Source organism: Moschus berezovskii, chromosome 1, assembly GCF_049115385.1.
Source record: "Moschus berezovskii isolate FMDL1 chromosome 1, NW_MosBer_1.0, whole genome shotgun sequence".
NCBI classification, from domain to species: Eukaryota; Metazoa; Chordata; class Mammalia; order Artiodactyla; family Moschidae; genus Moschus; species Moschus berezovskii.
In genome coordinates, this window is record NC_142460.1 from 86,353,405 (window position 1) to 86,497,583 (window position 144,179).

The window sequence follows — 144,179 nt, forward strand, 5'->3', positions numbered from 1 at the left end:
ACTCTGAAAATGTCAAATGGGCCACATACACAAAAAATTAATTCATGGTAAAGTGTAAAGAATCACTGAAAAAATGTTGGTGACGGATGCTGCACCTGTGTCTAATTTGATGGAGCAGAGAAACTGATGGCCAAACCGTGGAGAGTAGGAAAAGCAGGGGTGGGGGTGGGGGAGCGGGTCGTCCCTGAGAGAAGAAACAAATACAGGAAGAGGCTGCTGGAGCAGCAGCTGCCTTTGATTTTACTTGTTTACCTTCTCCTGGGATGGGGCTAATAGGAGCTGCTCATGATATTATTTTTAGAGCTATTTTCAAACAGTGTGGCTAGAAAGGGTTGCGCTGCTGTTTGGCTATGAAGAATGTTTAGCATGCCTAATCTTCCTACAGAAGGGCTTTGTTCCCAGGTGCACCAGCATGTTAAATTAAACATCCTGAAGAAAGAATCCTATATCAGTGTTTCCAAATGATGTTTGGTGACTCCTCTAGCACCACGAGGGGCCCTGCCATGGTCTTATTCTGGTGCCAGCTGGGGGCAGTCTGACTTGCTGTTTCCCCCAGACTCCACTTCTCCAGGGTCCCTTATTATTTGCCAAATTCTTACATTACTCAGAGAGAGCCCAAGGGCTCCTTTTAGACTGGGGAAAGGGTAATTTCGGATAAGGAGGCTGTAGCGAGGTAGACGGAGAAGGCAATGGCAAGCCACTCCAGTACTCTTGCCTAGAAAATCCCATGGATGGAGGAGCCTGGTAGGCTGCAGTCCGTGGGGTCGCTAAGGGTCAGACACGACTGAGCGACTTCACTTTCACACATTGGAGAAGGAAATGGCAACCCACTCCAGTGTTCTTGCCTGGAGAATCACAGGGAAGGGGGACCCTGGTGGGCTTCCGTCTATGGGGTCACACAGAGTCGGACACGACTGAAGTGACTTAGCAGCAGCAGCAGCAGCAGCAGCAGTGAGGTAGAGCCATTACGGAGCAGGTGAAAGCAAGGCCAGGAAGGCTGCAACAAGGAAGCAGAAGAGGCAGGGACTGGGGATTTGACAGCTAGGCAGACCCCATTCTCATCCTGGCTTCTTGTGACCTGTGTGCCCACTTGGGCAAATTAGCGCCTCTCTCTGACCTTAGTTTCCTCTTCTACAAACTGGAGATTAAAAACAGTGAGTGTTATTGTGAAGGTAGGGAATGTCACTAGTAACATCAAAGCTTGGTTTGATAGTTCAGAATAATCAGACCACACACTTCACAATAATGATGCCAGCAATCAAGTCTTGAAGACCAATTTTAATGAAGTTTTACTGATAATAATGTAAAATTATCTTTTCATAGAGATAAGATTAACATTGTGATGTTATTGAAATCTGAATTAAAGGAGGCATCTAATCTAGCTCTCAGAGTTGGGAACCAAAAAAAAATCTTTATTGTAATTGCGTGCTGTGATTCATGGGGTCGCAGAGAGTCGGACACGACTAAGCGACTGAACTGAACTGAACTCAACTGAACTATACTTGAAGCTAAAGAACTGTTACAACTTGGTACATACAAAGATAAGCTCTGAGCAGTAGAATCTGAATATGAAATCATGTGCTCTGGCAAGGACCTCTTGAATCTAGTATGCTTTTAAAACTGTTTCAACCATCTATTGCTACAAAATAAACTGCTTCCCTGGTAGCTCAGTGGCAAAGAATCTGTCTGCAAATGCAGGAGACACAGGTTCAGTCCCTGGGTTGGGAAGATCCCCTGCAGAAGGGAGTGGTAACCCACTCTAGTATTCTTGCTTGGAAAATTCCATGGACAGAGGAGCCTAGCAGGCTACAGTCCATGGGGTTGCAAAGAGTTGGACATGACTGGGCACGTATATAAGTCATCCTCAAATTAGTGGCTTAAGACAGTAGCATTTATTTTGCTTAGAAATCTTTGATTTGGGTTGAGGCATGGAGAGAGCTTGTGTCTGCACCCTACAACTTACCTGGATTGACTTGAAGACCAGGGGCTGGAATCATCTAATGAAGAGAATGGTAAATCTTTTCTGTAAAATATCAGATAGTTAATCATTTTTACCTTTGCAGACCATAGAATTTCTGTTATAACTCTAAAGTCTGTCATAGACAAAGAAATAAAACATAGAAAGAAACCACTGACAAATAAGTGAGCATGGTTTTGTTCTGCTGCTGCTAAGTCACTTCAGTCGTGTTCGACTCTGTGTGACCCCATAGACGGAAGCCCACCAGGCTCCCCTGTCCCTGGGATTCTCCAGGCAAGAACACTGGAGTGGGTTGCCATTTCCTTCTCCAATGTGTGAAAGTGGAAAGTGAAAAGTGAAAGCGAAGTCGCTCAGTCATGTCCGACCCTTAGCGACCCCATGGACTGCAGCCTACCAGGCTCCTCCATCCATGGGATTTTCTAGGCAAGAGTACTGGAGTGGCTTGCCATTGCCTTCTCCGTGGTTTTGTTCTAATAAAACATAAAAACAGTCAATAAGTCAGATTTGGCCTACAGGTAAAAAATCTGCCAATCCCTGATCTGAAAACTTGTTCACTCACATGCCTGGAACTTGACGCTGGCTTCTGACACTTATCTGAGTCTTTCAGCCAGAATGCCAACATGTGGCCTCTCCATGGGGCCTGAACTGTGTTCCAAAGGCAAGTGTTCAGAGAGCAAGAGCCGGGAAGATGCTCTTTTTTATGACCTAGCCCGGGAAGCCATGCAGCATCACTTGGACCACATTCTATTTGTTGAAGCGGTCACAAAGGCCCACTGAGGTTAAAGGGGAGGAAATAGAGACTCCACCTCTAGAGGGGATAGAGACAAGGTTCTGAAAGAGCATGTGGGATCAGGACCATCTGCCATGTGATGATTCAATTCTCCCACTAGTTTTCTAGGTTTTTTTTCTTTTTTCTACATTCAAGCCATTTCAAAATCCTCACTTATACAATAAACCCTGATGTTATTTGGGCTTCATTTGTTATGAAAACATTCACTAGCACAACCTCTGGTACTGAAATTTCATGGAGCATTCTAAAAGTCATCCAGATGATTCAGAACAAGCTAAAATTTATATTATCACTAAAATAAAGAGCCAAATTAAAAAAATAATCTCAGATCTAGGGGTTCTCTGAGAATATTTTCTCCATTTGAGAAACACTAATCCAAGACTTAGGCCACAGGGGAAAACAAATTCCTCCCAGTCTTTACAGGATCCAGTCCAACTTCCCAGAATGAAGGTCGAAAGTCCTGTAATCATAAGCTATGTGCATTTGCTGCAAAAGTCCTCTCCCCAGAACTCCCAGGGGAGGCTGCAATCCAAGGATTTGGTGTTGTTCCCTCAGAGACACTGCTAACAAGCCCCTCATTGTTTTTAACCATTTTCACTACCACTGTGGCGTTTCAGCAGACTCTTCACAGCAGCGTGGGGAAAAGGTTCTCTCCTTTAATATCAGTTGGAATCTGGATAGATATGCCTTAGCTTTCTGGATCATCTTCTAAAAGTCTTTCTTCGGGTTTGCTTGGTGTCCAACCTGGAGGACTAGACACTTGCTGCAGGTGGAAGAGAAAGCATGGGAACTGTTTCCTGCTTAACCATCTGACTTCTCTTCCTTGATGATCTGAATAAACAGATCTTAATAACACTGCCCATTCTGACAAAGCCTTGCTGAGATCTTCATTCAACAATTTCAGTGGTGGAAGAAGACATGGGAAGCATGTCTTCAGGTCTGGAAAACCCCCATTCAGGGAATCTGAGGTGGTTGGACTGAGATGCCATATCTGAAGTCCAGTGAGAATCAAGCAAGATGGCGGTAACAGCTCATACCTCTCTATGTATCTTCATTCTGGGTTGTTGGATGTTGAGCTTTTCACAGTTGGTCCAGGGACTGAGGATGAGAGGCCCAGTTGGTGTGGGGCTTTGGAGACCTTTACCAAGCAGCTGGAAGGGAAGTAGCAGTATATCCTGAAGGTGAGGAGATAATTGCAGCTGCTGCTAAGTCAACTTCAGTTGTGTTCGACTCTTTGTGACCCTATGGACCGTAGCCCACCAGGCTCCTCTGACCATGGGATTCTCCAGGCAAGAATACTGGAGTGGGTCGCCACGTCCTCCTCCAGGAGATCTTTCTGACCCAGAGATCAAACTTGGATCTCTTAGGTCTCCTTCATTAGCAGGTGTGTTCTTTACCACTAGTGCCACCTGGGAAGCCTGTGGAGACACTTGGTTGAAACTAATTTGCTGTTCCTATTGCATTTGGCGGAGAAGGCAATGGCAAGCCACTCCAGTACTCTTGCCTAAAAAATCCCATGGATGGAGGAGCCTGGTAGGTTGCAGTCCATGGGGTCGCTATGGGTCGGACACGACTGAGCGACTTCACTTTCACTTTTCACTTTCACACATTGGAGAAGGAAATGGCAACCCACTCCAGTGTTCTTGCCTGGAGAATCCCAGGGACAGGGGAGCCTGGTGGGCTTCCGTCTATGGGGTCACACAGAGTCGGACACGACTGAAGTGACTTAGCAGCAGCAGCAGCATTGCATTGCATTTGGTACCTGGGAGGCTCAGCTTTCTGAAAGCCCTCCCTTTCTGAAGGCCCTCCCTTTCTCTGGTATGTCTCGGTAAGGGGTCTCTGTCTGAAGATGCTTCCCCTCCTCCCCGCTGCTCAGTCCCCGACGGAGAGTCAGACCTTTCTGTGACTCATGTGGTTGCTGTAGAGATAATTCTGATGTCAGAAGCAGAGGCCATTGATTTGAGAGGAGGAAAGCAAAGACTATTCAGAAACAAGTCTCCTCTCATCATGCAAATACCCCTAATTAAGAAAGCCAGACAGATTCTGTGTCACAGAAACATAATTTCCTTTGACTTAGGGAGTTCCAGGAATTGCTGCAGGCTGTCAACCTTTCATGATTTTTTGGGGTACATGTCCTCATCTTCACTTTGAGTTTTCTTGAACAAAAATGAATTCAATCTGACAGTTGTGAAATACCTCATACATGCCAGGAGTGGTCCTAGTGACTTTAGAAATAGGTATGAACAACAAAGTTCCTACTCTCAAGAAATTTACAATGGAACAAATTAATCTTTAAGTGGTAAACCCTGGATGCTCTGTGGATCCTGGTAGAAAGCTGAAAACTTTGGACGCTGTTATGGGTTGAATTGAGCTTCTTAGGAGGCACTAGTGGTAAAGAACCCTCCTGCCAATGCAGGAGCCATTCTCTGAATGTCTTTATGTTCTGAGACATGAATTTGATCCCTGCATAGGGGAGATCCCCTGGAGGAGGGCATGGCAACCCACTCCAGTATTCTTGCTGGAGAATCCCATGGACAGAGTAGCCTGGTCGGCTACAGTTCATAGGGTCACAAAAAGTCAGACACAACTCAAGTGACTCAGCATGCACACATGCATATGTTGAACTGTGTTACTCCAAAATTTATATCTTGAAGTCCTAACCCCCGGTACCTCATATGTGACCTCATCTGGAGATAGAATCTTTACAGAGGGAATTAAGTTACAAGGAGGTCATTAGGGTACACACCAGGGAGAGAGGCCTGGAATAGATCTGTTACAACTCTCAGAAGGAATCAATCTTGCTGACATCCTGATTTTAGACCTCTAGTCTCCAGAACTGAGACAATAAATTTCTGTTTTTTAAGTCACCCAATCTGTAATACTTTGTCATCACAGCCCTAGCAAAATAATGTAGATACTCAGTGGCCCCCTTCCACTTTTGTACAAGCTGGTGAGGAAAACCCTGGATGGATGTGAATTAAATGTTTATAGAGATTGCATTTAACAGACATTTGAAAAATTCACTCATTCATTTATTCACCCATTTCCTATCTCTTTACCCCCCAGTTTATTTTTTTATTACACTTACCACTGTCTGAGAAATTTTACCTTTTGTTGACTTGTTTACTGTTTCTCCATCTGCTTCATGATAGAGATGCAATAAAGATTTTTTGAATAAGAACTTGCCCTCTCTTGTTCCCTTTCCTTTTTCTTTCCATTAATACTAAAGCACCTCTGACATCTACTGTGTACATAGCATTCCATGCTCATCCCTGTCAAAACATAAAGACATTCAGAGAATGGCTCTTGTCTTTGAGGAGTTTGTGATTTCAGATTCTTCAGAGGTGAAGAATATCCACATGAGGAGCTGCACTCCTCACTTGGGTGAGTGTAAGCTGGGCGACTGGGATCACTGCTGGAGCAGAGAGCGGGTTCCACGGGCTGAGATGTACGGGAAGGCTTCCCAGAGGAGGAGGGACCCACCCACAGGAGATGAAGGGATAGAAAAGGAGAGAGTAGGGGAGAAGAGACTATCTATAATCCATCTATCTTCCTAACCTGTATACTTAGGAAGGAGTCGGATTACTCCAGGACAGGAGTTGGGCCGATCATAATGACGCTCAGCTGGTAAAGAATCCGCCTGCAATGTGGGAGACCTGGGTTCAATCCCTGGGTTGGGAAGATCCCCTGGAGAAGGGAAAGGCTACTCACTCCTGTATTCTGGCCTGGAGAGTTCCACGGACTGTACAGTCCATGGGGTCACATCAGACACGACTGAGAGACTCTCACTTTCACTTTCTTTCAAGGGCAGAGATGGTGGCAGGACCCAGAAGCTTCTTTCTGGTATGGAGATCAGAGTCAAACCCAGGTGCTCTCAACTCTGACTGCACAAGAAAATCACTTAGGGAACTTAAATACTAATGTCAGACCCTCCCTTGCTACGGGATATCCTGGAAGTTACAGGCAGGTCTTCAGAGGAAATAAATCCTTTTAGAATGCAGATTGACAGCAGTGGCTTCGGCATGCAAGACCCAGGTCACTAGGCCCAATCATGATACTCCTGTAGTCCCAGAGTGACAGGGATAGCTGCTGGAAATACAACATCTGGCTGCATTCTCTGGTAGGGCCTCTTTTCCTGAGTGTAAAAGTACCTGCTTGTGACATCAGAAGACTCTGTTGACAGACCGGCATTCTGTTTCCAGTTCTCCACTATATTTTATGGTGGGAACAGTAGCTACAACAGTAGAAACAATCTGGCTTCCCTCTTTTTTTAGGACCCTCCAGCTTTCTGTAGGTGTTCATAGATGGGAACCATCCAGAGGAGAGGTTTTCACTGTTGCTGATTTTTGTTTGTTTGTTTTGAGGATGCTGGGGAAATTGCATCCAGAGTTTTCAAGGATCTTACTACTTGGGTCCTGTTAGCTTAATTTCTTCCAGCATTATCTGCAAGGTTCTATCATAATGCTTGGAATACAGTGGACTCTCAGCCAATGAGACAGCAGAGATCTTCTGAAATGCTAAACTTCAAGTACAGTCGTAGGGAAAAAAAGCTGTCAAATTCCTTTTTGTTTGCTCAAGATCCACTTGATACAAACAGAAAGGTGAGAACAAAGAGTTGATCAGTCTTCAAAATAAACCTAGAAATGCTGATTGAGATCTCTGAGGCACTGGGCACTGTACAAGATGTTGTGGGCATGCAATGATAAATCAGACATGGCTTTGACGTCTGATAATCTAGTTGGAGAGGCAAGAAATGAACGTGTGAAAAGTTAACAATGAAGGACTTATAGAACTGCCCAAGATTATAAATTCTGAGACCAGTTGGAACTGGTCAGGAGAACAAGAGGTCACTTCAGGCTGGGGTGCGTAGAAGGAGGGAGAGAGGGACTGGTATGAATAATTGTGAGTGTTGAGGAGGGTGCTGGCAAGCTCTGCTTACCATATAGTAAAGCCATTTGGTGGGAAACAGGAGGAGAGATTTAGGCAAGTTGAGAATGGGGGAAGGTAGAGCTCCATAAGGGAGGGCCTTGAATCCCAAACCAAGGTGAGAGACCATCTTGCAGGAAGTGGGAGCAATGAAAGTTTTTCAGCAAAGTGGAGGCTTGGGTTGAAGAGATTCCATGGCCCATGGCCAGTCTCCCCAGAAGCCCTGCATGCCTTCTAGTCATCATGGGGTTTTCTGCAATCCTTGTCCAGCATCATCTTTTTGTGTCACTTAGAGTGCACAACTCTTAAGAGAAAACTTTCAGTCTGGAGGACTGGGTTTGGTCTTTCTAAACAAGGGACTTGCTTATTTTCAGTATCATGTGTGTTTGGCATTGAAGTTCCTGAAGCGGGCAAAAGTGACTGGGTAGCTTTAGAAAGTTCCCTTCCAGCTTTCAAGACCCTGTTCAATGACTCAGCAATGGAGGGTTTTGCAATAGGCTTACAGAACCAGACAAGCTTGCTTTCCCTAAGGAAACCTTGGTGTCCTAAGAAAACCTCAGCCTAGGTCCCTGCCCTGCTGGGTTGAAATTCCTTCTGTTTTCTGGTAGCATGCATGGAGCACATGCTCTGGGGCATCCAAAAAGGGCTCTGGAATCACGTCAGATTTCAGTTAAACTTTGGCTCCATCTCTAACCAGCTAAGTTACTTTGGGTAAGTTACCTAACCTCTCCCAGTTAGTTTTCTCATCTGTAAAACAGAAATCATTAACTACTCTGTAGAGCTGTTTTAAGTCTTAATGAGAGAAGTATTAGTGACACAAAGTTTTGATGTTTTTGTTCAGTCACCAAGTCACGTGTGACTCTGCAACCCCATGGACTGCAACACACCAGGTTTCCCTGTCACGTAGTAGGTTCCTTGACACATACTAGGCTCCCTACATATTTTTTTTCTATTATAGAGGGCATAATATTCTGTAAATGAAAGTAAGCTGTCTTTTGGCTCCACCCTAAAAAAATCAGACTTCCTGACTTTCAACTGAACCTTTCCTTAGGCCTGCTCTAATATTTGAGTCCTGCGGGTGAATGTGTTCCCCACACACAGTGAGTCTGACCTGGAAGGGGTTCAGGGAAAAGTTTCTGTTGTCCTAGAAGTGGGCTGAACCAAAGGGCCATCTTTATGTTACCATATCTTTTTAGAAGACCCTTCCATTAGAAACAAATTGAATACAGGAATGGGGATTTTGGTATAAAGCAAGAAAACATATAGAGGCTTTTAAAATATAAAGCTGTATTTCCCAAACAACATTCTAAGACAAACATTTATATAATGTTTACTAGGTTCCAGGCATAGTTCAAATCAATAATTAACATTAATTTATTTAACCCTCATATTTATGTGCTGCTACTGCTAAGTCACTCCAGTCGTGTCCGACTCTGTGCGACCCCACAGACAGAAGCCCATCAGGCTCCCCCGTCCCTGGGATTCTCCAGGCAAGAACACTGGAGTGGGTTGCCATTTCCTTCTCCAAAGTGTGAAAGTGAAAAGTGAAAGTGAGGTCGCTCAGTCGTGTCCGACCCTTAGTGACCCCACGGACTGCAGCCTACCAGGCTCCTCCATCCATGGGATTTTCTAGGCAAGAGTACTGGAGTGGCTTGCCATTGCCTTCTCCGCATATTTATGTGAGGTAGGTGTTATTATCCCAGTTTACAGTTGGGGAAACTGAGCCACAAAGAAGTTAACCAACTTGCTGAAAGTCACACAGTCCCATGGATGACTCTAAGCCCTGGTAGATCATGGGGAAATTTACTGTACAAAAATTAGTGGAGAGCCCATTTAAAGGACTTCTTTTGAGAAAGGGTCCAGGCATCATCACAAAGCATTTAAACTTCAGTGAATCAACAGCACTTTTGTTTACTCCAGGTGAGATATCTAAGCCCTGCTTCCCAGGTGACCTTGGCTCTTGTGCATGGCCTCCCTGGGGTCCCCCTTGAGACAGTTCTGGCGAGGCCACTCTTGTCTTGATTTCTTTTGATGAACGCCTGCTGAGCATCAACGCATGCACCACAGTGCTGGGTGCTGGGGACACCAAGATAATTATAACAAGTGGCAGGCAGGTAGCTCACAATCTAGTACAGAAATGAATCATGGTTATCCACTGAAGAAAGGGCTCTGCAAGGACTTCCTGGCCTTCTTCATAGAAGTGGTCCCCACTTTTGCTCAGTTCAGACCAGAGCAGCTCGTTCACTTACAAGAGAGGCAATGTCTATGGACCAAGCTAAGCAGGTAACTTTTGTTCTTTACTTTCTTCCCTCCTTCACCCACTCCAGTATTCTTGCCTGGAGAATCCCATGGACAGAAGAGCCTGGCAGTCACAGGCTACCAGGGGTCAGTCACAAAGAGTCGGACCCGACTGAAGTGACTTAGCACACACTCTTCTTTGCTGTATCTCCCTCATCTCTGTTTTCTGGACTTCCTGTCCTCCTGCCCTCCTACCCTTCTCTTAGTCACCTACAGACATTTTCAGGGCCTTGCCCAAGTACTTATTCTCTGAGCTGACATGTCTTGCTAGTATATTTAGACATCCAAAGGTAGGTCAAAGAATGAAAAGGGTTGGAAAGTATTGACTCAGATCTTGTCAAGCACATAACAGATTATTTTGCATTATGACACTGACATTTCTTATCTCTTTATGACCTCCATGGTGAACTGAACATCCCAAGATGTTCCCTTAATCAAAGACAGTTTGGTGGGGGGATGCTAACATCAGAAATAATTGAGGGAGAAAGAGAGAAGAGTGGGTACTGCGAGTGAAGAAGAGCAAAGTTTGAGGACAATGAGTAACCTCTCTCCTGCTTTCACTCCCCAAGTTGCCATCTCTGCATTAGACTTCCCTTAACAAAGCCCAGATGGTGTTCCTGGGGAGAGTGCGGCAGCCAGAGAGAACAGAGACGCTGTTTTGTTTGGGGCTCTGAGAAAGGGGGAGAAGATGCTGAGAAAGATGAGCAGACTGTCCGCCTGCTAACACTGCATGTAACTTAGTTACAAGCATGGGAGGAAAGCATCTTTAAGAGAACACCTTTATTACAACAACCTTGTTTCTCTTCCATTAACTCCTGTCACTTTACCTCCCCTACCTCTAAGAGATTTAAAGTACTGTCATTTTCAGAATTCAGTCACTTCTGTGTGTTTCAGTGATGTTTCTTGCTCTTACCTCATTGAAAAGCAGTGAAGCCAGATGGCCCTGCCTCCCTTTCTGCTGCATCGCAAGATCCATTACAGGTTCTTTGCCTTCCTTTGTTTCCTTGCTTTCCTTGGTTTCATCCATTTATCTGCCCAGAAATCCATCCATCAAACATTTATTGTGTTCATAATTTGTGCAAAGCTCTCTGATGGCTACTCTAGAGGATACGAAGATGCAGAAGACACACTTAGAGCTTTTAGGAAATTGCAGTCTGTGAGGGAGACACATCTAAATATAATAAATACAGACACAGGAGAGATTTTTGTGCAACTTGCATTGACTTTTCTCTTTACCATTTTACAAGTGATACAGTTTGGTAAAAACATGCCTCTGACATCTGATGCCATTGTTTCTCCATCTATTTGCCATGAAGTGATGGGACCGGATGCCATGATCTTAGTTTTCTGAATGTTGAGCTTTAAGCCAACTTTTTCACTCTCCTCTTTCACTTTCACCAAGAGGCTCTTTAGTTCTTCAATTTCTGCCATAAGGGTGGTGTCATCTGCAATACTTTGGCCACTTAATGCAAAGAGCTGACTCATTTGAAAAGACCCTGATGCTGGGAAAGATTGAGGGCAGGAGAAGGGGACAACAGAGGATGAGATGGTTGGATGGCATCACCGACTCATTGGACATGAGTTTGGGTGGACTCTGGGAATTGGTGATGGACAGGGAGGCCTGGTGTGCTGCAGTCCATGGGGTCACAAAGAGTTGGATATGACTGAGCAACTGAACTGAACTGACATCTGATGCTCTATTTTCCTGAGCTCCGGGGAGGCCACACGATCCTTTAAGGAAAGAGAGTTTGACCTGGGCCAGAGAAAGGAGCAGACTTTGGGACTGGGATGGACACCTCCAGCCCCAAGATTTCAATCAGCAAAGCAATCTTTCTTAATTGGGTAAGAAACAGGCTGGCTCAATGCCAGACCTTGAGGCCAACAGAGACAGGCATAGTCCCAAAGACAGCAGCAGAGGCAATGTTTCCTTCCCCAGGATTTCTCTGCACCAAGTTTCTGCCCTTTCTTCAGGACTGTAACAATCAAGAGTTGGCCCAAAGTCAAGACACATACATCCCTTTAAGACCTTCATTGGGTTAGCTGCTCTTGAGTAAAAGATCCAAGGAAGGAGCTGGTGAGGAGTAGGGGTATGGTGGCACACAGTGTAAACAATAGATTTGGAGAGAGTATTTGGGGGCAGGGAGTTGTGGTGCCTGGCACACAGTTTTCCAGCCAAATGATAAATAAGAAAATTAGGATAAATTCTCCATCTTTTCAACAAAGTCTAGCAAGCGTTACAAAGTCAGTCTAGGTAAAATGTATGATAGAAGCTTCTTTACAACTACATTTGAAACATGGGCCCCCAAACACCTTTCTTCATTTAACTGGGGGATGTTGTTTTTACCTGAGGATGCTCAGGAAAGGCTGAGGAGAGCGTGAATGCTCTACCTGAACCTTGAGGGATGAGTAACTCACAAGGTGCACAGAAAAGAGAGAAATTCTAGATAGAAGAGGCATGGAGATATAGATGGGCTGGGATGGGGGAACTGACGGTGTAGGAGTGGAGAGAGTGAGAGGACTGCCGTGTCACACACTATGGAACAGTAGGCTGCTAGCGGTGACACGCTGGGGGAAAGGAGCTGAAGGAGGTAGAGCCCAGGCACAGGACCCCCAGTGGTGGAAAGAGTCAAGGGTCTCAGGTCTCCTACTCACAGGTGTTCCTCGGGTAGGAAGCTGCACATGGAAATGTCAGAGGAATCTTACCAGTGGAAGTGTGGTGGAAAATGCACTTGGATCCCATGGTAAGCCAACAGCAACTCTAAATGCTGCTTTGTTTCCACTCCTTTGGGTGCTTCAGTCTTATCTGTACCCCCTCCTCCCCAGCCTCAAACTACAATTTCTGAAGAGACTTGCCTCAAGAGCCATTTCTTTTATTAAGGCATCACTTGGACAGCATACAAACAGCACAAGCAGAAACTTCAAGCCCACACGCAGAATAAATTATGATATTTCTATTTAAAAGTGGACAACAGAAGAAGCTGTGTTACCAGGAGGGCCTCCTGGTACAGTGTCTGGAGACCCACAAGGTGTCAGCAGCCAACGAGAGTCCATGATAACATCTTCTGCAAGACATTTAGAGCCAAATGCTCCCCTCTGGATGTATCTATGAGGCCCATGCTCCTGCACACAAGCATGTGTACACATGCAGAGACACACACAGGTTAGGGGCAGGGAACAGCCTGTAAACAACTAGCTCAGCAATAAGTGAGGTGGACCCAGCTGTGTTTTCTCTGTGGCTCTGGCAGCCGACAAGACCCTGGTACTTATCTCTCACCAGCTCCTCGGCTGCTGTGGGAGGTGTGTGGTGGGCTGCTTACTGAGGCGAGGAGCCCAGTTTTGTCATCCTGGCCTGCAGGTTGAGCACACTGCAGCTTCCCACGCTACCTTTGCTGTCCAGCCTGCCACACTCTGCCTGCCACTCCCAGAGGAACAAGTGAAGACATGTGCCCCAGGGAAGTGTATGCACTTGGAATACTGTGAGCTGTGCCCAACTCCCACATGGGTCCCTCTCCAGCAGTGTGATGCTATGGAAGCCACCTCCGTCCTCTTAAGCCTCATAATCCCCACCTGTAAAATGGGGATGAGAGTACCTACTTCACGGGGTTATCATAAGCAATTACTGACATTTGATATTTCCAAGTACCATGCTAGACTCAAGGTAAATGTGCAAAATCTATTTTTTTTTCTTATCTTCTCCCCCATTTCTTCCTATTTTCCTGTTTTCTATTTCCAGGTCAATGTAGCCATCAGTGGTCATGTTGGCCCAGTTGACACTCTCTTGACCAACAGGGCCTCTCCAACCTCAACAGTGTACACTTCCCACTACTGCAAAACCGCACCACTGGCAGGGTCAAAGAAGAGGGGTGCCTCAGGTGCCACCCGAGCCCAGCAGAGAGATCCAGGCTGCCTGACTGTCTCATCAGTGATGGTGAGGTGCCACAATGGTGTGAAGACATGAACACAAAATAGAGATGTACAGGTGGCTCTGAGATGAGTCTGACTGGAAGCTGGGACTGAGAGGTGGTGCTGTTCACAAACTTGAGCAGAAACAAACCACCCCCTACCGAGAGTGGACCACCCAAGTCCATAGGAGATATTTTCCTAGCAGGTTGGCCACCAAAAAGCCAATTTGATGAATTACAGTCCACAATTCTGGTTCTGCAGAAATTTTCTTTCCACTTCTCCATCTGTCTGTCCACCCAGCCATCCATCTGGTATATATGGAGTTTTGTACATTACAGGCTGACCAGAACAGAAGACTCTTTGTGCTCATTTAAGACCTTTTTATCTAAAGAGTATCTTTTATGGGCACTCAGCTGGAGTCTCTTACAGGAATGCTGTGAGGTAGTAACAAAACAGGCAATATCCCTCTTTGTGTATATCAGGAAGTGCTCAAGGTACCATGGTGCTCAAATGAGCACAGGAACGTGGTAAGGGCACTGGTCTGTTCCCTGAAGGCCACAGCGGGCCATGCTATGGCTTATCCCGACAGAGCCCGAGGTTCAGACTTGCTCTGCTGTTCACACCAGTGTGGGTTTCAAATCATCTTTGAAGTTCACGATAGGCTTCGAGCGGGCCCACAGCTTTTCCCAGGAAGCCAGCGCCCCCGAAGTCTCAGGGTCGGTATCTGACGAGCCACTGTCACTGGAGTCAGAGGAGCTCTGGAAGCAGATCTCGCAGTAGGGCCGGTGGCAGCGGCAGAAGAGCTCGTCTGAGCTGCTGGATTCGGTGTCAAGGTAGCTACTTGGAGAAGACAGGGAGGGGCAGCCTGGGGACCCTGGGGGCTGCCGCGGCCCAGGCAGGTCGGGGGAGGCCCTGGATGGGCGTGGGGCAGCGGGACACAGCTTCCGGCCAGAACCGGAAGACTTTTGGGGAAAGGATGCGAGGCTCCGTTCGGCTGCCCGGCGCTCTGCCTGGCGCTGTGTGCGGCCCTCTAGGGCGCCTGGCTTGCCTCGAGGAGCAGGAAGTACTAAAGGATTCCCAGAAGAGGGTCTTGCTACCCTGTGATCAGCAGTTTGGGGGTCCAGGCAGGAGCTGTCCCTGTCCTGTACATTTTGCCCAGAAACGGCCCTGTTTACCCGATGCCCCACATAGGAGGGTACAGCCCCTAGAAAGTGTGAGCGAGCCTGCTGTGCCGCCCGCCTTCTCCTCACCATGGAGGGGCTGAAGCCCGGCTCCTTGGAGAAGGGCACCTTCTGGGGGCTGTGGGCAGCGTTGCTCTTCCAGGGCTGCTGGGGACAAGACAAGGCAGAGGGGAGGGGAGCCCCAGGGCCCAGGCCCAGATCCTGGAGGACTTCCTGAAGTTTCTCCCTGATCACTGAACTGACTCTTGACAGTTGCTCCGGGGGCCCCTCTGAGTTCTCTACCTGCCCGTGTCTCTGGGGAACAGAGCCTTCTTCACTTTGCATGAGACACTGGTGGAGGGCCATGGGTACCTGGTCTCTTCTTTCTGCAGTCTGGCTTTGCTCAGCCCATGGCTTCTGGTTGCAGCCCAAATGTAAAGGATTAGAAAGGTCTTTCAAGTCAGAAATTTCCTGCTTCTGCCCTGTGGAGGGGCTGGTGTCCTTCACAGGCCCCCTGAGGCCTTGTACACTTGAGGCCAGCACTGAGGTGCTCTGGGAGTCCTGGGTGGCTGCACTGGTATCATTCTGAGAGTCAGAGAGACATTCTGAAAGCCCTTGAGGTGCCAGACTATGGGCAGAGGCTGCGGCTAGGATGTCCTTGTGGTGGGAAGAGGCAGGTGGCACAGCCTCCTCTGGGAGGTCAGAGGAGCACCCTGCTGACATCAGTCTCACCAGCTTCTCTCTGGCATTGTTTACTTGTTCTTGCAGGCTTTCAATCACAGCATTTTTCTATAAAACAAAAGCAAAACCATCAACAAAAGATGCTGCTGAGGGTTTTCACAGTGTCTCCCATAGTGGAGAGATCTCAGTTTAAATCCATTTCTCCACATACTAGCTGGTGATCTTAGGCCCTGAGGAAGCACCTTCTTGAAGTGAAATGAGATGATGCATATAAAGGGTGTAGCACAATAAACTGACATACGTGCTCAGTAAAGATTAACTATCATTTATTGTTGTATGACCTTGATCCCCCCATATGTCCCCAAACTGTAGCACTGTGTGCAAGGAGAGATTGCGGTGGCGGGGAGGGCACAGTCTAGCTGCCTGCTGGCTGCTGTAGACCCTCTCAGAACTGAGGAGCGGTTCAGGTCACTCTGTAGAACCGCAATCTAAACAGTGTTTGGGATGGCCCATCTCTGGGTATATCAATCACACTTTTGCAAAATACAGATGACTTTGAGGCACCTGTGAAGGGGAGGAAGGACTGGGGAAACAAGCATCCAACCTCTTGCTAAATAGCCTAGAAAATGGGGAGAACATGGAAATGATAGATTCCTGGGCCAGTGTGACAAGACTGGAGCCAGGGATGGGGGTGGGGTTTAGGGTGGAGTGAGAATATCAGGTTGGTGTTATCACCTCCCTCCACTGACACATGGGGATGGGAGGCCAGCACTATCATGTGACACTATCAGCTGTTGGTATCTCCCAAAGAAGGGCAGGCATCAGAATTACTGGAGAAGCTGAGCTGCCTACCTGCTGCGTGGCTGTTAGTTGATAAACAGGCTGTACCTAGGATGCTGGCAGGTGACAGCTACAGAGATATGCTGTTCTAACTGCAGGACCATGGGGCACGAAGTAGGAGGAGGAGTAACGGCAGTGTGTGTGCCCTGAGAACCCTCTGGTGCTACAGCAGCTGATTGCCTAGTTCAGACCTGATGTCCACCTTCTGAAATTTGTTTGAAGGCAGTGGAGCAGGAAAGAGATCATCATGGGGAACTGATGTTCTTGGGGCAGATGACATGGCTGAGGATTTGGGGAAGGGTTTGTGGAAAATTCTGAAAGAGATGGGCATACCAGACTACCTGACCTGCCTCTTGAGAAATTTGTATGCAGGTCAGGAAGCAACAGTTAGAACTGGACATGGAACAACAGACTGGTTCCAAATAGGAAAAGGAGTATGTCAAGGCTGTATATTGTCACCCTGCTTATTTAACTTATATGCAGAGTACATCATGCGAAATGCTGGGCTGGAGGAAGCACAAGCTAGAATCAAGACTGCCGGGAGAAATATCAATAACCTCAGATATGCAGATGACACCACCCTTATGGCAGAAAGTGAAGAAGAACCAAAGAGCCTCTTGATGAAAGGGAAAGAGGAGACTGAAAAAGCTGGCTTAAAGCTCAACATTCAGAAAACTAAGATCATGGCATCTGGTCCCATCACTTCATGGCAAAAAGAGGGGGACAGTGGAAACAGTGGCTGACTTTATTTTGGGGGGCTCCAAAATCACTGCAGATGGTGATTGCAGTCATGAAATTAAAAGATGCTTACTCCTTGGAAGGAAAGTTATGACCAACCTAGACAGTGTATTAAAAAGCAGAGACATTACTTTGTCAACAAAGGTCTGTCTAGTCAAGGCTATGGTTTTTCCAGTGGTCATGTATGGATGTGAGAGTTGGCCTATAAAGAAAGCTGAGCACTGAAGAATTGATGCTTTTGAACTGTGGTGTTGGAGAAGACTCTTGAGAGTCTCTTGGACTGCAAGGAGATCCAACCAGTCCATCCTAAAGGAGATCAGTCCTGGGTGTTCATTGGAAGGACTAATGTTGAAGCTGAAACTCCAATACTTTGGCCATCTGATGCAAAGACCTGACTCATTTGAAAAGACCCTGATGCTGGGAAAGATTGAGGGCAGGAGGAGAAGGGAATGACAGAGGATGAGATGGTTGGATGGCATCACTGACCCAATGGACATGGGTTTGAGTGGACTCCGGGAGTTGGTGATGGACAGGGAGGCCTGGAGTGCTGCGGTTCATGGAGTCGCAAAGAGTTGGACATGACTGAGCGACTGAACTATTGCCATCCCCTTTAGAAGTTCAGGGTGAGTATTCAGATGTCCATTTATTGCAAGCATATGTTTCCCTGGTGACTCAGCTGGTAAAGAATCTGCCTGCAATGTGGGAAACCTGGGTACAATCCCTGGGTTGGGAAGATCCTCTGGAGAAGGGAATGGCTACCCACTCCAGTATTCTGGCCTGGAGAATTCCATGGACCATATAGTCCGTGGGGTTGCAAAAAGCTGGACACGACTAAGCGATTTTCACTCTATTGCAAGCATGCTCAGTTGCTCAGTCAAGTCTGATTCTTTGCGACCCCATGGAACTGTAGCCCACCAGGCTCCTCTTGTCTATGGGATTCTCAATGCAAGAATACTGGAATGGGTTGCCATGCCCTTCTCCAAGGGATCTTCCCAATCCAGGGATTGAACCTGTGACTCCTGCATTGCAAGCAGATTCTTTACCCACTGAGCCACCTGGGAAGCCCATTCTGGGGTCACACAGGGTCGGACACGACTGAAGTGACTTAGCAGCAGCAGCAGAAATAAAAGGGTGTTTCCCTTCTTTAGGATTCCTGACACAAGTCACGTATGGACAAACCTGTGGTTTCTTCTTGAGTAGATATGGTAGAGTTAACTACTGTATAGCACAGGGAATGCTACTCAGTTCTCTGTAGTGACCTAAATGGGAAGGAAATCTAAAAAAGCAGGGATATATTTATACGTATAGCAGATTCACTTTGTTGTATGGAAGAAACACAAACACATTATATAGCAACTGTACTCCAATAAAAATTAAGAAAGATATGGAAGAGTTGCCCAGAAGTGACTCTTTGAGGGAACAATAAATTAACTAGTCTGACAGTAGTCTTCTGCCAGCAACTCCAAGGTTGCTTGGACTTATGAGCCTGGCGGTGACTTATAAGCAGGCGGTGATTTTTCTGACTATGGTACTCCCAGTTTCATCCTGATTTAGTCTGCTTCTCTTATCCTCGGGAGAGAGTCCCGGACTGGTGAGCAACTGGTGAATAAGCGGAAGGACTTGCAGCAGAGCGCCTGCCTGCCTGTTTACCCTTTTCAGGAGCAGAGCAGTGAGGGCTGGGTGTTGTCGGGGAAACATAGGTGATTCAAGGACTTGCCAGAAGAAGAGTGGGTGAGTCATAGGAAGACATTCACTCAGGCTCTTCATGATAACTGGGTGGTGCCAGGTATCTCTCTGAGGGGGTGGCTGTGCCGGCTGCACTGGAGGTACCCCAACTCTCTTTCTTTTCACCAGCCCTTACTTGTGAAGCCCACCTTCCACATTCTCAGGCTGGCTTCAGGAGGCCTCTGCCACCTCACAGAGTTGGGAGGATGCCATCAGCTGATGACAACTGCCCCAGCAAGCAAACTGTGCTGCCTTCTTGTGCCTTATTTACAAATTCCTCAGTGTATGCTGTGGCATGTGCATGCTCATTTGTGTCTGACTCTTTGTGACCCCATGGACTATAGCCCACCAGGCTCCTCTGTCCATGGGATTTTCCAGGCAAGAAATACTCGAGTGGGTTGTCATTTCCTTCTCCAGGGGATCTTCCTGACCTAGGGATCGATCCTGTGTCTCCTGCATTGCAGGCAGATTCTTTACCACTTGTGCCACCTGGGAAGCCTATCACAGTATAAGAAAACAGTATAAACATTTGATTGGGAGGAATACTCTGCTCCAGCAAACCAAACATCTGAAGCTGGCTGGTGACAGATTTAGAAACAGTCAGCCTAATCAGTAAATCTCCTTTCTTACAGAAAAGGAAGTGGAACTTTGTTTTCACCGTGGCTGCATACTAATCAGAGGCGTGGTTTGCCATTGTGAGACCAAAATCTGACAGACTATGGAGGCTGCATTGAAATGAGCTTATTAACAATTACTTTTGGCACACCCAGGGAAGCAAAACATCTGTGGGGATGTTTCATAGGCTGCAGGCCACAGGGAGAAATGGAATCTCTTGTTTCTGTGCTTCAAGGAAGAAAATAGGTGAATTTCCTCTGCTGCAGAATGTAGAGGGAAGTCCCTCCGGCTCTGGGAGGGTTTTACCTGCTGGCCTCCACACAGCCTGGGAACTGAGGGTGGATGCTGCCCCAAACAGCCTCTGGGGACCCCAGCCACAGGGAAGAGGTGGAAGAATGAGAAGATGAACCACCCAGACCATGGGAAAGTAAGAGGACACCAGGGTGGCAGAGGAGCTGCAGAGGAGGGAAATGCAGCCAAGAAGCTGGAGTCAAGGGGGCAAGAGAGACTCCTGTGTTTATGTCCTGGGCAGTGATGGAGCTGGGGATGCAGATGCTGGAGCCTCTCGTGGCCCTGCCACAGGGCCCTGGGATGGGCTGCTGGTTCTCAGGCTTGTTCTGGAAATATGTTCCAGGTGTGGAGAGTCAGGGGCAGGAGGCCAGCATTTTACTGCCTAAGCATCTGCTCCCTATTACGGCTCTTCCTCTGCAGACTCGAGGCATCTTTCTGGATACAGCAGATTCAGTCACTGCGTGGGAAACAGGGTAGCATGGCAGAAGTACAAAAAGCACGTCACAAATTACCATAAGGCTAAAGAGTCAGGCCACTTGGCTGTTCCAACATGAGCTGATTGTGAATGAAAACCATGCTGGGTGTTCTCGCCAAGTTTCTGGCCTTCTGTTTAGCTGGGGGGAAAAAAAAAGCTTCTTTGAAGACTTCAGAGTATCAATGGCAATGCTACTGCCTTGCCAGGTGGGAAGAAATCTGGCTTTGAAAAAAGGTCCTGACTGCTTCACAAATAGTAAAGACATGAAGTGTACTCTGATGGATAAAAATGGTCCAGAACAGAGGGAAAGGTGTGAAAGACTGAGGGGACCTGGGGAGCTGAATTCTTACAAGTTGCATTGCGTAGGTCCCCATCACACCATCCTTTTGCACAGGGACTAACTGATACTCAAGTGTCAGTCTAATACAAAAAAGTATAGTTTCCCAAATAGCATTACCCAGGTATGTTCTGTACTAAAAAAAATTATATAGAATATAATTTAGTTAGTGTGAAAAAAACTACTAATTCCTATGGGCCCCATGCCTCCTCTCTGAGGCACTGAAGCCTCAAGTTTTCCCATGTGCTTTCTTCAAGCCCACACCACTCTGCCCAGTTCTGGGAGAGATGCCAACTTTGGCTTAAGAACAGAAGAAGGACTAGGGACTGCCTTGTTCCCCGCTTAATGCTACTATGTTGTTCAAAGGCTCTATTCATTCTCTTCCCCATATTTAGATACTTCTTAATTTTCTGGGTTGGTGGGAGGACAGAGATTTCTAGTTGTCACCTGGAAAAGATAGTAAAGGACCCCAGAGGATCTTGGAAACAAGGGCACCATGCTATGTAAAGAAAGAATGTATCATACAGAAGAAGCCAGCACCTACTACTACTCAGGGGCTTTACAATGCTGTTCCCCACCCTTGGAATGCTTTTCCCTGCACTCTTTGCCTGGCCAGTTCTATAGTTAACTTCAGCTCTCAGCTCAGGGAGTCTTTTCTGACCACTCTAAATTAGATTCTCCTGTCCTCACCACTCACTATTCTTTCTTCCCACGGTTTCTTGCCTTCATAATTCTTATCACCATTTATAACTGTATGGATACTTGATCAGTCTCTATTTCCTCCACTACACCATGAGCTTCATGAAGGTAGGGACTGTTTTGTTCCTCAGCACTTAGCACAATGCCTGGCACACATCTGTCCAATGAATGAATGAAGTGGGTGAGGGTCAGCAACAGGAGCAGTGGCTGGGGAAATGCTGAGGTTTTGCTTGCTGCTAAGGGAAACCTTATTAAAAAGCAGAGACATTACTTTGCCAACAAAGGTTCATCTGGTCAAGGCTATGGGTTTTCTAGTAGTCATGTATGGATGTGAGAGTTGGACTATAAAGAAAGCTGAGCGCCGAAGAATTGATGCTTTTGAACTGTGGTGTTGGAGAAGACTCTTGAGAGTCCCTTGGACTGCAGGAACCAACCAGTCCATCCTAAAGGAAATCAGTCCTGAATGTTCATTGGAAGGACTGATGTTGAGGCTGAAACTCCAATACTTTGGCCATCTGATGCGAAGAGCTGACTCATCTGAAAAGATCCTGATGCTGGGAAAGATTGAGGGCAGGAGGAGAAGGGCACGACAGAGGATGAGATGGTTGGATGGCATCACCAACTCTATGGACATGAGTTTGAGTAAATTCCAGGAGTTGGTAATGGACAGGGAGGCCTGGTGTGCTGCAGTCCATGGGGTCGCAAAGAGTCAGACACGACTGAGTGACTGAATTGAACTGAAGGGAAAACTTGTGCGCACCAGACCCAGGAGAAAGGAGCAGTGACCCCACAAGAGACTAACCCAGACTTGCCTGTGAGTGTCCAGGAGTCTCTGGCAGAGGCATGGGTTGGTGGTGGCCTGCTGCAGGGTCGGGAGCACTGAGTATGGCTGTGCTTTCACAGGACCTTTTGAAGGAGGTCGCCATTATCGTCATTACCTCCACCATAGTTTGGCCTCAGGTCAAACAACAGGGAGGGAACACAGCTCCACCATCAACAGAAAATTGGATTAAAGATTTAGAGAGCATGGCCCTGCCCATCAGAACAAGACCCAGTATCCCCCTCAGTTAGTCTTTCCCATCAGGAAGCTTCCATAAGCCTCTTATCCTAATCCATCAGAGGGCAGACAGAATGAAAATCACAATCACAGAAAACTAATCAAACTGATCACATGGACCACAGCCTTGTCTAACTCAATGAAAATATGAACCATGCCTTGTAGGGCCATTAGAGATGGACAGGTCATGGTGGAGAGTTCTGACAAAACGTGGTCCACTGGAAATGGGAATGGCAAACCACTTCAGTATTGTTGCCTTTAGAACCCCATAAACAGTATGAAAAGGCAAAAAGATAGGACACTGAAAGATAAACTCCCCACGTCGGTATGTGCCCAATATGCTACTGGAGAACAGTGGAGAAATAACTCCAGAAAGAATGAAGATTCGGACCAAAGCAAAAACAGCACCCAGTTGTGGTGTGACTGATGATAGAAGGAAAATCCAATGCTGTAAAAAACAATATTGCATAGGAACCTGGAATGTTAGGTCCATGAATCAAGGTAAATTGGAAGTGGTCAAACAAGAGATGGCAAAAGTGAACATTTAGGAATCAGTGAACTAAAATGGACTGGAATGGGTGAATTTAACTCAGATGACCATTGTATCTACTACTGTAGGCAAGAATCCCTTAGAAGAAACGGAGTAGCCTTCATAGTCAACAAAAGAGTCTGAAATACAGTACTTGAATGTAATCTCAAAAATGACAGAATGATCTCTGTTCATTTCCAAGGCAAACCATTCAATATCACAGTAATCCAAGTCTATGCCCCAACCAGTAATGCAGAAGAAGCTGAGTACAAAACAAAGCAGGTCAAAGGCTAACAGAGTTTTGCCAAGAGAACACACTGGTCATAACAAACACCCTCTTCCAACAACACAAGATAAGACTCTACACATGGACATCACCAGATGGTCAACACCGAAATCAGATTGATTATATTCTTTGCAGCCAAAGGTGGAGGAGTTCCATAGTCAGCAAAAACAAGACTGGGAGCTGACTGTGGCTCAGATCATGAACTCCTTATTGCCAAATTCAGACTTAAATTGAAGAAAGTAGGGAAAACCACTAGACCATTCAGGTGTGATCTAAATCAAATCTCTTATGATTATACAGTGGAAATGACAAATAGATTCAAGGGATTCAATCTGATAGAGTGCCTGAAGTACTATGGACAGAGGCTTGTGACACTGTACAGGAGGCAGGGATCAAGACCATCCCCAAGAAAAAGAAATGCAAAAAGGCAAAATGGTTGTCTGATGAGGCCTTTTAAATAGCTGAGAAAAGAAGAGACACGAAAGGCAAAGGAGAAAAGGAAAGATATACCCATTTGAATATAGAGTTCCAAAGGATAGCAAGGAGAGATAAGAAAGCCTTCCTCAGTGATTAATGCAAAGAAATAGAGGAGAACTGTAGAATGGGAAAGACTGGAGATCTCTTCAAGAAAATCAGAGATACCAAGGGAACACTTCATGAAAAGATGGGCACAATAAAGGACAGAAATGGTATGGACCTAACAGAATCAGAAGAGATTAAAAAGAGGTGGCAAGAATACACAGAAGAACTATCCAAAACAGATCTTCATGACCCAGATAACCACAATGGTGTGAATACTCACCTTGAGCCAGATATCCTGGAATGTGATTTCAAGTGGGCCTTAGGAAGCATCACTATGAACAAAGCTGGTGGAGGTGATGGAATTCCAGTTGAGCTATTTCAAATCCTAAAAGATGATGCTGTTAAAGTGTTGCACTCAATATGCCAGCAAATTTGGAAAACTCAGCAGTGGCCACAGGACTGGAAAAGGTCAGTTTTCATTCCAATCCCAAAGAAGGGCAATGCCAAAGAATGTTCAAACTACCATACAGCTGCACTCATCTCACACGCTAGCAAAGTAATGCTCAAAATTCTCCAAGCCAGGCTTCAACAGTATGTGAAATGTGAACTTCCCGATGTTCAACATGGATTTAGAAAAGGCAGAGGAACCAGAGATCAAATTGCCAACATCTGTTGGATCATAGAAAAAGGAAGAGAATTCCAGAAAAACATATACTTCTGCTTTATTGACTATGTCAAAGCCTTTGAATGTGTGGATCACAAGAAACTGTGGAAAATTCTTCAAGAGATGGGAATACCAGACTACCTGACTTGACTCCTGAGAAATCTGTATGCAGGTCAAGAAGTAACAGAACTGGACATGGAACAACAGACTGGTTCCAAATCAGGAAAAGAATACGTCAAGGCTGTACATTGTCACCACACTTATTTAACTTATATGCAAAGTATATCATGCGAAGTGCCAGGCTGGATGAAGCACAAGCTGGAATTAAGACTGCCGGGAGAAATATCAATAACCTCAGACATGCAGGTGACACCACCCTTATGGCAGAAAGTGAAGAAGAACTAAACAGCCTCTTGATGAAAATGAAAGAGAAGAGTGAAAAAGTTGGCTGAAAAGTCAACATTCAGAAAACTAAGATCATGGCATCTGGTCCCATCACTTCATGGAAAATAGGGTAACAATGGAAACAGTGACAGACTTTATTTTTCAGTTCAGTTCAGTTCAGTCGCTCAGTCATGTCCGACTCTCCGCGACCCCATGAATCACAGCACGCCAGGCCTCCCTGTCCCTCACCAACTCCCGGAGTTCACTCAAACTCATGTCCACAGAGTCGGTGATGCCATCCAGCCATCTCATTCTCCGTCGTCCCCTTCTCCTCCCGCCCCCAACCTTTCCCAGCATCAGAGTCTTTTCCAGTGAGTCAACTCGCCGCATGAGGTGGCCAAAGTATTGCAGTTTCAGCTGCAGCATCAGTCCCTCCAATGAACATCCAGGATTGATCTCTTTTAGAATGGACTGGTTGGATCTCCGTGCAGTATAAGGGACTCTCAAGAGTCTTCTCCAACACCACAGTTCAAAAGCATCGATTCTTCGGCGATCAGCCTTCTTCACAGTCCAACTCTCACATCCATACATGACCACGGGAAAAACCATTGCCTTGATTAGACGGACCTTGGTTGGCAAAGTATACTTTATTTTTGGGGGGTTCCAAAATCACTGCAGATGATGACTGCAGCCATGAAATTAAAATACACTTGCTCCTTGGAAGAAAAGCTATGACCAACCTAGACAGCATATTAAAAGGCAGAGATATTACTTTACCAACAAAAGTCCATCTAGTCAAAGCTATGGTTTTTCCAGTGGTCATGTATGGATGTGAGAGTTGGACTATAAAGAAAGCTGAACTGTGGTGTTGGAGAAGACTCTTGAGAGTCTCTTGGACTGCAAGGAGATCCAACCAGTCCAGTCTAAAGGAAATCAGTCCTGAATATTCATTGGAAGGACTGATGCTGAAGCTGCAATACTTTGGCCACCTGATGCAAAGAACTGACTCACTGGAAAAGACCATGATGCTGGGAAAGATTAAAGGCGGGAGGAGAAGGGACAACAGAGGATGAGACGATTGGATGGCATCACCTACTCGATGTTTATGAGTTTGAATAAGCTCCAGGATTTGGTGATGGACAGGGAGGCCTGGCATGCTGTAGTCCATGGGGTCACAGAGTCAGACACGACTGGGCAACTGAATTGATCTGAAGGGAGACCAGGATGGCCAGGAAGTGGAGAAATGGAAAGAGAAGGAATGTTAGCAATGAGGCAACTGGGGCCCACTGATGCATGACTGGAGTTCTTTCTAGGGAAGCCAGCAGGCAGGGGTCTGGCTTACTTCTGTGAGGAGTCTCTCCATCGAGTTTTTCTCTCCTCTAATGTGGCAGTTCTGCTCTTCACCATACTGGGTGTGCAAGCTTTTGCTGGGAGTGCTGAAATATTTGGCCATGCGTCTGATTGTTTGGTTTTCCTCTTCAAATGCCTTCCATTGCTTCAGCTGTTAGAGAAAAGAACACATGTTATTTACTTAATTACACACCCAGAAACACATTCTCTCACTCTTTCTCAAAAACACCAAGGAATGACAGTGTCACAGATACACAAATGGACAAATTATTCTCTCCTCAGAGTGTACTTTACTCTAGAAAGTTCAAAAACAGCAATAACAGAAGGTTTAGAGAATGTTAAGGTTATAGTGTTTAAAAAATGCCAAAGGAAGATGATGACAGGTTGATGAAACAGAACAATCTCTGCTGGACCCATCAACTGACCCACTGCTGGACTGTCAGAGAAAACCAGGGCTGAGGCATACTTCTGGGGCCACATTCTTAAGCCAAAGTTCAGGAGCTATAACAGGATTAAACAAGCCAACAACATAGTTTTCAAATGAAGCTGGTTTTAGTTGTATGTAGCCATTCTTCATTATTCTTATTTGTTGAGTGACTGTGCTTACTGCCACTGAAAGCCCAGTTCCTTCTTGAGGACTTCTAACCCAAATCAGTAATCAAAGTTCAGACAAAGAGAAAACCACAAATGTCAGTAAAAATCAATAAAAATGACAGAACATTAGGTCTGTGATCTAACCATCTTTTTTCCTTGACAAATGAAGAAAGACTCAGAGGGAGTTTGACTTGTTTAGGTCCACACGGCTACACTTAGTAGCAGAGTCATGGCTGTAACCAGGTTGCTGTACCACATTGCACATTCTCAACGCAGCTGATGAAGACAGATGGTCAACTGTGAGGATCCTGGAGAATGTTTTTCAGAAGATACTGGTTTTCAGAACTGGTCTATGGATGCACAGGTTGGTTTAGTTTAACAGGCATGGGGCTGAACAGAGGACATTCGCTAAGAGGGCAATGCTTCTGAGCCTTTGAGACACTCCTGGTGAATGCCAGTGACATGATACCAGGGGAGCCCACAGGGCTGGAGGCATCTCCTTTTCCCCTAGGAATTCTCATAATGAAGAGCCCCAGTGATGGGTTCTGGACACTCTGGCATGTTAGCTCTAAAAATGATGCTGAGGAGTCTGCAAGGAACCTCCCAGTGATCCTGGGATGTCTTTGGTTGCTCATCAAACATTTACTGAGCTCTGACTGTGGAAGGTAAGTAAGTTTCATAAGTCTCAGACAGGATTCTAAATCCCACCATCAATTTCAATACCAGGTACTCCCTAAGTCTTCTTGGGTCCCCTGTTAACTCAGCATGAGTCCTTCATGGTATCAGGAGCCTGTGTGACCTGTGCTGGGTCAGGCCAGGAACCTACCCTGTCAGATGCCCTTCTTGAAGGCCCCATTCCTAGGGCACTGTCATCTCACCACTCAGCTCAAAGGTTACTGGAGCCCAGCACTGCAGGATCACTCTGTGGCTGTGGGTGGGTGGCACTGACCTCCAGCGCTGCTCTCCTAGCACTGGCCCTGGCAGTGTCACAGTATGTCTGTGGTCCCTCAGGGCCCCTCATCTCCTTAGCTTTTCCTTTCTCTCTCCCCAGCACCTCCAGCCCAAGCCTTCCCTGCAGAGCTGCTGGAGGAGCTGCTCAACATTTGTGTAAGGATACTTCCAAGACTTTTGATATGTCTTATCCTAAGCTGGCTGGGTGAAGTCAGGGTGCCCCTGACTAAAGGCCTCTGCCCCTCCAATCTCATCCCCTCTAGTCCCCCATTTGTGAAAGTCCTAGTCCTTAAGACCTGAGGACTACAAATGACCTACAAATGTAGGCTGAAGTATGGCTACAAATGACCCTTAGGTCACAATTTCAGGACCTCTCCATGGCCCTTCCTTCAGGACAGGCAGTCTTGTTTTCTAAGCATCTGGGCTCTGTGGGTGTGGTAGGAAGAAAATGGCTCCTCAAAGACGTTTCCCTTCCAATCCCAGGCACTTGTGAATATGTTATCTTACACGGCAAAATGAATTTTGCAAGTGTTATTGAGTTTAAAATTGTGAGATGGGGAGATTCCAGACCATCCAGGTGGGCTCAATATAATTACAAAAGTCCTTACAAGAGGGGAGATGTGACGACAGAAAGGGAGATATGAATTTGCTGTGCTGTGGCTCTCAAGATGGAGGGAGGAGTTGCGAATTGAAGAATGCAGAAAAAGCCCTGGAAACAGATTCTCCCCCAAAGCCTCTAGAAGGAGTGCAGACCCACTAGCACTTTGATTTCAGCCCAATAAGACCCATGTCAGATCTCTGACCACCAACTATCAGATATTAAATCTGTATTGCTTAAGGCCCTCAGTTTGTAGGAGTTTGTTGTAACAGCAATAGGAAACCAAAATAGTGGGATTAAGCCTCAGGTCTTTAACTGGGTATACCCAGGCCGTTGGACATTCACCCCATGTGCCTCTCTCACTTCCTGCCACTTTACCCTTGTTTGAATTTGTGCTTCAAGAAGAGCAAAGACTTGTGGTGGAACAAACACCTCTTCTCTCTTACGCCTTGCTGCCTCTGTCACAGGGTTTCCTCCTTGGAAGTGCCACCCACTACCCTTCCCCAGTCTGCTCTTGAACTCTGACTCCTCCTTCAAGAAAGGCCCAAGCACATCATTTTCTGAGGCGGTGTCTCCAAGTTCTCAAGACAGGCTGGGGCACCCCTTCCTTGGCATGGAGTAACATCCTTAAACACTTAACTCGTGTGTTATTAATCATTTCACATCTGCTCCCAACTAGGCCTAGACTGAGGCCATGTTTAACTGCATGTTCCCAACAGTTAATACATGGATGGACAGATATGTGAACAAATGAAGGAAGCTCTCCTTTAAAAAGCTCATCTGTCTGCTAAGGGTGCTGAGACATTTACAGAAGAATATAAGGCAGAGTAGAAAGTTGTGAGTAACTTCCTGGAGGAGCAGATGAAACACTCTGTGGGTCTATAAGATAAAATAATATCCTATCTCAGGACCTGCCTGCCTCTCAAAAGGTGGAGGGAGGGGACAGGGGTGGTTGGAAGGATGGGTCACGATTAAGTCACAAAAGCAGAGGCTGGCTCACCGCTGGTGATGACCTCAGCGTTTGGCATAAACACTCAGGCATTTCCTGAAGGCCTGTGGAGAATGCTACTTGGTCCACTTGCCTCTAAGTCAGGTCATCCAGCTTTCTAGCACCACCTATCTGCCCTTGAGGAGTCTGTGCCTCTGCTCTCATAAATCCTGATCTAGGGTGGCCTCGGCCTGCAACGACTTAGAGCAGAGCTTGGGCTCCCAGCCAGAGACTGAGGCTGGGCTGCAGCAATGAAGCACTAGATCCTAGCCACTAGATCAGTGGTCAGTGACAAGGGCCCTGGCCCTTTGGCTTTGCAGAAAAGAATTTCCACAAAGACAGAAAGTAGTGATGTAAGTAAAGTATTTATTAAGAGAAAAAGAGTACAGTATGTGTGGATAGCGGAGAAGGCAATGGCAGGCCACTCCAGTACTCTTGCCTGGAAAATCCCATGGATGGAGGAGCCTGGTAGGCTGCAGTCCGTGGGGTCGCTACGAGTCAGACATGACCAAGTGACTTCACTTTCACTTTTCACTTTCACACATTGGAGAAGGAAATGGCAACCCACTCCAGTGTTCTTGCCTGGAGAATCCCAGGGACAGGGGAGCCTGGTGGGCTTCCGTCTATGGGGTCACACAGAGTCGGACACGACTGAAGTGACTTAGCAGCAGCAGCAGCAGCATGTGTGGATAGAGACACAGGCAGACTCAGAGGGAGAGTCCCTGAGTTGCACCCTCATGACAGTTTGAGTTACTTTTATGGGGTATTTCTTCCAGGTTCCCTCTGGCCAATCATTTTGATTTGCCTGGTTCACAGTCTACATCTGGTATACCTCCCATCACAGTCCAGGCTCAAGGCTCACGAGCAAGGAGGGCACTTTCCTACTCTCTCCCTCTGCCTCCCATGTGGCTCTCCTTGAACACTTCTCCAAATTTACTCAGCCGTCCTACGGTCCTGGGAATATCCAGTCTCAGGTCTCACAGGGAGAATCTTCAACTAAAGGCCACCAAGTAAGAAGTGAAGTGAAGTGAAAGTCACTCAGTCGTGTCTGATTCTTTGAGACCCCATGGACTATACAGTTCACGGACTATACATTTCTCCAGGCCAGAATACTGGAATGAGTAGCCTTTCCCTTCTCCAGGGATCTTCCCAACCCATGGATCAAACCCAGGTCTCCCTCATTGCAGGCGGATTCTTTAGCAGCTGAGCCACAAGGGAAGCCCAAGAATACTGGAGTGGGTAGCCTATTCCTTCTCCAGTGGATCTTCCCCACCCAGGAATTGAACTTGGGTCTCCTGCATTGCAGGCAGATTCTTTACCAACTGAGCTATCAGGGAAGCCCCCACCAAGTCAGAGGGGAAGATCAATTCAGGGGCACATAAAAATCCCGAAAAACCTCATTACTTTTATATTTTGAGAAACAATTTACATCCTAATGCATGTATTTTTTAGTTTCAGATCATCCTCAGTTCAAGAGAAGGAAAAAGCATGAGAGAGAAAGTAGAAAAGATAGAGTATGAGAAAGGAAACTCAGAACAGTGAGAAGGACTGAGATAGAGAAGGAAAGAGAAAGGCCAACACGGTCCATCTGCCCAGCTCTGGTTCACCTGCCCCAATAATTCCATTTCCACTCCCACTTCAACAAATAAGCACTTGTTCTTAGTTTAAACCTGGAAGTCTGATTCCAAGCTGAACTTCATCCTGCATTTTTATGTCTGTGTATGAGACTGAAGTGCACCTTTGCACTACTATGTTCCTAGGGGTTGAGGATTTAAACACCGAGGAAGGTGGAAATCTTGTGTCTGAGGATTAGGATGCAAGAGGAGCAGAGGCGAGAATGGAGAGAGAAACCTAAGTAGGGCCTCATCAGGGAGGTTACTGATTCACTCAGTTTTCAGATGGAGGTTTTGTTTTAGAACAGGAAGGCTTTTTTCTAATAGTTCCCTGGTGATTACTTCTGCTCTAAATTATCTTGTTCTCTTTCAGACTCCTATTAGCTCTAAATCATATTTCTAAATCATCTCATAATCATATCATCAAATCATATCTGCTCTCCATATTTTCTTATCTAGTCTCTCATATTTTTCCTGTGTCCTTGTTTTCTGTTTCCTTAAGTTAAGCCACTAATTCGTTATTTTGCCATGTCCTATTGCCTATTCAGCTTCTACTGGGGTTTTTAACACAATCCTTTTCATCCTTATTCAATATTTCATTATCTAAGATTATATCCTTTTCATGATAGTTTGCTTTAGTCAAAGACAGACAATATCCTTTGAATCTTACTGACAAGACTAATCATATACCCTCTAAAAGCTTTCTATTTTACTTCAGAGGAAGGCAGCTTCTCTAAATCTTAAGAAATTTGTGGTCCTTTTTTTGTGAACTGCAGAATCTCTTCATAGATTCTTTCCCCCTGAATTTACAGCCTTAGATGGGGAGAGCTATAGTTTTCTGGTATACTAATACATTCTCTTGGCTTTTCTCTCATTATCACCAGATGGCTGCCATAGCACCAAGCATCACAAACATTCAAGGTAGGAAGAAGGCAGAAGAGAGGTGGTGCTTCAACCCCATAGCTTTTTTAGGAAAGCAAAATCTTTCTCAGAAGCCTCCCAGAAAATCTTTAGTGTTCAAAACTGTGTTACATGGGCACACACCTAGTTATAAGGCAGGCTGGCAAAGTAAGTGTTTAGCTCTTTCAGCCTATTGAGTAGAGGTGATCAAGGAAGAAAGGGTTTGGCAATGGATGGATGGGTTACCCATCAACGATGTTGACCTGAGGGCCTAAGGGGATAGGCTTTCCAAAAGTCTCCCCATTCTTTTAACCATGTCTCAAGGAGGAACAGCCCTGGCTTTTCATAGCCCTTTTCTGCTACATCCCAGACAAATAAGACCCAGGTCTCAATGGGTTCCTTCAGTCTAGTTATGATAACATTAAGATTCAGCAAAAGTTCCTCCAGTTTCTTGCTCAGAAGCAATGCCCATCCTTGATTTTTAATGCTACTCCTACATATTTTTCCGTATTTGTTTATTCTCTTGAGTATTTTAATGATAATTTATGAAAGGGAAGAAGAGCAAAGGGCCTCTGCCTGTCTCACACCATCATGTCTCAAAGTGAACACTTTCCTTTTATAGATACACTGTAACCCTGAATCAGCCAACACTTTCATTACCGGTTAGCTCCCTCATGGAGAAGTCATTCATGGACAACTGGAAGCTGCAAAGGGCATCAGGATGGGATCCTGAGGTAGTTGTAGGATGAGGGAGGCCTCAGGAGGAAGAGAAAGAGAACCAGAAGGGATACAGGAAAAGTGCCTAATGCCAAGTTCATTAACGTGGATGAACATGGCTCAGTAGTACCCTGGGGCATAATGTGAGTAATTTAACGTCACTTTCCTTTCACAGACTATGGATTCCTTCATCTTTCTCCCTCTGACTCCTTTTCTTTCTCTTTGCCCTCTGGATATTTCTCCTTCTATCTTCCTCCCTTGTTTGATGTTTTTCTTAATCCTCATAATAAGAAACACATTTTTAATTTAGTTTTTATTTTTCCTTACTGTAAAAAGAAAAGGAATGTTCTGTATTTTCCTCTAATAAAATGAAAGAAAAAGCATTTTAAATTGCATAAAGATCCAAATGTGCTTTTCTTGGTTAATGTGCAATTGCAAACAGGAAAGAAGGAAAGGTTCCTCATTTCCAAGCTAGTATAAGAAATGACATCATCAAGATGAAGGGAGGGTGGCATTAGCTTGGCTCAGTGGTAAAGATGAAGGGAGGACTGGGGCTGCATGAAGTGGCCTGGAGGGTGGGTAGAAAAGCAAGTCTGTGAGGCAGCCCCTCACATGAAAATGGCCACTGCTTGGCTACCCTGGTCTGCCCTCCTTGCCCACTGGGGAGGGAAGAACAGAGGGAGCCAGCTCACTAGGATCCCCACCTTCCCTCTGACTCACTAATCAAAAGCACCTAAAAACTCTCACTAGGAAACAAAGTAAACAATCTATCATGCCCAGCGAAGTCTCTGGAATGATGGGGTGAACTGTTCCTCCAAATTCTCCCTAAATCATACCTGGGGAATGAAGATGAAGCAGTTGATTGTGGTTGTGCAAACAAAGATACCTCCAGACGTGAGTCCGAAGACCAGGTTGGGCCAGGAGTACAAGTATCTGGTGACCACAAAAAGCAGCCCAGCAGCCAGTACCACGAGATTGACCCCAACCATGATGGTTAAAGACTGATTTACAGGAGGAGAGCTGACGTGGTCAGTCAGGCCAGCCAGGTAGGCCCCGTATAGCAGCAGCAGGCCCTGGAGATGGACAGAAGAACCAGAGGTTCAGAGAAGTGAAATACCAGGCTTGGGGCCAAAGAACAGTAGGATTGGGACCAATTTCCTCACCTGTAAAAAAGGAATAATAATAACTATCTTAAAGCGTTGCTATGAGGAGAACTTACTAAGATAACACAAGGGACTACTCTTAGAGTGCTTAATAGCAGCACCACTACCTCTTGGTGCTTAATAAATTTCATTTTCCTCTCCTCTGAGAATTAGTTTATTGGAGGTCAGCAAGTCAACTATCAGAGAGGAATCTTCCAGGATGAGATATAAGACAGGGTGGTACAGGTGGGTAGGAGCCCCACAGAACCCGCTGCCAGGCACTGGGAGGGCAGTAGGTGCACCATGCTGCATCCACTGTGTGGTTCTGCACTGCATGGGGCTGAGAGGCGTGCAGAGGCTGAACTAGCCCTGTGGTCCACTTGTCAAGCATGTGCCATGGCAGGGGCAGCACCAAAGGAAGGGGCTCTTTTTTCTAATTTTCCCAAAGGCACCATCTGCTTGCCAACCCCTGCACCTGCAAGACTGCATCTGCCCAGAGGGATTCCTTTTTCTGATTTACACAAAGGATCTCTATAGGCTACTAGCAGCTCTGTGCCAGTGGGTGTTTATGGGAGTTGGAGAGTGAAAAAAGAAGAGAACAAAGGCTGGCTGGGACCTGGACAGGACCGGGAGACAGGCACAGGCTGCATACCCTTCACCCTCTTTGTGACATTCCCTGCCCCGCCCCCAGGAGCCCAGGGCCCTACTCTTTCTTCTTTGTCATGGATGTAACCTGCTCTCAGATTTCTCATTTGTACTACACAGAAAATGGCTCACAGCTTCTTAAAGTGCTGCTTCTCCTAGAAGGAGCTACATTTAAATAGAAATCAAAGCTTTAATCAATAATATATGACATAAAGATTCAATAATATGTAATATATAGATTCAATATATAGGTTTGCTTGATTAGGGGCAAAACTCCATGCTAGGGGTAGCTGTAGGGAAGGAAATGGTGTTGCCAAGTGGAAGTCACGGTTCTAGCTTTTGAGTTCAGTGTGGTTGGGAGATTTAAGGGAAGCACACAAATACCCATGTTTTTCTTGTCATTGTATTATTTTTGTTTTTTGGCCATGCCATGAGGCATGCAGAATCTTATTTCCCTGACCAGGGATTGAATTCGTGCCCCCTACATTGGGAGCTCAGAGTCTTAACCACTGGACTGCCAGGGAAGTTCCCAAATATCCATGTTTTATTATATAGAATGTGAAGATGCCATGGGGGAGGAAGTGGCTGGGGATGATGGGGATTTAGAGGGAGAACTAAAAGTAAGGTCAGGTATCAGCAGGCTACCTGCCAGGGATCCTGAAATCACACAATCTGACCACCTCCATCTGTAGGGATGGCCCTAAGACAACTGCGTGGAGGACTGGCTGTGCCTGCTGTGAAGGAGTCAGCTCAGTAGAGATGTCATCTGAGTACCCAAAATTTGCTAGTGTCTGAAGGGGGCCAGAGGCCCAGTTGTGGCCACCCTGAGATCTTCAATGACTAGAGGACACACCAGTCAGCAGGCCAGTAAGGCCTGACTCCTGGATAACTGACACTATCAGTTGGCATTTGGCAGAGTTATATCATTAGCAATTTAATCAAAGGTGAGTAAAATTAACTCCATGGTTGTTTTGAAATGTTCAATCTGATTTTATTAAAATGTTTTAACTCTATTAAAATTCTTGACAAAAAATAATGAGGTATGAATAAAGCATCTACATGTGCAGGACTCGTGTTTGAGTGACTCACATCCAATACTTGTGTCATTCGCTCTCATTGCTGAGAAGTGTGGGATAGGGGGCAGTGGCAGGCTCGGGTGGGGGTGGGGGGACTTAATGTGCAGATTTGTGCTCCTCCACAGGGACTGCTTGTCGACCAGGGAGCCCATGGGGTCCTGGCTTAGTCAGCTTCCTGATGCTCAGCACTCTTTCTCCTTTCTTTCTTTGTCCTATAGAAATATATTGCAGTAAAATAAAATGGAAATGGGATTACATAAAAGGCATTGGAGAAATAAATCAAGTTGAGTCACAGAGGGAGTTGCTATGGGGGAAGTGCTGAGTTTCTGTGCCAGGGAGGATGTGCTCTTCCACAGGGGCTTGAAGAATGAGAGAGGCACTGTGCTTTCAGAACCGTTGGGAGTTGGGGGGGGGGGCAGTGGAAGAATAATAATAAAACATCTATTCATTTATTAAGCTCTTACTATGGGCGAGGAGTGGTTGAAAACTCAACATGCATCAACACTTTCAAAACTCACAACCGTTCTGAGATGATGGTACATCATCCTTGTTTTACATATGAGGGGACCGAGGCTCAAAGAGGTTAAACAAGGTTCAGGGTCAGCTAGGAAGGGACTGAGTCAGACTTTGCAGGAATCCCCTCATTAACTCCTGTAATTCCTCTTCATATCCATTTATAACAGAGAGATAGCATCCCAAGGAGATAAGGTTACCAACCTTGCATCCCAAAATGAGAGCAATCCAGACGTCGGAGTACCGGGAAGCACAGAAGTGTGTGCTGGTCAGAGAGCAGGACACGTCTCTCCCTGTCACCTAGGAGGGACATAGGGTCAGGACTGAGGGCACCCACAGTTACACAGCTGATCTCTGTACACATTCTGGATTGTGAACTCCTCTACAGCTCCTTTAATATGTAAAAACTAACTTAGGTGACTCCACTAGAATCTAAATGAGAGTAACTATGAATTAGAGGAAAAGACAACCAAGTTGGGCTGACATGTGGATGCTTGGGGCCTTGAGGGCTTACTCCTCTTATGTGCTTTACTACCACAGTGATTCAAATCAGTGCAGAAAAATTACAAATTATTTCACATCCTGCTCCTGCTATTTGTTAACAGTTGAAACTTCAATATTGAATCTGCACATGAAGATCCCACTGTATTCCTCAGCCCCTTTGTAAGGATGGAGACGCAATGCTTCCTATTAATTAAACACTATGTTCTGAGCACAGCTGAATTCTTTACCTGTACTGTTTCACTTAATCTTCATCACAGCCCTATGAAATAGGTAGTATTAGTATTATTATGTCCATTTTACTTATGAGGAAATAGAAACTTAGAGAGGTTAAATAACTTCCCCATGGTCACATGGCTGGTAAGTGGTAGAGCTGGGATTTGAACCAGGGTTGACTGACTGACTCCAAAGAACACTTCAGAATCCTTTACCTTTTAACAATTAGGTAAGGCAACTCTGTAAGTTCTCATTATTGATAGTGTGGAAGTGGAGTTAACTGCCAGGCAGATTCCTATGTGCTGACATCTCAGCAGATGCCACAGGAGAACACTTGGGGTAGGAGGAGTAGTGGGAGTAGCAGCAGACCCTGCAGACAAGGGGCAGCCATTCCGGGCAGCCACAGCTCCTGACTCGCCATCCTCTTGGGGTCATTTATCTTCTTGTTGGGAGGATGTCCACACAGTGAATGATCCTGGGAGAATGACTTCTGTGTACTCACAGAAGCCAGTCCCTCCAGTTCAGGAACTAGTTTCTCCAGGGGTTGGGTCTCTCACCGTCATACTGACACTGAGAATCTGGAGACACTGGATGGGATCAGTCAGCACCCAAGTCATGAGCAGGATCACATCAGCTATCACCAGGGCTGCCACCAACCCCAGAAGCTGCAGGTCTTTGATTATCTGCAAAAGAGTCAAGGTCATAACTTTCCTTTGCTCACTGGCTATAAAACATGGAGTCTAGAGTGTTCTATGCATTCTGAGCTAAAGGCTCCTGGGTTAATCTTCCAAATGGACTTCAAAGCCAGCCATCAAAGATGATACAGACATGAAACTTACTCAGTGATTCTATGTTCATATCATTGTTTTCATTTGTTTTCCCTTTCCATATCCTGACTTTCCCACAAAGGATTCAAGGAATATTATAAAATAAACATACTATTATTTCTAAATATGTTTATACGAGCACATACAGAGATGTGGAAACTTTCAGATTGAGAGATGATGGTGGTGGAGGACAGACTACTAGCATTTCCTTCAAACATATTTGAATCATTTAATACAAAGAGACTGTGTTATTTTTGTGGTTAGAAAAGTAAAAATTTTAAAATATATAGCAATAGGATGAAAAACATTAGGGAAAATAGATAATAAGGAGAATGATGATGAATGCTCTGGTGAGGAGAGCACATAGCATTCAAGAACTGGGGCAGAAATGCAATTCTGCATTTTTGACAACCAATGACAAGAAGGAAGCACAACTAAGAAAAACGAATCAGCTGCTGAATTAAAAGCCTCCAAACTAGTGATGAGAAAATTTTCAAATCAACCAGGAAAAATGACACAGCATGTATAGAAGAAAAAAAATAAGGAAGACATCAGATTTCTCATCAGATGCAAGGTCAAATGAGAAAACAGTGGAAATCTTCAAAAGTATTCAAGAAAAAAAAATTCAACTTAGAATCTTATACTCAGAAAAAGTATCTTTCAAAAACAAAGGTGAAATAAAGACTTTTTCAGATAAAAGGTGAAATAATTCGGCATTAGCACACCTGCATGAGAATGTGAGATAACTTTGAAGCAAAAGGAAAAAATATCAGATGAATATAGGTATATATACAAGGAAATCAAGAGCTCTGGAAATGTTAACTTCATAGAAAAATATATGACTGCTATTTACTATTTCAGTTCAGTTCAGTTCATTTCAGTCACTCAGTCGTGTCCGACTCTTTGCGACACCATGAATCACAGCACGCCAGGCCTCCCTGTCCATCCATCACCAACTCCCGGAGTTCATTCAAACTCATATCCATCGAGTCGGTGATGCCATCTAGCCATCTCATTTTCTGTCGTCCCCATCTCCTCCCACCCCCAATCCTTCCCAGCATCAGAGTCTTTTCCAGTGAGTCAACTCTTCGCATGAGGTGGCCAAAGTATTGGAGTTTCAGCTTTAGCATATCCTTAAAATGTAACAGATTGTTTAAACAAAAATTAATAACAATTTATGGGGCTTGTAACATATGTAAAAGTAAAAACAACACAAAGATTGGAAGATGGGGAAATGGAAGCATACCATGGTAAAATACTTATGCTATAAGTAAATGCCAATTATATAATTATACATAACTCTTTCAGAAATTGAATTGTAGGGAATACTTCCCAATTTATTCTACAAATACTCTGTTACCAAAACCAGGTGAAGATTTTATAAGAAAAGAAAGCTACAGAGCAACATACCTTAAGAAATGAATATAAATATTATAAACAGAATTTTATGAAACTGAATCTAACAATGTAAGATGACAATACATAAAGACCAAGTGGAGTTTGTTTCAGGGATGCAAGATTGGTTTGAGATCCTAAAATTATTTAATATAATTCACCATATAAGCAAAGAAAAAGCCATATGGTTAATAGATACAGAAAACATGTTTGACAAAATCTAACATTAATTCTTTATAGAAACTCAATAAAATAGGAATTGAGGAGAACTTCCGCAGTTAGATAAAGGGCATTACAATAAAAATACAGCTAACATCTAACATAAAGCTAACATTAAGATAAAACAAAATTAACATTAGTTTTGACTAAGATGAATGTTTCCCCCATATGATCAAGAATGATTCAAGGCACTTCTATTAAACATTGTACTACTGTTTCTAGTCAGTGCCATCATAAAGACTGGAAAGTAAACGTCTTTTACAGAAGATATGGTCGTCTATGCAGAAAATCTGATAGAATCTACACGAAAGCTACTAGAACTAATAAGTAATTTAGCAAGACTGCAGCAGGTAAGATCAGCTTAAAAAATCAATTGTATTAATATTATATATATTAGCAACAAAAATTGTAAAGTGAAATAAAAAACAGTAACATGTATAATATCACAAAAATATAAAATACTTAGAAATAAATTTGATAAAAGATGTGGAAGACCTTCACTGAAAGCTAAAAAAAAAAATTGCTGAGAGAAATTAGAAAAGACCTAAATAAATGAAGAAAGATACTGTGTTTATGGGTTAAAAGATACAACATTGTTAAGAAGTCAGTTCTCCACAATTTTATCTACAAATTCAATATAATCTCAGTCAAAATCTCTGCTGAAATTTGCAGAAATTGGCAAAGTGATTCAAAAATTTATATGGAAATTCAAAGAACCCAGATTAGCCAAAACAACACTGAGGGAGAACTAATACTCCCTGACTCAAGATTTAATATAAAGCTACAATAATATGATATTGGTGTCAAACAATGATATCAATGAGACAGAGTTTAGTAGTAGCCGAAGAATCGATGCTTTTGAAATGTGGTGTTGGAGAAGACTCTTGAGAGTCCCTTATACTGCAAGGAGATCCAACCAGTCCATTCTAAAGGAGATCAATCCTGGATGTTCATTGGAAGGACTGATGCTAAAGCTGAAACTGCAATACTTTGGCCACCTCATGCGGCGAGTTGACTCACTGGAAAAGACTCTGATGCTGGGAAAAGTTGGAGGCAGGAGGAGAAGGGGACGACAGAGAATGAGATGGCTGGATGGCATCACCGACTCTGTGGACATGAGTTTGAGTGTACTCCGGGAGTTGGTGATGGACAGGGAGGCCTGGCGTGCTGTGATTCATGGGGTCGCAGAGAGTCGGACATGACTGAGCGACTGAACTGAACTGAACTGATACATATCTACAGACAAATAGTTTTCAACAAAGGTACAAAGGTAGTTCAGTGAAGAAAGGAGTCTTTTCAACAAACGGTGCCAGAACAATTGAATATCCATACATAAAAAATGGACTTCAATCTATAGATCACATCATATTTCAAAATTAACTCAAAATGAATCATAGACCTGCATGTATATATATAAAAAAAACAACTCTTAAAACTTCTAGAAGTAAACATAAAAGAAAAACTTTTGAGGCCTTGGGTTAGGCAAGTTTCTTAAGTCTGATACCCAAAACATGATCCATGAAAGAACAAAGTAGGAAACTGAACTTCATCAAAAGCAGAAATATCTTCTGTTTGAAAGACATTATTAAGTGAATGAAAAGTCATAAACTAGAAGCAAATCTTTGCAAATCATATATTTGATAAAGGACTATATCCAGAATATAAAAAGAACCCTCAAAGCTCAATAATAAGAAAAAAAATCAACTAAATTAAAAAACAGGTGATTGATTTGAGCAGATACTTCACCAAAGAAGATATATGGATGGCAAATAAGCACATAAAAAGACACTCAACATTGCATCAGGGAAATGAAATTAAAATACAATGAGATTCTACTACACATACTTATTAGAATGACTGACACAAATACCAACCAAGTCTAACGTTGGGAAGGAAGTGGAGGAAAGGGACTCATATACTATTGGTGGGAAAGTAAAATTGTACAACCACTTTGTAAAACAGTCATGCAATTTCTTTTAAAGTTAAACATATACTTACCATATGATCTAATCACTCTATGCTTGGTTTTTTAAAAATCTTTTTATTTTATATTGGAGTACAGTTGATTAAAAATAGTTTCAAGTGGACAGCAAAGGGACTCAGTTATACATGTACGTGTATCTGTTCTCCACCAAACTCCCCTCCCATCCAGGCTGCCATATTATGCTTAGGTTTTTAACCAAGAGAAATGAAAGTATGATATGTCTGTACAAATATTCATACACAAATGTTCACAGAAGTTTTATTTTTAATAGCCCCAAACTGGAAACAAATCCAAACACCTACCAATAGGTAAATGGATAAACCAACTGCAGTTATATCCACACACTGAAAAATTACTCAGCAATAATAAGGAAAGAACCACTGATGTAAGTAACAACATAGATGAATCTCAAAATAATTAGGCCAAGTATAAGAAAGATAAAAATACACACTGTATAATTCCACTTATATAAAATTCTGGAAAATTCAAATTAATCTACAGTGACAGAAAGCAGGTCAATGGTTGCCTGGGTACAGGAATAGCAGATATAAGAATTCGACAAGAGAGGAAGATGACAAGAGTATATGAGAAGACTTGCAGATTATAACCCACATTCTATAGTGTACACACATGTCAAAATATATCAAATCATACACTTTAAATATATGTGGTTCATTGCATGTCAATTATCTCTAAATAAAGTTATTTATCACCTGATGCGAAGACCTGACTAATTGGAAAAGACCTTGATGCTGGGAAAGATTGAGGGCAGGAGGAAAAAGTGGTGATAGATGATGAGATGGTTGGATGGTATTGCCATCCAATGGACATGAGTTTAAGCAAACTCCAGGAGACAGTTAAGGACAGGGAAGCCTGGATGCTACAGTCCATGGTGTTGGAAAGAGTCGGATACGACTTAGCGACTGAATAACAACAACAAAGCCATTTTTTTAAAAAAAGAATTAGTGTTCTAGAGACATGGATGAGCTTACTGTCCTTTAGGCAATGTTTCTCATGTGCTTGATTATTCACAGCAGAGTTTTTGATAAATATTTACCACAATTTAATAACATTTGCTAAAAGAAAATCTTGTCAGTCCAGAGAAGTAAACTCCAACTGAGTAATATGTTGGATCTGGACAGGAGCGATATAGACTAAGGGTTTGATGACCAGCCTTTGAGGTTTGGGCAGCTCCATTGGGAAACATGATAAAATGAGGGAACGTGGTTAGGATGAGACCTGATGTCAGGGACACATAGGTAATCTGGCTGCTGCATAGCTGCTAGGGTTGATTCTGTCTGAATGGATATGTTCTTCCTTGCTCATTGTTTCAGGCCCATCCTTCTTAGTACAGAGCATGGCCTTCTTGTATGGAAAAGAACTGGGCTCCAAAGAGGGGAATAATTGCTTACTCGCTATAGCTTCTTTGTAATCACTAGCCCTCTGCCCATTTTTCAGCTCACACCTGTGCCAAGCATCAGCCTCTCTGGGCATCTTGCTCTCCCTCAGGCTGGTGCCAGATAAGGGCCAGCTCACACATCCCCCAGAGTAGTACCCAGGCCTGGGATGCATATGAAGCAGAACTTTTGTTTAAAGACCTGTCTCCCAATAGCACTGACAAACAGCTGTCAAGCCTTGGAATTTATGAGGCCACATGACTCCAAGGTTTGAAGTAAGGGACAGGAACTTCAGATCATCATAAAAGAGCCACACCCAGTAATTTGGTACAAGTTTCTCTAGCTCCAATAAAAAATTTAAATAAATAAATAATGGAGCTACTGTCTGTGATCAAGCAATGTGTACTTGCTACCTACTTACCACTCTCTTGTCCGGAACCCTCTGGGTAAACACCTTGTAGAGTCGCCAGCTCTTCCCAAGAATGGGTCCAAACACCAGGGAGGTTCCAATGCACAACATGGAGAGTCTTATCTACAGATGGAAAGGGACAGAAGAAAGAGGCATGAGAGAAACCTTTGTGGTTCTCCATACATTCTGATCTGCAAAGCTTCAGTCCACAGAGGACCTGGGGCAGAAGGTGGACCTCACGGACTAAGGGTTCCAGGTTTCACCTCTGAAAGAGCCCACACCAAGGATAAAGGTAGCCAACACCCACAGGAGCAGATGATTTTAAAAATTATCAAAACTTGCATGATATTCAAAATAAAATTGAAGATTTCACCTACCTGAATGAGAGTTTCCATTGAGCTTCCCACTAAAGCACCTTGATTGTGAATCCCAAAGAGGTAACCACTACTGTAAGTCAGACAACTGCCCAATAAGGTCACAATGTTCAGATTGGGGCTAGACATCTTCACAATCCTATGGGAAACCAGGAAGAAAGACACCTACAGTCATGACATTTGGCCTGGAAGTGTAAAAAGTTTCCCTGCCAGCAAAATCCAATGCAGTCTCAGAGTAAAAGATCATAGGGAAGACTACTTTACAACCCTGTGAAAAATTGTTATGATTTATTTAAATTTATTTTCAGAAAGAACTATATTCTGGCATTTCTTGCTTATATAACTCCAAGTCTTAAAAGAAGGGCAACTTCCCCCAAACAGGTGGTATCACAGAAGAGTTAGAATTTTTCCCTAAAGTTTATGGTTGCTAAGAGACTATGCAGCCTAATGAATAAATAACTAGCAGGTAGATACCTAAGGAGATACAGTTTGGAACCTTTAAAAGTATAAGGTAAACTACTAGAAAAAAACAGACAAAGATACCACAAAAAAGAGAAAATTACAGGCCAATATCACTGATAAACATAGGTGCAAAAATCCCTAACAAAATACTAGCAAATCAAATCCAACAATACATTAAAAGGATCATACGCCATGATCAAGTGGGACTTATCCCAAGGGTGCGAGGATATTTCAACATCTGCAAATCCATACACATTAACAAACTGAAGAATAAAAACCATATTATCATCTTAATAGCTGCATAAAATTTTTTTGACAAAATTCAACATCCATTTATGATAAGAACGCTCCAAAAAGTGGGCATTGAGGGAACCTACCTCAACAAAATAAAGGTCATATATGACAAACCCACAGCTAACATTATTCTCAGTGGTAAAAAGCTGAAATCATTTTCTCTAAAATCAGACAAGAATGAACACGCTTACTATTTTTATTCAACATTGCTTTGGCAGTCCTAGCCACAGCAATAAGAGAAGAAAAAGAAATAAAATGAATCTAAGCTGGAAAAAAAGTAAAATGTCACTATTTGTACATGACATTATACTCTACACAGAAAATCCTAAAGATGCTACCAGAAAACTACTAGAGCTCATCAATGAATTTGGTAAAGTTACAGGATACAAAATTAATTAATATATTTCTTTTTTTTATTTGTATTTATTTATTTTTGTCTGTGCTGGGTCTCTGTTGCTTTGCATGGGTTTTCCCTAGTGGCAGTGAGTAGGGGTTACTCTTAGTTGCCATGCTTAGGCTCCTCATTATGGTGGCTTCTCTTGTTGCAGAGCATAGGCTCAAAGGAAGCAAGAATATTCAACAGAAAAAACACAGTTTCCTCAAAGTGTGGTACCAGGAAAATTGGACAGCTACATGTAAAAGGATGAAATTAGAACATTCTCTAACACCATACACAATATTAAACTCAAAATGGGTTAAAGACCTAAATGTAAAATCAGATACCATAAAACTCCTAGAGGAAAACAGAATACTCTGATATAAATTGTAGCAATATCTTTTGGGATTCATCTTCCAGACTGATGAAAATAAAAATAAAAATAAACAAACTGGATCTAATTAAACTAAAAAGATTTTTCACAACAAAGGAAACCATAAACAAAACAAAAAAGACAATACAGAATGGGAGAAAATATTTGCAAATGGTATAACTGACAAGAGCGTAATCTCCAAAATATACAACAGTTCATAAAGCTCAATAACAAAAAAAAACACCTACTCAGAAAATGAGCAGAAGACCTAAATAGACACTTTTTCCAGAGAAGACATAGGGATGATCAAAAGGCACATGAAAAGATGCTCAACACTGCTAATTATTAGAGTGATGCAAATAAAAACTACAATGAAGTATCACCTCACACTAGTCAGAGTGGCCATCGTCAAAAGTCTACAAATAATAAATTTTGGACAGGAAATGGAGAAAAAAGAACCATCCTACACCATTGGTGGGAATGTAAACTGGTGCAGAAATATGGAGAATAGTGTGGAAGTTCCTTAAAGAACAAAAAGTAGAATTGCCATATAAGCCAGCAATCCAACTCCTGGCCAAACGCCTGAAGAAAACCATAATTTGAAAAGATATATGCATCCTAATGCTCACTGCAGCACTATTTATAATAGTCAAGACATGGAAACAACCTAAATGTCCATCGATAGCTGAATCGATAGAGAAGATGTGGTATGTATATACAATGGAATATTAATCAGTCATAAAAAGGAATGAAATAATGCCATTTGCAGTAACATGGCTGGACCTAGATTATCTCACTAAGTCAAATAAACCAGACAGAGAAAGACAAATATCAGAAGATATTACTTATATGTGGAATCTAATTAAAAATGACACAAATTCATTTATATATAAAACAGAAATAGACTCATAGAAATATAAAACAATCTTATGGTTACCAAAAGGGAAAGGAAGGAGGGATAAATTAGGAGTTTAAGATTAATATATATACACCATTATATATAAAATGGGCTTCTCAGGTGGCTCAGCGGTAAAGAATTCGCCTGCAGTGAAGGAGATGTGGGATCAATCCCTGGATGAGGATAATCCCCTGGAGGAGGACATGGAAACCCACTCCAGCATTTTTGTCTGGAGAATCCCATGGACAGAGGAGTCTAGCAGGCTACAGTCCATAGGACTGCATGAGCTGGACAGGACTGAAGCGATTTGAGCACACACGCACACATATATAAAATAAATAACCAACAAGGACCTACTGTATAGCATAGAAAACTACACTCAATATTTTACAATAACCTATAAGGGAGAAGATCTGAGAAAAAATATGTGTAATACATATATATGTGTGTATATATGTGTGTGTGTGTGTGTGTGTGTGTATTTCAGTTTAGTTCAGTTCAGTTCAGCCGCTCAGTCGTGTTCGACTCTTTGTGACCCTATGAACTGCAGCACGCCAGGCCTCCCTGTCCAACACCAACTCCCTGAGTCCACCCAAATCCATGTCCATTGAGTTGGTGATGCCATCCAACCATCTCATCCTCTGTTGTCCCCTTCTCCTCTTGCCCTCACTCTTTGCCAGCATCAGGGTCTTTTCCAATGAGTCAGGTCTTCGCATCAGGTGGCCAAAGTACTGGAGTTCCAGCTTCAACATCAGTCCTTCCAATGGACACCCAGGACTGATCTCCTTTGGGATGGACTGGTTGGATCTCCTTGCAGTCCAAAGGACTCTCAAGAGTCTTCTCCAACACCACAGTTCAAAAGCATCAATTCTTTGGCACTCAGCTTTCTTTATAGTCCAACTCTCACATCCATACATGACTACTGGAAAAACCATAGCCTTGACTAGACGACCTTCGTGGACAAAGTAATGTCTCGGCTTTTTAATATGCTGTCTAGGTTAGTCATAATTTTCTTTCCAAGGAGTAAGCATCTTTTAATTTCATGGCTTCAATCACCATCTGCTGTGATTTTTCAGTTCAGTTCAGTTCAGTTGCTCAGTCGTGACCGACTCTTTGCAACCCCATGAATCACAGCACGCTAGGCCTCCCTGTCCATCACCAACTCCTGGAGTTCACTCAAACTCATGTCCATCGAGTCAGTGATGCCATCCAGCCATCTCATTCTCTGTCGTCCCCTTCTCCTCCCGCCCCCAATCCTTCCCAGCATCAGAGTCTTTTCCAGTGAGTCAATTCTTCGCACAAGGTGGCCAAAGTATTGGAGTTTCAGCTTTAGCATCAGTCCTTCCAATGAATACCCAGGATTGATCTCCTTTAGAATGGACTGATTGGACCTCCTTGCAGTCCAAGGGACTCTCAAGAGTCTTCTCCAGCTGTGATTTTAGAGCCCCCCAAAATAAAGTCAGCCTCTGTTTCCGCTGTTTCCCCATCTATTTGCCATGAAGTGATGGGACCAGATGCCATGATCTTAGTTTTCTGAATGTTGAGCTTTAAGCCAACTTTTTCACTCTTCTCTTTCAGTTTCATCAAGAGGCTCTTTAGTTCTTCTTCACTTTCTCCCATAAGGGTGGTGTCATCTGCGTATCTGAGGTTATTGATATTTCTCCTGGCAATCTTGATTCCAGCTTGTGCTTCCTCCAACCCAGCATTTCTCATGATGTATTCTGCATATAAGTTAAATAAGCAGGGTGACAATATACAGCCTCGATGTACTCCTTTTCCTATTTGGAACCAGTCTGTTGTTCCATATATATATTTACACATACGTAAAACTGAATCACTTTGCTGTATACCTGAAACTAACACAACACTGTAAATCAACTATGAAAGTGAAGTGAAAGTGAAAGCTGCTCAGTTGTGTCTGACTCTTTGCAAGCCTATGGACTGTTGCCTGCCAGGCTCCTCTCTCCATGGAATTCTCCAGGCCAGAATAACACAGTGGGTGACTGTTCCCTTCTCCAGCGAATCTTTCTGACCCAGATATTGAACCCCAGGTCTCCTGACTTGCAGGCGGATTCTTTACCATCTGAGCCACTAAGGAAGCCCAATCAACTATACTTCAATAAAAAATTAAATTAAAAATAAAATGAGCTTTACAGTAAAATACTATTAAAGTCTGGAGAGTTTTTCATGCACTATTTACTTTATTTGACATGTAAACTGTTTTCCTCTCTCTGTCTGATCAAGAAGAGAAAGAAAAGAGAAAGAGAAAGAAAGCAGGGACTAAAAGCAGGAAATTTGGGAAGGACTACTTCTCGTGTGATTTTTAAAAAAGTAATCTTATTTATTTATTTTTGGCTGTGTTGGGTCTTAGTTACTGCAAGGGCTTTCTCTAGTTGTGGAGTGGGGGTTCCTCTTAATTGCAGTGCACAGGCTTCTCACTTTGGTGACTTCTCTTGTCATGGTGTAGTGGTGCTAGGCAGGTCAGGCTTCAGGAGTTGCAGCATGGGGGCTCAGCAGTTAGGGCTCCCAAGCTCTAGAGCACAGGCTCAAAAGTAGTGGCACATGGGCTTAGCTGCCCCGTGGTACGTAGGATCTTCCCCGATCAGGCATTGAACACTGTCTCCTCTATTGGCAGGTGAATTCTTTACCATTGAGCCACTAGGGAAGACCCTTTAGTGATTTTTGAGGTTTCTGAGCATTTTGAAGATTATAGGGAAAGGTAGACAGAGTCTGAGACATACTCTCAGCACCAACAGAGGTTGTAGACAAGGCTCAAATGAGTGAACTGGTTAACCTAAGGGGAAAACCAGACTTAAACTGGACTGTGATTGACAGCAATTAAGAAATAAAAATAACTAGTAACAATTAAGAAGTAATGTAATACTTAAGGGTTTTAGTCTAAACAGTGTATTCTGTTGTTCAGTCGTTCAGTTGTGTCCAACTCTTTGTGACTCCACGGACTGCAGCACTCCAGGCTTCCTGTCCTTCACCATCTTCTGGAGTTTGCTCAAACTCATGTCCATTGAGTCGGTGATGCCATCAACCATCTCATCCTCTGCCAACCCCTTCTACTTGTGCCTTCAATCTTTTCCAGCATCAAGGTCTTTTCCAATGAGTTAGCTCTTCAAATCAAGGGGCCAAAGTACTGGAGCTTCAGGACTTTCCTTTAGGACTGACTGGTTGAATCTCCTTGAAATCCAAGGGACTCTCAAGAGTCTCCTCCAACATTACAGTCTGAAAGCATCAATTCTTCAGTGCTCAGCCTTCTTTATGGCCCAACTCTCACACTCATACATGACTACTGGGAAAACCAAAGCTTTGACTATATGGACCTTTGTTGGCAAAGTAATATTTCTGTTTTTTAAAAACGGTGTCTGTGTTTGTCATAGCTTTTCATAGTATATTATGCATAAACACAGTATTTATACTACTAGTCTTTTGGTAATTATACTTATTACGCTCAGTTGCTCAGTTGTGTCCAATTCTTTGAGATCCCATGGACTTTAGCCTGCCAGGCTCTTCTATCCATAGAATTCTCCAGGCAAGAATACTGGAGGGGGTAGTCATTCCCTTCTTCAGGGGATCTTCCCGACCCAGGGATTGAACCTGGGTCTCCTGCATTGCAGGCAGATTCTTTACTGTCTGAGTACTTATACCTTTATTTTAAAATAACTACTGAAAGGGAAAGCATTCTTATCTATGTACCTGGATTCCCTGACTGACCACCTTGAAGACCAGAGCCAAGGCAAAACCAGCTATGTACTAGAGCCTATTTTAAAGATTGGCAAAGTATTTATCTGGGAGGCATTAAACAAACAGTTTGACAGTGCAGGACCTAAAACCATCACAACTACCACCAGCCCAGCTTGATTATTTCATAGTAAGCAACATAATTACGTACACATACACAAGAATACCAAAACTCTGCCAGAGACTCAAGCCCCAAGTATAGTCACCATAGGCCAATGACTCTAGTTGAGCTCTACCTAGTCTTAGAGTAAATACCTTGATTTTTTTTTCTCCCTCCAAATGTGAAAACAAACTTCATGTATTTCCCTTGTAAATAGGGGATAATAATAATACACACTCTCCTCCTCCCAAACCAAAGAGTTGTGAGGGCTGAGGATTCAGTGAGGCAATACAGCCAAGTGTGTGGTAGCATGGACAGGTAGGTAGCAAGCACGTTACAAATACATCTGATGATGTTATTAATCTCATCATCTCCCAGGCTTTAGAAACCTGGGAATCACCTTTTGCTTCTTCCTTTTCCTTCTCCACTTCTTTCTTTATCACCTTTATTCAATCGGTGCGTTTCTTTCAGTTGTTATTTCAAAATCTCTCTGAGCCGTCCCTCATGTTCTATTCTTACTGCTGTCACATTTATCCAGATTACAGTCATGTTAAGAGAAATGGAACTTGAGTCAGGTGTGAGATGGGAATCCTGGCTCAGCCAATCACAGTTGTGTGACTTTCATTGAGTCATTTAACTAGTCTAGGTTCCTGATTCCTCATTTGTGAAATGAAGATAATATCTTCTTTCTTATGTACCTACAGGGTATTGTGAGGATCAAATGAAGTTTGTGCTAAAACTCCTTGAATACTCTAAGGCAATGCAAAATCACTAACTGTTAGGTTTTTTGGTATAAGCTTCAGCTCTCTATAACACCAGTTTTTCCCTGTCCTAATATATCTTGTACATTATTTTCACATTTATCTTCTTAAAATATCACCTTCATCACTTAGCAAGAGAACTATATGTATAAAGAACAATTTTCTATTGTTCACCTTAAGTCTCCTGTATCCCTGTTTAAGATTTAGCCTTATCCTACCTATCCACTTACTAATAGGTCTACATCCTCAGTCATCATGCTTTTAAACTGTGGGCTGAGAGTAATTGTCCCTAGTTTCTTTGTCTTTTCCCATAAGGGGGAATATCTAGTGAATGTGCATATATGGTAAAGTCGCTTTAGTTGTGTCCGACTCTTTGCGACCCAATGGACTGTAGCCCTCCAGGCTCCTCTGGCCATGGGATTCTCTAGGCAAGAATACTGGAGTAGGTTGCCACGCCCTCCTCCAGCAGACCTTCTCCACCCAGGGACTGAACCCATGTCTCTTATGTTTCCTGCATTGGCAGCTGGGTTCTTTACCACCAGTGCCACCCAGGAAGCCCATGTGAGGGAATACTGACTACCAAAGGAACAATGATTATCAGCAGCTTCACAAAGCATTTGTTAAAAAAAGTAATACATCAGGGAGACCAGTTCTGACACTGACTTAGAAAACAGGGCACTGCTGGCCAGGATTGGCCACTCATTGCAGTCAGTAGCTTGGGCAGTGGTACAATCACTGGGTGGTCTCCTACAAGACCAAGAAATGAGGCTGTTCTTCCCCATAGCCTCATGCAATCTCCTAGGCATCAGCCATGAATATCTGATGAGGAGATTTTCACCAAGCAAATGGCCAGTTTTCACAGCCACACATCTGTGTTGTCTAGATCACTGATTGGTATTTCTTTCTTAACTCCTCTCTGGACCATTTTATGTGAACACCACTGTACAATCAGGTCTCTTTTGTGTACTTCAGTACTGCATGAATCCTGATTTAGAATTCCTCCCTCTCTTGATTTAGTTAGGAGGAACTCATTTTAGTGTTGTTGTTTTTTTTTAAAAAAACCAAAATATACATTACATAGGCTTCACATCTCAAAAGTTGATGCAAATTGATTTTCAAATGGACATGTTATGGACTTATATATGTATGTTTTTATAATTTTCCTAAATAGTTTTACTGAAAACTTACCTCAGGAAAAAAAAAATGAATGGAAGACAATTTATCTGTTTTGTTTGGCCAAGTTAACACCTGTGAAGTCACTGAAAGGTGAATCATCTCCAATTGAGCAGGTGAATTATGTAAGTCTGGAGAATGTCTTTGATACTTTAATAGGAATTCAACTACTAATGTCATTTATATTTTTCTATTGAACTAAAAGATGAAGCCTGTATATGTTGAATATTTTAATCAACTACAACGATAATTTCTGCACAGCAAGAAGATTTAAATATTATCTACTTATAAATAACCAGTCTCATCTAGATTACCTGTTTCATTTATAAAGAGATAAAAAGCCCAGATGGGGTCCTTGATGGAAACAATGTGGGAATTTTTTTTAAGGATTTTATAACTATCTCATTATCATTTTTTTCATTTATTAGTTGGCAGTACAAGGCAAGAGTTTTCTCAGTTCTCGAGTAAGGTCTCAGTACATAAAGGTAAATATCCATCTAAATCTGTAGAACCTGTATAAGCCTGGATTACCATTTCAATAATCTTTAATGAATTTAGATGTATAAATAGCATCCACCAGCTCAGAGTATGATGTTTTAAAAATCTTAATCAAATATCAGTGTATGACCTTGGAGTTTCATTATACTTGGCATTATGGAGACTGACTGGTCATCCTGAGGTTTCTTCTTACTGATGCTAAGGACAGAGTTTGGAAACATGGCCTGTGAAAGGAGCTAAGGTTACTTCTGAGCTTGCTGTGACAATCAGAAAACCTTCCTATAATGTCACAGGGCCATGCTTTCTAAAATGCTACATGAATTTACATAAATGGTACTGAGATTTAAATATATCTAAAACCAAACATGAATATCTTTCCAAAAAGCTTTTTAACAAAACAATTAAGATTAAATTGTGAAATTTATTGAATTTTTTTTTAATCCAGTGTTTTTGATCCATGCTACAATGGGATTATAAATCTAACTCATCTGGGTATGTTCCAAGTGACTTTATCATAATTTTATCTGTTGTGTTTCAGCAAATGTGATCATTTAATGTATTAAGCTTAAAATCTGAACCCAGTTCTGGACATGGTCAAACTAATATTTGTGTGACTTGTAGCTATTTATAGTCAAACTTTGTGTCATAAAGGTGAGAGCAGCCTGGCCCTTATTCTTTCTCTCCTGCCTGGGCCACCATCCTAGGAGACCACCCTAAGAGATTTCATTAACTTTTCAATTTTAAGAATTTAAATTCTTTAATTATAACAACTGCACTTTATTCCACTTTCACATACTCATCCCCACGGGTCACACCCTGGGTCTTATGATCATTCAAAATGGTTCCACTTCAGAAAATTTAAACATACTCCACTCTTTGATCTCAATGAGTCCAAAATTTAACTCCTAGTTTTCCTCTCAACCTGTTCTTACATTCTTCCCCATCCCATTCAGATAACAGCAACTTCATCTTTATATTTGCTTGGACTAAAAATTCTGGAGTCATACTTAACTCTAGCTCACCTCCCACATCCAATCTGTCATGAAATCCTATTAGCTATATCCCTTAAACATATCCAGAATCCAACTACTTCTCACCACCTCTGTTGCCATCACCCTTATCAAACTTTTGCAATTTGGATTACTGCACCAACCTCCTAACTGGACTCCCACTGATTCTACTCTGGATCTTCCCAAAGTCTATTTTCAACACAGCAGCCATACCAATCATGTCACTTCTCTGCTCAGAACCCTGCAATGGCTTTCTGTCTAACTCAGAGGAAAAGCCAAAGTCTTTACCAGTCTACAGTGCCTTCACATTTGGTCCCTGCTCTCTACCTCATTTCCTACTTCTTCCCCTTGCCCATCCAATGCCACATACCTCCTTGCTATTCCATGAAAACACCAGGCATTCTCACACTTTAAGGCTTCAAAGTGATTGTTCTCCCTGCCTGGAATATTTTAATTCACGTATGTGTGTGGTTCATTCCCACTCTCCTTTCATGTCTTTGTTTAAATGTCACCGTTTCAACCTGGGCTATGATGATAATCCCACTTAAAATCACACTCTTCCACCAGACTCCAAATCCTTCTTGTCCCACTCTTTTCTCTCCAACCCCATCCCACCATAGTCCTTTTCACCTTCTAACATGTTACATAATTTACATATTATAACTCTTCTTATTTAACGACTTCTCTTGCCAATTAGGTCTTCCCTGTAGCTCAAACAGTAAAGAATCCGCCTGCAATGCAGGAGACTCGGGTTCAATCCCTGGGTTGGGAAGATCCTCTGGAGAAGGGAATGGCAGTCCACTCCAGTATTCTTGACTGGAGAATCCTATGGACAGAGGAGTCTGGCGGGCTACAGTCCATGGGGTCACAAAGAGACAAAACTGAGCGACTAACACTACCACTTGCCAATTAGAACAGTTCATGATGTACTCCCAGCACTGTAACACTACCTCACATATTGAAATTACTCAATAAATACTTGATGAATGAATGAGTGAATCTTCTGTCCTCAGCCTTCTACTCTCATAAGCTTACATCTAATACATTTGCCCACTGAAGCCTCTGGGCTGCCAGTTCCTTGGTTCCTTAGCTTCCTCACAGTCTCTCTTCCTTTCTCTAGTCAATTTCAAACCTCTGGTTAATTATCTGAACTGACTCTCAACAACACTCAATTCCCTTTCCAAATAGGACCTTTTGGTGCAACCCAACAAAACTCGCATCAAGAGTACAATCGACTGATGTTACTCAGCCATAAAAAGAATGAAATACTGCCATTTGCAGCAACATGGGTGGACCTAGAGATTATCATACTAAGTGAAGTAAGTCATACAGAGAAATACAAATACCATAGATCATGCATATGTGAAATATAAAATATGACACAAATGAACCTATCAATGAAACAGAAACAGACTCACAGACATAGAAAACACATATATGGTTACTAAAGGGGAAAGCAGGGGAGGGATAAATTAGGAGTATGGGATTAACAGATACACACCACTATCTACAAAACAGATAAACAACAAGGATTTACTTTGTAGCATAAGGAAATGTATTCAGTGTCTTATAATGACTTATAATGCAGAGGAAATTGAAGCTGTACACTGGAAACTAACACAAATTGTAAATCAACTATAGTTAAGTTAAAAAATTACAATCCATTGTTTCATATCTAGGCAGCTGACTGCTGGGGGAGAATATTGTATAACCTTGTAGACTGTTGGCACCAAAATCAATCAGCCAAGCTTATTGTACTACCAGTCAATCCTTTTATTTGTTCTATGAGGTATTTCTTCATATTTTCTTTGTGAGTGACTTACTTCACTGGACTCAAAGAAATAAGAGCATGTGCCTGTCTGGACGATGCCCTCAGTCTAGGCTTGGTCCCCTCCTCTTTGTCCTTATACTATCCCAGGATATATGTACATCAATACAATTGTCATGTTATATTACAACATTTTCGTTTGTTCCATTAGACAATTTCTACTCCTCAAAAGCCAGGCTATTTCTTATCTGTCTGTATCTCAGTCCCTAGTACAGGCTTTGGAAAAATGGCAAGTATTCCATAACCATTTGTTAGACAAATGAATGAATTCACTGATGGACATGGAAAGCCCATTGTCCTCTTCCTTCATCTCATTTTTCCCTGGCATTTCTCTCCTCTGTTAGGTGGATGGATGAGGCTCTCCTCTGTCTGAAAATGAGTCAAATGGCCATAAAGCAGCAGAGATCCCTGACAGTCAGAGGCAGAGTCTAGAGCTGGTTCAATGTTTGTATGCTAAGATAAAAGGAGTACATTTTGGGTAAAGGTAGGAGTTTTAGGAGGATCCCTTTAGTCCCTCCTAGAATGGCTGAAAACTCTCTGGCATTACTGAACACAAAAGGGAAAAGATATTTTAGGTGCTATGGACTTCCACAGACACAGGGTTTTAACCACTTGGAAAATCCCAGATACCAAATCCTCATGGAAAAGCCTTGTCATCTGGGTGAGCCCCTCCTCAGCTTTCCCTCTCAGTATGATGCTGAGGGAGTTTAAAAATAAATGAGAGAAAGGATCCTAACCGGGGTGCTTTATAGCTTTTTGCTCTCCCATTCTTTGTTTCTAGGAAAGTGCAGCATCTTGGAGGTGTGTATACTCACACAGGCACACACATGTGTGTTCACTTGTCTCCAATGAAATCAGGCCACCTGAAAGATTCCTTTGCATTGGCTGAATTCCCCCAGGAAATGCTTTTGTCCGATATATCTCTTACATCATGTGTCGAGAGCCATGTAGGCCCAGTGATATTTTGACAGCCCTTGTCAAGCAATTGATGGATAAGGTCTCATCTTCATGACCACACAGACTAAAGGATCTCAGCTGACATCCACTCAGAGGTTAACAACACGCATCCCATTCTGACTTCAGAAAATCTGCTGATCTTGATTTGCTGTTGCTTCTAGCTAGGCTGCAATGCATGCCTTCTCTTTACATCCTTGCAGGCAGTCAAGGGTGTTTTGTCATGAACTGAAACACTCAGCCCTGCTGCTTCTCCTGAGTAAGCATGGCCTCCCTAAATCTGCCTGCTTTCCTGTAGTCATAAGTCCTTCCAAGCCTTGTGTCACACGGAGAAAGCAAACTCCCTACCGACAATTCTGTCAGTTCAGGCCTGTATTCAGCACTGAAGCTAGAGAGGAACTGGATAAATAAGGACATCCTGCCTGCAGAAGAACTAAATGGTTAGCAGTGCTTCAACCTGATGAAATCTAAGGCCCTTTCCAGCTCTTCCTTCTCAACTTATTCCAGAAGCAAACTTCTTTTCCCTGCTTCTGGCTTATTAATATATCCAGTCATACTTTGCATTTCTGCTTCTCTACCTTAAGTAGGAACAATAGGCTGACCTGGTTACCAAAGATGCATTAGAATTTACGTTTCAATCAATCAATCAAAAATATTTAGCTATTAAATGCAAAAGAAAACTTGGTAAATATCCTGCCCCAAATTTCCCTTTAACAGATGACCTTAGTGTCTCCATGTTTTATTCATTATTATCTTCTTAGTGAACTTTCTGCATCAGACACGAATTCAACAATTCTTAAATATCCACTTGTCAAGGTACGAAGAAGAACTGGAGACAAGAAAGCAAGTGAGATGTAATTTCTGTCCTCAGCTCATTAGGACTCCACCTCTCTGGTTTCTAATGCTTTCATTGCAAAGACAATTTTCATATTCTGTCATCTTTTAAAATAGAATAAGAATTTAATAGTACCAGTTATTTTCTCAGTATAGACTGGGACATGTACAAAAGTTATGTATTTGAATACATGCTTGTTATGGATATTTTTATGTACCATGAATATAAATTTCTAGAATACAAATTTCAGAATGCATAGCTCTCTGGGAGTATAAACAGACCTAAATATTAATTTTAAAATGCAACCTTACAAACATTTTTAAAGCTGAAATGTGGATTTTGGATATAAGACTCAATGTTTGTTAAGTACTTCATTATACCAGCTCAAGTTTAGGACAGTGGTGAAAATGCATACTGATAAATTCAAGATAAGTTGGTGATGAGAGGAAAAGGGTACCAAAAAGTATCCTTACTAGAATGGAGCTTGAGTGGCTTTAATAGGAGTATTATGGCCACATCCACATAGGTTTTATTTATATATTTATTTTTTATTGGAGGCTAATTACTTTACAATATTATATTGGTTGGTTTTGCCATACATTGACATGAATCTGCCCCGGGTGTACATGTGATCCCCATCCTGAACCCCCCTCCCACCTCCCTCCCCATCCCATCCCTCTGGTTCATCCCAGTGCACCAGCCCCGAGAATCCTGTATCATGCATCGAACCTGGACTGGTGATTCATTTCACATATGATAATATACATGTTTCAATGCCATTCTCCCAAATCATCCCACCCTCACCTTCTCCCACAGAGTCCCAAAGACTGTTCTATATACCTGTGTCTCTTTTGCTGTCTCATATACAGGGTTAAGGTTACCATCTTTCTAAATTTCACATATATGCGTTAGTATACTGTATTGGTGTTTTTCTTTCTGGCTTACTTCACTCTGTATAATAGGCTCCAGTTTCATCCACCTCATTAGAACTGATTCAAATGCATTCTTTTTAATGGCTGAGTAATACTCCATTGTGTATAGGTACTAAAGCTTTCTTATCCATTCGTCTGCAGATGGACATCTAGGTTGCTTCCATGTCCTGGCTATTATAAACAGTGCTGCAATGAACATTGGAGTACATGTGTCTCTTTCAATTCTGGTTTCCTCGGTGTGTATGCCCAGGAGTGCAATTGCTGGATCATATGGCAGTTCTATTTCCAGTTTTTTGAGGAATCTCCACACTGTTCTCCATAGTGGCTGTACTAGTTTGCATTCCCACCAACAGTGTAAGAGGGTTCCCTTTTCTCCACACCCTCTCCAGCATTTATTGCATGTAGAGTTTTGGATAGCAGCCATTCTGACTGGTGTGTAATGGTATCTCACTGTGGTTTTGATTTGCATTTCTTTGATTATGAGGGATCCACGTAGGTTTTAAAAAAATTAGTTTCCATGTCTTGTGTAGTTATATTTTACATGTGTTTTTAAATGCCACAGAGGCAGGGAACACTAGAAACACAAAAAATTCTCTTCTGTCAAATACCTCAGACCTGAAAGGGTAGGCATGTGTTATAATTTATGAAGCAGGGATTTCAGTTTCCTATCTCCCCTTAGCTGTGGGAAAGGCCTTGAGCAATTCCTAGCAGAAGACTTGTAGCACTTCCCAAAGGACAGAACTGATGCCCTGATTTTAAGTAGAGCAAAAAGCACAAGCACCATTGGCCACATGAAACACCAATCACAGGGCATCTGCTGTGAACCAGAGTATTATCATTTACCAGGTGACATGTAAATTGATCTCTCTGAGGCAGTGCTAGGGAGGTTTCGCTTCCCTCCTCCCCTTCTTTCTAATCCTCTGGCTTGTGGTATGAGAACTTTGGGCCTTAGTGAATCTGAGCAAAATCCCCACTACAACCACTGGAATCAACCCCGCTGGGCCAAGATCTGGGAATTTATGATGCTGGGCTGGGGTTTTACTCAGCTTTGCCTCTAGCACTGTCTACAGAGCTCTGAACCTAGTAGAAACCTACTAAATGTCTGTTATCCTGGATGAATCATGAGTCTTGTAAGGGTACTCCAAAAAGAAAAAAAGGAGACTTCTAGAGGCAAGACTTGCTGCTCCCCACCACCACCCCCACCCGAAATTGCCTAGGACAGGTTTTGAGTCTTAGGGTTCTAAGGAACATGGCTTAAATTAGTGAGTGAAACCCAACTCCTTCATTTTAAGATGAAGGGATCTCTATGCACTTTTACAGCAAGATAGGGACCACACAGGAACAGCTAATCCAGAAGTCCTGATTCTTGGCTCCTTCCAGTGATCTTTCACTTACCCTCAGTCTACCCCACCCACCTGGCCCCTGAGTCCCTCCTACTGATCAACAAACTTCTTCTAGGGTCTATTTCTAAAGTCCTGTAGGAGCTCTGGCTGGCCCAGGGTTTTCACCTGTCTTCTCACCTTCAGCTGGAATTTACCATACAGAGGAGACACAGCGGAAGTCTGAGTCCCTTGGAATGCCTTCTGCTGGGGCACTGCCTGCGTCTTCCAATTCTGATTGCTGGCCTGGACCTTGAACCTTGGCAGGGTTCCTTTATGACTCCTGGCCCGACCTACTGGCTGGAACCCCAGACTGAATTCTTGTGACAGCTGGCTTTGGGCTCTTGGTTTCCATCATTGTCTAGTGTCTCCAAGTCTTGGCCCCAGCAATGGCCTGGAAGTGTTTGCCCTAGGATGTGACAGGAGTTGCATTTTCTGTCCTGTAATCTGACGTGAAAGGAACAACTGTTAGGTAGGCTGCATGTGTGATTAAGCAGCTCTCATGGATTAACACTGAGGTTAATACCAAGGTAACATAATGTTGTGGAAAAGGCTTGGAAATCAGACTGACTAGATGGACTAGTTATGTGTGACGGGTGATCTATTAACCAAGGTGGGGTGGCTTCTTCATGTCATCTGGGGAAAGTAATGTTTATCCTTCTGAGTGCTATAAGGGTTAGAGATAATGTATCTAAAGTAAAAAGCAGATAAGAAACCAGTGACAGAAAGTAAAAACTATTATTTTTATGTTAAATTATCTGACTAAATGCTGATTTCATGATGTTTGAAGTACTGAAGGATCATGAAGCACCTCTGAATCATCAAAAATTACATTATGGTCAGAATCATCTGAATAAATATTTTCTCTACTTCTTGGAACATTCATAATTATACAGAATAATTTTAAAAAGAGTTCAGTTCAGTTCAGTTCAGTTGCTCAGTCGTGTCCGACTCTCCGCGACCCCATGAATCACAGCACGCCAGGCCTCCCTGTCCATCACCAACTCCCGGAGTTCACTCAAACTCATGTCCACAGAGTTGGTGATGCCATCCAGCCATCTCATTCTCTGTCGTCCCCTTCTCCTCCCGCCCCCAACCTTTCCCAGCATCAGAGTCTTTTCCAGTGAGTCAACTCGTCGCATGCAGTATCAATTATATATTTAATATGTGCTAGGCTGTGCTCTCTCTAAACTACCTAAAGCAATCTTCACAGCATTCTGAGATACATAGTATCATTACATTATTTAAAATATTTTTTAAAACTTATTTTCATTTTTTGTCCATGTCACCCAACATGAGGGATCTTAATTCCATGACCAGGGATCAAACCTGCACCCCCTGCAGTGGAAGTGCATAATCTTAACCACTGGACCACCAGGGAAGTTCTCAGTTCAGTTCAGTTCAGTTCACTCAGTCGTGTCCGACTCTCATTTCTTAATCCCACTCTCCATTTCCCCACCTAGGCCTACTGAAGAAAGGTGTTCCTCCCACCCTCCTTGGGTTGGAAACCCCAGTACTCACTCTTCCCCGAGCAAGCAGGAGTCCATAGTCAGGCTGGAGAGAAGCGAACAGGCTCAGGCCGTGTTCTATCAAATGGTCTCGAAGGCAATTTCCACTCCACATCCCTCCTTTCCCATCTCTACTGGGCAGTGAACTCTCCTCCCTCCCTGGGTCCCACTTTAGTGATATGTCAAGCAGTGCTTTCTAATTTAGCTTTCACCAGAAATCGCTGAATTTCTTTTTCTCAAAAGACTTTTTCTCTTGAAATTATTTGACTCACAGGGAATTGCAAAACAGAACAGAATTTCTGTGTACCCTTCACCCAGCCGTCTCCAAAGATAACATATTATATTACTAGCTGCTGCCGCTAAGTCACTTCAGTCATGTCCGACTCTGTGCGACCCCATAGACAGCAGCCCACCAGGCTCTGCAGTCCCTGGGATTCTCCAGGCAAGAACACTGGAGTGGGTTGCCATTTCCTTCTCCAATGCATGAAAGTGAAAAGTGAAAGTGAAGTCGCTCAGTTGTGTCTGACTCTTAGCGACCCCATGGACTGCAGCCTACCAGGCTCCTCTACCCATGGGATTTTCCAGGCAAGATTACTAGAGTACATTATCAAAATCAGGAAATTGACACCAGTGCAATACTATCAACTAAACTATAGACCTTATTTGAATTTCACTAGTGTTTACATGCACTCCTTTTTCTTGTGTGTGTGTATCTATGAAATTGATTACATGTATAGATTACTGTATTTACCACCATAATTAGGATACTAAATTGTTCCAATATGCAAACAAAACCAAACCTCCTTCCAACTACCCTGTTTAGAGTACACCCTTCCTCCAACCAGAACCCATGCAACTTCTAATCTGTTCTTCACTACTATAAACTCATCTCTTGAGAACACAATATAAATAGATTCTTACAGTATGTAACATCTTGAGATTGGCTTTTTTTCTCTTGGCATAATGCCCTTGGGGTCCATCAACACAGTTGTTGCATGTATTAACAGCTTGTTCCCTTTTATTGTTGGGTAGTGATCCAGTATATGGGTGTACCACAACTTGTTTATCCATTCACCTGTTGAAGGCTGTCTGGGTTGTTTCTAGGTTTTGATTATTACAAATAAAGGTGCTATAAACATCTGTGTACAGGTTTTTGTGTGAAGATCAGTTTTGATTTCTCTAGTAAATACCCAGGAGTATGATTGCTGAATTGCATAGTTAGTGTATGTTTGATTAAGTAGTAGTGCCATTTTACCCACTAGCAATGTATGAGACATCCAGTTTCTCTGCATCCTTGCTGACTCTCGGTCTTGTCAGTATGTGTGCTTTTGGGTAGTGTGGCACATGTCAGCCTTTAGAGTAGAAACTTTGGACACCTTCTGAATATCAGTGCTATGTGTCTGTAGGCACTCTTAACTGGACTGAATCCTGGAGAGGAGTAGGGTATATTTTAGGTTCTGAATTCTTATCAAGCATCTTCTGTATGCCAGACACTGTGGCAGGTGCTAGGAAATAAAAATTTTGTATTTGAATTTGAGAACTCAGTATGAAGCAGAGGATATAGGTAAGTGAATAAGTAAATAAGGTCATGAAACAATGCAGTTAAGGACTAAGAGTATAGGCAAAGTGCTGCAGGCATTGATAAAGGAATTGTGCCTTAGAACAGTGGTTCCGGAAATTTTAGAATTGATAAGAATCGCTTAAAACAGTTTGTTTAAAGTACGGTACTGGTCATCATCCTCCTGAGTGTCAGATTTAGTAGGGTCTATGGTAGGGCCCCAAGAATTTATATTTCTAACAAGTTCCCTGATGCTACTGATAATGCTGGTCCAGGCCCACATTTTGTTGGACTACAGTTTGTCTTAAAGAATGAAAAGGAGTTCATCAGGTGAAAAATGAGAAGAGTCATGAAATAAGGAAGAGCATGAGCAAAGGCCAGGTGATGAAAATGCAACCTTATTTAAAAGGAACAAAGAGAAATTGTAGATTAAAGCTGGATTACAAAAAAAAATGCTTACCTTAGGAGTTAAGTAGGCAATAGAGTCTATGTTTGAAAACAATGCTGACAAGAGGGCAGAAGTTGAATTGGAAATGGACAAGACCAGTTAGAGGGCTACTGCAAGAATTTAGATAAAAAGTAGATCAGGACTACATGTGAGCAATGGAGATGGATAATAGGAGGCCAGTTTCAGAGACATTTCAGAGATTAAATGTCTAAGACCTGGAGACTAACTGGATGTGTAGGGAGACAAGGAAATCCAGAATGAGGAATGGTTGGACAGTAGTGCAATTAATTGAGATAAGAAAGACATGGAGGTAGAAAAAGATTAGTGGTAAGGTGTGAATCTGGTTTTTGGTCACCAAATCTGAATTGACTGAGGAACATCCATCTGACAATATCAACTATGAAGTTAAAATGTAGGGTTTGAAAAAGGCAGGGGCTAGGAATATGTCATCAAAGAAGGCAATGGCACCCCACTCCAGTACTCTTGCCTGGAAAACCCCAGGGACGGCAGAGCCTGGTGGGCTGCCATCTATGGGGTCGCACAGAGTCGGACACAACTGAAGTAACTTAGCAGCAGCAGCAGCAGGGTTATGTCATAAGAGGGATTAAAGCCAGGTGAGGAGTAGAGCATACAAAGTAAGACTGACACACAGGATGATGGACTTCCCAGGTGGAGCAGTGGTAAATGAAACTGTCTGCCAATGCAAGAGATGTGGGTTTGATCCCTGGGTTGGGAAGATCCCCTGGAATAGGAACTGGCAGCCCACTCCAGGATTCTTGCCTGGAAAATTTCATGGACAGAGGAGCCTGGCAGGCTCCATGGGATCGCAAAGAGTTGGACATGATTGAGTGAGCTCATACACACCCAGGATGATATCAATAGTGAATGGGTAGGTAGAATACAGGAGCCAGTGATAGCACCTGGTAAGAAGCAGAGAGGTAAAACCAGGACAATGAGGTATGGTAAAGCTAAGAACAGAGAAGGTTTCAGAGGAACAGAGGAGATAGTTAAGTGTTATGTGGCTTGAGGCTAAACAGGATGGTGTCTAAAAAGAGACAAGTTGATATAATGACCTTGTCAAGGGTCATTTCAGTGGAATTAGGACATGGGTTGAAGAAACTACTGGAGATGAGGCACTGGAGGCACCTAGTGAAGACCACTCTTAAGAAACTTGGTGGAAATAGGAGGGAGAGGACAGGGGCAATAGCTTCAGAGAAAAGCATGACCAAGAGGAAACTTTCTTCTGGAGGCCTTTAAAAGTCTCAAGAAGAATGTCAACAGTTCCCTGTGGCTAATGAATATTTGTCCACCTGACTTGAAATACACAAAACACAGAAAACTATTTGATCAACTACTACTGGTCCATTTACAGGAGGCAATTTGAGTGTAGTAATCACTCTGGTATCTTTCTCAATAAATCCAGAGGCACGTAATTAGTTTAGACTTATTGTTTTTGGTCTCTGAACACTCTCTGTGCCCCATTATTAACAGCAAAAGATCTGACTGTTATTCAAGCTCTTTCCCTTTAATAGATTTAAATAATCCCTTTATGTGTTTTGGACCCTTTTCAAAGATGCTTTTTTTCCTATTTTGTACCTAACCAGACACTCCGTGGGCTCCCTGATCTCCTCTGGGTAGCTTTTTACATTCTTTGAGAGACGTCTTTTTCCCTCTACAATAGCCACTATGACTATCACATTTTTTAAGTGCTTAGATTTTTTCTTTTTTAAATTCTCAGTTACTCTTTTCCTACACTTCTAATAAAATCTCTTAAAATAGCCTCCAATCTTCTAATGACTTTTCAAAAGCCTACTTTTCAATTTTCTCCTAGCTAATACCCCAAATTTTGTCAGTTTCCCTTTGAACCCTGGATAATTGAGACACTTTTTTTGAATTATGAATTGAATGTGTCACGGTAACCCATAATAATTGGCTCACACATGGTTACTTCCTAAAACCAACACCTGGTCACAAGACAAGAACCAGAGCCAGGACATTCTTCTAACTGTAGGTGGTTTGAAATCTTCTGTTATAGTAAAGTTCATTCCAGCAAAAATCTTTGTTAAAAAGCTCTCTTCTATCTCTTGACCTGATTAAGCTTTTATAATTCACATTTAGTTCAGTTTTTAATACCTGGAATAATTTCTAAGTTTCTAAATCTTTACCATTTCTATATTGGTATCAACGACTTAGTTACCTAGTCTTAGGCACTGGTTTTCAAACACTGAAATCATCTGGAAAGTTGGAAAAACTGCTGCTACTGTCCCATCCCCGGACATTCTCATTTAACTGGTCTAGGATGAAGCCTGGGCATCAGGACTTTTAAAATCTCCCTAGGAGATTCTAATATAATCCAAGTTTGACATATCACTGGTTTAAATACATTCCTAAGACAAATAATCTAATTTTTAAAATAGTGAAAGGATTTGAATAGACATTTCCCCAAAGAAGATGCACAAATGATCAATAAATACACAAAAAGATGTTCAACATTATTAGCCATCAGAGAAATGCAAATCAAAACCACTTTTTACACACTAGGATGGCTAGAGGTAAAGAAGACAGATAATAACAAGTTTTAGCAATGATGTGGAGGGAACTGAAACCCTCAAAAATTGCTAGTGAGATTGTAATAAGCTACTTTGGAAAACAGTTTAGCACTTATGTAAACATAGAGCCACCATATGGCCCAGAAATTCTACTCCTAGATATACACCTAAGATAAAGGAAAACATATGTCCACACAAAATCTTATCCATGAATGTTCACAGCAGCATACTATTCATAATAGCCAAAAAGGGAAATAACCAAATATCTATCAACTGATGAAATGGATAAACAAAATGTGGAATAGCCATACAACAGAGCATTATTCAGCCATAGAAAGGAATGACGTGCTGCTTCATGCTACAATATAGATGAACCTTGTAATCATTATGCTAAAATTATGCTAAGTGAAAGAAGCCAGATACAAAGGGCTACATGTTGTATGACTTCATGTATATGTATTGTCCAAATCAGGCAAAATTCATAGAGATAGAAGGTAGACTAATAGTTGCTAGAGGCTAAGGGAGGGAATAAATAAGGAAGAACTGCTAACAGACATGAGGCTTCTTCTCAGGGTAATGAAATTATTCTGGAATTAGATAGTGATGATTATTCAACCTGTGAATGAACTAAAAACTACTGAACTGTACACTTTAAAAAGATGAATTTCATGGTATGTGAATTATATCTCAAAAGAATATGTACAGTCTTATTGTTATGTGTTTGAGGAATCCTTAACCATGGAGATTTGAGGAAGCCTCTCCCTGCCAATAACATTTCTATGTTACTATTGTTTGTTGTATATCTTATACCTCCTTTCCTTTCTGGTGAGAATCAAAAGCCAGGGTAAAGTCTCACAGGTTGCCAGAACAAAACATCTGGTGTTGGTCACCATTACTAAAGAAGGATATGAGAAAAATAAAATCTGGGGAAGGAAAGCCAAATGGCAGAGTCTACAGAATGAGGACAGACCATTCTGCAGTCTGGAAAGGGGAAGACCAACGGGGATGTGATTGAAACCTATTTAATCCCAAAGAGATCTTGTGTAAAATGGAGGGAAATCCTGGAATACTTGAAAGAGGGTACCATTTAAAGGTTCAGACATGCAAAATTATGACATGAAAATAAAGTGACAACTTCAGAAAACAGGTAGTGATCTAAGAAAGATACTTCTCATTATTCCCGAGAGATACTCTAGGCAATAAAATATAGTTTTAAAGAAACGGTCCCATAATAGTGTATTTTATCAAAATTAGTCACTACTAATAGGAACTTTTACTTTTTGGCTTAACATTTAGAAAGATTTACATTATGTTAAAATGGAAATAAAATCACACACAATAAAACAACATAAAAGATACCATCTTAATAATGTTTAAAGTGTACAGCTCAGTAGTATTATCTTGACATTGTTGTATAAAAATCTCCAGAACTTTTTTATCTTGCAAAACTGAAACCTATATCCATCAAACAAGAATTTCCCATTTCTCCCACCCTCCACTCAGCCCCTAGCAATCATCATTCTATTTTCTATTTCTGAGTTTGACTACCCTCAATATCTCTATGAGTAGATGCATATAGCATTTTTCTTTTTTGAGTGGCTTGTTTTACTTAATGTCCTCAAGATACATCTGTGCTGTTCAGTTCAGTTCAGTTCAGTCGCTCAGTTGTGTCCGACTCTCCGCGACCCCATGAATCACAGCACGCCAGGCCTCCCTGTCCATCACCAACTCCCGGAGTTCACTCAAACTCATGTCCACAGAATCGGTGATGCCATCCAGCCATCTCATTCTCCGTCGTCCCCTTCTCCTCCCGCCCCCAACCTTTCCCAGCATCAGAGTCTTTTCCAGTGAGTCAACTCGTCTCATGAGGTGGCCAAAGTATTGGAGTTTCAGCTTTAGCATCAGTCCCTCCAATGAACATCCAGGATTGATCTCCTTTAGAATGGACTGGTTGGATCTCCTTGCAGTATAAGGGACTCTCAAGAGTCTTCTCCAACACCACAGTTCAAAAGCATCGATTCTTCGGCGATCAGCTTTCTTCACAGTCCAACTCTCACATCCATACATGACCACGGGAAAAACCATTGCCTTGACTAGACGGACCTTGGTCGGCAAAGTAATGTCTCTGCTTTTTAATATACTATCAAGGTTCGTCATAACTTTCCTTCCAAGGAGCAAGCGTCTTTTAATTTCATGGCTGCAATCAGCATCTGCAGTGATTTTGGAGCCCAAAAAAACAAAGTCTGACACTGTTTCCACTGTTTTTCCATCTATTTCCCATGAAGTGATGGGACCAGATGCCATGATCTTTGTTTTCTGAATGTTGAGCTTCAAGCCAACCTTTTCACTCTCCTCTTTCACTTTCATCAAGAGGCTTTTGAGTTCCTCTTCACTTTCTGCCATAAGGGTAGTGTCATCTGCATATCTGAGGTTATTGATATTTCTCCCAGCAATCTGGATTCCAGCTTGTGCTTCTTCCAGCCCAGCGTTCCTCATGATGTACTCTGCATATAAGTTAAATAAGCAAGGTGACAATATACAACCTTGACGTACACCTTTTCCTATTTGGAACCAGTCTGTTGTTCCATGACTGGTTCTAACTGTTGCTTCCTGACCTGCATACAGGTTTCTCAAGAGGCAGGTCAGGTGGTCTGGGATTCCCATCTCTTTCAGAATGTTCCACAGTTTATTGTGATCCACACAGTCAAAGGCTTTGGCATAGTCAATGAAGCAGAAATAGATGTTTTTCTGAAACTCTCTTGCTTTCTCCATGATCCAGCGGATGTTGGCAATTTGATCTCTGGTGCCTCTGCCTTTTCTAAAACCTGCTTGAACATCTGGGAGTTCACGGTTTACATACTGCTGAAGCCTGGCTTGGAGAATTTTGAGCATGACTTTACTAGCGTGTGAGATGAGTGCAATTGTGCGGTAGTTTGAGCATTCTTTGGCATTGCCTTTCTTTGGGATTGGAATGAAGACTGACCTCTTCCAGTCCTGTGGCCACTGCTGAGTTTTCCAAATCTGCTGGCATATTGAGTGCAGCACTTTCACAGCATCATCTTTCAAGACTTGAAATAGCTCAACTGGAATTCCATCACCTCCACTAGCTTTGTTCCTAGTGATGCTTTCTAAGGCCCACTTGACTTCACATTCCAAGATGTCTGGCTCTAGGTCAGTGATCACATTATCGTGACTATCTTGGTCGTGAAGATCTTTTTTGTACAGTTCTTCTGTGTATTCCTGCCACCTCTTCTTAATATCTTCTGCTTCTGTTAGGTCCATACCATTTCTGTCCTTTATCGAGCCCATCTTTGCATGAAAAGTTCCCTTGGAATCTCTAATTTTCTTGAAGAGGTCTCTTGTTTTTCCCATTCTGTTGTTTTCCTCTATTTCTTTGCATTGATCACTGAGGAAGGCTTTCTTATCTCTCCTTGCTATTCTTTGGAACTCTGCATTCAGATGCTTATATCTTTCCTTTTCTCCTTTGCTTTTCGCCTCTCTTCTTGGTCTATTTACTTCCTTTTTAAGCTGACTAATATTCGATTGCATGTATATCTCATGTTTTGTTTATCGATTCATCTGTCAATGGACACCTGGATGGCTTGTTTTTTTGGGTGAGGGGTTCAGGGTGGAAGATGGATCCATACACTAAAGTTGATATCCAGAGGATTAATCTGTCTTCTAATACAGTGCTTAGTATCACTATCAGAGACAGAAAGATGGTCAGAATTGGGGCTCAAACGGTGGCCAAAAGTAAGACCAGAAGAATTTGAATTCAGGAATCTAGGCAGACTCGTAAGCTTAAGACACATAAACCAGATACTGGGAACATGAAAGGAAGAACAAGCAATGATAACTTAGGGATTGAACATGTAAGAATGTCTAAAATCAGAAGAACATTTTGAGGAAGATAAATACAGAAAAAGTCAACAAAATAGTGAGCTGTGCATGAGACTCAAAGTCAGTCAAGCCAAGTCAGGAAGTTCAGAAAATTAGGAGAGGACCCAGTGAGTGAGGGGTGGTACCAAAAAGGGAGAGTATACTGCAGGCTAGTGCAGGTATCTATGGGAGAGGTCTAGGATTCTGGCTAGCAGTGCGCCACCAAAGAGGAATGAACAGATTATGAACAGGAACAGGCTGCTCCCTCTTAGCCTCTGCCCTAGGGTGTGCTGATTTGATAGAGAGATGGGGAAAACGAAAATAGATAAGCCACACCCAGGAAATCCTGGAACTGACTTCCAACATCCAAAATGGTGTGGCTACTCTGATTTCCATTCAGGCTTGTGCAAATATTGGGTTGGATTTGGTGAAGCTTTAGGGATATCTACTTAGAACTGGACATGGAACAACAGACTGGTTCCAAATAGGAAAAGGAGTACGTCAAAGTTGTATACTGTCAACCTGCTTATTTAACTTATATGCAGAGTACATCATGAGGAACGCTGGGCTGGAAGAAGCACAAGCTGGAATCAAGATTGCCGGGAGAAATATCAATAACCTCAGATATGCAGATGATACCACCCTTATGGCAGAAAATGAAGAGGAACTAAAAAGCCTCTTGCCTAGAATATCCCATGGACGGAGGAGACTGATAGGCTGCAGTCTATGGGGTCACTAAGAGTCAGACACGACTGAGCGACTTCACTTTCAACTTTCACTTTCATACCTTGGAGAAGGAAATGGCAACCCACTCCAGTGTTCTTGCCTGGAGAATCCCAGGGACGGGAAAGCCTGGTGGGCTGCCGTCTATGAGGTCGCACAGAGTCAGACACGACTGAAGTGACTTAGCAGCAGCAAAAAGCCTCTTGATGAAAGTGAAAGAGGAGAGTGAAAAAGCTGGCTTGAAGCTCAACATTCAGAAAACTAAGATCATGGCATCTGGTCCCATCCCTTCATGGGAAATAGATGGGGAAACAGTGGAAACAGTGGCTGACTTTATTTTTTGGGGCTCCAAAATCACTGAAGATGCTGATTCCAGCCATGAAATTAAAAGACGCTTATTCCTTGGAAGGAAAGTTATGACCAACCTAGATAGCATATTAAAAAGCAGAGACAACCTTTGCCAACCAAGGTCCGTCTAGTCAAGGCTATGGTTTTTCCAGTGGTCATGTATGGATGTGAGAGTTGGACTGTGAAGAAAGCTGATCGCCGAAGAATTGATGCTTTTGAACTGTGTTGTTGGAGAAGACTCTTCAGAGTCCCTTGGACTGCAAGGAGATCCAACCAGTCCATTCTAAAGGAGATCACTCCTGGGTGTTCACTGGAAGGACTGATGCTAAAGCTGAAACTCCAATACTTTGGCCACCTCATGAGACGAGTTGACTCACTGGAAAAGACTCTGATGCTGGGAGGGATTGGGGGCAGGAGGAGAAGGGGACGACAGAGAATGAGATGGCTGGATGGCATCACCGACTCGATGGACATGAGTTTGAGTGAACTCCGGGAGTTGGTGATGGACAGGGAGGCCTGGCGTGCTGCGATTCATGGAGTGGCAAAGAGTCAGACACGACTGAGCAACTGAACTGAACTGAACTGAACACACTGGGGTTGCTTGGACTTCAGATATTGTTAGTTATAATCTGAAAGCTATTAGTGGAAGCTGCTATAACACGAATTTGGTATTAATCTAGACCACTTATTTTCTTGTGCCTAGACCCAAAGATCGGAGAAGGCAATGGCAAGCCACTCCAGTACTATTGCCTAGAAAATCCCATGGATGGAGGAGCCTGGTAGCCTGCAGTCCGTGGGGTCGCTAAGGGTCGGACACGACTGAGCGACTTCACTTTCACTTTTCACTTTCACACATTGGAGAAGGAAATGGCAACCCACTCCAGTGTTCTTGCCTGGAGAATCCCAGGGACGGGGGAGCCTGGTGGGCTTCCGTCTATGGGGTCACACAGAGTCGGACACGACTGAAGTGACTTAGCAGCAGCAGCAGCAGACCCAAAGATTGCCTAGATTCCAGGGGTAGGGACAAATTGAAAGTAAAACGTGGGGTGGGGGGGACAGTTACAAAAAGAAGGGTACAGAAGTTAAAAGACAATCAGTTCTTTGCAATCCTACGAGCTCTATGGTCACGTTACTGGTCCACTGTGAAATTTCTCAGGATGAGACATAATTGTTCAGATGTTACATAAACAATATTACCAGTTTGTTTTTCTTTTCTGTCTTCTTTTTAAAGAGTTTAGCGAATATAAGTAAGATGTGCAGAAAAATACATGTTTCTATAAAACGATATTCAGAGATAAGCTTTTTAAATTTGCCAGTTCTTCTCTGCTGAGGCATGTTTTCCAGCAAACAAAATACATTAATAAATCTACCAGGGGCAGAGAGGCAGTGGGGGACAGCTGCAGCTGCAGCAACCAGGAGTGACAATGATTAATTCCTACATCTGCTCAGCCAGATAGAAACAAAGGTCACTGTGCATAGATTAGCATCCTGATCACCACCTCCCCCCAACATGTGCACACACACATGCGCGCTGCAGAGTGGCATCTTTTTTCATTGATCATGGCAAAATTCAAAATTCCTGAAAAATGCTTACTATCTGAAAACCTCCCTCTCCTCAGAAAGCAAGCTCTTTAGTAGGATAGAGTGGAATAGAATAGGATCAGCAACTGATTAATGTCAGATTACTGACTAATCTTATTAACATCCAAATTAAGTGAAAATCTGATGCTCAGCTACATTTATGAAAGCAAAGGAAACAGGAAGTTTAAGAACAAATCCTGATGCAGTAATTTGATCAAAGTAAGAAAGGCTATTATGGTGAAACAGTTGAACACATGTGGACATCTGCCCTTATGGAAGTAAGCTGACTCATTGTCCTCATGTTCAACATTCCCCTGAAGACACTGCCACTTCTTATTCGTGACTCCTACACTTGCAGATTCCTGACAGGTTGACTTTTTAAAAAAATAATCTTGGGCTAGGAAAGGTATTTTTTAAGTGTACATGTTATAAATGTTTAGCTTAGTGAATTATCACAAAAGACAACATCTATGTAAACTATCATCCAAGTCAAGAAAAACATTTTAATACTTCAAAACCTTCATTCATAATTATTACTCTTTCATTCCTCCCTAAAAGTAAACCACTATCCTGCCTTTTTTCTTCACTAGCTTGACTTTTAATACTATAGTTTTGCCTGCTTTTAAACTTTATTTAAGGGGAATCATAAAGGAATACATGTTCTTTTGTGGCTGGCTTTGTTTGTGAGATTTGGCTATGTTTCTGGGTGTTATTCATTTTCATTGCTGAATAGTATTTCATTGCAAGAAAATACCATAACTTATTCATTTCTTTTAATACTAAAGGACGGTTAGGGTGTCTATAAATAATGCTACTGTGAATTTCTTTATACAACATTTTGCATAAATGTGCATACATTTCTCATGGGAATACTTTAGACTGGATTTTCTGGGTCACAAGGTATATGAATTGCTAATTTTAGAAGATACGCCATGTAAGAAAAGTTCTAGAGATATAATGTACAACATGATAAATATAATTAACACTGCTATGTTACATATGAAAATTGTTAACAGAGTGACTCCTAGGAGTTCTCATCACAAGGAAAAAGTCTTTTTCTATTTCCTTAATTTTGTATCTATACGAGATGATGGAAAGTCACTAAACTTATTGTGATGATCATTTCACGATGTACATAACACAAATCATAGTGCTATGCAACTTATACAGTGCTATATGTCAAATATATCTCAATAAAACTGGAAGAAAAAAACTTTTCATAGGAAAAAAAAGAAGACATGCCAAACTACTTTCCAAAGCGGTTGTACCAGTTTGCATTCTCATCATGATCAGATAAGAATTTCATAGCTTCACATCTTTATCTTAACATTATCTTTAAAAATTTAAGGCATTTGATGTGTATCTCAATTTTAATTTTCTTTTCTCCAGCCACAGGCAACCACTAATATACTTTCTGTCTCTATAGATTTGTCTATTCTAAATATTTTATATAATGGAATCATAAAATATATGTTTCTTTTCTCGAGAAAGAAATCCAAACATAACATTAAAGAGAGTCTTCAAATCAAAAGGGAAGTGGACAAAAGAAAAAAGGAACAAATTGAACTAAAACCCTCCAAAACAGTTAACAAAATGGCAAAAAGTGCATACCTATCAATAATTACTTTAAATGAAATGGACAAATGATCCAATCAAAAGACAGACTGGTTGAATGGATGCAAAAACAACAGCTGTATATATACTGTCTATAAGAGACTCGCTTTAGATATAAAGACAGACACAACTGAAAATAGGGGTGGAGAAAAGGTATCCCATACAAATAGAAATCAAACAAAAGTTGGGACAGGAATACTTATATCCAAAAAAAAAAATAGACTTTAAAACAAAAACTGTAGCAAGAGACAAAGGAGGTCATTATATAATCAAGGGATTTATCTAAGAAGAAAGTATAATAATTATAAATACATATGTGCCTAACATAGGAACACATAGAAAAGATTTTTTATATATATATACACATATATAATATATACAATAAGACATTATATTATAAGACATATATATTATATATATATAATAAGACATTCCATTTCAAATCAGCACAATATATAATCTTTTCAAGTGCACAAGGAGTATCTCCAGGATAGATCACTTGCTAAGCCACAAAACAAGTCTCAGTAAATTTATTTGATAAGAAAACTGAAGTCATAGCAAGCATCTTTTCTGACCATAATACTATGAGAATAGGAATCAATTATAAGAAAATAACTGAAAAATACATAAACATGTAGACTCTACATAATATACTGCTAAACAACAAATGTATCACTGAAGAAATCAAAGAAGAAATTTTTAAAAACCTGAAAACAAAAGAAAATGAAAACACAACAATAAAAAAAAAACTATGGGTTGCAGAAAAAGCCTTTCTAAGAGGGAAGTTTATGGCAACACAAGCTACTTTAGGAAACAAAAAAATCTTCAACAAGCAATGTAACATTATACCTAAAAGAACTAAAAAAAGAAGGAATAAAATCCATGTTAGTAGAAGGAAAGAAATTATACAAGATCAAAGAAGAAATAAATGGAATAGAGATTGAAAAACAATACAAAATATCAATGAAATTAACACCTCGTTCTTTGAAAAGATAAACAAAATTGATAAACCTTCAGCCAGACTCATCAAGAGAAAAGGAGAGAGAGACCAAATCAATAATATCAGAAATGAAAAGTCAGAAATTACAACTGACACCACATAAATACAAAGGATAAATGACTATTATAGGAAACTATTTTTATGCCAATTAATGGACAACCTAGAAGAAATGGACAAATTCTTAGAAACGAATACTCTCCCAACACTAAACCAGGAAGAAATAGAAAATAGGAACAGAACAATTACCAGTTACCAGTAATAAAATTGAATCAGTAATTTTAAAACTCCCAACAAGCAAAAGTCCAGGACCAGATGGCTTCATAGGTGAATTCTTTGCATTTTGAGAAGAGTTGACACCCATCCTTCTGAAACTATTCCCCAAAATTGCAGAGGAAGAAACACTTCTGAACTCATCCTATGAGGCCAGCATCAGTCTGATACCAAAAACCATACAGACACCATAAGAAAAGAAAATTACAGGCCAATATTACTGATGAACATAGATATAAAAATTCTCAACAAAATACTGTGCTTAGTTGTTCAGTCGTGTCCGACTTTTTCTGACCCCATGGATTGTAGCCCACCAGGCTCCTCTGTCCATGGGATCCTCCAGACAAGACTACTGGAGTGGGTTGCCATGCCCTCCTCCAGGGGATCTTCCCAACCCAGGGATTGAACCCAGGTCTCTGGCACTGCAGGTGGATTCTTTATCATCTGAGTAACCAGGGAAGCCCCAACAAAATACTAGCACCAAATTCAATAATATAGTAAAACGAACATACATGATCAAATGGGATTTATAGTACTTTTAAATGTAGTGAAATCCATAAAAGTGTTGAATCACTATTTTGTACATCTGAAACTAATATTATAAAAGAAAAGTGCAAATAAGTATACAATTCAGAGAATTTTTGGAAAATTGACACACTTGTATGAACAGTATGCAAGTCAAGAAATGAACACTCTAGTATGCTAGAAGTTCTCTTGCTCCCTTCTGTGACTATGCTCCCCTAACTCTCCCTTCAACCTCCAGAGCTATCACTATCCTGATTTCTAACATCATAAGATTGTTTTCTTAGAATAAAAAATATTTATATTCCATAACTAAGAGTTTTTTTTGTATTTAGCCATTTTTAATTGTGCCAATTACATTCACAATGTTATGCAACCACTTCTATCTATTTCCAAAATGGTTTAACCCTTAAAATATTTTTTATTGGAGGGGAGGGAAAAGCAGAGGGTAAAAAAAAATTTATTGGAGTATATTTCATTTACAATGTTGTGTTATTTTCTGCTGTAAAGCAAAGTATATCATCACTTAGACATATATCTATTCTTTTTTAGGTTTTTTTCTCATATAGGCCCAGAGATTGGTTTTGCCTGGTTTCATATTTCACATTAAGTGGAATCATATAGGGTACAATCCTTGTGCGTGGCTACTTTTGCTCAACATTATTTTTGTAAGAGTCATCCATATTGTTGCATGTAGCTATAGATTATTGATTCTCATGGTTACTTACAGTCAAACAGTTAATATATGATGCATTTAGACAACTGTTGATGAACAGCTGCTCAGTAGTTTCCAGTTTGGGCCTATTAGAAATAGTGCTGATAAGAACATTCTAGCATACGTATTTTGGTGAGTCAGTTTAGTTCAGTTCAGTCACTCAGTCGTGTCTGACTCTGCGACCCCATGGACTGCAGCACGCCAGGCTTCCCTGTCCATCACCAACTCATGGAGCTTGCTCAAACTCATGTCCATCAAGTCTGTGATGCCATTTAACAATCTCATCCTCTATCATCTGTTTATCCTCCTGCCTTCAATCTTTCCCAGCATCAGGGTCTTTTCCGATGAGAGTTCTTTGCATCAGGTGGCCAAAGTATTGAAGTTTCAGTTTCAGCATCAATCCTTCCAATGAATATTCAGGACTGAATTTCTTTAGGATCGATAGGTTTGGTTTCCTTGCTGTCCAAGGGACTCTCAGAGTCTTCTCCAACACCACAATTCAAAAGCATCAATACTTTGGCACTCAGCTTTCGTTATGGTCCAACTCTCACATCCATACACGACTACTGGAAAAACCATAGCTTTGACTAGATGGACCTTTGTTGGCAAAGTAATGTCTCTGCTTTTTAATATGCTGTCTAGGTTGGTCATAACTTTTCTTCCAAGGAGTAAGCATCTTTTAATTTCATGGCTGCACTCACCATCTGCAGTGATTTTGGAGCCCCCCAAAATAAAGTCTGTCACTGTTTCCATTGTTTCCCCATCTATCTGCCATGAAGTGATGGGACCAGATACCATGATCTTAGTTTTCTGAATGTTGAATTTTAAGCCAGCTTTTTCATTCTCCTCTTTCACTTTCATCAAGAGGCTCTTCAGTTCCTCTTTGCTTTCTGCCATAAGGGTTGTGTCATCTGCATATCTGAGGTTATTGATATTTCTGCCAGCAATCTTGATTCCAGTTTGTACTTCATTCAGCCCAGCATTTTGCATGATGTACTCTGCATATAAGTTAAATAAACAGGGTGACAGTATACAGTCTTGAGTACTCCTTTCCCAGTTTGAAACCAGTCCATTGTTCCATGTCTGGTTCTAACTGTTGCTTCTTGACCTGCATACAGATTTCTCAGGAGGCAGATAAGGTGGTCTGGTATTCCCAACTCTTGAAGAATTTCCCACAGTTTGTTGTGATCCACACAGGCAAAGGCTTTAGTGTAGTCAATGAAGCAGATATTTTTCTGGAATACTCTTGCTTTTTTGATGATCCAGTGGATGTTGGTAATTTGATCTCTGGTTCCTCTGCCTTTTCTAAATCCAGCTTGAACATCTGGAGGTTCTCGGTTCATGTACTGTTGAAGCCTAGCTTGGAGAATTTTGAGCATTACTTTGTTAGCATGTGAGATGAGTACAGTTATGCAGTAGCTTGAATATTCTTTGGCACTACCTTTCTTTGGGATTGGAATGGAAACTGACCTTTTCCATTCTGGGGCCACTGCTGAGTTTTCCAAATTTGTTGGCATATTGAGTGCAGTACTTTAAGAGCATCATCTTTTAGCATTTTGGTGAAAACATATACGTAATTTTTGCTGGAATTGCTGTGACATAGGACATGATTATGTTCAGGTTTGGTAGATTCTGAAGAGCTTTCTAAAGTCATTATAACAATGTGCAAATTCTTATAACAATGCATGAGACTTCCAGCTGCTCTCCATCCTTCCCAACACTCGGGTTTTCAGTCTTTTTAAAATTGTAAACATTCAAGTGAGTATATAGTGTTATCTCATTGTGCCTTTACTTTACATTTCCCTAATGACTAAAGAGGTAGAGCACTTTTCATTTGTACATTGGCTGCCTTGATATAATCTATTTTGAAGTGGCTATTTATCTTTAAAAGTTGTTTTCTCTGTGTTTTTCTTATTGATCATAGTTTTTTATTCTGGATAAAAATCTTCTGATGATACACATTATGAATATATTCTCATTCTATGGCTTGCTTTTTTCCTTCTCAGGGATGTCTTTTAGTGAATAGAAAATATTTTTGATACTTATATAAACCAATTAATAGTCTTTCTTTTATGAGCAGTACATTTTGTGTTCTATTTAAGACATGTTTTCCTGACCCAAGTTCATGAAAATATTCTCCTACATGATCTTTCTGAAGCTTGTTTTATATTTAGATCTACAGCCTGCCTAAAGATGACTTTGTTGAGGTAGGATTCAAGTTGCATATATTCCCCATGTGGACAGCCAACTTACTTAGCATCATTTATTAAAAAGTGTCCATACATACTTGGCTCTAGTTCTCCCTGTTCTGTTCCACTGGTCTCTATTTACCCCTGTCCCCAAAGCAGACTGAGCCTGTTATTAATTATTAGCTTTATAATAATTATGAACATCCAAAAGAAGAAGTTTTCTCACCTAATTCATTATTTTCATGCTATTTTTGGCCTTTTGAATTTCCATATAAATTTGAGAATTGACATGTTGAGTCTCACCAGAAAAGAAAAGGAGTTCAGAATTTTTATTGCAATTACATTAAGACCATATACTAATCTGGGAGCAATTATATCTTGACAGTATTGGACCTTCTTATATCAAATATAATATATCCTTTACTTATTTAGAACTTATGTTTTCTCAAAATATTTAATGATCTTCCATGCAGAGATACTGCATCTTTCCCTAGTGTATTAGTCAGGGTTCAGAGAAACAAAACTAGTAAGTGATACATGGATTTGTCAGACAATTGGTTTATGCAATTTGGGGGGCTGATTCAGCTTAAACTCCATTTTATCCACTTCTGTTCTTGAATCAAGGTATCCCAAGGATCATGCTTTTATTTAAGGGAGTGCTATTGTTATTCAGTCGCCAAGTCATGTCACACTCTTTGCAACCCCATGGACTGCAGCACACCAAGCCTCCCTGTCCCTCACCATCTCCCAGAGTTTGCACAAGTTCATTCTATTGCATCAGTGATACCATCCAACCATCTCATCCTCTGTTGCCCTCTTCTCCTTCTGCCTTCAATCTTTCCCAGCATGAGGGTCTTTTCCAATGAGTCAGCTGTTTGCCATCAGGTGGCCAAAGTATTGGAGCGTCAGCTTCAGCCTCAGTCCTTCCAATGAGTATTCAGGGTCGATTTCCTTTAAGATTGACTGGTTTTATCTCCTTGCTGTCCAAGGGACTCTCAGGAGTCTTCTCCAGCACCACAGTTCAAAAGCATCAATTCTTTGGCACTTTGCCTTCTTTATGGTCCAACTCTCACAACCATATGTGACTACTGGAAAGACCATGGCCTTGACTATACAGATCTTTGTCAGCAAAGTGATGTCTTTGATTTTTAACACACTGTCTAGGTTTGTCAAAGCTTTCCTGTCAAGAAGCAATTGTCTTCTAATTTCATGGCTGCAGTCACCATCCACAGTGATGTTAGAACCCAAGAAGAAGAAATCTGTCACTGTTTTCACCTTTTTCCCTTCTATTTGCCATGAAGTGATGCAGCCAGATGCCATGATCTTAGTTCTTTAATATTTAGTTTTAAGCCAGCTTTTTCACTCTCCTTCACCCTCATCAAGAGGTTCTTTAGTTCCTCTTCGCTTTCTGCCATTAGAGAGGCATCATCTGCATATCTGAGGTTGTTGACAAGATAATGCCATGGGTACTTTTAAATGTTAAAGGTCTATTCTCAATAGGGCTGCCAGTTTTCTTGTTAAATGTAAGTCAGGTCATGTCACTCCTCAGTTCCAAACCCTACAATGACTCTCTATAACACTTGAAGTAAATGCCAAAGTCATTTGACCTACAAGACCCTACAGGATCTGGCCTCTACAACCTCTCTGACTTCTCCTATTTACTGCCTCATTTACTCTGCTAGAGTCACACTGGCCTCCTTGCCTTCCTTGAACACTGGTTATATTCCTATTCAGGGTCTTTGCACATTCTGTTCCTTTTGCCTGAAAAAGTCTTTACCTTATAACTTGTTTTCTGTGTCCTTCAATCCATATTTAAAGGGCTTCCCAGATGGCGCAGTGATAAAGAATCTGCCTGCCAATGCAGGAGAGTCAAAAGACATGGGTTCAATTCCTGGGTCAGGAAGATCCCCTGGAGGAGGAAACCCACTCTAGCATTCTTGCTTGGAAATTTCCATGTACAGAAGAGCCTGGCGGGCTACAGTCCATGGAGTCTCAAAAGAGTCAGACATGACTTGGCGACTCAACCACAAAACAATTATGAGATGGCTTCTAAAAGTTCAGAACTCTGTGGCCAACAGGGCATTAAAAGCAGACAGATTTTAGTGGTATGACAAAGACAGAAAGGATAGTTCAAAACAAAGGGCCACGACCAGGAGAACTGGAAATCTGAGATTTTGGATGTCACTCCCTGGGCTTCTGGAGAGATCAACCACCAGGAGAAAGAAAGAACAATGGAAAGCACTTGCTTATCTATGGCACAATTTAATATAGAATTGATAACGTACTAAAGTTAGAGAATGGAGATGTCTGTCTTCTAAGAAGTTATCTTTATCACCATAGTCTATATTCTAGGCCATTTAATTTGTTCATTAAGAAACATGGAGTATAATCCAGGCACAATGAAGATAAGATCAATAAGATATGGTCCTAAAGCCAAGGAGTTCATTATCTGGTAGGAGAGACAAAGCCTCCTCTTCATCCCAAATGAGTAAGTTGTGATGGGATAACTGTGTACCTATTTATAATTATGGGTACACAAAGGATGTGTCTACTTCATCTGGAGATGATATTTTAGGCCTGACTACAAGGAGGATAAACGGCATGAAAGGACTTTATAGAAACTGCTCCTATGCATTAATCTTGATTTTTCCTCATTATCTTCTGCTGAATCACCCATAGCTGGTACCCAAAGAAGACATCATCTCTGATCACAACCCTAGATTTTTTCACCTCATTTCAGCTTTGCACCTCTTTTCCAGCACTATTCCTGCAATCGAGTGGCTTCTGACATGATACACCACCTATTTTTGATTCTATGCTCAATCCTTTGGATGTGATGACTGATATAATTTTTCCCAGCTACAAACTTTAACTCTCTTTTTGGTAAGGCTTTGTAGGATCTGTCCCTGGTCACTCTGCCTCATTCATTCATGGCCCTGACACACTATCCCCCAAATGAGCTATATGGGTGGTGTTTATTCCAGGCCTGCCTGGCTCTCCTTCCTTCTTGGCCAATAAACATCAAACTGAGTATTATAGAGAAGATCCCAGAAATCCCTGTAGGGCATAGTAAAGCAAACTTTGTTGAAGCCCACAAGATCAGTACTGCCTCCTATTCTTGCCAGTCACTTCCCCTTCATCTCTAATTATTGAAACCACTCAGAAAACAGACCTGAAACAATTGATATGAGAGGAGCACAGCTCCCATCTCTGCCACAAAGCATTATTTTTTTAAAAGCTATTTTTAAAAAATAGAATGTACTTTTTGGACTTGCTTGTGTTTTTCCACCCAGGTGATCCCTTTGATGTTCCCAGGAATCCTTAATCACACTTTACACAGTATCTTGAGGACAGTAGGTGTTCAGTAAACATTTATTATTGATGTTGATAGATAAAACTCACTAAGGTGATAATACAGAGAGCTCAGGGATGCAAAGGATAAAGAAAAGTTGAGGATGAGTCTAATCCTTCTCAAAAGTGTGGGGATACTGAGGCCTTTTCATGATAATGAAAAATACTGTGACACCTGGGGAGTCAGAGAGATTCTTAGAAAGGTTAAACAATAACATGCTTGAGAATCATGATTCATATTGTAACTGGACTTTCTGAAGGCAAAGAGAACAAATAGAGCAGGGTACATGAAGTAACTCATGAATGAACTGCCTGAATTCACTGAATGCTGAATGCAATTCATCTCTGCCAGATTCTGCCAGAGGACCTGTATGAGGACCCTACTCAGGAAGGAGAGAAATGGTAGAGTGAGCAGGTCACAGGGATGAACACATTTCAGCCATTTACCAGCATCTGGGTCTCTGGCTGCCACTCCAGCCCGGGGTACAGGCAGAGGTAGCAGATGCCTCCATGCAGGGTTCCCAGTGTTGGGACAGGCAATCTGCCATGTGCATGAACAGCTCCACACATTCTTGCTGGGTATGTCCACAGGAAAGGCCCTGACTGCTCTTTACCCGGATGATTTTGCAGGGTTGTGCCTGCAGTGAGCAACCTTGAGGGATGAGTTAATATACCCTCCCTTCCAAAGAATAGGCTTGTTATGACTCACTATAAAAGTGATGAATTCCCCAGGCTTAGGTTGCTTTCCTTTAATGGCAGCCCCCTAAGTGCGCAACATCATCCATTATGGGCCCTGAATCATCCGTATGGGACCAGGGACATGGGAACCAGCACAAAGTCAAGATGAGGCTCTCCCGACTGCTTTTTACCATGAGTAATGAACTACTTTGTTTCTGACCCAAGAGTCTCATAAAACAGTAACAGGTTAAGTTGTTAATTTATAAGTAGGGCAAAATCTCACACCCATACTCATACTCAAAATCTCATACTCAGTTCTCAAACGTCTTGATATCTTAGGAAGTCAAACGCAGACACTAGGGATTATTATAGGAAGTTACTTTTGATTCTGAGAAGTAACAATATGTAAATAACTACCATCAACAATCATTATCACAAATGACAGCGAGGTAAGGTTTTAGAATAAAAGATAGACTTTTAATTGAACAAGTTTAGCTTCATGCAGAACTTATGACATTGCCCTTACATTGTGCATTTCAGAAGAGGCACCAGGAGAGTCTTCCTTTGGAACTGAAAGATCTGCTTTGCTCCAAGAGTTAATTTGTTCCTTATTAAACTGTATGAGAAATCTAGAAAAAAAGAGTGCATTCTTCCATATCAGTCATTAATATCTAGCACAGTTATCAGCTGGGTTTTAGGTTACCTAGCAGGGCCCTTTGGTAAAGGACACCAAATATGGTATACTTTTCTCACTCATGAGAACCTTCTCAGATAAATAAGAATGCTTCTAAATAAGAGTTTTTAATAGCTTTATTAATCACAACAAACTGTGGAAAATTCTTCAAGAGACGGGAATACCAGACCACTTTACCTGCCTTCTGAGAAATCTGTATGCAGGTCAAGAAGCAACAGTTAGAACGGGACATGGAACAACAGACTGGTTCCAAATCAGGAAAGGAGTATGTCAAGGCTTTATATTGTCACCTTGCTTATTTAACTTATATGCCGAGTAGATAATGCAAAATGCTGGGCTGGATAAAGCACAAGCTGGAATCAAGATTGCAGGGAGAAACCTCAATAACCTCAGATATGCAGATGACACCACCCTTATGGCAGAAAGCAAAGAGGAACTAAAGAGCCTCTTGATGAAAGTGAAAGAGGAGAGTGAAAAAGTTGGCTGAAAACTCAACATTCAGAAAACTAAGATCACGGCATCTGGTCCCAGATGGGGAAACAGTGGAAACAGTGAGAGACTTTATTTTGGGGGGCTCCAAAATCACTGCAGATGGTGAGTGCAGCCATGAAATTAAAAGATGCTTACTCCTTGGAAGCAAAGTTATGATCAACCTAGACAGCTTATTAAAAAGCAGAGACATTACTTTGCAAACAAAGGTCTGTCTAGTTAAAGCTATGGTTTTTCCAGTAGTCATGTATGGATGTGAGAGTTGGACTATAAGGAAAACTGAGCACTGAGAATTGATGATTTTGAACTATAGTGTTGGAGAAGACTCTTTAGAGTCCTTTGGACTGCAAGGAGATCCAACCAGTCAATCCTAAAGGAAATCAGTCCTGAATACTCATTGGAAGGACTGATGGTGAAGCTGAAGCTCCAATACTTTGGCCACCTGATGTGAAGAGCTGACTCAATGGAAAAGACCCTGATGCTGGGAAAGATTGAAGGTGGGAGGAGAAGGGGATGATAGAGGATGAGATGGTTGAATGGCATCACTGATGTAATGGACATGAGTTTGAGTAAACTCCGGGAGTTGGTGATGGACAGGGAGGCCTGGCATGCTGTAGTCCATGGGGTCACAAAGAGTCGGATACAACTGAGCAACTGAACTGAACTGAAATAGCTTTATTGAGTGTAACTGACATACAATAAACTATGATTTTTTTAAAAGTACATAACTTGTTAAGCTTTGATATATGCCTGTGAAACAGTCACCACAATCAAAGTATGAAACATCACCCCAAAAGTTTCCACATGTCCGTTGGTCATCCTTCCTTCCTACTCTTCTGTGCTACTCCCAACCTGCAAGGCAACCATTCATCTGATTTCTATCACTACAGATTCGGTAAAAAGAGATTAGTTTTCTAGAATTTTGCATAATTGACATTACATAGTATGTAATCTTTTTTGCCTTATTGCACCCAGCATAATCATTCTGATACTCATCCATGCAGTTCCAAGTATTAATAATTGAGTACTATTTCATTGTATGGATATACCATACTTCATTTACCCATTCACTTGTTGATGGATATTTACATTAATTTGTATTATTTCCAGTTTGGGGCTATTACAAATAAAGTTGTTGTTGAACATGGTACACAAGTCATTATACAGACATATAATTTCATTTCTCTGGATAAAAACCCAGGAGCAGAATGACTGGATCATACAGTAGCCATATGATGAACTTTTAAAGAAACTTCCAGACTATTTTCCAGAATGATTTTACCATATTACAGCCCCATCAGCAGTATTTCCAATATTTAACTTAGCTAGTCTTTTTTTTTTATTGAAGGATAATTGCTTTATAGAATTTTGTTGTTTTTTGTCAAACTTCAATATGTATCAGCCACAGGTATACATGTATCCCTCCCTTTTGAACCTCCCTTCCATCTCCCATCCCATCCCACCCCTCTAGATTGATACAGAGCCCCTGTTTGAGTTTTCTGGGCCATACAGCAAATTCCTGTTGGCTATCTATTTTACATATGGTAATGTGAGTTTCCATGTTACTCTTTCCATACATCTCATCCTCTCCTCCCCTCTCCCCATGTCCATAAGTCTATTCTCTATGTCTGTTTCTCCATTGCTTCCCCGTAAATAAGTTCTTCAGTACCACTTATATAGATTCCATATATATGTTAGAATACGATATTTATCTTACTCATTCTGACTCACTTCACTCTGTAAAATAGGCTCGAGGTTCATCCACCTCATCAGAACTGACTCAAATGCATTCCTTTTTATGCCTGAGTAATATTCTATTGTGTATATGTACCACAACTTCTTTATCCATTCATCTGTTGATGGACATCTAGGTTGTTTCCATGTTCTAGCTACTGTAAATAGTGCTGCAATGAACCATGGGATAATGTGTCTCTTTCAATTTTGGTTTCCTCAGGGTATATGCCTAGGAGTGGAATTGCTGGGTCAGATGGTGGTTTTATTCCTAGTTTTATAAGGAATCTCCATACTGTCTTCCATAGTGGCTGTATCAATTTACATTCCCACTAACAGTGCAAGAGTGTTCCTTTTTTCCACACCCTCTCCAGCATTTATTGTTTTGTAGACTTTTTGATGATGGCCATTCTGACCAGTGTGAGGTGATATCTCACTGCAGTTTCGAGTTGCATTTCTCTAATAATGAGTGATGTTGAGCATCTTTTCATGTGTTTATTAGCCGTCTGTATGTCTTCTTTGGAGAAATGTCTGTTTACATCTTTTTGATTGGGTTGTTTGTTTTTCTGGTATTGAGTTGTATGAGCTGCTTGTATATTTTGGAAATTAATCTTTGTCAGTTGTTTCATTTGCTATTATTTTCTCCCATTCTGAGGGTTGTCTTCTCGCCTTGCTTATAGTTTCCTTTAATGTGCAAAAGCTTCTAAGTTTAATCAGGTCCCACTTGTTTACTCTTGTTTTTATTTCCATTACTCTAGGAGATGGGACATAGAGGATCTTGTTTTGATTTATGTCATCGAGTGCTCTGCCTATATTTTCCACTAACAGTTTTATAGTCTCTGGTCTTACATTTAGGTCTTTAATCCTTTTTTAGTTTATCTTTGTGTATGGTGTTAGGAAGTGTTCTAATTTCATTCTTTTACATGTAGCTGTCTAGTTCTCCCAGCACCATTTACTGAAGAGGCTCTCTTTGCCCCATTGTATATTCTTGCCTCCTTTTTCAAAAATAAGGTACCCATAAGTGCATGGGTTTATTTCTGGGCTTTCTATCTTGTTCCATCGGTCTATATTTCTGTTTTTGTGCCAGTACCATACCGTCTTGATGACTGTGGCTTTGTAGTATAATCTGAATTCCTCCAGTTCCATTATTTTTTGTCAAGACTGCTTTGGCTATTTGAGGTCTTTTGTTTTTCCATATGAATTGTGAACGTTTTTGTTCTAGTTCTGTGAAAAATGCCATTGGTGATTTGACAGGGATCCAATTGAATCTGTAGATTGCATCTGGTAGTATAGCCATTTTCACAATATTGATTCTTCCTACCCAGGAACATGAAATATCTCTCCATCTATTTATGTTGTCTTTGATTTCTTTCATTAGTGTCTTATAATTTTCTGTGTACACTTTTGTCTCATTAGGTAAGTTTATTTCTAGATATTTAATTCCTTTTTTGCAACGGTGAATGGGATTGATTCCTCAATTTCTCTTTCTGATTTTTCATTGTTAGTATATAGAAATGCAAGTGATTTCTGTATATTGATTTTGTATCCTGCAATTTTGCTAAATTCACTGATAAGCTTTAGTAATTTTCTGATACTATCTTTAGGGTTTTCTATGTACAGTATCATGTCATCTGCAAACAGTGAGAGCTTTACTTCTTTTCTGATCTGGATTTATTTTTCTTCTCTGATTGCTGTAGATAGGACTTACAGAACTATGTAGAATAATAGTGGCAAAAGTGAACACCCTTGTCTTGTTCCTGATCTTAGGTTACCCATAATGCTTTCAGTTTTTCACCACTGAGAATAATGTTTGCTTATCATATATGGCCTTTATTACGTTGAGGTAGGTTCCTTCTATGCCCATTTTTTGAAGTTTTAATCATAAATGGGTGCTGAATTTTGTCAAAGGCTTTTTCTGCATCTGTTGAGATTATCATATGGTTTCTATCTTTCAATTTGTTAATATGGTGTATCACATTGATTGATTTGTATATATTGAAAAATCCTTCCATTCCCGGAATAAAGCCAACCTGATCATGGTGTATGAGCTTTTTGATGTGTTGCTGAATTCTCTTTGCTAAAATTTTGTTGAGAATTTTTGCATCTATGTTGATCAGTGATACTGGTCTGTAGTTTTCTTTTTGTGTGTTGTCCTTGTCTGGTTTTGGTATAAGGGTGATGGTGGCCTCATAGAGTGAATCTAGAAGTATTCCTTCCTCTTCAATTTTTTGAAAGAGTTTTAGAAGGACAGGCATTAGCTCTTCTCTATATATTTGATAGAATTCCCCTGTGAAGCCATCTGGTCCTGGGCTTTTGTTTTTTGGGAGATTTTGGATCACAGTTTCAATTTCAGTGCTTGTAGTTGGGTTGTTCATAATATCTAATTCTTCCTGATTCAGTCTTGAAAGATTGAACTTTTCTAAGAATCTGTCCATTTCTTCCAGGTAATCCATTTTATTGCCATATCAGTTCAGTTCAGTTCAGTCATTCAGTCGTGTCTGATCTTTGCGACCCCGACCCCATGAATCACAGCACGCCAGGCCTCCCTGTCCATCACCAACTCCCAGAGTTCACTCAAACTCATGTCCATCGAGTCGGTGATGCCATCCAGCCATCTCATTCTCTGTCGTCCCTGTCTCCTCCCACCCTCAATCCTTCCCAGCATCAGGGTCTTTTCCAGTGAGTCAACTCGTCGCATGAGGTGGCCAAAGTATTGGAGTTTCAGCTTTAGCATCAGTCCTTCCAATGAATACCCAGGATGATCTCCTTTAGAATGGACTGGTTGGATCTCCTTGCAGTCCAAGGGACTCTCAAGAGTCTTCTCCAGCACCACAGTTCAAAAGCATCCATTCTTCGGCGATCAGCTTTCTTCACAGTCCAACTCTCACATCCATACATGACCACGGGAAAAACCATAGCCTTGACTAGATGGATCTTAGTTGCCAAAGTAATGTCTCTGCTTTTTGATATGCTATCTAGGTTGGTCATAACTTTCCTTCCAAGGAGTAAGTGTCTTTTAATTTCATGGCTGCAATCAGCATCTGCAGTGATTTTGGAGCCCCCCAAAATAAAGTCTGACACCGTTTCCACTGTTTTTCCATCTATTTCCCATGAAGTGATGAGACCAGATGCCATGATCTTTGTTTTCTGAATGTTGAGCTTCAAGCCAACCTTTTCACTCTCCTCTTTCACTTTCATCAAGAGGCTTTTTAGTTCCTCTTCACTTTCTGCCATAAGGGTGGTGGAGGTTATTGATATTTCTCCCGGCAATCTTGATTCCAGCTTGTGCTTCTTCCAGGCCAGCATTCCTCATGATGTACTCTGCATATAAGTTAAATAAGCAGGGTGACAATATACAGCCTTGACATGCTCCTTTTCCTATTTGGAACCAGTCTGTTGTTCCATGTCCAGTTCTAACTGTTGTTTCCTGACCTGCATACAGGTTTCTCAAGAGGCAGGTCAGGTGGTCTGGTATTCCCATCTCTTTCAGAATTTTCCACAGTTTATTGTGATCCACACAGTCATATAGTTGTTCATAATAGTTTCTTATAATCCTTTGTATTTCTGCATTGTCTGTTGTAATCTCTCCTTTTTCATTTCTAATTTTGTTGATTTGATTGTTCTCTCTTTTTTTCTTGATGAGTCTGACTAAAGTCTTGTCAATTTTGTTTATCTTCTCAAAGAAACAGCTTTTAGTTTTATTAATCTTTACTATTGTTTCTTTCTTTTCTTTTTCATTTATTTCTGCTCAGATCTTTATGATTTCTTTCCTTCTACTAATTTTGGGGGGGCTTTTGTTTGTCTTTTCCAGTTGTTTCAGGTGTAAAGTTAGGTTGTCTATCTGATGTTTTTCTTGTTTCTTGAGGTAGGATTGTTTTGGTATAAACTTCCCTCTTAGAACTGTTTTTGCTGCATCCCATAGGTTTTGAGTTGTCATGTTTTCATTGTCACTTGTTTCTAGAAATTTTTTTATTTCCCTTTTGATTTCTTTAGTAACCTGTTGGTTATTTAGAAATGTGTTGCTTAATCTCCATGTGTTTGTGTTTTTATAGTTTTTCTTGTAATTGATATCTAGTCTCATAGTGTTGTGATCAGACAAGATGCTTGATACAATTTCAGTTTTCTTAAATTTACTGAGGTTTGATTTGTGACCCAAGATGTGGTATATCCTGGAGAATGTTCCATGAGCACTTAAGAAGGTGTATTCTTCTGCATTTGGATGGAATGTCCTGAAGATATCAATGAGATCCATCTCATCTAATGTATCATTTAAAACCTGTGTTTCCTTATTAATTTTCTGTTTTGAAGATCTGTCCATTGGTGTGACTGGGGGGTGTTAAAGTCTCCAACTATTAATTTCTCCTTTTATGTCTGTTAGTGTTTGTCTTATGTACTGAGCTGCTCCTATGTTGGGTGCGTAGATATTTACAATTGCTATGTCTTCCTCTTGATCTCTTGGTCATTATGTAGTGTCCTTCCTTATCTCTTGTAATCTTCATTATTTTAAGGTCTATTTTGTCTGATATGAGGATTGCTAATCCAGCTTTCTTTTGCTTCCCATTTGCATGGAATATATTTTTCCATCCTTTCGCTTTCAGTCTATATGTGTCTTTAGGTCTGAAGTGGGTTTCTTATAGACAACATATATATGGGTCTTGTTTTTGTATCCATTCAGCCAGTCTGTGTCTTTTGGTTGGGGCATTTAATCCATTTACATTTAAAGTAATTATTGTTATATATGTTCCTATTGCCATTTTCTTGATTTAGGTCATATCTGAATGGTCTAGCGGTTTTCCCTACTTTCTTCAATTTAAGTCTGAACTTGGCAATAAGGAGTTCATGATCTGAGCCAAAGTCAGCTCCCGGCCTTGATTTTGCTAACTATATAGAGCTTCTCCATCTTTGGCTGCAAAGAATATAATCAATCTGATTTCGGTGTTGACCATCTGGTGATGTCCATGTGTAGAGTCTTCTCTTGTGTTGTTGGAAGAGGGTGTTTGCTATGACCAGCGCATTCTCTTGGCAGAACTCTATTAGCCTTTGCCCTGCTTCATTCCGTACTCCAAGGCCAAATTTGCTTGTTACTCCAGGTGTTTCTTGACTTCCTACTTTTGCATTCCAGTCCCCTATAATGAAAAGGACATCTTTTTTGGGTGTTAGTTCTAAAAGGTTTTGTAGGTCTTCATAGAACCATTGAACATCGGCTTCTTCAGTGTTACTGGTTAGGGCATAGGCTTGGATAACTGTAATACTGAATGGTTTGGCTTGGAAATGAAGAGAGATCATTCTGTTGTTTTTGAGATTGCATCCAAGTACTGCATTTTGGACTCTTTTGTTGACCATGATGGCTAGTCGATTTCTTCTAAGGGATTCCTGCCCACAGTAGTAGATATAATGGTCATCTGAGTTAAATTCACCCATTCCAGTCCATTTTAGTTCTCTGATTCCTAGAATGTCGACATTCACTCTTGCCATCTCCTGTTTGACCACTTCCAATTTGCCTTGATTCATGGACCTAACATTCCAGGGTCCTATGCAATATTGCTCTTTACAGTATCAGACCTTGCTTCTATCACCAGTCACATCCACAACTGGGTATTGTTTTTGCTTTGGCTCCATCTCTTCATTCTTTCTGGAGTTATTTCTCTACTGATCTCCAGTAGCATATTGGGCACCTACGGACCTGGGGAGTTCCTCATTCAGTATCCTATCATTTTGTCTTTTCATACTGTTCATGGGGTTCTCAAGGCAAGAATACTGAAGTGGTTTGCCATTCCCTTCTCCAGTGGACCACATTCTGTCAGGGACTAGATCTGATAGATAGAGTGCCTAATGAACTATGGACAGAGGTTCGTGACATTGTACAGGAGACAGGGATCAAGACAATCCCCATGGAAAAGAAATGCAAAAAAGCAAAATGGCTGTCTGAGGAGGCCTTACAAATAGCTGTGAAAAGAAGAGAAGCGAAAAGCAAAGGAGACAAGGAAAGATATAAGCATCTGAATGCAGAGTTCCAAAGAATAGCAAGGAGAGGTAAGAAAGCCTTCCTCCGCAATCAATGCAAAGAAATAGAGGAAAACAACACAATGGGAAACACTAAAGACCTCTTCAAGAAAATTACTGATACCAAGGGAACATTTCATGCAAAGATGGGCTTGATAAAGGACAGAAATGGTATGGACCTAACAGAAGCAGAAGATATTAAGAAGAGGTGGCAAGAATACACAGAAGAACTGTACAAAAAAGATCTTCACGACCAAGATAATCACGATGGTGTGATCACTCATCTAGAGCCAGACATCCTGGAAAGTGAAGTCAAGTGGGCCTTAGAAAGCATCGCTACGAACAAAGCTAGTGGAGGTGATGGAATTCCAGTGGAGCTATTTCAAATCCTGAAAGATGATGCTGTGAAAGTGCTTCACTCAATATGCCAGCAAATTTGGAAAACTCAGCAGTGGCCACAGGACTGGAAAAGCTCACTTTTCATTCCAATCCCCAAGAAAGGCAATGCCAAAGAATGCTCAAACTACCGCACAATTGCACTCATCTCACACGCTAGTAAAGTCATGCTCAAAATTCTCCAAGCCAGGCTTCAGCAATACGTGAACCGTTAACTTCCAGATGTTCAAGCTGGTTTTAGAACAGGCAGAGGAACCAGAGATCAAATTGCCAATATCCGCTGGATCATGGAAAAAGCAAGAGAGTTCCAGAAAAACATCTATTTCTGCTTCATTGACTATGCCAAAGACTTTGACTGTGTGGATCATGATAAACTATGGAAAATTCTGAAAGTGACAGGAATACCAGACCACCTGACCTGCCTCTTAAGAAACCTATATGCTAGTCAGGAAGCAACAGTTAGAACTGGACATGGAACAACAGGCTGGTTCCAAATAGGAAAAGGAGTACGTCAAGGCTGTATGTTGTCACCCTGCTTATTTAACTTATATGCAGAGTACATCATGAGGAACACTGGGCTGGAAGAAGCACAAGCTGGAATCAAGACTGCTGGGAGAAATATCAATAACCTCAGATATGCAGATGAAACCACCCTTATGGCAGAAAGTGAAGAGAAACTAAAAAGCCTCTTGATGAAAGTGAAAGAGGAGAGTGAAAAAGTTGGCTTAAAGCTCAACACTCAGAAAACTAAGATCATGGCATCTGGTCCCATCACTTCATGGGAAATAGATGGGGAAACAGTGGAAACAGTGTCAGACTTTATTTTTGGAGGCTCCAAAATCACTGCAGATGCTGATTGCAGCCATGAAATTAAAAGACGCTTACTCCTTGGAAGGAAAGTTATGACCAACCTAGATAGCATATCAAAAAGCAGAGACATTACTTTGGCAACTAAGGTCCATCTAGTCAAGGCTATGGTCTTTCCAGTGGTCATGTATGGATGTGAGAGTTGGACTGTGAAGAAAGCTGATCGCCAAAGAATTGATGCTTTTGAACTGTGGTGCTGGAGAAGACTCTTGAGAGTCCCTTGGACTGCAAGGAGATCCAACCAGTCCATTCTAAACGAGATCATCCTGGGTGTTCATTGGAAGGACTGATGTTGAAGCTGAAACTCCAATACTTCAGCCACCTGATGCGAAGAACTGACTCATTTGAAAATATGCTGATACTGGCAAAGATTGAAGGCAGGAGGAAGAGAGGATGAGATGGTTGGATGGCATCACGGATTTGATGGGCATCAGTCTGAGAAAGCTCTGCAAGTTAGTGATGGACAGGGAAGCCTTTCATGCTGCAGTCCACGGGGTTACAAAGAGTCAGACAGGACTGAGTGACTGAACTGAACTGAACTGTACTCAATTTGTTAAAATTGCGTTTAGAATTTTGGATCTATGTTCATAAGCCTATGATTTTTCTCTTCTAATGTCTGTTAGATTTAGATATCAGGGTAATGCTTTCTTAATTAGAATGAATTAGGAAATGCTCCTTTATTTTCAGTTTCTTAGAAGAATTTTGTAGAACTGGTAATATTTTTGCAATACAGGCACAGTTTAGCGGGGTGCCTCTGGCTCAGAGTCTCTCACAAGTATACCTCTTGGTGAGCCATGGCTGTAGTCCTCCAAGGGGAAAATCTGCTTCCAAGCTTATTCACATTGTCCTTAGCAGACCTCAGATGATCTATTTTCAAGCTCATTGACGTGCCTGTTAGTAATCCTCAAGTCCTTGCTGACTACAGACTAGAAAGATTAGTTCCTGGCCATGTAGGCCTCTCCACAGGATAGCTCACAAAATGGAAGGTGTATTTCCTCAGAGTGTGTAAGAGAAAGAGTGAAAGGGATCCCATACCCTTTTTTTTTTTACCTTATTCCCAGTGATTAATAAACAAATCAACAAGTCCAGTTCACACACAAGGAGAAGGGATTTCACAAGAGTGTGACAGCTAGGAGGTAGGCCTTATCAGAGAACATTTTAGAGTTTGCCTACCATAGTTGTTCATGACAGTAACTTATTAGCCTTCTAATATGTATAGAATCTTTAGTGATGATAGCTCTCTCTTCCTTACTTAGGTCATTAATCTTCTTTTTTTTCCTGACCTAGAAGTTGGTCAGTCTTATTGATCCTCATAAAGAGCTTTTGGTTTCACTGTTTTTTTCTGTTTTTTCTTTTATAAATTTCCACTCTGATCTGTATTATTCCTTTCCTCTGCTTATTTTGCGGAGAAGGCAATGGCAAGCCACTCCAGTACTCTTGCCTAGAAAATCCCATGGATGGAGGAGCCTGGTAGGCTGCAGTCTGTGGGGTCGCTAAGGGTTGGACACGACTGAACGACTTCACTTTCACTTTTCACTTTCACACATTGGAGAAGGAAATGGCAACCCACTCCAGTGTTCTTGCCTGGAGAATCCCAGGGACGGGGAAGCCTGGTGGGCTTCCGTTTATGGGGTCACACAGAGTCGGACACGACTGAAGTGACTTAGCAGCAGCAGCAGCTGCTTATTTTGGGACTCATTCACCCTTTTTTTCTGTTCTGTAAGATGGATCTTTCTTCTTATAACACGGAGTTTACTGCTCTAATTTCCTCTAAAGTATTACTTTAATGGCATCCAACAAATTTTGACATGTTGTGTTTTCACTTTCATTCAGTTGAAAATACTTTCTAGTCTCTGTTCTGATTTTGTCTTTGATCATGGGTTATTTTCAAGTGCTAACAAAAGAGTTGGACATGACTTAGTGTTTAAACAACATTTAGTTTCCAAATATTTCAGAATATTCCAGAGATTTCTCTGTTATGGATTTCTAGGTTAATTCCATTCTGGGTCAGAGAACACACTCTTTATGATTTGAATCTTTTTAAATTTAATAAGACCTTTTCTGTGGCCCTGAAGATGATTTATCTTGGTAAATATTCCATTCGAACTTGAAAAGAATGTGTATTCTGTTGCTGTTGGGTGTAGGATTATACAAATGTCAATTAGGTTCTGTTGGTTGATGGGATTGTTCAAGTCTTCTACATCTTTACTGATTTTCTCTTGTAGACTACATTTAAAAATGTTATAAAAATGAAATATTAGTGACAGAATTTGAACATTACTGAATTATTTTTATTTTATTAAAATGTTTTTCTTACTCTGGCACACACAGAATCACAGGCAGAAATTTAGAGACCACAGAAATGGAATGAAATGAGACATCTAACTGTGATGCTGCACCTCTGAACAAATTTTGCTATTTAAGAAAGAGCTCTTGAAACTGGGTTATTTTATCTTTCCCTGTCTGACCTTGTAAGCTACTTAATTGCGAAATGTGTTTTTATTCACAGTGTCTCTTAATATTTTATTCTTTATGCCAAGTCATGCACCCGCTGCAGGTAAGACAGGCAACAAACCTTCAACAGAAAGAAAGAAATATAGGTGCCTCTAGCATAACACTGTTTATAAGTGTTCCTATTTTAACAGGACATATAAATGCTTCTAAAAAAACCTTGCGTTCCACAAAACTGTGTATAAAAATAATGGATTATGGGGAAAATAGTATGGGACCATAATATTTGAAACACATTTAACTTTGTAACCAGAATACTAATAAAATAATAATTATCTCAATTAAAATGTTAGTACTCAATAGATGTCCACTACCACTTATACCCAGGATCACAGTTGATTTTTATAGCCTTAAATCTGCAAGAGATAGGTCCTTAAGGGCATTTACCTCCAATAGATAACATTGTCATCAAAATCTAATTTGAATCTATGTTCTCTTCAACCGCACATTGTTTTTAAAAACAAGAGAAATGTCTTTTCTATGTCTTCATCTGCTCCCATAACTTCATCAGATAGGGTCACATTGTAAGGTAGAATACCAGTTCTTGAAGTCATTAAACCATCCACTTCTTGCACTGCCACAGTATTCTTAACTTAGGGTTTCCTTCTTTAACTTAAGAAAAATTAGCTCTCAATTCTTTAAACTATTGATTTGCTTGGGGAAAAAATTACATGATGTTATTTTCTTATTTGCCAACTGGGCACTAATTTGCATTACAGAAATATGTTGCAGCTGAAAACAGGATACTCCATAGTTTTCTAACCTTGAAATGTGCGATTTTCCTAGTCATTTTCTTGGCAGCAGACACTGCTGGGATTTAAATCTCCTTCCTTCCAGGATGACTGAAAGCATATTTTGTTGTTGTTTAGTCTCTCAGTTGTGTCTGATTCTTTTGCAACCCCATGGATTATATACTGCTAGTTTCCTCTGTCCATGGAATCTCCCAGGCAAGAAAACTGGAGTGGGTTGTCATTTCCTTCTTCAGGTGATCTTCTCGACCCAAGGATTGAACCTATGTCTCCAGTACTGGCAGACAGATTCTTAACCACTGAACCATCAGGGAAGCAAAAGCATATATACTGAGCATGTACTATGTTCCTGTCTGTTCTAAGTACTGAAGACAGTGGTGAACATGACAGAGAAGGTTCCTGTGTTCATGGACTTTACATTCTGGTGGGTGATATAGACAATAAACAGGTAAATCAACAAATACGGTAATGTCAGAGAGTGAGACTTGCTATGAAGAAAATAAATGAGTGATAGGATATGGCATGAGGTGTAGAGGCTGGATGGCCATTCTGTAAAGAGGTAACCTTAGATAGGATGATCAGGGAAGTCTTCTCTGAAGAGATGACATTTGAGTCAAAACCTATTAGATGAGAAGGAACTAGTCATAGGAAGATCTGGAGAAGACTCTCAGGCAGTGGGAACAGTAAAGGGACAGTAAGTCAGAGGCCTTAAGATGAGAGCAGGCTTAGTGTATCTAAGGAATAGAGTGAAAAGTGGCTGGGGAAGCTTCAGGGGTACCCCCAGGGCTGAGTGCCATGCCTCATGGCCATGCTGAGGTTGACCCAGCAGATCAAGCCACTGCTGCCTAACAGTTTGACATCCTCTATGCCTCAGATAGCCAGAGGCACCCCAAATGCCTACAGACAAATCCAACTAAATGACCCTCATCTGAGTGCCAAGCCCAGGCAATGGAGCAAAACACACTGATTACCACAAAATGTCAGGCTGGTATGGAGCCAGATGAGTTTGGCATCTCCAAGGGAGTTGCTAAAATCTGACAACAGGAGCCAACCAGAAAAGGTCTGTGGGCCAGGAAGAGAGGGCTGGAGCTAGGCTTCTCAGGAGGCTGCCTGGAACGACTGGAGCAGAATGATGGCACAGAACGGGAGAGATGGGGTGGGTCCTGAGGGAACGACTGGATGGCAGAGAAGGAAAGACTCTTCAAGTCCCTTTTGTCAACCTTGGGTGCCATACACACTTACCTGGATGAACCACTGACTTTCCAACTAGTCACAATCGCTGAGCAGAATAGCCAGGAGTGGGGCTTCACTATTTTTGCAGAATCTTAGCTTACCCAGACTGGTTCCAATTCTGCTGCCATAAACTTTAATGTTGCTTTGGAATATTTCTCTACATGATCTCTGTTTTTAATACAAATACATCTTCTCAGAAGGATTTCACCTTCCTTCATGAAGAGAAACTCTTCATTTCCTTTTTTGGATACTGTAGTTAGCACAATACTGGGAAGATCTTTCACCTTCTCAAGATGGATCTGTACTGCAAGGCCAGGCCTCCGTCAGGGGGAGCGTCTCACATAGCTTAATGCCACAGTAGGACACAAGCTGTTCTGACACCAGCCAGCAGTTCATGGTACCAAAATGACACCAACACTCTGGGTTTTATGTTTCAGGTGATGAAAGATGAGAAACTAGGCATGGGCTGCTTACCTGTTCTTCCTGCAGCGAATTGTGAAGCCAAGGAAGAAGGCTATGAGGAGAAGTCCACAGCTTAGGAAAGTCCAAACAATACCCAAGAGGGCAGGAGATAATGAAATGGTCTTACTGCTGTGGTGGGAAGAGGTCTGAGAACAGAATTGAAGAGAAGCTGTAAGCTCTTCTATAGGTCAAACATGAACTGCCCCCATCACCACCAGAGTTGGGACACAGGTGTCCTGCATAAACATTTACCCCTCCCCTCTCCACCACCACTATTACTAACAAAATAACAACAATAACACGTAAAGCTAAGCAGCAGCCCTGACACCCCATGGCTGCTCACTTACAATTGTAGTTCTGCAGAGATCATGAAGGGGTCTACGTTCCAGTTCCTGTCCAGGAAAACCATCACACAATTCAGAGCAGTTTATTTCAGGCTCCATGTCATCATATGCCCCTCTTGGTACGTGCCTATTCACAGTCTTGGTTACCCACTGGTAGGTAACCAGCAGATCTTTGACTAAAACACAACAGCAACTCAGATCTTTTCTTCAGAGGCGCCATTGTGGAGCTGGATCCTGGCTCAGAATCTGGGATGAACAATCCATTCAGGTGGAAGCGGAGAGTTATTTCACTAGGCTCCTATGTCAGACCAGGCCCTCCTGGTCCCTTGCTGCCAGTGCAGACCACATGAGTCAAGAGTGGACATCTTAGTAACCATTAGGTCACACAAAGCGATGATTCTAGCTTGCCACCAGATGGCAGTCACTGCTCCAAGTACTCTCACACAGGTCCTGAAGGAGAGGAAAGCAATTAAACCTGTTAATAAATAAATGTTTTATTTATATACATATAATTTACTCAAATAAACACAAACACAGACATATATGTATAATACATATATATTACATATAATATAATACATTTGTATTATTACAGAGGTTTTAAAATATTTTATACATTTAATAGCTACATTTTTATTAGATATAGTTATACATAATACATTCAGATGCTTACTCCTTGGAAGGAAAGTTATGACCAACCTAGACAGCATATTAAAAAGCAGAGACATTACTTTTCCAACCAAGGTCCGTCTAGTCAAGACTATGGTTTTTTCAGTGGTCATATATGGATGTGAGAGTTGGACTGTGAAGAAAGCTGATCGCCGAAGAATTGATGCTTTTGAACTGTGGTGTTGGAGAAGACTCTTGAGAGTCCCTTGGACTGCAAGGAGATCCAACCAGTCCATTCTAAAGGATATCAGTCCTGGGTGTTCACTGGAAGGACTGATGCTAAAGCTGAAGCTCCAATACTTTGGCCACCTCATGCAAAGAGTTGACTCACTGGAAAAGACTCTGATGCTGGGAGGGATTGAGGGCAGGAGGAGAAAGGGACGACAGAGAATGAGATGGCTGGATGGCATCACCGACTCGATGGACATGGGTTTGGGTGGATTCCGGGAGTTGGTGATGGACAGGGAGGCCTGGCGTGCTATGATTCATGGGGTCACAAAGAGTCGGACACGACTGAGTGACTGAACTGAACTGAATACATTCTTATATATAACAAAGGTTTAGGCGAGTGAGTGAGTGAAAGTCACTCAGCTGTGTCTGACTCTGCAACCCCATGGACTGTAGCCTACCAGGCTTCTCTGTCCATGGAATTTCCCAGGTCAGAATACTGGAGTGGGTGGCCATCCCCTTCTCCAGGGAATCTTCTTAATCCAGGGATTGAACCTGGGTCTCCTGCATTGCAGGCAGATTTTTTACCATCTGAGCCACCAGGGAAGCATATTTTTATTATACATCAGTTCAGTTCAGTTCAGTCGCTCAGTCGTGTCCGACTCTCCGCGACCCCATGAATCACAGCACGCCAGGCCTCCCTGTCCATCACCAACTCCCAGAGTACACTCAAACCCATGTCCACAGAGTCGGTGATGCCATCCAGCCATCTCATTCTCGGTCGTCCCCTTCTCCTCCTGCCCCCAACCTTTCCCAGCATCAGAGTCTTTTCCAGTGAGTCAACCCGTCGCATGAGGTGGCCAAAGTATTGCAGTTTCAGCTTCAGCATCAGTCCCTCAATTATACACAATACATTCTTATATATAACAAAAGTTTAAAATATAATATATATTTAAATAAATTTATTTCAAAACCTCTTTAATAAACAATAATTTAAAAACAAAGATAAAGCACATCTAACAATTTATAGATATAAAGCTCTACAGTCCCTCTTCAGATCCTTTCATGGCCCAGCACTACAAAAATTTTAGTTTACATATGTGAGCACATCTTCCTTTTCTTCCCTCTAGGAACACCCCCTGGGCTTCCAAGACCTTTCAAGGATTAAGCTCTGTCTGGTCCTGGCTGACAGTGGGCTCAGGTGCCCCATAGTGTCTGCACACATTGTCTTTTGGTTGGTCCTGTGATCTATTCACTCAGCGAATGGAGGAACATTCTATGTCTAGTCAGATGAAAACTCAGAAGGATATGCAAACACTTTATCGAATTTTTTACTCATTTGTTTTTAAAACTGTCAGACTACTAGAAAGGCTACTCAGGTAGTAGGGAGAGAAACGAGGGTTCTAAAAATTCCCACAGAGTGAGTGAGTAACCATCTTTTCTCAGAAGATGACTACAATATGAACACTGTGGTCTAAAAACAAGCTCTATCTTACAGAACAAAAGTAGAAATGCAGAGGGGCTCAAATTAATCCCAGCAGAAAAAGCAGACATGTCCCTAGTTCTTTAAAGCACCTATCTCTTAAGAAAAACAGATTTGAAATTTTACCAGTGAGAATTTTAAAGAGGATGCCACTTCTGGTTTGTGTTTCTGGGACAGCTTAGCACATTTTTCTTTTACTATGGAGGAAAATTGGAAGAGGAAAAAATATTAATTATTTCAATAGCCACTGAATATAGGACTTGTGTTTAAGACAGAATAATAGTGACAGGTGTAGAATGCCATCTTTGGATTCTGCATACTTAGACATGAACAATATAGCACCAGGTGCTGCCCATATATTGGCCTCTCATATATTCCTGAATTATTTACCAGGCTCATTACAATGAAGTACCAAGAGAACTAAAAGCCACTACCTCCTGTCAAGACATTTAAATTCTTGTGCAGACTGGTCAGATTACTGAATGGAAAATTAAGAAGTATATATAAAAGCATGACTATTTGCATCGTAATTTAGTTTAAATTTTAACCACTGAAAAGACAATTTTTTTCTTTTTCTTAAAAGCTAGACATCCCCTACTGTCTTCTAGCATAGACCAATATTAGGAGCCACAGGAAAGACTATACTGCATGATGGACTGAAAGAGACATTTTTCCTATATTACCCTTTTAATCATACTTGCAAATAAGTACACTTATATTTGAACCATTATTGTTTATACATAAAACCTCATTTTGCTCTCACAACTGTGTCATGTGAAGTAAACAAGACCTTTCCTCATTTTCACAAAAGGAAACTTAAGAGCAGAAAAGTGGAGAAACTTGCTCCAAATCTGCAAAGATAGGACTCAAATCCTGGTGTTTACATTGCAAGGTCAGTGTCCTCCTGATATACACCCTGGATGGGGCAGACACCCTGGACTGAGTTCACCCAAGAGCTCAGCAATGTAGTATTAAGTTTCTTCATGTTTAGTTCCTAGAGTTTCATATATATGGGTTCTCTGGAGTGTGGCGCACGATAGCATGTATATACCAGTGACTCTCAACTAGGGCAATTTTGCACCTCCAGAGGACATCTGGCAGATGTGGTTGTCAAAACAGAGAAGGGTGCTAGTAGGTAGAAGCACCTACTAGTAGACATCTAGTAGGTAGAAGCACCTACTAGTAGACATCTAGTAGGTAGAAGCCAAGGATGCTGCTAAACATCCTACAATTCACAGAATAGTCCAAATAACAAAGACTTATCTATTCCCAAATGTCCATAATGCTAAGGTAGAGAAACCATGGTCAACAGTGTGGATCTCAGAAGGAATAACAACCTTAAGCCCAAATCATCCTTGGGAGATTTTGTGAACATGATGGAAATGTCCATTTGAACAGATTTCTGAGTACATTCTAAAGGTCACTTGTGGACAGACTAACACAATGGTATGGAAATTTGAGTGCTAGGCCCCCCTACAGTCAATGGCTAGCCAGTGTAAAGCATAAACCATGATACTAGGCTCCATCATGGGGCAGGCTTTCAATTTCAACATTAGCACACATTCACAAAGATTCACACATGAGGAGCTGGTGAAACAGTGAATAGCTTAGTCACTGAAAGAAGAGAGTTGAATGATTTCAAAAACGTATTGAGTGATTGGGAAAGCAGGTGGGAAGTAGTGTGTCAGAGGGGATAACAGTAAGGCATCTGACCATAAAACAGATAAAGAATCTAAGGCACAGTAAGAAAGGTGTGCCAGGATCCTCCAAGAACAACCCCCTCCCCTGCCTCTCCCACTAAGTCTATAAAGGTAAACTGTCTCATTCACAGATGGTAGCAGATCCAAGACCATGGCAGGATTTTCAATTTACTTGACAGAATGTAGAACCCTGCCCAGTCATTAGGAAAACAGACACTGCATCAGTTATGCTGCTCCCAAGAGCAAGACAGTCCTTTATAGGTTTACAACTCTCAATCACCCCCACATGTATGTGTGTATTAGTCACTCAGTCATGCCCAACTCTTTGAGACCCCATGGACTATAGCCCACCAGGCTCCTCTGTCCATGGGATTCTCCAGGCAGGAATACTGAAGTGATTGCCATTTCCTTCTCCACAACAGCCCCCATATCTTTCCACAAAAATCTGCCCTATCCTTTTACACATTATTTCTGGCTGCTGAAAAACTAGTCCTACAATTACTGTCCTTTAAAAAGTTGTTTTGCAGTTGGTAGAACTTCTGCTTCTGTTCATGAAGAATTAACTGCTATTGGAATTGCCTTCCTGCTATAACCAACTCAAAAACCAGACAAAATATCCAAAAAGTTCTTTTCAGATATTGGATAACAGATTTCATAGGACTTTGGAAAACAAATGAGGTGAACCTACAATTGACTGACAGAAAATGAAACATAAATAAACATTATCCCAATGACTATAACTGACCCCAAGTTACTGCCTGAAGGAAGTTTCTAGGCCATGGCACAAGAAGGGAAACTCAAAGAGAGCCTAGAAGTCTTGCTAAGGTAAGGAGAAAAGACTGGAATTAGGGACATCAAGGTAAACAAATTTATGAGGCAGAGTAATAAAGAAGAGGGAGATACCAAGAAAGAGAGTGCTTTGGAAATCTGCTGGGGACCCTCTCAGTCTTTTTCTGAGTATTGATCTAGGCAAAAGTGAGAGGAAACTATCTGAAGTGAAAGAAATAACCACTGATAGACAGTAGCTGAACAAATCCTGGAGTTCACACATGGTTGAAAATACTTTGCGTTCCCACCAACCAGAGTGGACAGACCTCATGATATACAGGATATTAGATAAAATTCTCAGAAAAAAATGGAGCAAATAAACCCTAGACTAGAAACTACTCTAGACCTTCCCTCATAATGTTTAAAAGTAAGTCTTAAAAAGGATCAAATTTATCTGCAAAAAGCTTAACTGCAATCTAGAACAAAATCCAATGCTCATTAAAGGACTACAACAAGATCCAGCACTCAATAGCATAAAATTCAAAAAGTCCATCATCAGTAAAAAATTACCAGGCGTGCAAAAAAGAAAAAAAAATACCTATAATAACACATTTTTAAAAGTTTAATAAAAACATACAGGAATAATAGAAATGATATAATTGGCACACCAGGACCTTAAAGAACTATTATAAATATGTTCAAAGACACAAAACAGAACATAAACAAAATCAAAAGAGAAATGGAGAATATAAAAAATAGCCAAATAGGATTCTAGAGATTAAAACACAATTGTAAAATTGAAAATACGGGAGATTAGACACTGCAAAAATAAAACACTGGTTAGCTTAAAAACAAAATAAATTATCCAAAATGAAGTATATAATTGATAAATATGGATGTAGCCTCAGTGACATACTGAACAATAGCAAGTGGTCTAACATACATGTAATTGGAGCTCTGGGAAAAAAAGAGGGGAAATATTTGAAAGTAATAATGACCACACTTTTTAAACATTTAATGAAAAGAGTAAACCTACAGATTCAAGAAGCTCAACCAAACTCAGGCAGAAGAAACATTGAAACACCCAACACACATACACCAAGACACATTACAATGAAATTACTGAAAACCAATGATAAAGATAAAAATCTTTGATGCAGACAGATTTTGTATAGAAGAACAATAGTAATGCTTACAACAGATTTCTAATTTGAAATTATGTAAACCAGAAGAGAATGGAATGACATCTTAAAAGTCAATCCAGAATACAATACCCCGTGAAAATGTCTTCAGGAAATGAAGGTAAAATAAAGACATTTTCAGAAAAAGAAAACCTGAGTGACATGCACTACAAGAAATGTTAGAGGAAGTCCTTCAGGCCGAAGGAAAATGATACCACATGCAAATCTGGAATAAAGGGTGCTGGAAATGGTGTGTGTGGGCAAATGAAAAAGAATTGTGTTTCTTAATTTTTTAAGTTATGCTAATAAGCATGTGCCTATTAGAAAAACACACACATACTGAATTCTTTACATTCGTATCAATCACCTATATCCTTTTATTTTTCAAAAACAACTGCCTTGGTTCATATTCTCATTGACAGTTCAGTTAATATCTGCATTACCAACAATAAAGCTGAACTATAAAGGTGTCTGCTGCTGCTGCTGCTAAGTCGCTTCAGTTGTGTCCGACTCTGTGTGACCCCATAGACGGCAGCCCACCAGGCTCCCCCGTCCCTGGGATTCTCCAGGCAATAACACTGGAGTGGGTCGCCATTTCTAGGGCCAGATTAATGTATAACGGGATGATGAAGACATAAATGCTGAACTTCATGGTTGCACATTCCCTTTTCCTCCAAAACTCCAGTGCGTCCAATATTCATTCACTTAATAAATCTTTTAAAAGTACTAACAACATGACTGGCACCATTCTAGGCTCCTGAATACACTGGTGAACAACAACAACAAAAAGATCCCTACCTTTAAAGAATTTATATTACAATAGGGGAATCAAACAGTAATCAGTGGACATAATACATAGAATTTAGAATATATTAAGGACAATGAAGGAAAAGGCAGATCAGGGCAAGAGTGTTTGGGAATGCCAGAGGAGGAGTTAAGCAATTTTAAATGAGAATATCAGGTTTGGCTACATAAACCTAAAAAAATCAAAGTCTAATGCTATTGTGAAAATTATGAGAGCTTTCCATGTTAACCTCCCTCTTGTTATTGCAGGGAATGAGTGGTTTTGATGATAAAAGTGGCTCTATGCAGAGTCATCCAATAATGATCAGTTAGGCAAACTAAATTTGGGGAGGATATCCATCTTCCATTCTCTTCTGCAATTTCTCATATTTTAGGTAACTGTCATAGAGTACTGAGAGCTCTCTGTTTAGGCCCATCTCTATCATCTATTTTTTTGAATGTTGAGTTTTAAGCCAGCTTTTTCGTTCTCCTCTTTCTGCCATTAGAGTGGTATCATCTGCATAACTGGGGTTGTTAATGTTTCTTTCCATAATCTTGATTCCAGCCTGTGATTCCTTGAAAGGAAGGCTATGATAAACCTAGACAGAAGATTAAAAAGCAGAGACATCACTTTGCTAACAAAGGTCCATCTAGTCAAAACTATGGTTTTTCCACTAGCTGTGTACAGATGTGAGAGTCGGACCACACAGAAGGCTCAGCACCAAACAATGGATGCTTTTGAATTGTGGTGTTAGAGAAGATTCTTGAGAGTCCCTTGGACTGCGAGATCAAAGCAGTCAATTCTAAAAGAATTAAACTCTAAATATTCATTGGAAGGACTGATGCTGACTTGAAGCTCCAGTACTTTGGCAACCTGATGCAAAGAGATGACTCACTGGAAAAGACCCTAATGCTGGGAAAGATTGAGGGCAGGAGGAGAAGGGGACAACAGTGAATGAGATGGTTGGATGGCATCACCAACACAATGGACAGGAGTTTTTGAGCAAACTCTGGGAAACAGTAAAGAACAGGGAAGCATGGCATGCTGCAATCCGTGGGGTCGCAAAGACTCACACATGACTTAGCGACTCAACAAAAACAACAATGACCACCTATGGAAGCTTCCCATGTACATACTCACCTAAACCTTCCCTCTTTGATCTAATTCCATTAAATGTTTATAGCTCAGTGATTCCTGAGTATTTTCCTTTGTTGCTCTGGCGTGAAGTTGTATTTAAAATTATTCTTTAATTGATAGTTTTGAAACTCAGAAAAGTACATGGAAGAAAATAATAAGCAGCCAAAATTACACATTAATACTTTGGCATATTCATTCCAATCTACCTGTCTCATTCTAGTACCCCCTCGCCTGAGAAAATCACCCTACTGCTTTTCTACAAATAATACTTGGTTTATAAAAATGAATAATTACTCAATTCTTTAAAAAGAATGAGTAAATTTCTATATACTATGATCTCCAAATCACATTGTTTAAAAAAAGGAAGATGCAACAAAATGTATATAGTATGCTACTTTTTATTTAAGAAAGGAGATGAAACTCATTTAGGTCATTGGCTCATTTTCAAAAAGAAACGATGGAAAAAATAAAAGCATTACCAGCATTACCTATAAGAGAAGAAAAAGAACAACAAGGAGAAGACAGAGGCAAAACAGATCTCTCAATATTTATAGCTTTGACTCTGAAACCATATAAATAGTTTACTTAATTTAAAAACAAAATTAAAAAAAGAAAATTGATGTCCAAACTTAGGAAACAAACTGAAACAAATTAACCTAACTATCAACAAGTTGATATAATCACATAAAGAAGAGCTAATTAGAAAGTGTGAAGTTGCTCAGTTATGTCCAACTCTTTGTGACATCATGGACTGTAGCTGCCATGCTCCTCTGTCCAGAATTCTTCAGGCAAGAATACTGTAGTGGGTAGCCATTTCCTTCTGCAGGAGATCTTCCCAACCCAGGGATCGAACATAGGTCTCCAGCATTGCAGGCAGATTCTTTACCATCTGAGCCACCAGGGGAGCCCAGAATTAATTTAAAGAAGAGTATTTTGATTATGCATCAAAGGACAAAAAATAACCACAAAGAAATCTTAAACAACATGAAGTGGGTATTGGATACTGTTCTTATTTTATAGAGATGGATATACATACATATACATATAGACACATCTATCTACTAGATAAAGCAAATAAATAATTATGTTCATGTCACTGGAAACTAAGATTTTCACAGTAACGGTAAAAAGATAAACATATAAAATAAGTAAAATCTTTCCATCTATTATTTAAATGGGAAATATCACTATGGAATCAAAGTGTTCTTTTCCTAAAATATTCATATTTCCCAGTTTTTCAACCAAAGTTCAGAAATAAGTACAATCTGTAACAATAAGCCTTCCAAGTGCCCAGACTGCAATCTCTCAAAACACTTTCAGTAAAAAGGAATCAGTTTTCTTTAGTGAAATTGCCAGTTTAAATTACAGAATGGGAAATACCCAAGATGAAACTGGGATATTTTGCCATGTTAGAAAATAAAAAATTATCAGACTACAGAGACTACAGAATCATGTCAAATGGATGCAGATGTCAACAGGCTTCTTGTCAATGACAAGATAATTTAAGTATCAAAAAAAAAATCCATTGGGTCTTTGGAAAAGAGAATTCCAGAAAAACATCTACTTCTGCTTCATTGACTACAATAAAGCCTTTGACTGTGTGGATCACAACAAACTGAAAAATTCTTCAAGAGTTGGGAATACCAGATCACCTTCAGTTCAGTTCAGTTCATTTGCTCAGTCATGTCCGACTCTTTGAGACCCCATGAATCACAGCACGCCAGGCTTCCCTGTCCATCACCAACTCCCAGAGTTCACTCAAACTCATGTCCATCGACTTGGTGATGCCATCCAGCCATCTCATTCTCTGTCATCCCTGTCTCCTCCCACCCCCAATCCCTCCTAGCATCAGACTCTTTTCCAGTGAGTCAACTCGTCGCATGAGGTGGCCAAAGTATTGCAGTTTCAGGTTTAGCATCAGTCCTTCCAATGAACACCCAGGATTGATCTCCTCTAGAATGGACTGGTTGGATCTCCTTGCAGTCCAAGGGACTCTCAAGGGTCTTCTCCAGCACCACAGTTCAAAAGCATCAATTCTTTGGCGATCAGCTTTCTTCACAGTCCAACTCTCACATCCATACATAACCACGGGAAAAACCATAGCCTTGACTAGACGAACCTTTGTTGGCAAAGTAATGTCTCTACTTTTTAATACGCTATCTAGGTTGGTCATAACTTTCCTTCCAAGGAGTAAGTGTCTTTTAATTTCCTGGCTGCAATCACCATCCACAGTGATTTTGGAGCCCAAAAAAATAAAGTCTGACACTGTTTCCACTGTTTCCCCATGAAGTCATGGGACCAGATGCCATGATCTTTGTTTTCTGAATGTTGAGCTTCAAGCCAACCTTTTCAATCTCCTCTTTCACTTTCATCAAGAGGTTTTTGAGCTCCTCTTTACTTTCTGCCATAAGGGTGGTGTCATCTGCATATCTGAGGTTATTGATATTTTCCCCAGCAATCTTGATTCCAGCTTGTGCTTCTTCCAGCTCAGCATTCCTCATGATGTACTCTGCATATAAGTTAAATAAGCAGGGTGACAATATACAACCCTGATGTACTCCTTTTCCTATTTGGAACCAGTCTGTTGTTCCATGTCCAGTTCTAACTGTTGCTTCCTGACCTGCATACAGGTTTCTCAAGAGGTAGGTCAGGTGGTCTGGTATTCCCATCTCTTTCAGAATTTTCCACAGTTTATTGTGATAAAGGCTTTGGCATAGTCAATGAAGCAGAAATAGATGTTTTTCTGGAACTCTCTTGCTTTCTCCATGATCTACCAGATGTTGGCAATTTGATCTCTGGTTCCTCTGCCTTTTCTAAAACCAGCTTGAACATCTGGAAGTTCACGGTTCACATACTGCTGAAGCCTGGCTTGGAGAATTTTGAGCATGACTTTACTAGAGTGTGAGATGAGTGCAATTGTGTGGTAGTTTAAGCATTCTTTGGCATTCCCTTTCTTTGGGATTGGAATGAAGACTGACCTTTTCCAGTCCTGTGGCCATTGCTGAGTTTTCCAAATTCGCTGGCATATTGAGTGCAGCACTTTTACAGCATCATCTTTCAGGATTTGAAATAGCTCAATTGAAATTCCATCACCTCCACTAGCTTTGTTCGTAGTGATGCTCTCTAAGGCCCACTTGACTTCACATTCCAAGATGTCTGGCTCCAGGTGAGTGATCACGCCATCGTGATTATCTTCGTCGTGAAGCTCTTTTTTGTACAGTTCTTCTGTGTATTCTTGCCACCTCTTCTTAATATCTTCTGCTTCTGTTAGGTCCATACCATTTCTGTCCTTTATCGAGCTCATCTTTCCATGAAATGTTCCCTTGATATCTCTAATTTTCTTGAAAAGATCTCTTGTTTTTCCTATTCTGTTATTTTCCTCTATTTCTTTGCATTGATCACTGAGGAAGGCTTTCTTATCTCTCCTTGCTATTCTTTGGAACTCTGCATTCAGATGCTTATATCTTTCCTTTTCTCCTTTGCTTTTCGCTTCTCTTCTTTTCACAGCTCTTTAGTAAAATATTGTTGAAGGTGTGGTCAATGACATTGACTTGGTGGCTCCTCCATAGGACAGATGGTTTAAATTTCTCTTTCTTTCAAATACCAGGAAAAGTTATCTTTTTCTGGAACATTTTAATGTCATGAATAGTATGTTTCTTTCTCTTTTGGCTGCCGGGATGCTTGGAATCAAATATGTGGTTCACTTACAGCAACTGTGCAGTGTTAGGCATTTCTGGCTCATTTTTATTATCCTATGACTAATTTCCTTCTGTCTGGATTTCATTACCTCTTCACTTTTCAACCCATTACAGGCTTTATATTAAAAACAGGAGAAGGGACAACTGAAGTAATAGGGCAATTTCCACCCAATAGATAGAAATAGATACATTGTTTGAAGTATCTCAGCCTCAGATTACCCACTAAGAAGAGGTAAGTCAGAACCACAGGCAAATTAATAAAAATGTATCTGTTCACCACCAAGAGCACTGTTGCTGTTTAGTCAACATGTGGTTTACTCCCTAAGTAGTGACCTGCTCATTTGCAAATCCATGGACTATAGCCCCGCTAGGCTCCTCTGTCCATGGGAGTTCCCAGGCAAGAATACTGGAGTGGGTTGCCATTTCCTACTCCAGGGGATCTTCCTGAACCAGGAATCAAACCCGCGAACCTGCACTGGCAGGTGGGTCCTTTACCACTGAACCTCCAGAGAAGCCCCAATAGTACTGTACTAGATATTCACTAACGTTCCTTCTGGCGCTAATATTGTTTGAAGTAGTTCCGTTCCGTTAACTATGTTAATGTAGGCAGCAGATACAAGGATAATTATAAACAGCAGGGAATGCAAAATGCATTTTAACTGTTTTTGATTGCACTGTATTGCGTTCTCAAACATGCTCAATATGGGTCACTTGGACGACGGAGAATGAGATGGCTGGATGGCATCACCGACTCTGTGGACATGAGTTTGAGTGTACTCTGGGAGTTGGTGATGGACAGGGAGGCCTGGCATGCTGTGGTTCATGGGGTCGCGGAGAGTCGGACACGACTGAGCAACTGAACTGAACTGAACTGAACATTAACAGTAACACTCATTTCTATTCCCTGAACATACACTGCTCCTCATGAGGACAGCAGGCAGGTACAAGCAGGGCAGAAGAGATGAAGGCCCTCCTAAAGATCACATGCCACACAGATCTACAAAATGGAAGATGGCTCACTGCTGTAAATTCTAAGAGAGCATAAACATGAGATCAGGGTGGGAAAATATTCCATGTATGTGAACAGACGGTTCAGTCAGGGAAAGAAAGCTAGAGTTGGAAGCAATCTTAGACATAATAAAGTCCAATCTCTTCATTTTATGGGCCAGAAAAGTGCTTCACAGAGGTTGGGAGGTTCAGGATCACCTTGTGAGTGTAGGAACAGAGCTCTGGTCTCCCAACTTCAGCACTTTTTCTATATTACTTAAGTGAAAGTGAAAGTTGCTCATGTCTGACTCTTTGTGACCCCATGGACTATACAGTCCATGGAATTCTCTAGACCAGAATACTGGAGTGGGTAGCCTTTTCCTTCTCCAGGGGATCTTCCCAACCCAGGGATCAAACCCAGGTCTCCCAAATTGCAGGCGGATTCTTTACCAACTGAGCCACAAGGGAAGACCAAGCATACTGGAGTGGGTAGCCCATCCCTTTTCCAATGGATCTTCCTGACTCAGGAATCGAACCAGGGTCTCCTGCACTGCAGGTGGATTTTTTACCAACTGAGCTAAAGGACTTGAAAGGAAACTACGGTTAGCCTTTCATGTATATGGAATATCTGAGCAAAGCCCTGGACTTGGGAAAGGGAAGATGGAGAGTGTGTGTGTATATGGGGAGTGCCAGATGGGAATAGTGACCAGAAGGAAGGCAAGTTTGATTTGAATACACAGAATGTGTGTAGGACCAGTGTAGGCAATTGGAGAGGCTGAGCCACAGGGATAACAGTTCTAGGCCTGTAGACATTTGTGGAGGAAGTCTGAGAGAGAAAAGGAACAATGTGGAAGAGGAAAGACTATTCTCCTGGGACAGTATAAGTTTGGGAATGTGCACATTTTCTCCCCCAAAATGTAAAATGGACTGAATTAATCTGCTTCACAGATTTGCCTTATAAAAGAGGGTGAAATGATAAAAGTTCCCTTGTAAAGCCTTTGAAGTGCCTCCAATTAAGTTTTCCACATACTTGAATGGTTTCTGAGTAATCATCCCTAGGACCCTGAAGCAGGGCCGTGCAGGGAATCTTGATTCACCAGAGGCAAGAGCAAGGGGAGAAGAGATGGCTGCTTCAAACACATCCCTCTTAGGGGGCTTTAGAAGCAGAAGGGAATCACTGGATGTCCTTGGCAAAGGTGAGAGGTAGCAGGATGGGACGAAGAAGAGTGGACTTGATTCACCACTATAATGTGAAACTTAGAGGAAACAAAGCTTTTGGATCATGGGGCTCTGTATGAATTCTCGGACTACACCACCATTCTTTCCTAATCCCTGTGTTCTAAAGCCTCTCCTCTCCAGGGCTTCCCAGCTCATAGTCAGTGATTTTTCCACAATCTCGAGAACATTTTTGCTCAAGATTACAGAAGCACAAACTAAACTTTTAAATTTGATATTAACTTGTAACTTTTCTTCTAGTAAACCTGATTTCTCCCTTTGCTTACAATGTTCAAACATTTCTGGGTTCTTGGTAGAATTAAAATGAATCAGACTGGCTACTGGAGTGGGTCCCCCATAGGATCTGAAAAACACTGCTGTAAGCACCAGGTTTGCTGTAAACAGTAGGTCAACTGAATACAGGGCACACCCCAGGGTGCCTGGGTCAATTCAGCCTCCATCTCAGTACATGGAGTTTGGCTTCATTTCACACATCCTTGGACTACTTGGTATGAGTGATATTGCAATGGACAAAGCCAAGGCTGAATTTAAATCTCAGCTCCATCATTTTCTATCTATGGTGCCTTAAGTTAGTCACTTAACTTCAATTCTTCAGCTGCCTCCTCAGTGAAATGAAGTAATACTATCTATACCTCATAGGTTTTGTTGATGAAATGCGGCGGCTGCGATGGACCGCGCACAAGCGCGGCGGAGAGGAGCTACCCCTCGCCCAAGGTCAGGGGCTGCAACCGAGAGTGCCAGGATGCAATGGCGCAGGAGCGGCCTAGAGGCGCTACCCCACGTCCAAGGTCAGGAGCGGTGGCCGAGAGGAGCTACCCTACAACCAAGGTCAGGGGCGGCGGCTGAGAGCGCCAGGCTGCACCGGTGCAGGAGCGGCCGAGAGGCGCTACCCCACGTCCAAGGTCAGGAGCGGCGGCTGAGAGGAGCTACCTTACAACCGAGGTCAGGGGCGGCGGCTGAGGCTGCACCGGTGCAGGAGCGGCCGAGAAGACCTACCCCATGCCTGAGGTCAGGGGCGGCAGCCGAGAGGAGCAACTCCATGCCTGAGGTCAGGGGAGGCGGCCTAGACGAGCAACCCTACGTCCAAAGAGGGGTGGCTGCGCCGGCTTAGGAGGACCAAGAGGAGCTACTCCACGTTCAAGGTCAGAAGGGGTGGCCATGAGGAGATACCCCTCGTCCAAGGTAAGGAACAGTGGCTGTGCTTTGCTGGAGCAGCTGTGAAGAGATACCCCACGTCCAAGGTAAGAGAAACCCAAGTAAGACAGTAGGTGTTGTGAGAGGACATCAGAGGGCAGACACACTGAAACCATAATCACAGAAAACTAGCCAATCTGATCACATGGACCACAGCCCTGTCTAACTCAATGAAACTAAGCCATGCCGTGTGGGGCCACCCAAGACGGACGGGTCATGGTGGAGAGGTCTGACAGAATGTGGTCCACAGGAGAAGGGAATGGCAAACCACTTCAGTATTCTTGCCTTCAGAACCCCATGAACAGTATGAAAAGGCAAAATGATAGGATACTGAATGAGGAACTCCCCAGGTCCGTAGGTGCCCAATGTGCTACAGGAGATCAGTGGAGAAATAACTCCAGAAAGAATGAAGGGATGGAGCCAAAGCAAAAACAATACCCAGTTGTGGATGTGACTGGTGACAGAAGTAAGGTCTGATACTGTAAAGAGCAATATTGCATCAGTTCTGTTCAGTTCAGTTCAGTCGCTCAGTCGTGTCTGACTCTCCGTGACCCCATGAATCACAGCACGCCAGGCCTCCCTGTCCATCACCAACTCCCGGAGTTCACTCAAACTCATGTCCACAGAGTCGGAGATGGCATTCATCCATCTCATTCTCGGTCGTCCCCTTCTCCTCCCGCCCCCAACCTTTCCCAGCATCAGAGTCTTTTCCAGTGAGTCAACTCATCGCATGAGGTGGCCAAAGTATTGGAGTTTCAGCTTTAGCATCAGTCCTTCCAATGAACACCCAGGATCAATCTCCCTTAGAATGGACTGGTTGGATCTCCTTGCAGTCCAAGGGACTATCAAGAATCTTCTCCAGCACCACAGTTCAAAAGCATCAATTCTTCGATGATCAGCTTTCTTCACAGTCCAACTCTCACATCCATACATGACCATGGGAAAAACCATAGCCTTGACTAGACGGACCTTTGTTGGCAAAGTAGTGTCTCTGCTTTATAATATATTATCAAGGTTGGTCATAACTTTCCTTCCAAGGAGTAAGCGTCTTTTAATTTCATGGCTGCAATCAGCATCCGCAGTGATTTTGGAGCCCAAAAAAATAAAGTCTGACACTGTTTCCACTGTTTTCCCATCCATTTCCCATGAAGTGATGGGACCAGATGCCATGATCTTTGTTTTCTGAATGTTGAGCTTCAAGCCAACCTTTTCACTCTCCTCTTTCACTTTCATCAAGAGGCTTTTGAGTTCCTCTTCACTTTCTGCCATAAGGGTAGTGTCATCAGCATATCTGAGATTATTGATATTTCTCCCAGCAATCTTGATTCCAGCTTGTGCTTCTTCCAGCCCAGCGTTCCTCATGATGTACTCTGCATATAAGTTAAATAAGCAAGGTGACAATATACAGCCTTGACGCACTCCTTTTCCTATTTGGAACCAGTCTGTTGTTCCATGTACAGTTCTGACTGTTGCTTCCTGACCTGCATATAGGTTTCTCAAGAGGCAGGTCAGGTGGTCTGGTATTCCCATCTCTTTGAGAATTTTCCACAGTTTATTGTGATCCACACAGTCAAAGGCATTGGTATAGTCAATGAAGCATAAATAGACTCTTCTGGAACTCTCTTGCTTTCTCCATGATCCAGAGGATGTTGGCAATTTGATTTCTGGTGCCTCTGCCTTTTCTAAAACCTGCTTGAACATCTGGGAGTTCACGGTTCACATATTGCTGAAGCCTGGCTTGGAGAATTTTGAGCATCACTTTGCTAGCATGTGAGATGAGTGCAATTGTGCGGTAGTTTGAGCATTCTTTGGCATTCCCTTTCTTTGGGATTGGAATGAAGACTGACCTTTTCCAGTCCTGTGGAATAGATTTAAAGGACTAGATCTGATAGAGTGCCTGATGAACTCTGGACGGAGGTTCGTGACATTGTACAGGAGACAGGGACCAAGACCATCCCCATGGAAAAGAAATGCAAAAAAGCAAAATGGCTGTCTGAGGAGGCCTTACAAATAGCTGTGAAAAGAAGAGAAGCAAAAAGCAAAGGAGAAAAGGAAAGATATAAACATCTGAATGCAGAGTTCCAAAGAATAGCAAGGAGAGATAAGAAAGCCTTCCTCAGTGAACAGTGCAAAGAAATAGAGGAAAACAACAGAATAGGAAAAACAAGAGATCTTTTCAAGAAAATTAAAGATTCCAAGGGAACATTTCGTGCAAAGATGGGCTCGATAAAGGACAGAAATGGTATGGACCTAACAGAAACAGAAGATATTAAGAAGAGGTGGCAAGAATACACAGAAGAACTGTACAAAAAAGATCTTCACGACCAAGATAGTCACGATAACGTGATCACTGACCTAGAGCCAGACATCTTGGAATGTGAAGTCAAGTGGGCCTTAGAAAGCATCACTACGAACAAAGCAATATTGCATAGGAACCTGGAATGTCAGGTCCATGAATCAAGGCAAATTGAAAGTGGTCAAACAGGAAATGGCAAGAGTGAACATCGACATTCTAGGAATCAGAGAACTAAAATGGACTGGAATGGGTGAATTTAACTCAGATGACCATTATATCTACTACTGTGGGCAGGAATCCCTTAGAAGAAATCGAGTAGCCATCATGGTCAACAAAAGAGTCTGAAATGCAGTACTTGGATGCAGTCTCAAAAATGACAGAATGATATCTGATGGTTTCCAAGATAAACTATTCAGTATCACAGTAATCCAAGCCTATGCCCCAACCAGTAATGCTGAAGAAGCTGAAGTTGAATGATTCTATGAAGACCTACAAGACCTTTTAGAACCAATACCCAAAAAGATGTCCTTTTCATTATAGGGGACTGCAATGCAAAAGCAGGAAGTCAAGAAACACCTGGAGTAACTGGCAAATATGGCCTTGGAGCACGGAATTAAGCAGGGCAAAGGCTAATAGAGTTCTGCCAAAAGAATGCACTGGTCATAGCAAACACCCTCTTCCAACAACACAGGAGAAGACTCTACACATGGACATCACCAGATGGTCAACACCGAAATCAGATTGATTATATTCTTTGCAGCCAAAGATGGAGAAGCTCTATACAGTCAGCAAAAACAAGACCAGGAGCTGACTGTGGCTCAGATCATGAACTCCTTATTGCCAAATCCAGGCTTAAATTGAAGTAGGAAAAACCACTAGACAATTCAGGTATGACCTAAATCAAATCCCTTATGATTATACAGTGGAAGTGAGAAATAGATTTAAGGGACTAGATCTGATAGACAGAGTGCCTGATGAACTATGGATGGAGTTCCGTGACATTGTACAGGAGACAGGGATCAAGACCATCCCCATGGAAAAGAAATGCAAAAAAGCAAAATGGCTGTCTGAGGAGGCCTTACAAATAGCTGTGAAAAGAAGAGAAGCGAAAAGCAAAGGAGACAAGGAAAGATATAAGCATCTGAATGCAGAGTTCCAAAGAATAGCAAGGAGAGGTAAGAAAGCCTTCCTCCGCAATCAATGCAAAGAAATAGAGGAAAACAACACAATGGGAAACACTAAAGACCTCTTCAAGAAAATTACTGATACCAAGGGAACATTTCATGCAAAGATGGGCTTGATAAAGGACAGAAATGGTATGGACCTAACAGAAGCAGAAGATATTAAGAAGAGGTGGCAAGAATACACAGAAGAGCTGTACAAAAAAGATCTTCATGACTCAGATAATCACGATGGTGTGATCACTCACCTAGAGCCAGACATCCTGGAATGTGAAGTCAAGTGGGCCTAAGAAAGCATTGCTATGAACAAAGCTAGTGGATGTGATGGAATTTCAGTGGAACTATTTCAAATCCTGAAAGATGATGCTGTGAAAGTGCTGCACTCAATATGCCAGCGAATTTGGAAAACTCAGTAGTGGCCACAGGACTGGAAAAGGTCAGTCTTCATTCCAATCCCAAAGAAAGGCAATGCCAAAGAATGCTCAAACTACCACACAATTGCACTCATCTCACACGCTAGTAAAGTCATGCTCAAAATTCTCCAAGCCAGGCTTCTACAGTATGTGAACCGTGAACTTCCAGATGTTCAAGCAGGTTTTAGAAAAGGCAGAGGAACCAGAGATCAAATTGCCAACATCCGCGGGATCATGGAGAAAGCAAGAGAGTTCCAGAAGAACATCTATTTCTGCTTCATTGACTATGCCAAAGCCTTTGACTGTGTGGATCACAATAAACTGTGGAACATTCTGAAAGAGATGGGACTATCAGACCACCTGACCTGCCTCTTGAGAAACCTGTATGCCGGTCAGGAAGCAACAGTTAGAACTGGACATGGAACAACAGACTGGTTCCATATAGGAAAAGGAGTACGTCAAGGCTGTATATTGTCACCCTGCTTATTTAACTTATATGCTGCTGCTACTACTGCTGCTAAGTCACTTTAGTCATGTCCAACTCTGTGACCCCATAGACAGAAGCCCACCAGGCTCCCCCGTCCCTGGGATTCTCCAGGCAAGAACACTGGAGTGGGTTGCCATTTCCTTCTCCAATGTGTGAAAGTGAAAAGTGAAAGTGAAGTCGCTCAGTCCTGTCTGACCCATAGCGACCCCATGGACTGCAGCCTACCAGGCTCCTCCATCCATGGGATTTTCTAGGCAAGAGTACTGGAGTGGCTTGCCATTGCCTTCTCCGAACTTATATGCTGGGCTGGAAGAAGCACAAGCTGGAATCAAGATTGCCGGGAGAAATATCAATAACCTCAGATATTAAGATGACACCACCCTTATGGCAGAAAGCAAAGAGGAGCTAAAAAGCCTCTTGATGAAAGTGAAAGAGGAGAGTGAAAAAGTTGGCTTAAAGCTCAACATTCAGAAAACTAAGATCATGGCATCTGGTCCCATCACTTCATGGGAAATAGATGGGAAAACAGTGGAAACAGTGTCAGACTTTATTTTGGGGGGCTCCAAAATCACTGCAGATGCTGATTGCAGCCATGAAATTAAAAGACGCTTACTCCTTGGAAGGAAAGTTATGACCAACCTAGATAGCATATTGAAAAGCAGAGACATTTCTTTGCCAACAAAGGTCCGTCTAGTCAAGGCTATGGTTTTTCCTGTGGTCATGTATGGATATGAGAGTTGGACTGTGAAGAAAGCTGATCACTGAAGAATTGATGCTTTTGAACTGTGGTGTTGGAGAAGACTCTTGATAGTCCCTTGGACTGCAAGGAGATCCAACCAGTCCATCCTAAAGGAGATCAGTCCTGGGTGTTCATTGGAAGTACTGATGCTGAATCTGAAACTCCAATACTTTGGCCACCTCGTGCAAAGAGTTGACTCATTGGAAAAGACTCTGATGCTGGGATGGATTGGGGGTAGGAGGAGAAGTGGATGACAGAAGATGAGATGGCTGGATGGCATCGCTGACTTGATGGACATGAGTTTCAGCAAACTCCTGGAGTTGGTGATGGACAGGGAGGCCTGGCATGCTGCGATTCATGGGGTCGCAGAGTCGGACACGACTGAGCGACTGAACTGAACTGAACTGAAGTCATATGATGTCTAAGATGTTCGTAAATGTAACTAATACACTAGATTGTCAATAAGTACTGTCTTCTTTCATTTCCACAGTAGAGAAACAGTCATCTATACAGAAGACTTGGGTCACATAATCAAGGTTATCGATCTTTCTTGTTATAAAGTTTCTAATGGAATCCCGAGTTCTTAATCATTGTTTCTTCTAACAGGAAGAGTAATGATCTTTGTATTTTATATAAAATCAGATTTTGTAAGACTAATGAAAATACAGATCCCTGATAGTAGAGACCACATTCAACAATTCAGTAAATATTGATTGATCAACTATTGCATCCTGGTCACTATGCTAAGTGCTAGGAATGCAACAGGGAACAAGACAAAGAGGTTTTGCTTTAGCACCTAACACAGTGCCTGATACTTAGCAGGTGATCAGTACATATGTGTTGATGTGAACCCAGAGATATTTAGAAAACTCTAAACTCTACAGGAATACTATAGAGTACTACAGTACTCTACTATAGTACTATAGAGTGAGGAGTACTCCTGGGAACAACCCTCAGGACATCTAGATACTACTATAACTCAGCAGAAACAGGAGGCTTGATTCATACAGAAGGGCTGGAAAATCCCCCTGACTACTGTGGGAGCATCTCCTGCTTTCAGAGACCTGCCCTGATGTGGTTTGCTGACTCTTTTTGAACTCTTGGGTATAAACTGGCACAACCACATGAACTGGGCTGTGAGTCACTAGTGTTTCATAGATGGATCTTAGAGACCTGTTAATATTCCACACTATTGCCAGGGACTGGAGCTGGGAATTAAAGGGAAAAAAAGCAACATAGGAAAACCCTCACAAACTTCCCAGAGTTGCTCTGTCACCTAGAAGCACTTAGGTACTATTATGCAAATTATACATGCATGATTTCCATAAAAACCAGTCACAAATGTCAATTAGTGCTCATTAATATGCAATAAAATTCTCATTTGAAAACTATTAAGAGCCAAGAATGAATTCCACTTGGCTGCCCTCCTTTAATGAGAACTGCTGTGAAGTGTCTATGCTATTTCTCATCAGCGAAACAGTAAGGTGTCATACAAATCAAGCTTCAGGCAACAGAAAGACCAGACAGAATGATCATTTGAAGGTTTCAGAGGCTGGTTTTGGATGGCTCAAGTTTTATGCTGCTATAGCTGAAACCTCAGCCCTTTTGGGTATCCAGAACATAAGCTGTGTGAATTCATTAATCTACCTTTCAAATAGAGCCATGGTAATACTGAGCACTCCTTCAAAAGAAGTTTGTGAAGGTGCCACACAGCAGTGGAAAAAGTGAGATTCTGTCTATTGAGAAAGCAATGTCCACCTCCTCAAAAGAAGCAGAAGTCCAAGGCTCTTGGAATTAATGGGACTCATCCCTGAAAAGTCTTTTTTGTTAGAATTTCTGTGAGTGAACTTACATGCTGTGGGCTTCCCTGATGCCTTTCCTGGTAAAAAAAATCTGTCTGCAATGCAGGAAACCTGGGTTCAATCCCTGGGTAGGGAAAATCCCCTAGAAAAGGGAAAAGCTACCCATTCCAGTATTCTTGTCTGGAGAATTTCATGGACAGAGGAGGTTGGCAGGCTATAGTTCACGTGGTCACAAAGAGTCTGACGAGACTAAGCAACTAACACTTTCACTTTTCACTTTATATGCTGTGTCTCCAAATTCCACTTGAATCTGGACACTGCATTTCTCTAAAATGTTGTTCAGTGTTGTTGTGCAACCCAAGACACTGTGTGAGAGTGATACAGGCTCTCTGAGGATAAACAGATCGAAAATACAAGCTATTAACAGCAGACTGTTCATTCTGCAGCCACTTCCTTATCAAAATGTCCTAAATTTGGCTTGGAAGCATGGGGTACAGAATAGAAAGAACAATATAACCCAGTGGTTATCAGTTTGGTGCACATCAGAATCACCTAGAAAATGCCTTTAAAAACACTGATTGCAGGCCCTAAACAGCAGAGTTTCTGAATCAGTAGGGCCTGAGAATCTGCATTTCTAATGAGTTCCCAGGTGGTGCTGCACCTGTTGATTTGGCATTCATTCAATGAGAACCTGAATTTGAAATTGAACTTGAATTTGAAATTGAATTTGAATCTGAATTATTCACCAAAAATTAATCTCAGAAACACACTACTGAGAAATTAGACACTTAGAATAGTACTCAATTTATTCATTCTTTAAACCATAATTCTTAAATAGTTCTTTGGACATGAAATACTGATGAAAACTATCGACCCTCTTCTGAAAAACATGTACAAATATGTAATATTTTACATATAAAATCAGACGGGGGAATCACAGCCCATGTCAACCTCTCCTACAAACCCCGTTCATGTCCAGTGAGGAGGCTCATTTCAAACCACACCTCAGGTGAAGCTAGGAATAAAACTTTTTTTAATTAAGGTTTCTATTTATATTGTTCTCATAAATCAAATACTTGTGGCTACCCACAAGTAAAGTATAATGCATTAAAAGGATGAAGGCTATGAAAAACTCTGTCACCAATTAAAACATTTTAATAATCCTTTTTAATATGTCTACTCTTTATCTAGTACAACAATCTGTCTTTTAGTTGGAGTATTCTATTTATTCTTATGATAATTACTGACATAAATGAGTTAAAATTTATTATGTCACTATGTTTTATCTTCCCAATCTTTCCTATGTTCTTTTTATGGTATTTTAAAATATTTTGCAATTGTATTTTATCCCATTTTCCTATTAGCTTTTAAACAGCTCTCTTGAGATATTGTTGTTGCTGTTTAGTCAGTAAGTCTTGTCTGACTCTTTTGCAGCTGGACTGTAGCCTGCCAGGCTACAAGCAAAAATTGCAGCATGTATTATAGAAGCCAACAGCAAAATGTCTGTCGCAGGACTTCATAATTTTGAAGTCATGGCAGCCCACTCCGGTGTTCTTGCCTGGAGAATCCCAGGGACAGGGGAGCCTGGTAGGAGGCCGTCTATGGGGTCACACAGAGTCGGACATGACTGAAGTGACTTAGCAGCAGCAGCAGCAGGATGACTTAGCTAATGTTTGCATTCTGAACACAGAATCACAGTTGGGTTTCTAATACAAATTAGAGGATCACAGATCTCTATAGCATGTCCAAGAGCTCACAAGCCCACACAGCAGCCTGCAGCTGAGGACTTAAAAACCCCATATACTTCTTGCTACTTTGGCAGTTCATTGCTTACGTTTCCCTTGTTCATACTCACTGGCTTCCCTTAATGCCTCTCTGATATTTTCTCTAGCCCTGGTGTGGTGAGGAATCCTGCTCCTCTCCAGTCTTGAGAGCTAGACTGAATTTTTACATGCAAACAAGAGCAAAACTAAAAATGAAAACCAAGTCGTCCTGGGAAGCTCACTATTCATACCAGGCTGAGTAAAATCACTTGTTTAAAAATGTTTACATCTGTTGAGTGGCACTGATCCTTAAGCTCTAAGACCCCTACCTTCTCAACTAATTATCCTCATGTCAAGTAGTCAGTTGTAGTTGATTAACTATATACTCATAAAAATCCCCAAATCCCTCAAAATAGAGGGAGAAGACCGGGATGGAATCAAAGAACTTTTCTCAATCCAACTATTAAGGAAAGGACATAAAAACAGAGCAGATTTGGCATTGTGAGAAAGCATTGTAATGGCCTTTTCTCTCTGAAAGCGCCTCCCTCCCCACTGATTGGGCTGCTCCTGCCACAGATGAAGACCATGGATAATTCCTCAGCATGGAATAAATGAACAAGGGGAACTGTAAACAGCCTGGCCAACCAGAAGCAATAGACACACAATGCAACCAAGACACAGCAGACCCTGCTCCCCACCGAGCTGATATAATCCACACTTGGCAAGGATGAGTTCTCACTGCAGGGCTCTCCTGCCTACATACACAGGCTCCCCTGAAGAAATGCGGCGGGAGAGTGGAGAGCAAGACAAAAGGAGGGAGGGAAACGGCTGCTGGAGGGGAGACCCACAGTGAGCAGGAAAATTGTGTGTTCCCTTTGACCCAGAAATGCCAATCTGGAGAATTTTCCTATGGAAATAAAAACCAAAGTGTAAGGATAAATGTAGAATATTTATTGTAGCATAATTTGTTTTGTTTTAAAGAAAAAACACTGGAGGATAACCTAGAATATCTATCAATACAAAAATAGTGGGAAAAATTATGTTTGCAAAGGAATATATGTAGTTATTAAAAACTGGATCAACTATATGTATGTACCTATAGTAATGTACTAAATAAATAAAAGGAAACATAGAGTAACTGGTATTATATGATCCCATTTACATATGAAATAGAAAATAACTCTACCTAGGTTTGAATGTAGAAAAGGACAGAAGAAATTATTTTTTCAGGAAGACGGAGGGGAGAGTAGGTGGAGATTAGTAACGTTTTCTCTATTTATTATTATTTACTAGACTTGTTATAATGAGTATTACTTTTATAAATTTAAAAATGTGATACATTTAAAATACAAAAATAATTTATTGAGACTATTATTTACAAGTAATGCCAGTGGACGGTATAGTTCTCCAGCATTTGCTTTAAATTGATCCTGGTACACGGAGGTAGACAGCAACTTCTGCTCCTAGAGAGAGGCCTCACCACGTGTTCCTCAGAAGGAACCAATTAAAGCACAGACTCGACAGTGCCTCTGAAAAAGGCCAGTGGTTGTAAAATGAAAACTACATCTACCTCTTCAGAAGCTCAGCTGCAGAGGTTCCCAAGAGGCTGCTCGAGTCAGTAAGCTCAATGAGAGTAGAACAGTGTTTTGTCTGGAAAAATCTCACTACTCCAGCTACTGACAGCTTTTGTTGGCTCCAGTTTCATATTTCAGAGATGTGATGTACAAGGATGGCCTGGCAGCTTCAGGAATAAATATTAAACTTTGGGAAAGATGCTGCTGTCCAGTTGCGAAGTGCTCTGTGTTAGCATCTTGGTGGACCACTGGAAGCCAATTATGGGACTTCCAGTTGTCTCCCAGAGAATGGCATTAAGGCCTTGAAGGTGTGACATGTGGCTTAGTGTTGGCAATTTGGCTTCATGCTGATAAAAGCTTCCAGATCCTTGGTGGGGGTGGGGGTGGGGCAGCAAGAAATATATGATATTCAACAATGAACAAAAAACATGCAGAAGTTAGCAGCCTGAAAGTGACTATACACACCACTGGCATTACTTGTAAATAATAGTCTCAGTAAATTCTTTTTATAATTTAAATTTATTGCATTTTTAAATTATAAAAGTAATACACACTCATTATAACAAGTCCAGTAAATAACAGTAAATAGAGACATTACTAATCTCCACCTACTCTCCCCTCCGTCTTCCTGACAAAATCACTTCTGTGATTTTCATTCATTTTCCAACATCATTTTTTCTATTCTGGTAATATCCTACTGTCCTTCATGTATGCCTTTTCTTCTTTCTCCCTACTGAACCCCTTGAAAGATTATTTTACTTAATGTTTTGCTGAGTATCATAGAAATCCATGCTTATAATAGCAATCATGGGAAATACGGGTAAGTTAGAAAAAGAGAAAAATAATCATTCATAATCCCACTGCTAGTAATATTTTAGAATGCTTTCTTCTTTATACTTACTTTTTAAAGTAGGTCTGCATTTGTATATCTTTACAAATATCTCACATACATAACTAATATTATAAATGAATATGAGAGAATGTGACGGAAGTGTGAAGGGGTTTGGGACAGTATATTACTGCTGGGATCTGCATGGTTGTGGTGTGGCTATGTATTCTGGGGTGTCAAGCCTGTATTAATATTCCTCAGACTGACTGAGAGCAGCCTCATGTCTCAGCCCTTCTTTTCTCTTCAAAACTGACTTTGGCAGTCAGCAATATTTGCACATAAAGATTCCCATGCGTGGTTATTTGATCTTCTTTCATCCCAGTCTTTCACTTGCAGATAATTGGGTACCTAGGACCCCAGCCAGTCACTACTCTCTTCCCTTTCCTGTCTTCTGCTATCATCTTTCCTGTTCCCTCTTTACTCCAATCTCCAAACAACATCCAAAAGCAGGCCTGGGAACCACACACAATCACTGAAATATCCATTACGAAAAGGCACTCAATTAAGCATGAACCCTCCCTCTTCACCTGTTCGGAGGAAATACACAGCAAACATGGCCCTTGGGAGATTTCACTTCATGCAGAAAACTAAGAATGTCTTAAATATTGAAGGATATTGTTAGTCTGAAGTCTTGTTATTCCCCTAGTTAAGACTTTCGCTTCTGCCTCCTCTCTCAGGGTCTTCCCAGTTACCCTGGGAAAATCAGGATGGGAGCTGACAGTGCTGATTGAGAGGCGGACATTCCAGCATAGGCAGATGGCAATGGGAAAGCCCAGTGCATTCTCTTCTGGGTGTTTCCAATGTGTTTCTGGAACATGTACCCACCACTGCAAGAGAAAAGTTCCAAATAGCAAGGACCTGGGCAGAATCATGAAGTTTCTCTGTGGGGTCCTCCATGCCTTTTTCTATCCTCACACCAAGAAATCACTTCTCCCCATCAGAATTCCAGAGCTCTGCAGCTAATCTACACATATGCAAAGTTCCTCACTGCTGCACTGAGGACTGACTTCCCCAGGACCATCACTTTTACTTATCTCTTCCTTATCACAAGCATCATAGAGATGATGGAGAGGTTTCACACCCCTTCCTCCCTCCCTATTTTTATTATGCATTAAAATAAACATCCTGAGGCACTTTTGAATAGGAATCTGAAGGGAACACACATGGAAGGTGGCCGAACAGTCCTGTCTATGGGTTGTCAATCTGCATGGCCTCAATCCTCTATTATCAGTTCTCTCTCTAGTCACTGCCCGGTAGCCGGGTCAAAGCAAGTCTGAATTCTGTAGCGATGGTCTGCCTGTCTTATCACTTGGTCCTCTGTTGCCTGGCAACACAGCCTGAAGTATACTGATTCAGATTTAGGTTCAGGTGATAAAGGGGTACTTAGACCCTCCCAACTATCCCCCACTGAGGCAAAGTGGCCACGAAAGAGGGTGCATGCTGCCATCAGAGGATGCAGCATATAGCCTACGAATTCAGTTTGACTTGGAGTATTTGTGTGACGGATGAGACCTGTTTCTGGTTAGTCCCAGGAGTATACTGAATGAATCTGACCTCCTTCTGTTTACATCCTTTAGAGTAGATTGTACAAGGCTCTAGACTGGATTGGACACAGCAGAATATTCTGGAAGTGCCTTGGACATAAACAGATCTCAAGGCCTTGCTTGGGCTAGAGGCACCGCCCAAGAATTGCTCAAAATCTGACCTAATCAAAAGTTACATGATTCCCTACAACAAACAGACTAAAGTCCATGCTCCTGTGTCCTTTACAAGTTGGCCTTTAGCTCTCCTGCTTTATCTGTTACTGCAAACCTGCCCTAACCCTCCCTGACACCCGCTCTTCACCTTACTCAGGCCACACCAGCACTATAGCCCTGACTCGAATGTCTGCTCAAGTTACTCTGTCTGGAAATGCCCTTCCATGCCACAGCTGCCAGTTAGAGAGCCATAACTCCTTCAGAACTTGACTCAAAAAGCACTTCTTCCTTGGAGAAGACAATAACAATTTCTCCTGAGATAGCTAGTTCTCTCCCCCAACCTGGAAACACTGGCTAGCCTCCACTCCTTCTCCCATATTTTCATAGCAGGTGTGATAACTTAATTATAGCACTCAGCATAGCTATCTTATACAGGCCTTGTCTACATTGGTGTCAAAGGAACTGTGTCCTTTAAAGGGCTTATTCCTTTATTCTTCTATTTGGGATGAATGCATTCTATCTTAAGTAATCCCTCCTCGTGCTGACAAGCTCTTTTCCACCATCCCCTCTGGACTCACACCCTCAGGGGTACTCCATTAACAGACTCTGCTTTTTCCAAGTCACTGTTGTCAGCCTGTCTCCTGATCCAGATACTATTATGCCCATTTTTCTGTATGCTCAGTCTCCCCCATCCCTAGAAAGCAAGGCACTCTGAAAGATGGGTTCAGTATTACCAATGTTCTCTAGCTGTATCATCTGTCTCTGTCTGAGTAGCTCATGATTATGACAAGTGTCTCCGAAAAACACCTTGAGAAGCCTAGATGAAAACCAATGCCCCGTGGAAACACATAAATATTTTATCAGGCTCTGAACAAGACTCTTACTCTTAAATATTTAAACCTCTTGAGAGCAGAATGCTCAGTGGCTGATTAAAGTCAATTTGTACTGGGATGGGGAGCTGAGAGGAGGAGAGGAATACAACAGCAATGGCGGCAGCATTCTACAGTCTCTTTTAGGGACTGAGAAACACTGAAAGTATGCTTGCTGCTGCTGCTGCTAAGTCACTTCAGTCGTGTCCGGCTCTGTGCGACCCCATAGACAGCAGCCCACCAGGCTCCCCCGTCCCTGGGATTCTCCAGGCAAGAACACCGGAGTGGGTTGCCATTTCCTTCTCCAATGCATGAAAGTGAAAAGTGAAAGTGAAGTCGCTCAGTCGTGTCCAACTCTTAGTGACCCCATGGACTGCAGCCTACCAGGCTCCTCTGTCCGTGGGATTTTCCAGGCAAGAGTACTGGAGCGGGTTGCCATTTCCTTCTCCATTGGTAAGATATAACCTTTAAAAAATTTGTCTTGAGTACAGAAAGTACGCTTGAGGGCTCCCCAATTTGCCTGGACACTCATTTTTCAAGTGCTTTCCCTCTGCAGTGGGAGAGAGATCAGCACCCAGTGGGGCTGTCTGGAGAAGGCACTTGCTGGGGTATAGGCAGGTTGCCACATTGGTCACAGCCACCATAATCTTGCCATATTTCTCTCAGCACTGGTGGCATGAAGATTTTACGTAAAGTACATAGGACTTAAAATGAGGTGATTCTATAAAATGTTCATGGCAGCTTTGTTCAAAATAGCCCCAAACTGGAAACAACCCAAGTATCTATGAATAGGAGAATGGGTAAATAAAAAGTAGATATTCATACAGCTGAATACCATCTTGGAATAAAAAGAAATGAACAATTAATATACAACTACAAGGATGAATCTCAAGACACTGTGCTGAGAAAAAGGAAGGCAGACATAAAAGTACATACTGTGTGAATGCATTTATATGATGTCTAGGAACCAGCAAAACTATGATAAAAGAAATCATAACAAAGGTTACTTCTGGGGGGGTGGGTAACTAGAAAGGGGCATGAGGGAAATTTCTAGGATTGAAATTTTTTATATCTTGTTTTGGATGAGGGTTTGTCAAAACTAGCCCAGCTTCTAACATAGGATTCAACTTCAAAGCACTGTGGGGATAAGAGTGGCTACTGATCTCCAGGATCATCATTTACCTATAAAATATTGATTAACCTGAATCACTTACAAGGACTTCTAGTATTTTACCAAGGGTTATGCCACCTTTATGGGAGGCAATGTCTTATCTGTGTCATTTATCTAATTAATTCAACAATTATTTATTAATTTATTAATTGCTTACAATATGCCGTGAATAAGACAAAAAATTTCTTGTCCTTACCAAGCTTACATTTGAGCAGTGGAATATAGAGATGATTAATAAAGAAAGAGACATACTATTCAATGCCAGATAATGGTAAATGTAGTGAAGAAAACTAAAGTAGAGTCAGAGGACAGGGAGTGACAAAGCGTGGTTTTGGATTAGGTGGTCAAGGAAGACCTGATGGAGGAGGTCACATTTGAAAAGAGCCCTTAATGAACTGAGGAAAGAAGCAGTGTAAATATTTGAGGGAAGAGTGTTCATGCAGAAAAGAGCAAGGAAGACAGTAAAGTGAGGGGAAAGATATGAGGTCAAAGAGGCCAGATCCATTAGGGCTTTGATAAGTCCCAGTAGACAGCTAGATTTTATTAAAAGTGTGAGGGATATTATTTCACTGGAGAATGTTAAGCAGGGGAGTGATATCATCCAACTTATGCTTCCCTGGTGGCTCAGATGGTAAAAAATCTGCCTGCAATAAGGAAGACCTAGGTTCAGTCCCTGGGTCGGGAAGATCCCCTGGAGGAGGGAATGGCAACCCACTGCAGTATTCTTGCCTGGAGAATCCCATGGACAGAGGAGCCTGGCAGGCTACAGTCCATGGGGTCGCAAAGAGCCAGGCTGAGTGACTAAGCACACACATGTTTTAAGAATGAGAAAAAGGAAGCAATGAAGAGATATGCCTAGGATTCTTAGGGAAAAGTCAGAAGAATAAGATCCTTTCCTCCCCTACACAAAATGTTAATATCCTTCACACATCTATTTCTTGACCCCCTTTCAATTTAATTTCTGTATGTCTGAAGTTTTTCACAATAAAATGTTGGAAGGGAATGGCAACCCACTCCAGTGTTCTTGCCTGGAGAATCCCAGGGACGGGGGAGCCTGGTGGGCTTCCGTCTATGGGGTCGCACAAAGTCGGACACGACTGAAGTGACTTAGCAGCAGCAGAGACTTGAATCCCTTATCAAGCAGCACTCAACAATAACTAAATGAGAATGTTATGGTTCTCAGTGCCTTTCTGCAAAATAAAGGCTCTGATTTTTAACGAAACGTGGAACATTCTTTTCAACTTTCAAATCAAACTTCGGGGCCCAAGTCAGTCCACGGTCCATTGTCTCTGTGGGAAGGCAGAGCCTCACTGCTTCTTTCTTCTCTCTCCCCTTGCCCCCACTTACTCTCTAAAAACCTACAAGGGAGTAGAAAGAAATGCAAATTTGGGAGAAGGAGGGACTTTTCAGAGTTCTATACACCCCCAACCCCATTTGGAAATGACATTATGGTCAAACAACAGAAAAGGAAATATTAAAACTCTGAGCAGGAAACAAACTGTTAAGCACCTACTGTCTATCTGAGAGAATCTCTTTCCTTCTGTGTTTATTATCACTCTGCCACTCTTTTGAGAGTCTTTTAGGCTGGAAGTTGCTTCACCCTACCCACCCCAAGTCTCCCCTGGGCCACAATTCTGCTTTCACTAGACTTGGAAGTTCTCTATCCCGAGTCCACCATAACTCGATGTCTGCCAGGCTCAACCCTAGACTTTACTGGGGAACAGGGAGAAGCTAAAAGCTGGAGTGAGAGAAGAGGAAATACAGGGAGCACTCTAGAGACAGTGATGGCCCTGAAGTGGAATTAGGTTGGCAAACTTGGGACCAGAGAGCCACCACTTGACTCCCAAGAGATCTCTAACTCAAGCAAAGTCTGCCAAGACATTTTATTCTCCAGACTCAAACTGCCTTGCACTGTATACTACCACATCCTTAGCCTTTTATCTCCATATCCATTTGCTCCAACTGCAGCAAAGGAAGAAGCTACTTACTGTTTTGCAAGCCTGGCTGCTACCCAGCCTGCAGGGAGGCCTTCTATGCTGCATTTAGCCATTGGTAGAGAGAAATTAGTTTTCCTTTGCAGGCCTAGCTGCCTCATACAATTACATCACAAATATTCCAGTTTTTAATCCACACTTCACGTAGGTATGGAATAATTTGATATTACCTTACATACCCTGGTTAAAGGACTACACCAGGAAAGATGTTTCATTATAGGCTAGGACATAATTTGCCTATTATTCATGCAGGCACGTACCTAGGAAACCAACAAAGGGAAGAGTTAGAGCATGCCATGATGTCTCTCCCCACAGATTCCTATTCTAAAATGATGACAACAAAACTCAATTTAAAAGAAAAACTTCAAAGATCATATTCCGCAGCACCGCAAGTACACTAAGATATCCACCATTCAAACACCGTTCTAACAAGTGGCCTCTAGTTTCAGATAGTTACAAGGATGCTGCAGCTCCCGGGCGACTCTGCCCAGAACAAGGCAGTTCGACAGAAAGCAGAGCAGTAAAACGTTCTGTATTCAGGACTTCACAACCCTCCGCCCTACCCGCCACCTGGCACCTTTAGGGTGCATTTCTCCCCGACCCCCCCACAGGCAGGTTTGGGGACAAGCCCCGTGAAGAGCCTCTGGGGGGTCTACATGCCGTTCTCGGATCCCTCCGTTTCAGGAGGCTGTCGCCTGTTTAACAAAACTGAACAGCCGCAGCCCCTCTTCCCGACAAATACCAGTAGGCTTCTCTCCTCAGGAAACCGCCACGGGCATCCCTGGTCAGTGACCCCGGCTCGCCTCTAGTTTCTAAGATAAGTTTCTTCACCGTTTCCAAAGAGGCGGCCCAGATTCTGCAAAGGAGAGAACGCCCTTCCCCCTTTCCACTTTTTACTTCAGAATTTAAGTGTTTGACGGTCTGTGGGTCTATCTTGCCCACAGAGCGCTCCTGCAAACTGCCGACTCTGGGATCCTCCAGGGCGCGCTGCTCACCTCACCAGGTCCTGGACCGCCGAGCAGCGCCAGGCCCGCGGCTGGCGGCAGAACGCCGGCGGGGCCCGGGTGTCTCGCGGGTTCGCGGGGCCGGAAGGGACGGGGAGGGGTGGGAGCTGCACCGCAGGGCGCCGCGCCCACCACCGCGCGGGGAGCCGGGAGGCGGGCGCGGAGGCGGCGGGACGGCGGCGCCCGGCTCTGCTGTCTGCGCGGGACGCCGGCTGCCTCAGGGGCCACCCGGGCCGGGCTCTGGCGGGGCCGCGCCTCCCGGCCCTCCCCTGGCGCCGCCCCGCGCGCGGCCCCGGACCCCGCGCTCCGCGCTGCCGGCCTTGCGGACCCGCGCCCCGCGCCTCCCTCAGCCTGAGCCGGGCTGCCCCTGGGGTCTCGGCGGCGGAGCGCGGAAACAAGACGCTCAGGCTCCGGTTCCCAAGAGCAGGAATTACGTCTGTTTTACCCGGGACTTTCCCTGGATCTCTCATCCCCTACAGCCAGACCCTTTCCTGTGGAACATACAGAAAGTGAGAAGGACCAATTTGATACTTTTATTTTACCTCAGAATTTCTCCTTTCTTCTATATACAGCCCCTGTATATTCTGCAAGATAGTGGGATTTCTCTCCCAGCGTGGTTCCCACTTTCCGTTCCAGTGTTCTCTTTCTCAGATTGGTGTATCCCCAAGCCCTCAGCTGCCAGGCACAGAAGGTTTAACATCTTCTACCAAGACTTGCCCTATTTACCTCAAAAATATTTGTGGAATCTTTCTCCTATTTCTGCATTCCCATATTGCTGCTCTTGTTAAACTTGATTACCTTGGCCCGAATCATTTGAAGTTTCCTAACTGGTGTTCTTGTCTCCTGCCTGTTCCCACTCCCAAAACAGAATTAAGAATGTTGCTTTCCTGAAAAAAATAAACCTCCGCGGAACGCCCCCCACCCCTCGTAAGCCCCCCTCTGCAAATGGAATACAGTCTAAACTACTTTCACACTTGGAAACCAGCTTACTATTCTAACCCCTCTGCTCAACACTGTGTTGGGCCACTTGCCGTTCTTTGAATATATCCTGGGTGTTTAATGCCCCTGTGTGATTTGCTCACTCTGTTCTTTTATTCTGGATTTCTCTTCATCCCCGTCTTTACCTGTTGAATTGTTCCCAAACCTTCAAGAGCCAACTGAGATGCCTTCTCCTTTAACAATGTTCTTCCAGAAATTCCCAGTCAGATCTGAGAGATCAATTAACTTCTCTTTCCCAACACTCTGTACTTCTGTTTCAACACTTACTAAGTTGGTCTGTGTATTACAGCTGGCTGTGTCCTCTTGGCTCCCCACTGTCATAGCCTGCAAGGCAGAAGATGTTTCTGACTCAACTTCAATCCCATGGCAATTGGCAACATGCGTTTTAAAATAAATAACCATCTTTTGGTTGTATATAAACTTTGCTTATTGTAAAAATTCAAATACATAAAAGTATAAGGAAGGAAATAAACCCCCAACACACTGAAATAACCACTGTTAATGTTTTGATTATCATATTTTCATGTATATATTTATGCACATTTCCATCCATCATTTATCCACAAATGGAATCATCTCATGTATGTTATGTTTAGGATACCCCCTTTTTTAGTCTTCTCTTTTCTTACCTGACTCTTCCCTCACTATTCCCCCTCTCAACTATTTAAAAAAGTTAAGCATGCTAATATAACCATATATATGTATATTTTACAAAGTGAGAAATCATAATGTAAACCTTTCTCTGCTTCTTGCTTTCCTCATTAAACAGTGTCATAAAAATCTTTCCAGTTTAACTGGTATAGCGCTGAGTCATTCTTTTGTTTTAGAGGCTGCATAATGTTCCACAGTATGGATGTACCAAAATTGACTCAAGTTTCCCTATTTATTACATTCAAATTCTTTAAAAAAAATTGCCCCTGGCACCAGTGTTTCAATAAACATCCTTTATGTGTATCCAAATGCCCTGGTAATTTAATTTCTGAGGGACTGATTTCCAGGTATAAGATTGGTCTATTTAAAATGTTAATAGATTGCCTTCTAAAAGGCCATAACAATTTACTTTGCTTATTTTTAGCCATTCTGCTAAGTGGATAGTGATAATTTGTTGTTCCTTTAATTTTTATTTCACTACTAGTGAAGCTGCACGTTTCCCCTTTTGGATATTCTGTTCTATGGATTGTTTATTCATATACTTAGTTCATTTTACTTTTTGAGTTATGGGTCTTCTTTTCAAAGTGTAAGAATTTCCTGTAGGTTACCCTGCTTAGCTTCTGAGATCAGATGAGATTGGGAACATTCAGGGTGGTATGGCAGTAGACATATTATAGACAGTAAATATATATGTATGTCACAGGTTAACATGTCATGTGTTTTGCAAATACTTTTCCCAATTATTCATTTACTTTTTATTTGTTTAGAATTTAAAAACCAACTACAACTTATTCCAGTTTGTGGCAAGTTAATATCATATGCTTTAATTTCACAAGTCAACATAGCACTTGGAAAACTAAAATAGACTTTAAAGTTTCAAACTTCTTAGGGAAATCAATCTTCTATTTCAATATTTAAAAAATTTGACATACCATCCTACTCTCTTATCCTTATCCCATTCTCAGTCACTAATAATCCAAATCGCCCTATTCACAAATATACTTCTGTTTATAGTATAATATAAATTTCTATGTATTATTATCTGGCAGAGTCACATTAAATAGACCATTTTGATTCATTAAAATTCTGGTTAGCATCACCGACTCGATGGACATGAGTTTGAGAGAACTCCGGGAGTTGGTGTTGGACAGGGAGGCCTGGCGTGCTGTGATTCATGGGGTCGCAGAGAGTCAGACACAACTGAGCGACTGAACTGAACTGAACAAAATGTTAACCCATTTAGTGGTCATCACTTACTTATTTTTGCCCAAACCCACTTATTTGGGAAAATGCCTCCCATGCAATTCTAAAGGTCTGCCAGGCTAGGAACCCCTCTTTTGACCGTAATAGTGGGCATGACCCACACTAGAACAGATAGACTCTATGCTTCAGGAATTTGAATCCTTAATTTTAGACTGACACTGTCTTAAAATGACTATCCTCAATCCAAGCCACTAAAATCCTCAGCTCTGCTTTGTTTCTTTTGATTATATATATTTTTATTGTTCGGAGAAGGCAATGGCAAGCCACTCCAGTACTCTTGCCTAGAAAATCCCATGGACAGAGGAGCCTGGTAGGCTGCAGTCCATGGGGTTGCTAAGAGTCAGACGTGACTGAGTGACTTCACTTTCACTTTTCACTTTTACACATTGGAGAAGGAAATGGCAACCCACTCCAGTATTCTTGCCTGGAGAATCGCAGGGACGGAGGAGCCTGGTGGGCTGCCGTCTATGGGGTCACACAGAGTCAGACACGACTGAAGTGACTTAGCAGCAGCAGCAGCATTTTTATTGTTTAGAATATAAAAACTAGAATTTATTCTCTTAGTGGGTGCCCTGGGCATTGTATTGAACATCCATACCTAAAATAATCTAATTTGGAGTAATACCAACTTAATTTCAATAGCATACAAAGCTTTGCTCCAGTGTAACTCCATCCCCTCCTCCCTCTTTTGTGATATTTTCACGCAAATATTATTTGTATCCTTCTTGCACTATAAGCTCATCAACTCACTTTTATAATTAATTACTTTTTCATGCAGTTTATTTTAAAATCAATTAGGAGAAGAGTTACAAACAAGAAATACATTTATAGTGTCTTTTGTATTTATTTGCATATTATGTTTACCAGTGTTCTTTATTTCTCAATGTGGATTTGAGCTACTGTCTAGCTTCCCTGGTGGCTCAGACGGTAAAGAATCCACCTGCAGTGCAGGAGACACAAGTTTGATCCCTGAGTTGGGAAGATCCTCTGGAGGAGGGAATGGCTACCTGCTCCCGTATTTTTGCCTGGAGAATTCCATGGAAAGAGGAGCCTGGCAGGCTACAGTCCATGGGGCCGCAAAGAGTTGGACACAACTGAGTGACTAACACACTGCTGCTGCTGCTGCTGCTGCTGCTAAGTCACTTCAGTCATGTCCGACTCTGTGCGACCCCATAGATGGCAGCCCACCAGGCTCCCCCGTCCCTGGGATTCTCCAGGCAAGAACACTGGAGTGGGTTGCCATTGCCTTCTCTGGACTAAACACTGCTGCTGCTAAGTCACTTCAGTCGTGTCTGACTCTGTGTGACCCCATAGATGGAAGCCCACCAGGCTCCCCCATCCCTGGGATTCTCCAGGCAAGAACACTGGAGTGCGTTGCCATTGCCTTCTCTGGACTAACACACTAGTGCCCTCTTATTTCAGCATGAAGGACTTCCCTTAGCATGTATTGTGGGCAGGTCTGCTAGCCACAAACTCTTTCAGTTTTTGTTTCCTTGTAATGGTTGAATTTCTTCCTCATTTTTGACAGACAGCTTTCATTTTTGAAATGGTTTAATTTCTTCCTTATTTATATCCAATTTTGGATATAGAATTTTTGGTTGACAGGTTTTTCCTTTTAGCACTTTGAATATATTATCTTACCTCCTTCTGGCCTCCATAGTTTCTGAGGATAGTCAGTTACTAATTTTACTGATGATCCCTTGGATGTGAAGAGCTCTGTTTCTCTTTCTGCTTTAAAGGTTCTATCTTTGGTTTTCTAAAGTTTGACTCTAATATGCCCCGTTATGGGTCTCTTTGTGGTAATCATACTTAACAGTGTGTTGATCCTCTTGGATACGTAAGTTAACTCTTTTCATAAAATTTTCCAAGTTTTAATCTATCGTTTCTTCAGATATATTTTTGTCCTTTTCTCCCCCTCCTTCTGGGACTCCCATTATGCTTATGTCAGGACACACGAATCTCTGAGGTTTTCTTCATTTTTCTTTTTTCTTCTGTTCTTCATATTGCATTATCTCAGTTGACTCATCATCAAGTGTGCTGATTCTTTCTTCTACCTGTTAAATCTGCCGTTAAGCCCCTCTAGTGAATCTATTTCACTTATTGTAATTTTCAACTTCAGACTTTGAACTTCATTCTTTTGTAAAATAATCTCTTTATTGATATTCTAGATTTTGTGAGAAATCATTCTCATTCTTTTTTAAAAACTCTTTATGTGTGATTTCTTTTAATTCTGTGACTATGTAATAGCTGACTTAAAGATCTTTAATAGTAGATAAAAAATGGATTGACATTAGCACTGGAACTCTGACCAAGTTAAGCTCCTAAAGCTCCCTCACTGCCTGTCACTCATGCTAATCCTTCTTAAAAAAAAAAAATAGATAGCCTCCATACTTCACTCTCTTGTCTCCTCATCTTGACTCCCTTTTAACTTTGTTCCATTTGTAATTTAAAAGAAGGTCCCAGATTTTTACCTTGACATTGACTTGAAAACCATTAGAATTGTCAGACTTCCTGCTCTTTACCCAACTAGTAGCTTCAGGAATTGATCTTTAGCACCTAGCTCAGTTTCTTAAGATGCTCCGTGCCTAACCTCAAACTGACCTCGAAGTGTTGGCTTCCATTTGTATTACCAGGTAGAAGGCTGTGACAGGTTTGTGAATGGTACATTCTAGAATTAAGATAATGGTACATTATCATACATTATCAGAATGCATACATACTTTTGTTATCTATCAAGTGTAAGAGATAACAACCTCTCCCTTTCCATGATTTCTTGCCTTGGTCCAAAACATAGTTCTGCTTTCTCAGAAGTATTAAGGAGAAAGCATCAGTCCTTTTTGTTCTTTCACCTCCCAGTGAAAAATACAATGGGAAATACAATGATTTGTGCGATTGTTATTTTAGAAAAAGGTTCACTGCATATACATAGCCATGTTCTTCCTTCACTTTCTGTGGAATGATCCTACCCACAGGGGATATGCAGTCTTCTTGTCTTCATGCAGTAGACTAGCTAGAACAGACTGCATCTATGTTTGTATAAGTTCTGCCTGTGCTTGGGTGGTTTGGTTCAATTTGAGATGAAGGAGTGTGAAAGGTATATTTTGACTTCTGAACCAGGCTGTGTTCTCCAATCTAACATTACCATGAAAAACCGATACCTCGGGAATTCCCTGGTGGTCCAGTGGTTAGACCTCTGCGATTTCACTGCTGAGCACCAGAGTTCAATTTGAAGAGTAAACAAAGATCCCACAAGCTGAACAGTGCAGCCAAAAAAAGCTGATATTTGGATTATAGTCTGATTCCTGGATTTATATTTCTATTGTTCAGAACTCAGAGGCAAAAGGGATATGATTCTCCTTCTAGCATTCCAATTATTGGTGTTCATTTTGTGCAATATACTGCTAAGAGCTATGAGAAATTTAAAAGATTATGTACATGATCCTTGCCCTTTAAAAAATTTGCAGTTTTGTAGTAGAGCTAAGACATTTAAACAATAACAATTCAAATGAGAATGTCATCATCAGATATTTTGGAATCATTTTCTGTTTTAGTTTGGCCATCAGTATTAAAGATACAGATGTTATGGTTTCGGTTTTCAAAGACCATATAGAACAACTGTCACAAAGAAAAGGGAATGTGACTTCATTTAAGAAGGATACGATTTCAAAGGGCAAATATGGCAAAAGATATTCCAGGTACAGCAAATAACATGAGCATGAACTTAGAGGCAAGGCTTTCCAGGTGGCTCAGTGGTAAAGAATCCACCTGCCAATGCAGGAGACATGAGACACAGGTTTGATCCCTGGGTCAGGAAGAGACGCTGGAGGAGGGCATCGCAACCGACTCCAGTAATCTTGCCTGGAGAATCCAATGGATAGGGGAGCATGGCAGGAGGGTCTCACAGAGTTGGACATGACTGAGCAATTGAGCATGTGTGCACACACAAACTCAGAGGCAAGAATCAAGGTAAGCAGTTTACTTTTGACAGAACTGGAGGGATCTTTGAGGAAAGCAATGAAGATAACTGGACAGGTAGATTGGAACTAGACTGTGTGGTTTCTTGATTTCTGGCCTAATTAGAGGCATTAGAGTCTAATGGTTAAGTGTCAGTGACTCCAGGTAGAAAAGAAATCTCCCAGTAGAAGATGAATGTCTTAAGAGGGGGGAAATTGTCCCCCAAATAAATACTTTCCTTTGTAATTTACTTGTTATACAGTTACAGAATATCAAAACTGGCAAAGACTTTAGAAATATTCTAGTTCAAAATTCTTATTTTAAAATGAAGAAGCTCAGAGAGATGAAGTTAATATTCATACCTAAAAATCTTAAAGATGATGCTAATGTGAGAAATCTACTCCAAGTAATAAAAACAGCAACAGCATCATTTTTGGAAAAGAAGGGGAAATGCTCTTCAGAATTCCAGTAACACAACAGGTAATTGTGGTGCTGGAGAAGACTCTTGAGAGCCCCTTGGACAGCAAGGAGATCAAACTAGTCAATTCTAAGGAAAATTAACCCTGAATATTCACTGGAAGGGCTGATGCTAAAGCTGAAGCTTCAATACTTTGATCACCTGAGTGATAAGCTGACTCATTGGAAAAGACCCTGAAGCTGGAAAAGATTGAAGGCAAGAGAAGAAGGGGGCAACAGAGGATGAGATGGTTGAATGGTATCACTGACTCAATGGACATGAGTTTGAGCAAACTCTGAGAGATAGTGAAGGACAGGGAAACCTGGCATGCTGCAGTCCATGGGGTCACAAAGAGTCATACACAACTTAGCAACTGAACAACAACAAGAACTATTTCAAGAACACAAATTAAATAATTTCATATAAAGCAAGTGGGAAGATTTCTGGTCCTTACATGTATGGATACTGATCCTGAGTGAGACAGGAAGACTGAGTCACAGTAATTAGTAGATTATTTTTTCATGCTACAGTCAGGTCCCTAAATGACTCCTAGGTTAACTTTTCAATCCCCAGCAAGTCTTTAAAGGGAAGAGACATCTTTTGTTGGTGCTTGCTGGAATGATGGGAGGCCATTATGAGTCTTAGCAGGGAACCTGTCTCCTAGACCTTACTTGTCAGTCAGTCAGTTCCATGGGACAGGCAGAAACAAGATACAAAGGGGAACATCTGTGGGAAACAGAAGTAAACATCATATTAAGAATAATTAAATTAATAAAATGGACATTCTCCAAACCACTTTCGTCACCAAATGCTTAATGCACTGTGGCCCCACATAGCAAGAGGGAGAGTTTTAACATGCACGAGACTCCCTGAAACTAGATGTCCAGAATTCAAAAAAGTTGATGCAAGCTGCCAGTTCTTTGAGGTTGAGAAGCTTTCTCATTGTCCAGCCTTTCTTGGGGATAGAAGTTGAGAAGGGTTCAGCTTTAGTGCTCTTAAGCAAATGTTTTTCTGTTTTGCTTTTTTAAGAGACAAATTTGTTTATTCATGTATGATACAATTCACCAATTTAAACTTTACAATTCAGTACTTTTTAGTATACCCACAGATACATACAGCCATCATCATAGTCAATTTTAAAATAATTTTATTACCTCAAAAAGAAACCCCAATTGATGAGAATGAAATGTAGAATTACTATATAACAATTGCAATTCTGTGTATATACCCAAATGAATTGAAAGCAGGAATTCAAACAGATATTTGTATACTCATGTTCATGGCAGCATTATACATGAAGCAAAAGGTGGAAGCACTCTAAATGTCCACGAGCAGATGAATGGATAAACCAAAAATTGTATATACATACAACAGAATATTATTCAGCCTTAGAAAAGAATAAAAGTATGACACATGCTATAACATGGATGAAAATATTATGCTAAATTAAATAAGCCAGTTACAAAATGATGAATACTACATGATTTTATTTATGTGCAGGGTCTAGAATAGTCAAATTCATAGAGAGAGAAGTAGAATGATGATAGATGTTGTGGAAATGTTACTGAAACAGTACGGAAATAAAAAATTTAGAGTGTATTTCATAATTTCTCCATATCGGTATATCTTCACTTAAGAATATATCATGACATTTTTCATATTAGCTCACAAGAATTTATTCCATTGTTTTTAACAGATGTTTAGTAGTCCATTATATGAATGTGCCATTATTTGTTTTACTATTCTCCATTGACAAAATTTGAGTAGTTTCTACTTTTTCACTGAAATAACACAATCAAGATATTTACACTGTTTCTTTGTGCTAGTATTTCCTGGAAGTGGAATTTCTGAGTCAAAGGTTATGGACATACGGTGTTGTGTAATCTGCTTTTTTAAAAACCCTATTAATATATTATGAACCTTTTTTCAGGTCATTAAATATTTAATTTAGCTGCCTAATATAATTTATGGAGGTATTAAAATTTATTTTTCCAATCTCCTACCATAAGGAATTATTTCTAGATTTTCACTAGATTGTTTCATTATAAACAACTTTGCATTAAACATTAGTTAAATCTGCATGCACGCTTAAAATTATACTCTTAAGATGAATTCCTAGATATAGAATTGCTCTTTCAAGGAGAATGTATATTAAAAGTAATAACTTTTATTGTTTTTTCTTATTATAGAAATAATATATAGTCATCCTAGATTAGAAAAATATAGATAGGTAAGAAAATCAAACACGAATAACCTCAATATCCAGAAGTAACCATTGGTAATGATGTGGAGGTGGTGGTGGTTGGCGGTTTAGTCACTATGTCGTGTCCGACTTTTCTGACTCTATGGATTATAGCCCACCAAGCCCCTCTGTCCCTGGAATTTTCCAGGCAAGCTTACTGGAGGTGGTTGCCATTTCCTTCTCCAGGGGATCTTCCCAACCCAGGAATCAAACCTGTCTCCCGCATTGCAGGCAGACTCTTTACCAACTGAGCTACTGGGGAAGCCCCACTGCTAACTAGTCTGTCTGCATACTTTTTCTTTACACAAATGCAAATATAGAGTGTATGCTGCTTTGAATCATCTATGATAAGCATTGTTGCAGTTATTTCCATCACCACTTTTAACATCTGCACAGTATTCTGTCTAATAAATGAGCAGAATTTATTTGCTAAGTCCTTATTGCTGGGCATTTAGGTTCTTAATGTACATATTTTGAAAACTTTTCAGGTGAATGCAGTATATGTGTTATGTTAGCTGCTCAGTTGTGTCTGACTCTTTGCGACCCCATGGACTGTAGCCCACCAGGCTCCTCTGTCCATGGAATTCTCCAGGCAAGAACACTGGAGTGGGTTGCTATTCCCTTCTCCAGGGAATCTTCCACCCAGGGATCAAACCCAGGTCTCCTTCATTGCATGAAGATTGTTTACCATCTTAACCACCAGAGAAGAACATATGGGAGCAATCATCTCCCTGTCAAGAAGCCCTGAACAAAAGTTCCTGCCTGTTCATGGACTACGGGCCAGGAGGAGGGAGAGAAAGAAGGGCTAAAAGTAAAAAGGTACTGAGTCAAAGCAGAGAAAAGTGACCGAAGTTCAGTCAAGGCCCCCAATGAGGACTGAGTGGAGACATCTAGGTTAGGAATGTAGCCATGTGTCTGAGCATGGCTGGTTGGATTAGGGAGAAGGAAGACTGGGTCCTTGACTGAAACTCCCTCCAGAAACTTGCAATGGGTTGGCAGTGTATAGTCTGGTGTGGGGCGGGCAATTTCTGTCCATGAGGCCTGCCAGGCAAAGCCCTGTAATTTTCTATGATCAGTTCTAAAATATCACACATAGGATTTTGGCCTGGAGCTGAACTCTTCAATAAATAATGACAAAACTTGTCCAGCATCCATCTGCACCAGAGTATGCAAGAGTGCCAGTAGAAATGGAAATCTGTCAGGGACTTTGTAGAGAAGACTGAAATGATTTCTTTTGTGGAATATAAACTGACATCTGTGGGCAGGACAAAGAATTCCAGCATGACCAGACAATTGAATGAGCCTGAGAATCCTAAGTGGGCTGAGCCAGGATCTGATGTAATGGGTCCCCTCCTCTTGGGAGATGAGACTGAGTCATCTTCATTATCCACTCAGCTGAGGGCTCTACTTTTGGAGTGAATTCTAAGCACATGTTGTGTGAATGCTTGACTCTGTTCCAAGACCTCAGAAAGTTATAACAGCCTAAATTTATTTTTTCTTAAGAAATAATCTAGTTTGGCTTGTCCCTCTTGAATTTCCTCTAAACCTTTTGGATATTTTTAGCTTTCGCTGTTTCACTGAGTAATGGATTCTCTCATTCCATTTCCCACTGTATATACTGCACGTATTCAATTTTTCTGCTTCAAGATTCAAATACTTTGAAATGAGAATAAGCATTCTTATCCTTATGATCCTTCATGATTTAAGAAAACTTTTATCCCATCACCTTTCAGTCTTCATTGTTTTGACCTGGTTTATTTCTGTTTTTTTAAAAAATGTGTTTATTTTTTATCTATTGGCCACACAGCACTGCATGTGTTAGTTAGTTCCCTGACGAGGGATCAAACCCAGGCCTCCTGCATTAATCTCTAGGCTTCCAATCTTAACCACTGGACCGCTAGGGAAGACCCTAGTCTATTCCTTCTTAACCCATTAGATGGATGATTCTCAAGCCTTCTGACTACCAGAAGTGGACATTCCCATTTCACTAAATTATTATTGTGATTACTACTACCACTGTTATTATTTTAGTATCTGTCATAGGCAAGCACAATTATACGTTCTCAGAGAGGGACACATAGTTGAATAACTTATGGTCCCTGATGAACCTACTATTCTCTTCCCTTGACCTGTAGAAGTAGCCCACTGGACCAAATCTTTTGAGCAGAGACACATGAAGACATTCCAGGTAGACAATCTCTTCGCTAGGCCACAGGGTTGTTTGACTCTTCAGTAAGGTACATAGATAGAAATTAATTTTCTTAACTCTTTTTGTCATGGAAGTAGGTTCCCATGAGGGTGACTGTGGTTAGATCTCACAGTTCTAACTTTTGTCTAGAGATTCTCCCTCAGTGAAAGAAGTTCTGATACCAACTGCTGAGAGTTAGGCCAAACTTCACAGGTTAAGGGCACAGTCCTCTGTAAGACTGTCCTTACTTCAAACACCAGCTGCAAGTTCAGTGGTCTCCAGCCCACCTTCTTACTTGCTGGCTGCAAATTTAGGAGTTTTCACTGTCCTCTCAGGTTTGATAGTATTCTGGAATTATTCACAGAATTCAAGAAAGTGACAAACTTACAGTTATAATTTTATTATAGCAAGAGGATATAAATAAAAATCAATGAAAGGAAGAGATATGTAGGGCAAAGTTGGTGGTGGTGACAGTGGTTTAGTTGCTAAGTTGTGTCTGACTCTTTGAGACCCCATGGACTGTAGCCTACCAGGCTCCTCTGTCCATGGGATTCTCCAGGCAAGAAAACTGGAGTGGGTTGCCATTTCCTTCTCCAGAAGATCTTCCCAACCCAAGAATCGAACCAGGGTCTCCTGCATTGCAGACAGATTCTTTAAAAACTGAGCTACAAGGGAAGCCCCAGGGCAAAGTTGGGAGGTTTTCAAAAGCAAAACTTCCATCATCTTCAAGGATGCATTGCCTTTCTGGTCAGCACATCAGGGTGCAACAATATATAAAACAAAATAAAACTCACCTGAACTTTGGTTCCCAGAGTTTTTACTGCTGTTTCCTTATGTAGGCATGGTCGACTGAAATATCATCCATGTGGCTGAACTCAATCTCCAGACACTCCTCCTACTTGAAAGTTGAGCTGGTATCATTTAAAACCCAATCCTCTAATCATATGGTTAGTCTTTCTGGTATGTGAAGCCCACATCCTGAGCCACCTCATTATCATAAACTATCAGATATGATCTGAGGGGCCAACCACAAATAATAAAGACACTTAAACCACTGAAAATTTCAAGAATTTGGAGGTAATCACCCAGGACCTGCAGACAAAAGCCAGTTAAATATCTTATTATACACCTTCCTAAGCACCTCAACATTATCCTCACAGGGTGCTAGCTTCTCCTCTACTCTTCAGCATTCACAACAGATCCATTGCCTTCTGATAGTACCTGTTCTCAGAGCTGACAGAGGCAAGACATACTCTGTAACTAATTATTAGAAGTCAAGTATATATACATAAAATAGCCCAACATCCACACAACAAATACTCATATGACAGCAGGGAGATTGGGGCTCTGTATTCCCAGTCTGATTGCTTTTTCTTCCTGTTCCTATAGAAGACAAAGTAAACTGAGAAGCTTGGTTCAACCAGGAGCTTTGGTCTTCAGAAATGTTGAAGGGAGACTTCCCTGGTGGTCCAGTGGTTAAGAATCCTCCTCCCAATGCAGAGGACATGGGTTTGATCCCTAGTCCAGGAAGATTCCACATGCCATGAGGCAACTAAGGCCATGGGCCACAACTACTGAGCCTGTACCCCAGAGTCTGCACTCTGCAACAAGAAAAGCCATCACAATGAGAAGCCCACACACCCCCAACTAGAGAAAGCCCAAGTGCAGCAATGAAGATCCAGCACAGCCAAAAATAAACAAATAAATAAACTTTTTTTAAAAAAGAAGAAGAAATGTTAAAGGGAATGTTAGGGAAGGTTTGGCAAACAGGTATTCCCATTTGCTGTTGATGGTCTTCCGTTCTGTCGCTCAGTCGTGACTGACTCTTTGCGACCCCGTGGACTGTAGCCTACCAGGCTTCTCCGTCCATGGGATTCTCCAGGCAAGAATACTGGAGTGGGTTACCGTTTCCTTCTCCAGGGGATCTTCCCGACCCAGGGATCGAACCCGGGTCTCCCACATTGGAGGCAGATGCTTTAACCTCTGAGCCACCAGGGAAGCATCAATATAACCTTTTTGGAGAGTAGTTTGTAAATAACTAAATGCATATAACAAGAAATTGAGAGGGACTTTTTCCTCTTCCTAAATTGAATTTTAAACCCAAAGTTCATACTATTGGACACTAGGTAAAAAAAAATTAGAGATGTATACATTTTCAAGACAGCCATCAGTCACCTTGAGATGGAAGTGAAACACTTT

General features: G+C 41.6%; 1 protein-coding gene across 1 annotated transcript; it reads right to left on the reverse strand.

The window, feature by feature from the left end:
- Positions 1 to 13,034: 13,034 nt before the first annotated feature.
- GPR156 (G protein-coupled receptor 156) lies at positions 13,035 to 97,710 on the reverse strand. The gene is made up of 9 exons (XM_055435212.2): positions 97,346 to 97,710; positions 97,011 to 97,144; positions 43,311 to 43,446; positions 42,946 to 43,056; positions 37,260 to 37,385; positions 36,190 to 36,285; positions 33,446 to 33,682; positions 26,241 to 26,399; positions 13,035 to 15,844 (listed from the first exon to the last, which is right to left on the reverse strand). The coding sequence occupies exons 1-9, from the start codon at positions 97,439 to 97,441 to the stop codon at positions 14,513 to 14,515; spliced, it is 2,427 nt and encodes an 808-aa protein (XP_055291187.2). The 5' UTR covers positions 97,442 to 97,710; the 3' UTR covers positions 13,035 to 14,512.
- Between the last annotated feature and the right edge of the window lie 46,469 nt (positions 97,711 to 144,179).

Excerpts from the sequence above, each read along its gene's own strand:
- GPR156 (XM_055435212.2), bottom strand. The coding sequence starts at position 97,441 with ATGGAGCCTGAAATAAACTGCTCTGAATTGTGTGATGGTTTTCCTGGA. Across the intron at positions 97,145-97,345 it reads ATCTCTGCAGAACTACAATT|ACCTCTTCCCACCACAGCAG; the intron begins GTAAGTGAGCAG and ends TTCTGTTCTCAG. Across the intron at positions 33,683-36,189 it reads CTCTCATTTTGGGATGCAAG|GGCCTGCTGCTGCTATACGG; the intron begins GTTGGTAACCTT and ends GTCCATCTCCAG.